Source organism: Crotalus tigris, unplaced genomic scaffold (assembly GCF_016545835.1).
Source record: "Crotalus tigris isolate CLP2741 ecotype Arizona unplaced genomic scaffold, ASM1654583v1 scf7180000020506.575545, whole genome shotgun sequence".
NCBI classification, from domain to species: Eukaryota; Metazoa; Chordata; class Lepidosauria; order Squamata; family Viperidae; genus Crotalus; species Crotalus tigris.
In genome coordinates, this window is record NW_024098049.1 from 51,935 (window position 1) to 196,113 (window position 144,179).

The 144,179-nt window shown below is 37.2% G+C and overlaps 2 protein-coding genes and 1 long non-coding RNA gene across 6 annotated transcripts; 2 read left to right on the plus strand and 1 right to left on the minus strand.

The window, feature by feature from the left end:
* The first annotated feature begins 962 nt into the window (after positions 1 to 962).
* Positions 963 to 31,351, plus strand: RGMB (repulsive guidance molecule BMP co-receptor b). Of its 3 annotated transcripts, none has more exons than XM_039366985.1 (5): positions 963 to 1,114; positions 2,742 to 2,831; positions 7,570 to 7,805; positions 12,325 to 12,833; positions 27,908 to 31,351. In XM_039366985.1, the coding sequence occupies exons 2-5, from the start codon at positions 2,824 to 2,826 to the stop codon at positions 28,562 to 28,564; spliced, it is 1,410 nt and encodes a 469-aa protein (XP_039222919.1). In that variant the 5' UTR covers positions 963 to 1,114; positions 2,742 to 2,823; the 3' UTR covers positions 28,565 to 31,351. The 3 variants fall into 3 exon arrangements, with proteins under 3 accessions (XP_039222919.1, XP_039222920.1, XP_039222921.1); XM_039366986.1 differs by lacking the exon at positions 963 to 1,114 and adding an exon at positions 1,250 to 1,603; XM_039366987.1 differs by lacking the exons at positions 963 to 1,114; positions 2,742 to 2,831; positions 7,570 to 7,805 and adding an exon at positions 8,202 to 8,656.
* Positions 31,352 to 38,126: 6,775 nt separating this feature from the next.
* CHD1 (chromodomain helicase DNA binding protein 1) lies at positions 38,127 to 104,874 on the minus strand. Of its 2 annotated transcripts, none has more exons than XM_039366983.1 (37): positions 102,228 to 103,132; positions 100,157 to 100,353; positions 91,783 to 91,984; positions 89,569 to 89,673; positions 89,057 to 89,124; positions 87,682 to 87,831; positions 85,744 to 86,012; positions 80,042 to 80,267; positions 75,900 to 76,000; positions 74,071 to 74,249; positions 71,295 to 71,422; positions 69,067 to 69,283; positions 66,129 to 66,218; positions 65,361 to 65,551; positions 64,424 to 64,612; positions 64,142 to 64,304; positions 61,949 to 62,101; positions 61,754 to 61,825; positions 59,180 to 59,329; positions 57,367 to 57,515; positions 55,339 to 55,435; positions 55,157 to 55,252; positions 53,892 to 54,068; positions 53,604 to 53,764; positions 52,888 to 52,929; positions 51,344 to 51,474; positions 49,136 to 49,274; positions 48,567 to 48,717; positions 47,612 to 47,734; positions 47,179 to 47,313; positions 45,591 to 45,845; positions 44,962 to 45,102; positions 43,259 to 43,437; positions 42,795 to 42,891; positions 42,415 to 42,472; positions 41,862 to 42,072; positions 38,127 to 39,490 (listed from the first exon to the last, which is right to left on the minus strand). In XM_039366983.1, the coding sequence occupies exons 2-37, from the start codon at positions 100,207 to 100,209 to the stop codon at positions 39,145 to 39,147; spliced, it is 5,394 nt and encodes a 1,797-aa protein (XP_039222917.1). In that variant the 5' UTR covers positions 100,210 to 100,353; positions 102,228 to 103,132; the 3' UTR covers positions 38,127 to 39,144. The 2 variants fall into 2 exon arrangements, with proteins under 2 accessions (XP_039222917.1, XP_039222918.1); XM_039366984.1 differs by having other exon boundaries at positions 39,145 to 39,490; positions 42,415 to 42,469; positions 102,228 to 104,874.
* LOC120318866 lies at positions 101,366 to 102,499 on the plus strand. Its single transcript, XR_005559616.1, has 2 exons — positions 101,366 to 101,730; positions 102,120 to 102,499. It is a non-coding gene; the product is annotated as an uncharacterized LOC120318866 (long non-coding RNA).
* Positions 104,875 to 144,179: the final 39,305 nt, after the last annotated feature.

Below are 144,179 nucleotides of genomic sequence, written 5' to 3' on the forward strand. Positions count from 1 at the left end.
AATCTCTATCCAGAGGGCCAGAACTGTTATTTGGATCCACCTGTGTTCCCCTTTTGCTTGACTGCTTGAAGTGCAGATGTCAAACATATAAGGAGAAGAACAAAGATCACAAAGAACCCTTGTCTTCTTCAGGTCCCAGTCTCAAAAACCTGTTAGACAACTTTACAAGATACTACTGCTGCCATTTCATTCGCATTCTCCCAATTTTCATCTAGAGGCAGATTAAAACAATTTTATCCATAAAATGATTAGCCAGATAATGATTTTCACTGACTGATCTCCAGAACAAATAATCTTTTTCAAGTTTCCTGGGATCTGGAGCATAACATTTCCGTATTATGTCATCTCACAAGAGATTCATCTTAAGACTGTAGTCATATAACTAAAATATACTTCAGAAATCTTATTTAAATGGTATTCAGAGGATTAATAAATTGTGTAAAATATTGCATAGTCAGTAATTTATTTATTTTTCACATTTCCAATTCTTTTCTAAGTTTAATTCTAAAATAATGGCAGTGTGATTCCTTCAACACTTGAATCCTTGAAACTTCGCAAAAACTTGTAGGTTTAAAGTATTGGAGGGGGGGAAGTAAGGTGAGCTGCATCCTGAACTTGTGGGAAGTGTGGGCCGAGAAAAAGAAAAGCTAGAACGTTGAAAAAAGACGGCAGAAAAATCTCCCCCCCCCAATCGGAAAGGATCGCCTTTCAATGGTCCAGAGGTGCAGGTACATTGTGGTGGTTTCGGTCGGGGAGGGGGGACCGGCTGCGAGCCAGGGCGAAGTCTCCCGACGCCCACGTGCGTTTCCGCTCTCGCTCCTCGTTTGGTGCCAGAGATAGACTCGCCGACGACGAAGCCACCTCGCCCTCCCCCCCTTTTGTGTCAAAGCTCAAACCAAGCGGAGAGTATCTCTCGCGCTTCGCGGCGACGGAGTCGCGGCCGTTCGCCGGCCACGCGCTGGGCGAGCGGCTCAGAAGGCGCCCCCTCCGGCCTTCAGATCCGAAGGGCGGGAGGAGGCGCCTTCTGCGCGGAGCGCTTCTGTTGTGGCGGGCAGCTCCGCTGACGCGGGAGCGAGGGGAACTTCGGAGAGAAACTAACGAGGCGATGCTTGCGGTGAGTGGTTTTGTTTGGTCGTCCCTGGGTGGCGGGGGGGGGGGAGGAGAGGAGGAGGAGGAGACGGCGGAGGAAAGCGCGGCGGGTTGTTTTTTCGCCTGCTTTTCCTTAACTTTGGGCGCGGGAAAGGGAATCGGGCTCCTGGGAAGACGCGGGGACGGGAATCTGCCTGGAGCAAACCCCAACACCTGGAGCTCGCGCGCTGGCGGGAAAAGCAGGGTAGCCTGCGCAAAGGTGAGCGCAGCTGCCTCGCTCAGCCCGCACGTTCGCCGGCCGGGAATGAACGCCGCTGCCCCGAGGACGCCGGATGGACGCCGGAGACCAGGGCCGGGACCCGAAGCGCGCTCCTGAAGCCTCACTTACGGAAGGGTGGTCGCTCTCACCTGAGGAAGGCGACCCTGAAGGACAAGGCGGGACCTAGCTACAAGTCTGCCTCCTTTGCGGCGAGTTTGTCCTCGAGGAACGGAATGGTATTGAAGCAGGACTTCGGTAATAATAACTACGCTTTACGAAAAGACGGGCCCGCTCCCCTTCTCGCCATAGTAGCGATACGAAGTAGCGGAAGACTGTTAATCTTCAGTGAGAAATTGGAGGGTGGGGGCTATGAAAATTTACTTCGAAGCCAGCCGCTTTCCGCTTCTTTGGATGTCATCGCCAACAAACTATTGTGGCTCAGTTGAACGAGCGTGAATTGCCGAGAATGAAGTTGTGGGCAAAGTGTCTCGGATGCTGTCTCCAAATCCCTTTTCCCGCAGCAGATCTTTAGAGAGGCCACTGCAGAGTAGTCTAATAGCCCTATCTCAATCTGCATTTACTTGGAAGTAGGAAATTCCTTTTTTTTTTTTTTTGAGGTTATTTGAATGTAGGAGTTGAATGGATCTGTCAGCTGGGCTGATTCGGCTATTCTAACCGAAGCAGGTCATAAAGCAGACTGATCATACACACTGTACAGTAAACAGATAAATACATGACTTTGTCTTGGAAGTAGAAAATATAGGATCTTTTGAGGGGGGGAATCAATGATAATCTCATTTATTTTTGTCTGGCTTTTTATGCTGGAATTTAAAAAGCAGCAAGTGAGCCAGAAACCAGCACTGTCTGGTTTCTCAAATTTTTATAGTTGGTTGCCTTAACCCTTCTCCTTCAATTCTATTTAAGGTGTCATAAATCTTGAGAGGGTTGTGGGTCTTTTTTTGGTAAGATAAGCAGTGTGTGATGCTCTTGGCAATTTCAGAACTGATCTTCCAAGCTTGGGCAGTCTCTGCATGGAGAGGCATTCATGTCTTGTCCATGTTTTAAAGAAAAGGAAAGCCAGGATGAAAGAAAGCTATCTTGAGATATATTAAGGATCCTGCAAATCTCTCTTAATGCTGCCTGGTTAGTGAGAGGTTAATTTTGTTTCAGCAAGACAAGGGTACTGGTTTCCTGAGATAAATGGGAAGGAAGTGGATTGTTTCCCCTGCTGGGCAGCAGCTCCTGAATGCTTTTTGCACCTGCTACTCTGCATTTTTCCAGTTCCAGGCTGCAAGCCCCCCTCCCCTATCTTTCCCTTTGGCTGTGAAAAAGGACCATATTGCTGCTGCATCTTAATTTTCATCTTCTGTTTGTCTTTGTGATTGCGGATCAGGTCCTGACTTACCAAGCGTCCCATCCTCTTCCATGCAAGTATAACACACTCCGCAATCTGCTCAGCACAGGAAGAGTTAAAGATGATGATGTAAGTAGACAAGTATTTCAAGGCAGATGTGTTCAGCACTATTTATGTGTCTGCATGCACATTGATACTTTCTTAATAGGGTGGAGGAACAAAACAATGGCAATGGTAGGAACTATAAAAGGCAGCTAGCTTTTACCCTGAAGTAACCAGGTTGGAGCCCCATTTCTTTAGTTGCCTTCCTTTCCCAAACACCAGCTCCTTAATCAACTTTCAGAGATATTTGTCTTGGTTAAAAAAAAAAAAAAAATCAGAACATGGGAATTAAATGGTGTGTCTGTTAAACTGATAATGAAGTGGGGGTGGGAAATAAAATCACAAATTATTTTAAAACTCCTAATGTGCATTCCATATGTATCTAGCTATGCGCAGTGATGGTTCAGTTCTTTTCCCTTTCTCACCTTATGTAGGATTTCTAGAGATTCCTTTTCTTAGAAGAAATTAATCAATTCTAGGTATTTTTTACTGGAAAGTCCAGTAGTCTGTGTTCAGTAAATCTTGTTCCTAAGGAAATATTCATAGAATCAAAAATAGCATCACTCCATTCTCATTAAATCAGAAAACATTGGGGGATTTTTTTGGGGGGGGAGATGATTAAAGAATGGGGAGTTCACTGGCTAACTTTGAAGGTTGGGTTCAAAGAGAGTGTCTGGCCCAGAGTTGTTGTAGGGAAAACTAGGTTTTATAGTGTACTTATATATAAATCTAACTATAAGTGAAACCTTTAACATTTCAGTATAATCTATTCAAAATAATACTAAAACTTATCCCACTTCTCAAAAGCTTGAAATAGTATTTAAAAGCAAAATTGTTGAAACAAACAGGATTTATTTCAAAATAAATAACTGTGCTCTAGGCAGCTGGAAGTTGGTAAGGATTCATCTATAAAAAATAATTGAGTGTTGCTAATCATTTATGAAAGTGGAAGATTCTTTATTGAACAAAATAAGGTGTTCTTATATAAGCATATTTGTAAGCAGAAAAAAAATGTTTGTGACATGATTGTGTTTTCTCAGTCTTGACCACACCCAAACAATCAAACACATATATTTTAGTCATAGCTCATCGGAGAGTAAACCACAGTTTTAGTAAGACTTCCTGTGTTACTTAGAATGTATATGCTAGCAACATTTTCTTTCAACTAAGTTATGTAGAGCATAATTTACGTTAGCAATAGGAAGGCCAATGGGTGCCAAACTGTTAGCATAATAAAAATATCCCTGCTGGATCAGAGCAAACCTATCTTAATCTAGCGTTTTGTCGCTCACAGTGATCATCTAAAAAACTTTAGGATGCTCACAAGCAGGAAATACATTCTCCTTTCCTGTTATTTTGTTTCTGCAACTTGTATTTAGAGATATGCTGTCCCTAATCTGGAAGTAACACTGTATCTTCAGAAGTACTAGCTTACTTTCAAGACCTGACTTGTACACATTCTCCCCTTAAAGGCATCTAAGTCAGTAGATACTGCAATGAATTGTGGCAATTATGGATTAATAGTGAGTAGAACAAAGGAAGATGCTATATTGGGGCAAGAAGAGTAGAACCCAATAGTATCTTTTTAACAGCTAATGTTTCTGTTGAATTTTTATACACTTTGAGATATGTCAATCACTTTCAATATGCTAGCACTTCAAAAATTAAATGCCTTTTGTCAAACAGTAACAGTTCAACATGTCAAAAGTATTTCAGTGGCAAAAAGTCCCATTGGAGGGTTAACATTAATACCAGAATATTGTTGTCCTATTCTGTAGTTGCAAAATATGTCAATGAAATGTATCAAACTTAATATTTTCTGCATTTATAGTTGATCAATACTGTAAATCCTTTTTGATGACATGTAGGGTTTTTTTTAAGTGAAAGCAGTAATGTTTCACAATGTTTACAATAACTCAAGAATGCCCTCTACAGTATGAAGATTGTTGTGCAGTACAAGGTAGCATAGGAAATCTCAGCTCATACAGCTTTCTTCATGTGGAATTTGCTTCCAGCAAGTTATTTATGTAATGCATTTACATCAATATATTAGCTGTACAAGCAAGTCCATCTTATAAGTTAGCGTAAGCATTTTCACAGAATTCATAAAAAATGTTAATTAATAGATACAGAGGTTGAAATATTACTGTCCTTGAAATGTTATATCTATGGAATACTTGACCTACATATTGTAATATATGACTTTTCCCTAAAATCTTTTAAAATATAAAATGTTACCTTGCTAATGATAAAAATATCCAATGAATTAGATGAACTAAGACACAAGGAAGAGGTACTAGTTCTTTATTGCAATTACAATGACCATAATACATAAATAGGATTCAGACATAACTATATGACTAAACTCCAAATAGCTGTCATAGTATAATAAATTAAAGTTTACAATTTTGTACAGTGTACAGAAATTGATTTAAAAATCAGTGACTAAGTGATAGGGATTTCCTGGGGACAGTCTTAGCCTAGCCACACCCATAATATTTTATTAGTTTATATATATACACACATCCATGCACACTAGCCAATCCCAGGATTCTGAAGTGAGTACAAGTAGACATACAAGAGGTCTCCAATAAATACTTGCTAAACAAAAGAATAACAAACTCTGTGTGTATGGGAAGCATCTGTTTAAAATTGAGTATTTTTAGATTTATCACCTTGAATTCCACTACAAGACTGCAAAGTTTCTGCATGTATATTTGAGTTGCTGTACTATATAGTATTTTATTCATGTCCCTGTGTATTTATCTAAAGCCAAAACTTTTTTAACAAAAGGAATGGGTTTGCATCCTAAAATCGCAACACAAGTTTTATTATGTATCTCCTCTTGCTCCCTGGCTTCTGTGTGTTGAAAGACAATTGCATGAGCAAATATATTACTTCCTGGTCTTATCTCTGTACTTTGAATGGACCAATCCATACAAATTTTTAAACAAGTAGAGCTTTGTATGGAGATAAGCAGTGGCAAGATTCGCTTTACCTATAACCTTGCATAGAGAAAAGATACAGGATAAGGAACCTTTTACAAGGATGGGAGTTGCAGGCAACAAATACAATGAACTGGCTCTCTGGAATATGTGACTGGACTGCCCATTCAGGCTTAAAGACTGGCTAGTATAAACAATTATCTAAGAATTGATATATTTTTATATTAATTTTGATGTCAATGAAATATAAACTTTTCTGACTAGTATCAGTTTAATTAGTGGTGAAAAAGTTGCTCTCAAATCTCTAAAACATATTTCAGTAACTGCTTTCTTACTAGCCACCATTCTAACATCCCTAAGGAAATTACTTTTAAAATTCAGATTAGTTACTTCAATTAACTTTTTTGGTTGCCTTGGGGTCAGTTGCAGACTTCCTAGAGCTAAGAGTGACTGGCCCAAGGGCAGATAGTTGACTTTTTATGCCTAAGCCAGGCCTAGAACTCACAGCCATCCAGTACAGGGTGTTAACCACTACAGTAGATTAGTTCTCATTAAGTTATTTAAGCCACTTTAAAGTTGCAAACCTGCAAGATTTGCTATTTCTTCGGAATTACCATACATTGAAAGTAGATATTTGGCTAATGATAAGCCACATTATAACACCATATAATTTGCAACTGATTAAAATGGGATTCTTCTAATGGCTCAATTATATCTGCAGAAAAATAGATTAACCCCATTGTACAAGTAGTGCGTTCTTGAATAATCGGAACGCTGCAATTTTAATTATGAACAAAAGATCTTGCATCATGCAGAATAACGGGAGTTACTTCTAACTGTGCTTTCTTAATTAAAAACCAGCACCTCAACTAATGCTTAATGAAATATTCACTTAATTAAAAAGAAAAACAAATCTATTGCTCATAAATTAGGGGCGCCAAATTACTAGAAATTGCTTGTGTATTTGAAGGGCATCCGCTGATCCCTCCCCCTGCCAAAAATCCCACGGCCCTCCGGCAACTACACCGCCTGCTCGAGTTGGAATGAAAGCTTTACCAGCCTTCCATTTAAGAGTTCTTGCCTGAACTGCAATTTGGTTGTCGCGCGAAAAAAAGGGAGAAAAGAGTTGAATCACATGGTTCCTCCTTCCTCCCCCTTCGTTCCTCAGTTTGTCTGAAGCGACCGCTATTGGACGAATTTCTTTAGTATTTAGGAGCACCACCACCAACTATTTTCAGGGTCTTTTCAGCACTGTCGGCTACACGGGGTCCTTATAGAAATAGCTTTTCAACGACATGTGTTTTTTTTTTTTTCTTTTAAAGAGGCTGTCTAGCGTGCTCCTCTATCTTGTTCTTGCTGTTGTGCTACCGCCGATGTTCCCAACAACGTTTAAGAGGCAGAGCACAACGGATAATCTCCAGCAGCCAGTTTAGGTGGTTGCAAGTTCCGGCCTCCTTCGAGGGCGGCCTTTGTTTTATTGGACGGCCCCTCTGAGCCAATGCGAGCGTCCCGGGCGGAGCCTCGCGCCTGCGGAGGTGGGCGAGCGGGAGCGCAGAGCGTGTGCGGAGCCGAGATTGTTCCCAGCGGGCAGGACGGGGGCCTGATTCGCCAGAAGTCTTCTGTAGCCCCAGTAATAGGGTAGCGAAGGTTTGACCGACCGAGCTCCGCTTGCGTCCTTTTTCCTTACATCTGGATTCCTGCTCACACGCTTTTGTGTCTCTCTGCTTCCTTCCTTGTTGCCTCTCCGCGATGCCGCTCCTTCTCGGCCCTTCCCTTGTGTGGCTTGGCGGCCTCTTTCCACCCTGGGGTTAATCGGAAAGGAGGAAAAAGAGGAAGCGCGGAGGCCCGTCCCTCCGCTCATGCTTCAGCCGCGTCGCCCCGCCGCTGGAATCCCGAAGAGCTGCATGGACGGGCATGGGGACAGCGGCCCCTTTCTGCGCCATCGCCGCCTCCGCCACCAAGGTTGAGGAGCAACAACGCCGCCCTGGTCGTCAACCGCGCGCCCCGCCTTTGGCTGCTCTTGTTCTGCTCAGCCTCGGGCTGCTCCCACACACAGGTATTACCGCCGCTGCCCTTTCTCAGCCGGGACCCTTTCCGGGGGGGGGGGAAAGAGATTCGGGATGGGCTTAATGGGGATTTTTAATTAATTTATGGCGGCGGGGGGGGGTGTGAAAGATGCCCCAACAGAGTTTCTCAAGTATTTCGACTTTTTTTTAAAAAAAAAGAAAAAATGGAGTCTTGTAAGACTTTTGATTCTTCTGGGAGAAAAACCGTGATTTTATTGGAAAATATTTAAAAGTAAACTTGAAGAAAGTCTGTGGCTAGGAGGGACGCGGAATCTGCCTCGCTGCAGTTTGGAACAATCCACTTGGAAGAAAAAAAAAGGGGGGGGAGTTTGGATCATTGAAGGCTTGTTGCGTCTGCTAGATAGAAAGTGCCTTTGTTTTGATACACAAATCCGGGGAATCTGACACGCTCAAGGGCCTTCCGGCTGTGCAAAAATGTCCCTTGCCCGGGTTTCAAAAAGTGTTTCAGCGTCGGCTCGACGGAGCTATACGGCGCGGAGTTGGCTGTGTTCTGGGGAGAGGGCGGTTGCGTCGGGGTTTGATTGGCGTTGGGCCCTCCCTGCCCGGGTGTTTACTGAGTCGGAGCGGGGATCAGGTTTCTCTTCTCGCTGCCGCTCCCTCCGTGGGCAGGAAGAGAGTCTCGGCCCCCGTGATCTGCCGCTGCCAGTGGAGGATCTCGGGAGGGGAAAGCGAAGGATACAATCGCGATGGAAAGGCGTCCTTCCAGCCTCTATGGGAGCTTTAATACCGACTCCTTCGCACGGCTGGAACCTTGTATATATTCTAATGTATCCTGGGTTCTGACATATTTTGATGAGGCTTGTTCGTTTATTTCTGCGAGGTAGCTTTATGTGAGAAGTACAAACCAAGCTTTTTCCCAGTGATACTCGGAAAGTTACAGTTACAAAACAACTGGCGGGGTATTAAGTTAAAGAAGGCTGCTTATGGTAACCTTACTGAGTTACTACAGATATGGTTCTAAGAGTCGTCTCTTATTCTCTGTGAATAAAGATTGATCGGTTTCAGCTTTTAAATAATTGATAGCTTTTCAGAACAAAATGGGGAAAATGTATATACAGTGCAAAAGATTACTTTTGATCTGGAATGGCAGTTGTAGTTCAGCAACATGAAGAACAAGAAGCATGCAGTAAAAAATCTTTTCAAAATCTATGACTGTATTTAGCCATTCAGTCATAGATTAAGTGTTAATATTTTGATACATAGATTGGATTGATTAGTTATAGCTTAGCCTTTGTATTTTTTATGATTTTTTTTCTCAGAGAAGAGCAGTGTTAGTCTATGATAGCCAGAAGTTGGGATTTCTTCTTATTTAAATAAGCTTTATGAAAATGTATTAATCTGAAATGATGCTCTTCTGATATTTGAAATTTGCAACTCGTGGCTTATATTTTAATTTATTGTAGGAATACAGTCAATCAGACAGCCCCCCCCCTTTCCCAGTATTTGTGGCCAACAGGAATCTTGGTGTTTAGGTGTCTATATATTTAAAATATTTAGCCACTCATGTTATAACTAACTCTGGGCAGATAAATATTAGTTTCGTAGGTGTTTCTAAAAGCTGCACAAGTGGTTTGAAGATCTTTACAGAGTAAGGAAATATTGTTCAACATACTGTGCATCTGGATTGTTTGTGATGGAGAATTTTAAAATTTACTTAAATAATGAACTAAAAAATCTGAAGTCATGTTACATTACTACATTGCATGCATAGCTCTTTTTAATGACAGACATTCTGTCAGTGTGCTTTTGCTTCTAAAAATGTTTTAAAGGCCCCAAATCTAAAGTCATAAATACCTTTTCCATAACTGAGAGAGAGATCTCAGAGTCCTAGTGGACAATCACCTAAATATGAGCCAGCAGTGTGCTGCAGCTGCCAAAAAGGCCAACACAGTGTTAGGCTGCATTAACAGAGGGATAGAATCAAGATCACGTGAAGTGTTAATACCACTTTACAATGCCTTGGTAAGGTTAAACTTCGAATACTGCATCCAGTTTTGGTCACTGCAATGTAAAAAAGATGTTGAGACTCTAGAAAGAGTACAGAGAAGAGCAACAAAGATGATTAGGGACTGGAGGCTAAAGCATATAAGGAATGGCTGCAGGAATTGGGTATGTCTAGTTTAATGAAGAGAAGGACGAGGGAGGACATGATAGCAGTGTTCCAATATCTCAGGGGCTGCCACAAAGAAGAGGGAGTCAAGCTATTTTCCAAAGCGCCTGAAGGCAGGACAAGAAACAACGGGTGGAAACTAATCAAGGAGAGAAGCAACCTAGAACTAAGGAGAAACTTCCTGACAGTTACAACAATTAACCAGTGGAATTAATTAACCTGCCTCCAGAAGTGGTGAATGCTCCAACACTGGAAGTTTTTAAGAAGAGACTGGACAGCCATTTGTCCGAAATGGTATAGGGTTTCCTGCTTGACTAGATGACTTCCAATGCCCTTCCAACGTTGTTGTTGTTATTATTATTATTATTATTATTATTATTATTATTATTATTATTATTATTATTATTATTAACTAAAAGAAGCTGTGCTTATCAGGGTAGCATGGAGAGCACTTGCCTAAAAAATCATGAAGAATTGGACATGACTGAAGAGAGGAGAATAAATGAATAGTATCTTCGATAGTGATTCTTATTAGAGCAATTTACTGTAAAAATATGAGACAATAAGCTCAACAAACTATGTATTTTGTCACCCATGTGCTTGTTTCTCCTTCTATCATAAGCCTATTATAAATGAATTAATTAGGCTTAACTGTCTATATAAAGATAAAGATTTCCCCTGTCCAGTCATTTCCAACTCTAGGGGGTGGTGCTCATCTCCGTTTCTTAGCCAAGGGAACCAGCAATGTCTTGAGGACATTTCTGTGGCCATGTGGCCAGATGATTATATGCTGAGGCATACGGAACACTGTTAGCTTTCCATGGAAGTGTTACCTATTTATTTCCATTTGCATGTTTTCAAACTACTAGATGGGCAGGAACTCACCCTGTCCTGCAGCACTCATCTTGAACCCAGGCTGTCAGTCTTTCAGGTGACAGGCTCAGCATCTTTAATCGCTGAGCCACTGCACCTCCATGCTGTCTATATAGTGGACACCTAATGTGGATAATGCAAATAATATGGATAGTAATTTACAGTGTAATTGGACAAGGCAGGCATTTAGACAAAGAAAATGTATGTCAAAGTGAATCTTTTCAATTTAAATATTGCAATGTAAATGTTACCAAGGTAAGGAATTATTGACTCTTACTGAAATATGAAGGGGTGATAGAAAAGTTTTAAGTTCCCTGAAGCCTTTTGGTTTAAAATTGGCACTGAAGTACTCTTAGGACAGGAACACCAGCCAGCCATATTTGAACAGGCTTTTAGTCCCTTTTTTCTGGGACAATGTTCTGAATTCTCTTCCACTGATTTTTCAACATAAATCTCTCAGGACATTTGTAGAAAGAGTGCTTTAATTTGGGGTCAAACTGTATCGTCACTGTTTTTAGAATTGCTTTAAAAGATTTTTTTTTAAACAACAATCTTGAGTGGATTTGATATTGATAAACACTTGTGCTGATTGGAAATTATTTTAATTATAATAAAATATTTCTGGAATTGGGGAAACTGAAGATATGTCTTTCAGTAATCTGTTGTGCTAGGGCATTTCACAAATAGAAGGCTTTGGCTAAAAATGTGTGTTTTAGTGAATTATGTACAAAGAGATTGAAGTGATTTAAAAAAAAAATAAGGAAGAGTTCTTATTTTACTGTCACTGTTTGAATATTTCTGTAAGCCAGGCAACTAGAAGCTAGTATTTTTAATTAATTTTCAAAATTGAACTGAATTGTAAATATGTAGTGAAACAGCACTGAATCCTAAAAAATCTCAGTGTTTCAAAGAATAAAGTTGGTGTAAGGAATTACAAATAAAGATTGTGGGCTGATAAAAAAAACTATAAAGCTTTTTATATCTCTTCTAGATTTACCATCATGTCCCCCCCCCAATATTTGTGAACAGTTAGATGCTGTATTAAAGACTTTTTAAGAAACAATACTTTTGAATATACTGTTAAACTAAGAAACATATGTGGAGGGAAACTGGTTTCAATCAGATATATGTGAGATCAGTCAAAAATCACTCTAGATTTTCTGATTATCCATCAGTTAGAACAGATATTGAACATAGATTAAGGATGTAGTCCTACTTGTCCTTTATTAGGAATAATTTCTTCAGTAATTGATAAGATTTATTCTTGAATAACCATAAGTAGGGTAAGGCTGCCTTTTTTAAATGTGCTATTGTGAAAAACAATGGCTGTTGCTACAATATAGCTATATGCACTTAGGGTCCTGCATAGATGATGGTGGTTTATTAAATTTGTATGTCACTCGACTCCCATTGACTCTTTATTGTGTTAAAGGGATCTGGAATCTTTTCCTACAAAAGTTAACTATATCAAATGCTAATATTTCTCTATTCAATCTTCTACTCAGGTGATTGTCAGCTGCAGACACCATGTCGAATCCAGAAGTGCACTACAGACTTTATATCACTAACGTCTCACCTGAACTCAGCCATTGATGGCTTTGATGTGGAGTTTTGCAAAGCCCTCCGGGCCTATTCTGCTTGTACCTATCGCAATTCCAAAGTCTGCCGCGGCAACCTGGTCTATCATTCTGCTGTGCTGGGGATTGGTGATCTCATGAGCCAGAGAAACTGTTCTAAAGATGGTCCAACATCCTCTACTAACCCTGAAGTTACTCATGATCCTTGCAATTACAGCGGCCGTCAGGGAACCAGAGATTATCGCGGAGGAGAGCAGATTCCCCCTACTTACTTTTTCTGTGGCTTGTTTGGAGATCCCCATCTACGGACCTTTAAGGATCATTTTCAGACATGCAAAGTGGAAGGGGCTTGGCCGCTCATAGACAACAACTATTTATCAGTGCAGGTGACAAATGTTCCTGTGGTCCCAGGATCCAGTGCTACTGCAACAAATAAGGTATGCTTGGTGTCAGATGTCATGTTTTATCACCTAACTTCAGAAGCTCAGGAATATTATGAAAGTGTATATTGTTTTTTTCAGAATAGCTGAAAGTATTAACTGTTGTGATGTACAATCTATTGTCAATGAGAAAATGAGCTTGATTTTTGGCAACTAAAGAAAGGCAGAGTTGGCCAGCCTTCAACTGCAGTTTGCAACTGATCTGAACAAACTTGTTCTTGTAGTACTGGTGTGTACAGTTTTGGAGAAGAAAATAAGAGTGCTCAGATTTGTGTACTTGATGTTTTGTGTTTGCTTTCAGAATTTTCATGGACAGGATTTTGGTGGTCAAAATCTGTTCACATTTTGGAGAAGGGTTTTCTAACAGGAGGGAAAAGGTTACAGAGTGGCCCAGGTTGTGCATGTGAGTAGGACATGGAGAGGTGAGAGGGATCGCCTTCCAAATAATTTGAATAATTTGAAAGATGGAGAGAGATGGCCTTCAAAATAATTCCAAGCTCAATTGTGGTTCTAAGTCAACAGCTGTTTTTAGGTGGCATTTACCTAGATTTTGGGTAACTGTAAAATTGGACATAAAACTACTGGCTTGGTTCACTAAACTGTCTTAGTGCAAGTAGTAGTTCCTCAGTATGGTATTTTGGACATGTATTTATGAACATTGGTGAATATTCAGATTGCAAGTCCCAGAGTTCCATAGTCAGCCTGGCTGTGATCATGTGATCAAAACACTTATGCTTCTTTTTTTGATAAATGAAGAACTGTACATTCGCTCTAGAACTGCATAATGCTTTGTTGAAGAAAACTCAATAGGAGATGGTCCTGGAATGAAGAATGTGAGACACTGGAAATAAGGTTTTGATGTGAAGGGTAATGTGCTACTTTCATACATGATAAGTCAGAAGGATCTTTTAACATGTATTGAGAAAATAAATAATAAAAGGACATCATAGATTGCTTGTTCCTTTAGTTATTTGCGAGAATGTTATTCATGGCAGTGTGTGATATGTTATTCATGACCTGATTCTGAATATGTTTCAATCCAGTGTATTTATTCAACTGACATGCCTGAACAAGTCTGTAAAAGAGATACTCAAATGCCACGTTTTATGTGCAGACTTAACACTCAAAATATTTTAGAACTGTGTTCAATAGGTTTATTCACCCTCCAAAGGGGGGCAGGAACACAACAAAAGGCTAGACAGACAAAAATAATTTTATTTTTAAAACAGCAACTCCAACTGAAACATTACAAATGTGCAAATCTGGGTTTGCAGCTCAAAGAAGATTGTGAACAATGGGAATTGTTTTCTATCCAATCTATCTGAAACAATGCCAGATTGAAAAAGAGGCTATTGAACTAAGTTTAAGGCTTTCCGAGCATTGTTTCCCATCTCCCCAAAGTTGATACTGTTGTGATGGTCACAGCAGATAGACTTTAGGACACTCAGTGTATCAGGTAGACAACTTGGCGTTTATTATTACTTTGACTCTGAAAGGACTGACTTGCTCATGGTTAGTAGGATCTGTTGGATCCCCCAGAATATGGAGTCAACAATAAAAAGTGTTAGTATTACTTAATGGATGAAACCAGCATTTCATCAAATAAATGGTCTTTATTTATTGTTGGCTTTACTTGAAACTGCAACCAAGAAGAATATTGCAAAGTGTGTCTTTTGAATTGCTTTCTTAGCAACTGCTATTGGTAGAAATATATTTCTCTTCATATTTTCCCACTTTTTCTCATGGACTGAATCTTTCATCTCAGGTATAATTGAATAAAGTAATCATTTTCTTCAGTGGTGTTTGCCCTTTAAAAACACTTAGAAAGCCAGTATCTTTTACAAACCTCCTGTGGCAGAAAATGCAGGAAGTAAAAATAATGAGAGGCGTACATTCATGATCTCAAACTGCCCTTTCAGCAGTCTGCCTTGCTGTGTGTTGAGAGCATAGGCAGATATAACGGCTAGACAGACCTGTTCCTGAAGTACTATCTATTGCAGTGGTTCTCAACCTATGGGTCGGGACCCCATTTGGAGTCGAATGACCATTTCACGGGGGTCGCCAAACAACGCAGTCCGCCATTTTCTTCCCCCTTTTCCTTAGCTGTGCTACTCCCTTTTATTCTATTGGCTTTTGAAAGCCAATATAATAGACTCTCTTGAATAGAGTCTAATTCTCTTGGCTTTCAAAAGCCAATAGGAATTGTCCAGGCTGTCTCTGCCCTGCTGAGCCTGCCAAAAGTCCCATTCTGCAAACGGTGCTGCACCAGTTGAGTAGTCCTCAACTTACGACCGGTTGGGGGTCGCGGCATTAAAAAGGTTGAGAACCACTGATCTATTGGCATGTCAGGTCAATTACAGAAAAAACTTGGAATAGTAATATAACACTGTGTGACTGAACACAACAGGGAAAAGTTTTATGCATTAAAATGGATTGCATAATTGGTGCACCTGTTCTTTCTTTTGTCATTCCATTCTTTAGGGATGGCCTAATCCAGGTTGCAACTATACCTCTGTAGATCTAAAATGAAATCAGTCCATTTCCATATTTAATACTGAGCACACATTGTGAACCAGTGGTTTAAGGCCATTCAAGCCTAAGCAGAAAATGAAACACCATTTGGAACTCAAGAAGCTTATAGAATACCCCAGCCTCTAGTTCAGGGGTCCTTAACCTTGGCAACTTTAAGACTTGTGGACTTCAACTCCCACAACTCTTAAAGTTGCCAAGGTTGAGGACCCCTGTTGTAGTTGTGCATTACAGTGAGGCCACGGAAGCAAATGGAGTTCTGCTTTGCAAGTACCCTCCTCTGAGTGCACCTTAAATAAAGAAGGCTTCTTTTTTTTTACCCAGGAAACTTGAAGAAGCAGCAATTTTAACTGTGTTTAGTCCAGTAATTCTCATCCTTGGCAGTTTTAAAATGCATGGATTTCAACTCCCAGGATTCTGCAGTCACCATGCTGGCTAGGGAATATTATTCATATCCACATTTTTTCCAGATACACATCAATTTTCAATTTCTCTCAGGAATTAGAACTGTCATTAATAAGCATATAATGACAATATGCTGAAAGTTATACTTTTTTTTTAATTCTGAACTACCATGATTGAATTTAATAAAGGAATAAAGATGGTCAACGAAGGTTTACAGGTGGTCATTTACTTGCTGAGTTGAGAATCTTGTCAAGAGGACAACTTGTGCAAATTGGATGTTAGCTGATCATTTCAAGATTATATCTTGTAGCTCTACAAATTACAAAACTGATACTGATGGGTGCATAATCTCAACACAGAACATCTTTAATAGAAACCCACCTTTTTTGAAGTTGGAAGCAGGCCACGATACCCTTTACAAATAAAATATTGATGCTTTTCTGGAAGGTTTAAGATATTTGATTAGGCTAGCCCTAGACTGGATAAATTTGCATGTTTAGCATGTATTTCCTTCCCCTGATCGCTATACTGTATCACATGTTCATAATTATTGATATAATGATATCTGACTTTTAATATTTGCAACTGTCTAGTCTGCAGTGACATCAAATTGACCTATGCAGGTAAAGATGTTGAAGCACTGTGGTTACCACAGATAGTCAAGAACTGAGCATCTGAAAAGCAGAGAGAATTGTTATGTTGGTATTATGAGCCATTTTTGTTAAATTAAACTGCTTAAGTTGCTGAATACTTGCAAACAACTTCCTACTCATCTTCAGGCATAGATTAAACATTTAGAGAAAGGGAAGTTGTACTATATGCCTTGTCTTGCTGCTCACACAATACTTGCCATAGTCTTTTAGTTCAGTATCTACAGGAACTGTTCTCCAGCACCAGAGATGGAGAATCCACCAATGGGTTAATTCTGCCTTCCTGCCCATTAGACCAAGTCAGCCAAATTTGTCACACTCGTCCTTGGGTAGCCACTCCCAGTCTTGACTTGGTCTTCAGCCCAGACTGATGTGACAAATCTGGCTCCCGGTCTAAGGCAGGTAGTAGAGAATAATAGATTGGTGGATTCTGTCTTCTCCTCACCCACAGGCTCTTCAGCAGCACTGGGATCAGCGCTGGATGAAATAGGCTGTAGAAGATCGGGGTGGGTTCTTCCCCTCCCAGATCTGAAGCTCCTACCGAGGCTCCAGCACTCCAAAAGGGGAAAGCCTTGGTCAGCTGTTCAGCACTGGGATCAGCGCGGAAGCCAACCCATCGGATCCCCTGGGGAAGGGGAGAATCCCTTCTGCTCGTTGTTGCATGTGGAAATAGGCTGGGGCTCGTCTGTCGGATCGGCAGCCGCCATTCCTTCAGATTTCTTCAACCCTTTCTTGCATCTCTGCTGTTTCGAGCAGACGCTGCACTCCTCGTCTCCTTGGATGGGGGGATGCTTAGTCGATATGCGCAGGCTTACCATTTTTGCAATCGCTTCGCTGCAGTGCTTGTTTGTCCGGCTGCCATTTTGGACACCGGAACACGCCACGGCTGCAGGAGACAATTCTTTCTCTTCCGTTTTTCAATTTTCCCGCGCACGTACGGAAGTCCTTCAAGTGACCGCCTCTTATTTACGAGGACCTGTCCCGGTCACCATTTTGGCTGCCGGAACAAATGCGGTAGCGTGGCAGCTGATCCAGCTAATAGCCATCTAATTCCTGACGGAGTTCCTGAGCCTCCCAGTCAGGAAAGCGCAAAGATCAGTTCATCTGTCTTCCCCTGAAGTAGAATAGAGCCGCACGTCGACGGAGCCGACTGCCAGCATTTCTTCTAGCCACCCAACCCCCCCCATTCATTTAGTAAACCTATTGTACTGCACTAACTTTGACCCATGCACAACACAATTCAGAAATAAATAAATAAACAAATATAAAATAAATAAATAAATAATTTATCCATACAAATTTCTTGCACAGTCATTAGAAGCGCCTACTCAATGAATCTGGTGCAATCATTGCCCTGACCACATTGAAACATTATCAGCTGCTTTACAAGTGAGCAGGTTTACCATGACTGTAGACAAGACCGGACCCCCGAAGGGGGGAGACAAGCGGCCCCTTTTTCAGGAGAGCAGGACGACTAATTCCCTGCTTTACCTGCTTAGCCTATCTCACCAATTGATCCCCTACCAGAGCTTCCTCTCGGTATCACTGAGATAGCTCACAACAGGATGGAGGAGTACACGTCTCAAGCCAAGAACATCGCCTTCCCTCCCACTAGCCGCAAAAGACAAAAATCCTCCAAGCAGGAAGTGGCAGGCAGGATCAAAGCCAAGGCTAAGACCATTTCTGGAAGGAAACCTTCCAAGTTGGCGGAGAAACAGGCTAGCAGAAGGCACCAAGCCTTGGAGAAGGAATTCTCCAAAGCGCAAAAGCAGGCCAGAGCAAAGGCGGAGCAAATAGAGGACACGCCCTTCCATCTCCCCTTAAGACCCTCTACCTAAGGGGTATGGTTCCCGGAGGGGACTCCTCAGGTTCCTGAGGTGGATCAAGCCCAAGCATTCCATCAACCATTGTTGCCACCGCGGATCGCACACTCGATACCAGAGGCCACCTTTACCCCCACAGTGGCAGGTAGTTGACAGGGCGCTGGCCGCCAGATCCTACCAGTGTCTTCCATATCTCCATCCTCCTTTCAGGCGGGGCCACTCAAGCACCAGGACCCCTCCTCTCCATCCCGCTCTTTTCACAGTAGGGCCTCCTCTCCTACGGAGTATGACCAGCATGACATCATGGTGGGAAGAGGAAGACCCTCCTCCAGATCCTCCCCCATTTGGAGGGCTATTCAACCCAGCCTTCTTTCTGACTCTGCTCCGCAGTTCCACGACCAACATAGGCCTGGATCAGATCCTACAGCCAGACCCACCGTCTGGCTCAGATCCAAACTTGGTGTTCTTCAAACCCGTTGTGACTCAGCACCACATCCTTTATCCAGCACTCTTTCGGAATGCCATCAGGAAACAATGGACATCACCAGGCACTTTCCCTCCTCCGGGGGGAACGGACAAGAAATTGTTCAGCATAGCGCCAGACCAGACAGAGGATCTCGAGGTGCCAATGGTGGATGAACCCTTTGGCTTCCTCTTCTCCCTGTCCACAGTGTCAGGGAACATGGCAGAGGTATTAAAGTTCGAGGACAGGAGATGGAAATTCACATTCTGCAGGACTCACCAGGCGGCGGAGTAGGCTGTAAGAGCCGCCACCTGTGTATCCTTCTTTGCCAGAACCTCCTTACTCTGGCTTCGCCAACTACAAGCCAGACTTCCCTAGGAGGAGATACATACCCAACAAGACCTGAGCAAGTTTGTTGCAGCATCAGAGTACGTCTCGGATGCCATGCTACATGCAGCCAGGTTCTCATCTAGAGCCATAGCATCCAGCGTCTCAGCACGCAGGATGCTATGGCTCAGACACTGGCAAACCGATCCAAAGGCCAAGTGGTGTCTAGCTACAGCCCTTTATCGGGGTGTTATCTGTTCGGAGAGGCCCTGACTCCCTACTTGATCGAAAATAAGGACAAGCGGAAGGTGTTGGCCCACTCCAGCAGACGGGCCTACAGGTGCCCAAACCCATATGCCCGCAGACAGTCCTTTCGGGAAGGAACGGGCGTGAGTTTCCTCCCGCCCGTTCACAGCTAGACAGGACAAGCCCAGACCCAGGCATCAATTCCAGAGCAAACAGCCCTTTCGAGGCGAGGGTCGTCCCTATAGAAGGTCCAAGTGACCCTCGAGTGCCCACCCCATAGGTGGCAGACTGGCACTCTTGGCCCACCAGTGGGAAGCCACCACCACAGATTTTTGGGTTCGCCAAACCATCCGTCACAGCCTGTTTCTGGAATTTGTGTCCAGTCCCTCAGAATGGTTCATTTCTTGACCTCAATCAAGGAATCCCGTCAGAAGCAATTCGACATCTGGAGATAAAGGCCATAGAACAGGTGCCAACCGGACATCGGGGGTGGGGATTTTACTCCATTCTTTTCATGGTTCCCAAACCCTCGGGATGGAGGGCAATTCTGGACCTCAAAGGTCTGAATCATCATATCGCCTACCCAAAAGTTCAAGATGCAAACCCTTCATTCCATCTTGGGCAGCATAAGAAACGGGGATTTCCTGACATCCATAGATCTCATGGAAGCGTACCTCCACATCCCCATCGTTCCCAGTCACTGGCAGTTCCTCAGGTTCTGCTACGCGGGCCATCACTATCAGTACAGGGCCCTCCCGTTTGGTCTCTTGTCAGCTCCAAGTGTGTTTACCAAGATCATGGCAGTGTTGACTGCATACCTACGAAGGGTACCGGTACATGTCCAGTGTTATCTGGACAACATTCTCATCCAGTCCCCCTCCCTTCAGGTCACACAATCGGACCTAATATTGTCAATCAGGGTCCTTCAGGAACACGGGTTTTCGGTCAACTTTCAAAAAAGTCAGACCGTCCCCTCAACCCGACTCCTACACCTGGGCGCCATCATAGACACACTCAGTTGTTAGGTTAAACTAGACATACCCAATTCCAGCAACCGTTCCTTATATGTTTTAGCCTCCAGTCCCTAATCATCTTTGTTGCTCTTCTCTGTACTCTTTCTAGAGTCTCAACATCTTTTTTACATTGCAGTGACCAAAACTGGATGCTGTATTTGAAGTGTAACCTTACCAAGGCATTGTAAAGTGGTATTAACACTTCACGTGATCTTGATTCTGTCCCTCTGTTAATGCAGCCTAGCGCTGTGTTGGCTTTTTTGGCAGCTGCAGCACACTGCTGGCTCATATTTAGATGATTGTCCACTAGGACTCCGAGGTCCCTCTCACAGTCACTACTGTTGAACAAGGTACTCCCTATACTATACCTGTACATTTAGTTTTTCTTGCCTCAACATAGAACCTTACTTTTTTCACCATTGAATTTCATTTTGTTAGATAGCGCCCAGTGTTCAAGTCTGTCTAGATCCTCCTGTATCCTAAGCCTGTCTTCTGGAGTGTTGGCTATTCCTGCCAGCTTGGTGTCTCCTGCAAATTTGATGAGTTCCCCATCTATCCCCTCGTCCAGATCGTTGATGAAGATGTTGAAGAGCACTGGGCCCAGAACAGAGCCCTGGGCCACCTCACTACACACTTCCCTCCATGTAGATGCGGTTCCATTGAGGACCACATGCTGAGTACGGCCGGTCAGCCAGCTACGGCTCCATCTGGTGGTGATGCTGTCTAACCTGCATTTTTCTATCTTATCAAGTAGTAGGTTGCTATCTACTTTGTCAAATGCCTTACTGAAGTCCAAGTAAATTATATCCACAGCATTCCTCTGTTGCAGGAATGGGCGGAGATCATACTCGTGGCCCTATATTGGCCACGAAGGCCGTGGTTCACTGACCTGGTGAATCTCTCCAGATCTTCCCCATGGAAGATTCCCTCGGGTCGTGTGTGGCTCAGCTAGGGAGTTCTACAACACCCAGAACCCCAGTGGCTGCAATTAGCCGCCTGGCACTTGAACGCCGGATCTTGAGTGGGGAATCATACCTGACAAAGGTAATTTCCATGATTCAGGCCTCCCGCCGACCGGCAACAAATCGCATCTGTGACTCCACCTGGAGGAATTTCTTTAATTGGTGTAAGAAGCGGCTACTTGATGTTTCGGATCTGACAATAATCCCAAACATCCTAGAATACTTACTCGAGGGCCTCGACAGGGGCCTAGCGCCTAATACCATCCGCAGACAGGTCACAGCCCTATCCACCCTACTTACCTGCGCCAATTCAGTTCCCTTGGCCCAACACTCTAGGATTCGCTCCTTAAGGGCACCATCAATACAAAACCTACCCGTGGTTCATAGGTACCCTTCCTGGGAATTGCCACAGGTTCTGCGGGCCCTCACCAAGGCGCCGTTTGAACCTATCAAGTCTTGTACTTCGAGGGCCTTGTCCCTCAAAGTCACCTTCCTGGTCGCTATCACGTCAGCCAGGTGCATTTCTGAACTCGCGGCATGTCGGTCAGGGAGGACCTCTGCACCTTTCACCAAAACCATGTGGTTCTCCGATTGGACCCAACCTTCATCCCCAAGGTCAACACCCCGTTTCATAGGGCCCAAGAAATTGTTTTACTGGATTTTTGCCCCAATCTGTCCCATGCCTTGGAACGACAGTGGCACACACTGGACGTTTGTAGGGCGTTGTGACACTATATCAAGTGAACGGCGCCCTTCCGCAAGTCAGAAGCCCTCTTCGTCTCATTTCACCACGCCTCTAGTAGACAGAAGGTGTCCGCCTCAACCATAGGCAGGTGGATCAGGGCTTGCATTGTAGAAGCATACCAATCACTTTCCCTGCCAGTGCCAGGACAAGTCATGGCACATTCCACTCGCAGTGCTGCAACCTCCACGGCATGGGCCACACAGGCATCTAATGAGGAGGTTTGCAGGGCAGCGACATGGTCTTTGCCTTCTCCATTTGTACGGCACTACAAGATAGACCATTTTGCATCCACGGATGCCTCCTTTGGAAGGAGGGTCCTCCAGCAGGTAGCCTCTGGGGACGTAGCTACGGGTGCCTCTGTTTCCCCCCCATTGGGACAGTGAGGCTTTGGTATGTCCCATTGGTGGATTCTCCATCTCCAGTGCTGGAGAAGGGGCGTTGTATTACCTGAATGTCTTTTTTAAGCACAGAGATGGAGAATCCACTCCCACTCTTAAAAACAATTAGTCCATATTAGGGAGCTGGGAGCCAACACGTTGGACTGTCGTCAGCTGCTTCGCCTTCGTCAAGAGTGGGAGTGGCTAACCAAGGATGGGCGTAGCAAATTTGGCTGATTCGGTCTAATGGGCAGGAAGGCAGAGTTAACCCATTGGTGGATTCTCCATCCCCGTGCTGAGAAAAGGCATTCAGGTAAGACAATGCCCCTTCTCATATGAATGTATTGTAGGCATTACATAAAATTAGGGCGCTTGCGTGGTAAGGAACCCACCAGATGTTGCCCTGAAAGAATATACATCAAAAGGACATTTTACATTACATAAAAAAGGATATAAATGGTGTGGTAATATCTATTTTACCTATAGGTGAAATCATTTGACACATTTTCAGAAGATCGGTGAAGAATTATAGTCTCCGTTTATTAGTAGAACAGTAAGATTCGGGTACATTCCTTGATGCCACCTAGCGAGTTTGGACTTCAGCCTTAAGCATTAAATGTACAATACAAAAATTTGTATTGTGGATTATCCCTGGAGGCATAGAATTTAGCCAGGTGTACCTTACTGGTGAGCTGCAGAATCAATTGGAAGAGATGTATTAAAAATGAATGAATAGAAGCAAAGTAGTTTAGGAAGAGAGTTGGCAGGAGGGGGGGTGAAATGTTTAACAAAAGTATTGATGTTTTAAATGCACAGCAATATCATCTATTAATAATAAATGGTGTGGTATAGAGCAAATGTGCCAGAGTAAGTTATTGCAGTTTATGGATTAGGTCAGAGAAACAAGTAAGCAATACAGATGGTGTTTGGAGGTTCAGAGACTTTCAAAAAGCATTTTCATGATCATGCTTAGAGGATGAGGGGTTATGTACTGAAAGGTTTCATTTCAAGAAACCTTTAAAGGAGGAATAATTGACAGAGCAACCCAATATGCAGCAGGATGGGGTCATTCTCTGGAGGAAAATCACCTGAGTTCTGATAATATTGGTGTCCATGAAGAAATGCATTTGCTATTCTTTTGTAACACTTTTGCAGTAATGTGCAATATATGTGCATATGTAACTAGTTGGGTTGATTGACAATTAGCACTTTAAAAGGAACATTACAAACCTTTATGTGTTTACTCTGTTAAGTCTCATGGAATTCATTGATTAAATTCTTAGATAAATGAGTGTAAAATTGCAATCCAAGAGTAGTAAATTCTTTCTTTTCACAGCAAAAGACCAAATAGTAGGCTTGTAAACTGGCCTACTTTAAATCTCTAAAGGCGAAGAATGACTTCTTGTCATGTACAGAGTGAGATTATCCTGTCGTCTCTCTGAAATAACAACAACAACAACTATTAGCATTATTATTTATAAAGGCAGAGCAGAGTAGAACTCTTTGGAAAGTGACTGTGAAGAATCAGCAGCCTTATGTTGAACATCTCCAAAACATTGGGGAAGTCCAGGGAATCAAAGCAGAGGATCATTTGTTCCAGAAAAATCTCCTTTCTGTACAAATTGATAAATACATATATCCAAGAATAATTGCTGACTTTTTATTAGTGTTTCCTGGATTGTGCTCCCATTTTCTGGTATAATTTAGATGGCACTATTTAAATTACCTCAGTTTTTGCATTTTTATTTCTTCAATATAACAGTATACTGTTATACTGAAGAAATACAGTATCAAGATAGTATAACATGTAAAGGTCCCATGGCTTTTACATAATGGGATAATGGTGGATACCATATGAGACACTGTCTGAAGATGGTGCTAGTGGAAGCTACTAAGTTGTCCAAAGCATGAGGCAGGACTAAGGTGAGAAAACCCAGAGGATTTCTGGGAGATGACTTAGGTCAGTGGTGGCAAACCTACGGCACGGGTGCCAGAGGCGGCACTCAGAGCCCTCTCTATGGGCACATGCACCATCGTCCCAGTCCTAGGCCTTCAGCTGGGTTTTATAAAATCTTTTCGCTTTAGGCCTCCACCACCGTGTGTAAAAAAAAAAAAGTTCAGTCAATTTTAAGTTCTCATGGGAAAGAAAAAGATCTCGCAAAGTTGGAATTGATTGATTGAATTTTTTTGTCCCACCCAGTCTGCCGTTACCACCGCAGCACACCTGCCCGGCACTCAATGATGCATGAGTAGGTTTTAGGTTGCAGTTTGGGCACTCGGTCTCTAAAATTTTACACATGGGGTAATAAGCTTAGATTCTCATGTTTTCCCTAACATGATCATGGAGTAAATCCAGAGAGAAAAGAAGCAAAGGTTAGTTGAGAAGAATAAGGGAATGCTATTTTCCTTTTTATGTCATCTAAGACTTTCCAGATACCTTGGTATTAATTTTCATAATTCCAGACACTAAAGGCAGATAGATTTAAATGTGGTGGATAGTCAGTATTTACTTTGGGGAATAGTATAATAATGAGTACTTGCCGGAACATTATCTTTGACACAACAATACTTACATGTTAATCATTCACCTTTCCCATATTACTTTTTCAAAAGTATTTGTTTTTATTAAACACATTAATTTTGAAACTAATTTATTGCAGGTAGAAGAATGCGCTTCTTGAAAGAAAGGTGGTCATATTACCTTTCACACACACGTGAAGTTGTAGTTGTACTTGGATGTACTTGTAGTTGTAAATGGATGTAATTTGGCACATATTATTTCTATGGCAGAGGTTCTCAATCTGCCCCCAAACCTCCTGGCTTTAACATTACCCATTGAGAAGAAGTTTTAATATGCCTGAAATTCTTGGAAGTATGGGAATTCTCTCAGACATACACATAGTAAGGAAAGTGAGTTTTATGTACAGTTTGGTCAAAACATGGACCAAATTCCAAAGCTTGTCCTAGTAAGTGGAATCTGGGAACTACATTACTAAGTTGTCTGGTGGATGCCAGGGCTAGGAATCTTACTATTTGATGTGACAAGAATTGGTGTAGTATGTGGAAGACATAAAATTTGGCCCAGTATTACAGGGCTGCTCCTCCAATGTTAAATCATCATTGGAAGTAGGTATGCTTATTCTTCAGGGCTTTGCTTTAAATTTTCCATCTCAGACCTCTAAATGCAGTATGTTAAAATATGGAAATCAATTGTTTTGTCAACAAAATTATGATCATTTTATGAAATGAAAGAGAACATAGCTCAGTGACGTTAATGAGGAGAATTATGGCAATTAGTCTTGTGGCAAGATGGTGAGGCTGAAGGGATCAGCAGAGGGAAGGGAGAGCTCTAATCACAATTTGTATAACTGATCTCTCACTTTAGGTATAGGTGAACTTGCTTAGGACTCTTATTTTCCTTGGGCTGATAGCTTTTTCTGCTAAGAAGCATTAGTTGGATTCCATGTCTATACTGCTGAAGACTGGAGTTTTTCATCCACTAAAAAGTAGCTGCTTTTATTCTTATTCTCAGTTTTATTGTGTTACCTTACTCTTCCCGTCTGTTCCTGAGAGAAAGCAAAAGAAGAATGGCTTATGCAACCAATAACTAATGAAATCTTCTCCAAAGTATGATCCCCGAGACATTGTGAGCTGACTCTAACACAATTATTCAAAAAGGAATTGTGGTTTTCTCTTGTAGAATAGAAAGTACTCAATTCTTGCTCAGAACCAGACAATGTAAACATGTGCTTTCTTTCAAAGTTGCATGGTCCTGGTTATGCCATGTGGCTATGCATTTGAGAGACTGAAGACCAACTGGGCTAAAACAGCTAAAAGTCTAAGTGATTTAGACTGAAGAAATTGCTGGAAAATTCCAATCTGATAGCACAAGGGAAAATATGTGGAGCTAAAATAAGGATGATGTAGGAGGAGGAGAATGACCAAGACAGGAGGGAGAGAATCCTGAATGTAATAAAAGCTGAGGGATGCTTAAATGTTGGTGATAGTATCTGATAAGAATATTCTGTGATGCCCTTCCTGTCAAGAATATTTGATTCTTTAATTGACAGCTTCTGTAAAAATTAGAACAAATATGAATGTCAGGTTCTAAAACCTACATGGAGTTCTTTGGTCAACTTTGGGGAGGGGGCAGTCAGTCTTTTTTTTTTTAGGGGCAATTCTTTGTGAACCATCTCAAGGCTCCTGAGATGATAGGCAGAATATAAAAATACGACATATTAATTAACAGAAATATTAATACAAATATCTTAATAATTGAGGTGCTTTATGATGCATAAACTCAGGAACTTTAGGGAAAATATTAGAGACAAATTATGAAAAGTAGTTATTTTGTTAGAATTATATTGTTCTGTAAACTTATAAGCAGCTTAGATACATTTGATTGAAGAAATACAGCAATGTAGAATAAACATGTACCTTAGACCAAAACACTTAACTCTGGAAAAGAGAAAAATACTGAAGGGAGCATTCTGAAATTTTACACTAGAGATCTTGGAAAGAATAAAGTAATCTTTAACAGGTATGACTTTATAAACAGTAAGGTGGATATGTAGAGAACATTTGCTTTGATGTTTTCCCCTCCTGAAACATTTTGTTCAAATGGTTTGCTTGAATTTCTCCTTTTCTTTCTTTAGGGCTTTGGCTGTGTATAAGGAGGTAGCTATAAAAACTAAATGAATGAATAAAAAGGTTCTTATTTTGACCTCCTTTTTCTTCACTGTATCATTTCAGATCAGCTCTGTAGTGCAGGAGTCTATGGTGGAAATAGACAGTTCATTGCTTTAGACTGAGGTTCCAACATTCTTGCTGTTAGCCAATTTGCTGAAGTTAAGAGGAATTGAATCCAAAACATTTGGAAAGCACACCGTTGCCTGTTTTAGGATAAGGATTTTTAGATTACATTTATTCTTATATGGTATGTTAAGGCCACGTAAAAATGAGCCACTAGGGCAGGGGTCTGCAACCTTGAGAACTTTAAGACATGTGGACTTCAGCTCCCAGAATTCTTAAAGATGTCAAGGATGCAGACCCCTGCACTAGGGGAAAGTGTCCTGGTCTGAAGTAATGATAAGTGAGTAATAAATTCAGTAAAAGAATAATTAAAATATTCTTCCTCTTACATTGATCAAAACTTTTGAAGAAAGGTGTGAAATTGTTAGCAGATGAGCACGCTTATTTCTTTGCCATTATCTTCCCCATTGCCCATGGGTGAACTGTTCAGCTGTTCTGAAGTACATATCCATAAATAGCCATTATCTCATCTAGTGAGGCTTTTGAAAATAAAACAAAATCCATTTTGATCAATTCTAAATATTTCTGAAGTTTCATGTATTGACAAGCATGGTCCCGAAATTCGTATAATTATATTGCTCTATTTTTAACAATAGATGCTCCTCTTTAAGGCTTCTTAAGTAGTCTGCTGGAATTCATATATTCCATGATACATACCGATGAGCTGTCATGTGAAGTGTCCTGTTCTAATTCTCTTGTTTTTCTTGTTTTGCCTGCAGATTACCATTATCTTTAAATCCTACCAAGACTGTACAGATCAGAAGGTGTATCAGGCAGTAACCGATGATTTGCCAGCAGCTTTTGTAGATGGCACTACTAGTGGTGGAGATGGAGATCCCAAAAGCTTGCGTATTGTGGAAAGAGTGAGTGGCAAATACGTGGAAATGCATGCTAGGTACATTGGAACTACCGTGTTTGTGCGCCAGCTTGGCCGTTACTTAACACTATCCATTCGCATGCCAGAAGAGCTAGCCTTGGCTTATGAGGAGAGCCAGGACCTGCAGCTCTGTGTGAACGGCTGTCCCTCCAGTGAACGTATTGATGACAGCGGGCATCTTCCTTTACCAGTGTTGGGGCAGCTTCTTCCTTCTGGGGTTTCAAGTCACACCCGTTCTGTATATACACTGGAGACTGCAACCACCAAGTGCCATGAGAAGATGCTCCTGAAGGACATCTATTTTCATTCTTGTGTATTTGATTTACTCACCACTGGTGACGCCAATTTCACAGCTGCTGCACACAGTGCCTTGCAGGATGTTGAGGCGCTGCATCCGAGGAAGGAGAGATGGCACATCTTCCCCAACAATGAAGGCAGTGTTCAGAGGGCAAAATTTGGACTTGGACTTGTGGGCTTTCTGCTTCTTGTGTTTTTGTAGAATTCTCCCCTCTTTGATGGTTGTTGTAGAGAACAAAGTTTTAAAATATATATTGTCATAATATATTAAGAACATATATGTATATACCGTGTATATGAAGGGATGCTTTTTTGTCCTGGGACATCCAGAGGATTGTATATAATTGTGTTATCCTTTTTCCTATGTATGTTGGATGTAATATTCTTTTGATTGTAATATTTTTTGCTTTGCAGTTGGTGAAACATTTTATAATGTCCTTTCATCAGGACCTAATAGAAAGCACTTTATTTTTTATATATTAACTATTTATGTGTACCTAGGTAATACGTAAAGCATATATCCATCTGTATATATACCATACCCAGTATGCCCTCTAAGTATTGCCTAGCTTAATTCGTACACTTATAAGTTTTATTTGATTCCTTTTCTTCCATTCTTTTGGCCAGTTAAGACAACACAAGAATCTAGCTAGGTAGATAATATAGACCTAGGTCTAGGACAAGCCTAGGACTTCCATTGGACCCTGGCCAGTAGCCTCCATTCATAGGAATGCAGCAATTATTGGCCATCAATCTTCAGATTTAGTGCATTCACAACTGCATCTTATTGTTTACTGATGCAGCAAATCTCTGCTTCCTTCCAAGAATTGCTTTTTAGCATTGAAAATTGTACTTAATGTGCAAGTACAAAATGTAAGTTTTCTATGAATTTCGTAAAGGACATGCATGGAAAACTGCGTCTCTTTTCTTTCCAGATGTATATGAATGAGGCCTAAAGATTTTCCAGAACTTTTTTGGGAGGCTAGACCTCAAATCTCTTTCATAATTATATGGATCTCTTCAAGTGGTTTGTATTAAATGTTGTACCCTAAGATAGTGGTAGGCCTTAATTTCTTAATTTTACTCCTAAACATTTTTGCAACAACAACTAATCATAAAAATTGGTAATGAGCATAATTTTTGAATTGTCTGAAAAGAAAAGTAGAAAATTAAGAAAATGGATATTGCTCAGGAGGTTAGGATTACTTAATTATCATTCCTTTGTCAATTTTAGCAAGTTGATCAACTGCAAGATCTTCTGCATTGGTCTGCTAAGTACAGACATACACATAAACAATATTTTGAATGTGTAAAAAGACTGGCAGATTTTTTGTGACATCAGTTTTCATGGATTACAGTCTATTATATGACACATCTGTGATACAGGCTGCAGCGAATAAGAACTTAACGGCACAAAACTTTTGGGTGCCCAAATGCCATTTCCCCCTTCCCCCCACTTTTGTGTAACTGAGGAGACTGTATAAGTGTTCCATACTTAGTATTTTAATTCCTTCCAACACTTGCTAGAATTGTTGCACTAAAGTCCTTAAAGTATACTCTAGATACAGAGAAATTTATATAAAATTCACTGCCAGCTGAACAAGCATTTCTTACTCTCTTATTAGCAGAATATCATTTCCCATGCTGGCAGCTAGGCTGAGAACAATCCTGCTTCAGATCATTTCAGCTTTAGCTATACTTAATGAAGAGCAATCAGCAAAACAAAGCATTGTGCTAGGAAGGCATGGTGGTTCCTTGGACTGTAATAGTAGATGCTCCTTAGGACTGGTGATTGATCTGGGAATGGGTTGTTATGTCTCAAGCAGGGCTTTTACTCAGCATTTGAGACTGGAAGTGTCAAAGATTGAAGCTGCCACCATCCTCCTGTGCCTGGATTAGTTGCATATGTGCTTAGTAATTTTCATTGTAGTGGAAGAGCATTGGTTTGTAATACTGATTGGAACTCTATCCTAGTTATGCATAGATATTTCTAGCTTGCTTGACTTGGATTCATGTCATGCAAATTCTTGTTGATCTTGAGTAAATCCTTCCTGTTTTAAAGTGACAGCACCATAGTAGTTTAAGCTTTTACTTAAAATCACCAAATACAAGCAAAATTGCTTGCTAGTTTGTATATTCAAAATGTGCCTGATCTCAGAATGTCAGGATGAACTTGTGGTTCAGGTTTGTGGCCCAAGTATATGACTTAATTTTTGCAGCTACAAAATCTTTAAAATTCTGCCTTTGGTCAGTTGTTAAGGCAATACAGAATATGAAGCCAACCTTACTGTATTTCTCCTCCCCTTGTTCCCTTTCCGGTCTTGTATGGAGAGAAACATGATGGTCTTAGAATAGTTGAATTTTTTCATATTTTTATGTGCCAAGTGAAAAGGTATTTGTGGAAGAAGTCTGGTTAGACAAGTCTAGAGTTATAGCTACATTGTAAGTAACAGGTGTATGCTAATTTTCTGCATTCCCAAACCCCCATGAAATGTACACACGTGTGTGTTGACAAACATACACAACAAATAACTAAAAACTAAGGAATCCAGAGATAAATCATATTTTGGAAAAGGTGGCATTGGAAATGCTTTTCCCTTCTTGTCCTAACTCTGGGCTTTTTTAAAAGAAAATATTATTCGCACATGTTGGTTCTTAAAAGTCCACCATAGCCAAGAGAACTTTAGTCAATGCCAAACATATAGATAGCTTGAAGCTAGTGAATGGTCTCTGGAGAAAATATACTTAGAGGGAACACTGGTTTTCATAGATACTCCAATCGACTGTCTCTTTTAGAAGGCTTCAGACTTATGCTTGGGAAGAAGAATACAAAATAAAACCCACAGTGTGACCCATATTTTTCAGAACATTTTAGATGTGCTTCATGGCTATACTATTAAGTATATGTTTGTGTGAAAAACAAAAGTGACCGTGCAGTGTATACTTTAAATTATGATAGAATAATAAAGTTACATATCATGCTGTGGAATGTTTGTGCCATTACTGACCCCTGCTGGTTGCCAGTATATAATAGTTGACGACTAGTAATGTAACTAAAGGTGTGTTCCAATCAAATCCAACCAATTTCCAAATTTTGAGAAGCAAGTGCAGAGCCTGAAACCAAAGCAACAGCTTATTGAGATGAGACTAAAGCCCCACAGAACAATTAAGTGAACAGTGGAGCTTCATGAATAATGTAATGGTTTGGGGTGCTGCAGACAGCCAGACGCTGTGTCTGCAAATGCCAGCTACGTTCTTCCATAAAAATCAGGATAGGGAATGGAAGAGGCATGGATTCAACTGTGATTGGCAAGTCCATTTACTAATTGCAGGATTAGTGCCAATGTTGGAAGAGCTCTGTAGAAGGTGTTTTGTGGGGGATGGAGGGTGGAGAAAGTATCAATCACACGGATTGATTTCTTTGGAGAAATAAATTGCCTGGGATTTTAGGCAAGGAGGGTGAGGAATGTCCATCGTGATGAACTACTGTTTTCCCGAAAGTAAGACCTACCCCAGAAATAAGCCCTAGCTTGATTTTTGCAGGTGGGCCTAATATAAGCCCTTTCCCCAAAAGAAGCCTGAGTTTTGGAGCCAGGCGCACGCCTAAAAATCAAGCTAGGGCAGGGGTGAGGGGGTGGAGCTACCCCACACACCCCGCACCCACTTACTGTTGCAGCCAGACCTCCCATGAATTGACACCTACCTCGCTGGCCCACTTACGCAGCACCCCCTGGGCTGCATTTTGCTCTCAGAGTCCTTCAAGAAATGCTTCTGCAGCTGAGAATGGAGCTCTGGATTCCCCCCTGGCCTGCATTTCTCCATCAGAGGCCTTCTGGAAAGGTCTCTGCAGTCAAGAACCGAGCTACAGGTTCAATCCATAGCTCACTTCTTGGCTGCAGAGGTCTTTCTGGAAGTTCTCTGATGGAGAAATGCAGGCCAGGGGGGAATCCAGAGCTCCATTCTCAGCTGAAGAGGCATTTCCTTCAGCGCAGAAGAGGGCCGGCTGGGTTGTTGGTGCCTCCTCCACAAGGTGAGACTGGGACCCCTGAAAAAAGACCTGGTGTTTCTTTTGGAGGCAAAAAAAAAAAAGACGGGGTCTTATTTTCGGGAAAACACGGTAGTTCTTTCCAAGGAGCTTTAGAGGATCACTCTGTCTAAGATGAGCTTTAATCTATGATGAACTTTAGCTGAATGATGCTTATAGAAACTGCTCAAAATATTTGCTTGAATTGTGCCCTTGAAGCAAGCGTTAAAGGATTTCACCTTTCTGTAGCATGTTGATATTCTACTGTTGCTTTTGTCCTAACACTTATTGAAAATTGGCTTTTTTTTAAAGCCAATAAGCAGTAACGGGTCAATAATTTATTGTCTATTGGTATTATAATCTTTTTTTAACAAAACAAAACCTTACCATAAGAATTTCCTTTACACAAAAATGCCTGAACTTGTATGTAATTTAACAACTGTCTTGATTGTGGTTTTCTTTTTAACTTTTTCTTTTCTTTCTTTTCGAAGACGGTTCCAAAACTTGTTGCTTTCTTTTCAGTTAGATAATTTTCATCCTTTCACAGGTGCTTAATTTTCATTCAAATGAGTATGCTCCCAAGATTGACAATTTTGGGGTTTTGCAAGCTACTGAATGAGAGCTAGACTTCTTGCTTTGGATTGGGCAAGTCACCTTTGAATTTTTCCAAACCCAAATAAAGCTCTTACCCAAAGCCTAATTCACTAGCCAATAAAATTTTGCAGCCAGCAAGCTTTCCTCACCAAAACAGTCACAAGTTGACTGAATCAATATATGATAGTATTTCTGATATGTAGAAAGCAACTCATGGCTCTGCTCAGAAGCATCAATTCTGAAGGGCACGTGACTGAATCTGTCCTTCGGAACCATGAGTTGCTTTCTGACTATCAGAAATACTATCTTATCTTAATTTTAAAAAATCTCTTGAAGGAAGTCTTCTCCAAAGCTAGAATTCTGCCTGACATTTTTTTTCTAGCTCCGGGTAGAGCAAGCACTGCTCAAAAGAAAAGGGAACTGCACTCTTCTAGTAGGATTTCTTCAAGACTAAAATCAAGTATGATTTGAAAAGATCAAAACCAAAAGTAAGGTATGTAATTCTGTGGTTACTGTAGCTCCTTTCCTTTCAGGAAAATCAATCTACCAGAATGATGTCTATTATTTGACTCATTTATAGGATTATCATATGTCATAATTTAAAAGCCTGCATTAAACTCAAAAATGCCCCAATTAATTTCTCTATCAGTAGTGGGAGAAAATTCTACAGAGATGTGTGGGTCTATGCATGGGCTATAATGCAGCAATGAAAAGTTGCTTTAGGAAGGCCCTTTCCTCACCTTAGAAAAATTCGCAGATGGCCATAAATTCCATGAGGAGGGACTTTGGCTTTGTGGATCAAATTACCTTTTCCATTACAAAGCTCATGGTGACTGATTATGTACAATGAGGGGAAAAATTATTTGATCCCCTGCTGATTTTGTACGTTTGCCCACCGACAAAAGAACTGATCAATCTATAATTTTAATCATAGGTTTATTTTGACAGTGAGAAACAGAATAACAACAAAAAAATCCAGAAAAACACATTTCAAAAAAGTTATAAATTGTTTTGCATTTTAATGAATGAAATAAGTATTTGATCCCCTATCAATCAAGATTTCTGACTCCCAGGTGTCTTATACAGATAACGAGCTGAGATTAGGAGCACTCTCTTAAAGGGAGTGCTCCTAATCTCAGCTTGTTACCCGTATAAAAGTCACCTGTCCACAGAAGCAATCAATCAGATTCCAACCATGGCCAAGACCAAAGAGCTGTCCAAGGATGTCAGGGACAATATTGTAGATCTACACAAGGTTGGAATGGGCTACAAGACAATTACCAAGCAGCTTGGTGAGAGGGTTAAAAACAGTTGGTGTGATTATTCGCAAATGGAAGAACACAAAAACTGTCAATTTCCCTCGGTTTTGGGCTTCATGCAAGATCTCACCCCGTGGAGTTTCAATGAGGAATCAGCTCAGAATTACACAATTTTGGTCACCATATCACAAAAAAAAATGTTGAGTGTTTGGAAAAAATTCAGAGAAGAGCAAATAAGATGATCAAAGGCCTGGCGACCAAAACATACAAAGAACGGCTGCAGAACTTTAGCTAGTCTAAAGAAAAGAAGAAATAGGGGAGACATGATTGCAGTATTTGAGGAGCTGCCACAAAGAAGAGGGGGTCAGGTTGTTCACTAGAGCACCAGAGGGAAGGACAAGAAACAATGGTTGGAAACTGATCAAAGAGAAGCAACCTGGATTTAAAGAGAAACTTCCTGACAGTGAGGACAATCAACCAGTGGAACAGCTTACCTCCAGAAATCATGGGCGTTCCATCACTGGAAATTTTCAAGAAGAGACTGACAATCACCTGTCTGAGATGATATAGGTTCTCCTGCTTGAGCAGGGGGCTGGACTAGAAGACCTTCAAGGTCCCTTCCAGCTCTATTCTATTCAAAACACACGGCCAAGGCAACAAAGGAGTGGCTCAAGAAGCATATTAAGGTCCTGGAGTGGTCTAGCCAATCTCCAGACCTTAATCCCACAGAAAATTTATGGAGGAGGAAGCTGAAGGTTCAAGCTGCCAAACATCAGTCTCAAAACCTTAATGACTTGAAGAGGATCTGCAAAGAGAAGTGGGACAAAATCCTCTCCTAGAAGTGTGCAAACCTGGTGGCCAACTACAATAAATGTCTGACCTCTATGATTGCCAACAAGGGTTTGCCATCAAGTACTAAGTGATGTTTTGCAAAGGGGTCAAATACTTATTTCACTCATTAAAATGCAAATCAATTTATAACTTTTTTGAAATGCATTTTTCTGGATTTTTTGTTGTTATTCTGTCTCTCTGTTAAAATAAACCTGCCATTAAAATTATAGCCTGATTATTTCTTTGTCAGTGGATAAATGTACAAAATCAGCAGGGGATCAAATATTTTTTTCCCCTCACTGTATTGTCAACACTAAAGCTGGGATTGATGACCATCTTCTGAATCAAAACACTCTGTTGCGTCCAAGATCAACAGTTGCCTCATATGAAACAGTTGTTATGACCTAGCATGAGTTACTTTTAATATTTATCAATTGTTTATAGATAAATATTTATTTATAAATCATGGGATCAAAGTGTTAATATTAGACATTATTTCACCATCTTTGACTCTAAAGCATGTACATGCAATTCAATGTTCTTTATCCACTATGTTGCAGGTCTGCTTTGATATATCTGTTATAAGGACATTGGCTCAAAAATTGTTGCTCTTGCGACACATCGTTTTGCCCAGGTAAAGGACATGATAAATGTTAATAGTATATAGATATTCATCAATCAGTAAACCCAATACTCAGTTTCATTTGAAGTTCATCAGTTGTTTTCAACAAACATTGCAGACATAAAAAATGGCATTACCAGAGGATGGATAAGCAAATTCTAAATAGGGTGGATTGAAGTTGCAGTATTCATCTTACTGATGCATCGCAGAAACTGCTGGGTTTCTCATGGCAAGGCTGGTTTAACAACGCCAATAAATTGGGAACCTCAAGCATAGGAGTAGAGTTTTATCTAGAGCAGTGTTTCTCAACCTTGACAATTTTAAGGCATGTGGACTTCAACTCCCAGAATTCCACAGCCAGCAATGCTGGCTGTGGAATTCTGGGAGTTGAAGTCCACATGCCTTAAAATTGTCAAGGTTGAGAAACACTGCTCTAGAGCAAAACAAGTGCCACCTCCAAATCACAGTACCAAGATTTATTGAGATACAACACAATTCTCTTGGTCATCACCTTGGATGCTTCATAAATTGCAAAACCAAGTAGCCCACACTGAAAAATGTTAAAAGATATTTATGCATATAAAGATTATGATTCCGCCCACAGTATCCTTCCCTGGTTTCAACATTATTTAAATTTTACTCATTAACATCTCATGTTTTCACTTTGGCTTTTTGCTCCACATATATTGAAATTTAATACCTAGAGCCCTGTATTTTATCAAAGGCTTTTAAAGTAACCAATTGTTAGTATAGATTACCACAAAACCAAAAATACAAATGACATATTAAGCTGCTTATAATTTACAACATTTTTGTAGCAAACATTAATATGTATAGCATTTTGGAATAACTGTTCAATAGCAAGGTAGTATGAGAATGCATTGCCTTATGCAAATTAATTTATTTGGTTTCCTTAAATCTGCTGCTAGACCTAGTCTCTATAATTATTATATATATTTATAAAAAATGTTTAAATTACTTATCTTTTGTGAACGCTATTGTATTGAGAAGTATTGTTCAGAAATACTGCTTTGTGAAGAAAAGAGAACAGCATTTTTTGAATTCCAGTTCCTTTGAGGACTTCCTTTATGAACATACAAACCAGCTGAAAGAAAGCAGAAACTGGCGAGAATAGTTTTCCTCTGCTTGATGATACTCCAGCACAAGTGTTACCATCACGCAACATATAGTACGCCTGGTTTTATTGCAAGCAGATTTTACAAGAGTAATCAGAAGTTTCACCCACGTCCTAAGCCTGTAAATTGGCTTCCACAGACTGAAATAGACAATGTATCACCTCCAAATAATGTATATCAAGGGAAAATGGACTGTTATCTAATACACTTTTGCAATTTTTTTAGATGAAAGAAACTTGTTTCTTCAGTGTCACAAATTCATAGACTATGAGAATTTATGCCCTTTGTCCCTGTTGTAAATACTTGCAGATATTAACATTGCACTCTAGAAACATTCCTCATCCACCACAAACCCCCCCCCATAGGTGTATAGAAATCTCCAAACATCTTAATGAAATGGGCTATAATGTGGCAAAGTTCATGTCACAATAAATAATTTTGGTAAGCGTATAAACTAATACTTGCTTTTCCAGCAACAAACAAGTAAAGCTGCTTCTTAAAAATATGTAACAACCAATACTTTACAGCTTTGTACATAACATTATGTAAGCAGAAACATAATTTCACAATGAAAAAAATCAAGATTTCAGCAAGGACAATTTTGCTTTCTTAGATATATTTGCACAATTAAATGAAGGAGGGTATGAATTTGGGCTGGCATTGATTTTAAGCAATGTTTCCTATTTACCTAGGCATCTGCTAGAAGGGGTAAAAGAGTAGAAGCCATATAGCTGTGCTAGGTAGTCATTTAAAAAATGTCAACATCAGTTGCTACTTGTTGCACTGGGACTAATAACAATAATAAAAAAATCTGTCATCACTTTGCTGTATCATGGAAACAGTTCTATGTAGCTTAAACCAGAGGTCCCCAACCTTTTGGGCACCAGGGACCGGTTATATGGAGAAGTTTTTCCATGTGCTGGAGGGTGCACAATTTTGTGTGCTGCCTGCATCCCGTGGATGGGGCTTTGCTTGTTTGTACAGCCTGATTGCTGGCATGCTGCAGCCTGGTAACGGTCCATGGACCGAGGGTTGGGAACCCCTGGCTTAAACAATAAATTTCTTAAACTGAAATAAAAATTATAAGTTCCCAAAAGAATCCTGGTAACGGCTTTTATATGTATTTTTAATCCATATTTTCTTTACAAATAAACTGAGAACTGAAGCAGCCAAATCCATTCTTTTGCCGAGCTATTTAATAATTGAGGATATGAATATAAGCCTCTGAGAGACAATGTTAGAACCTAACTGCTTATTTCTAAAGTTTTTTAAATAATTACCCAAGCAAATCTGTAACAGGGATTTTACACTTTTAGAGTGCAGCTTTTATTTGCTGAAATGCAAAATTACATAAGATAAATATGGCTGAATCAATAAATTTATTCTGATAAACATGCATGTTTTAGCTTCAGAATAGCTTTGAATATCCTTTTAAAACAATCCATCTTGGGGGCATATAAACATAAATGAGATGATAGACATAATTGTCCAACCTGAGTCAAATGTCAGGAGATAAAAATTCATATGCATGTAATCCAATCTGCAGAATTGAATTTTCTTCCTGTAAAGGCAGACAGGTTTTTTATTTTCCTTTTTAGATTCTGACTAATTATTTCATCTGAACTTTATTTTTTTAAAAAAAATTATTTATTTTTTTAAAAAAGGAAATGATCAGCCAAACCAATTTAGAAAGAAAAAGTCAGGGGAGGGGAAGCTCTTTTAATTAATTTACAATAATTTACAATCATTTTGTAAAAAGGCATTACAACTGATCAAACTGGAGAACGCCTGACTATTTTACAATTATAGGTACAGAATTTAAATATTCAAGCTTGTGATGAAAAAGCGGCAAGGTGGTCGCAGCGTATAAAGTAAACAAGTAGCTTTGGAAAGTGAACTTAGGTCATTAAATCCTTTGAAAAAAATCCTCTTTCCTGAAATATAATCACAGATTATCATGTGAATACTCATCTAAAACCATAATTTAAATTGTATTCAGGATAAAACTATTGACAAGGAATTCAGATTAAGATCCAGTCTAAGTTGGGCAGTGTTGAGGTCCCTGTAAAAAGTAAACATTTCCTATTTCTTTAAAAAAAATATGCCACAACATTTGCAGCACAGTGCAGCATTAAAACTTTAAATACAAAAATATTTCTTCTTCTGTGGGGATAATATAACTAGCATACTGGAAAGTAGTAACAATACTGCTACTTAGAGCACATCCGGTCCACATCTTTCAAGTCATGTAAGGCAATTACTGTGTTAGTTTATTGTGTATGGCTAAAAAGAAGTCCATGAAATGTTAAGTCTTTGCTATGTTTTCCGATTACTCCACATATGTTCTGGTGTACTTTTGTGATCTGTTGAATGGTCAAAAGGAGATCTATGTCCTAAAGGAGATCGAGAATCATAAGGTGACCGTTGATCTAATGGTGACCTGGGCCCACTACTGGAAGCTCTGTGGTCCATTTGCCAGTCTGAGTGATACCTATAATCTCTTGAAGATTTATGATGACTGTAGTCTGAACTGGATCGATGATCTAAGTGTATCCGGTGATCTAAATGTGATCGGCTGTCTTTAAATCCTCCTTCCAGATTCAATCTGTGATCTCTATTTCTGTGATCATCTAACTTTCTATGTTTACTATCACTGTAGTATCTGAAAATTAAGAAAAATAATTATTACAGTGGAAGCTAACTTAAAACAATATAGCTTAGAATGTGCATCTCAAATTTCTTTATAAAGGTTTTACAACTTTCTAAAAGTAAAGCTGCGTTCTTGGAAATGTGGAAGTTATTTATACATTTGTCAAAATTAGAAACCACCCATCTCCTCACAGAAAAGATTCCCCCCCCTTTTTGGTGTGTGTGTGTGTGTGTGTGTGTGTGTGTGTGTGTGTGTGTGTGTGTGTGTGTGTGTAGTCTTGGGACATAAAAGCTGAAAAGCAACCTTAATTCAAGATATCTGCTGTAATGGCAAAGGGCTATTTTTTCCTATCCTCCAATGATTATGGAACTTAGAATTTCTAAAACAGAGTGTTTCCAATGCAAATACTATTTTCACAAGGGGGAAACCTGTTTCGTGACTGCAATAGAAAAGAGTATAATTTTCTCTTTAAATGCTGATTCCTTTAATAATTAACTTTTCAAAAAAGATGCCTTTAATATTAATATACATATATTTAATATTACACCTAACCAGCCACCTGAGCTGAAAAAAAATCACAAAAAGAAAATAAGGAAACTATGCTGGGTCAATTACTCAGAATATATAGAGATAAATTTGGTTAAAAAGGCAGATTCTACAGGAACAGGGGAAATGTGTAACATAGATTTCTTTCAGGCACCAGTACAAAAACTCTTTGAGTAGAAGTACTCATAAGCCTCTATTCTTTTCCACCTAACTGTTGAATTATTTATTTTTTTGAACAGGAAGGTGACAATATTGCTGGCTTATAACTCATATATTTGAAGCAGTCCATATGGAGTCATCCCAATGCTTCTGCACTGATACACAGATCACAACCAATTTTTACTTGTTAAAAGGTAGTGTGGCCTATAGCTTGACTTGCCCACTTTCCTCTATTCATTTCATTACCAATTGTACCTCCCCAGTAGTTTTATTTCCGAGATTGTGAAACAATATGTATCAACTGCAGACTCGGGTCTCTGAACCCTGTTCAATGCTAGGGATGAAGCAATTTGAGTTCCTTCAGCTGAACAATGTTCTCTGCCGGAAGTCCAGAAGTGTGGCAGCATCTGCCGTCTGGAATGAGGCTCCCCCTAGATATGGCTGGCCTCCACTTGTGGAAGTTTGTAGGGACTTGATGACCTGGGTTTTCTTATAGAACTTTGGTAAGTGAAGTTCCCTTGCTTTGTGTGGATTTCCCCCCTTTTTTCACTCCTACCTAATTTTCATCATTTTTTATTTTGTTACACTCATGAGCCAGTAACACTGGAAATTGGGTAACATACAAATTTAATAAATGCATGAATAAAATAAACACTGGAAATCTATTGTTATACAGGTAGCCGTCGAGTTTCCACAGCAATTGGGTCCAAAATTTCCATTGCTAAGTGATGCAATAATAAAGTGAGACACCATATGACTGCATTGCTTAGCAATGGCAATACCTGCCTCACTCCTTCCAACAAGCAAAGTCAGTGAGGTAGCCAGCGGGAAGTTGCAAATCCCAGATAAGGAGGCAGGTAAATGGCCATTGCTGGGTGGGAGAGAGTGGGAGAGGGAGTGAGGATCTGAAGATGGCTGTTGAGGCAAGATACAAATTCAGTGAGGCTTAGGGTGGTTGCTGCTGGATGGGAGAAGGTGCACAAATGGAAGGGCTTGGTGTGACTGCTTCTGGGTGGGGGAATGGCTATGTAGGGTGTGGGTGGCTGGCAAGGTGCGAGTGCACACGGGCTGATGGAGGGTGCATGGATGGGAGAGGCTTATCTGAGCAACTTGTGACCCTCTTTACTGGCTTCCCCATTGATTTTGCTTATGGGAAGCTGGTAGAGAAGGTTATAAATGCAATCACATAAACACAGGACACTGCGACTGTCCTATCTGCAAACTGGCTGCCTAGTGTCTAGATCTAGGTGCTGGGATGATTGGAACTTCAAGTACCGGTTATAACCAACATTCATACAGCAGAAATTTTAACTTTGAATGATTGCTGAATAAGTAATTGTTAAGTGAGGAATACATGCCAAGTATAAGAACAGAAAGTAATAGTTGCCACATAGTATCTTCAACTGGCATCTTATCTGCTCTCTTCTCAGGGGGTGTGTTTGTGAGAGGAGAATAAACTTCTTCTCATGTAGATTTATGTAGTTTGTTTCTTTTCCTACTGTCTTTTCCTACTATATTATGATTACTGTTCAAGGTGTGTTAAATATGTTACTGAATTTAAAGTTATGTAAATAAATGTTAGCTATTTTGTGAACAGTACATACTTATCTCATTAATGATAAATATGAATTATGAAATGTTTAGGAGCATCAGACTCAAGAAATGTCACAGGACTTACCTATTATCCTGTTTATAGTGATCCCAATCTCTATGATCTTTTCCATTGCTGAAAGTGGAATAAGGCCTTTTTCTTGAATCACTTTTTTTGTAAGAATCTCCATGAAGTCTGTCTTTGTGATGATCATGATACTGTGATAAGTATCTATCAGAGGAATAACTGTCCCTACTACTGTCATCATGATTTGTGTTCTCTTTTAACCGTTCCACATCTGCTTAAATGGAAATACAGAGGTGCATCAGCAATTTATATATTTGTAAATGCTTGCAAATAATTATCTTTAACATAAGGTATTTTACATTATTTATATCAATATACACACATCTCTGTGCAAATTATTATTATTTTTTAAACTGGAGACCTGTGAAATTCAGGGCAGTATAAATACTGATTGATATGCCATTTGGTTTGTGGAAAATTTACATTAAATAGGTTTATACTGAATTGGGAATGGAAATATTTTCCCATTTTACAGAGATATTTAAAATTGGAATACCAAACATTTGGACAGCATGTCCTTATAATACAATGTTGCATAATAGTTATATCTTACCTGGATTTCTAATCAAATTTGTGTTCACACAGCTATTGATATTCTGTTCATTATACTGCTGAAAAAAATTAAATAAAACATTATCTAGGTTTCATTTGATAACTTTCAACTAGATCAGGGGTCCCCAACCCCCTGTCCATCGACCGGCACCGGGCCACGGCATGCCACAAAATGGGCCGTGCAAATAAGCAAAGCCTCATCCACAGGATATAGGCAGTCTGCGAAACCCAACCCCCCCCCCCCGAACTGCGGAAAAGTCTCTCTCCACAGAACAGACCCCTGGTGCTCAAAAGGTTGGAGGTCACTGAACTAAACCTATTTCATAACAAAACAGCATGCAGCATTATCTACAAGTATTTAATAACCCGCCTCCCCATTACCTGTGTTTCCTGGCGCTTTTTAATTGCATGTTTGTACAATTTGTGTAGTTTTCTGGCATCAAATTCAGTAAATTTGGAAACAAAAATCCACAAATTCCTAAAATTAAAGAAAAAATAAAAAGATTCAGTCTTAATTTTATGAAACCCCTTTCACAGGTTACATTTCTCAACTACCAGTAAATTGCTGCTATGATTTAACACTGCCTTATTTATTGAATGCTCTTATTCAAAGACAAATTAGACCATGTTCCAGATAAAAAATGAATTGGGTAGCTAATTATGGAATAATTTGCATACAAATACAGGAAAAGACATTTTAAACTGGGCAGAGAATACTTGGTTCCAACATATTATTTTAACACAGTAACAGCTGTAACAGAGATCAGCTTCCACCTAGTGGTACTCCTATAAACTGTTTAATGATAAAGCAACTAAAAGCTTGATAGATCTGTGTATTTACTTACTTTCTCCACTGTTTAATTTGTTCAGGATTTGTGTATTCTTTTAGACACTCTGTTATATGGTCTCCAATTTTTATGAGACACTGTCTAGTATGTTCTAGTTGTTCCCTTTCTGAAAGACCTTTCTCTGGCCTATCCAGTTGTTTCAATGCTGCTTTGACAGGCCTCATTCTTTCTTTGCACTGTAAAAAAATGACATTCATATATTCACAAACAATATTCACAGTTCTGCTAAACAAGTTGATACTTACATACACACTAAAATATACAGCAGAATGATTCTGCTTACCATTCTCTTATACTGAAAGCTTTCTATTACAAATTAATTTACCTTTCAATTTTATATTAAACATTAGATTAAAATAATCAATATTGAAAACTCTTTAACTTTATGGACAAGTAGATCAGCATTACTGAAATGGAAAAAGCAAACAAAAATTCAGAGGTATCTCTAAGTTACCTATTACAACCTCTATCAAGTTTTCCCAATTATTTCAGACTCTGTTGCCTAGACAAGATACTCCACAGTCTTGTTTTAAAAACAAGTCACTATAGTTGACTATAATTACACCAAAATGGCTCTGTTTTGACAGACTGAAAATAATTTTTTTAGCCACATGCTGTTATTTCCTATTTTTCATTATTTATCCAATACAAAGGCTTGGGCATGTATATTTGACATGATATAGATTGTCATAAATAGGACATTTGGTAAGAAGGAACTCAATAAAATTATGTTTTGCTTTTCTACCACAAGATGTGTGATTCCTTTTCCTCATCTAATTTTGCTCCTTCCAGCAGCACAATCAGAAATCAAATGATTTCCCCCCATGGAACAAAACAAAAAGAGTATCAATCCATCTATAAAGCCCACTTTGTGATTATTTAGAATTTATGAATTCAAGAATGTTCAATATGTGTAGTACCAGTAGATGGCAAAGGATCTTTTAATAATATAATTGTTCCATAGATCTAAAGAAATATGGAGTCATGTATGTTCAATGCATTATATTATATTTTGGAATTTTAGTTAAAAATCAATTGTACGCAATTCACACAGCATATTATTCACATGGGGCCAAATCCCAGGCAAATATATAGAGTTAAAGTCTCTCAAGCAGCTAGTTAAAGTGCAGTAGAATAATCTAACATTCAATGCTGCAATAGCTATCCTCCTAAAAGAAGATCTAACAGGTTAAGGTGTTAGGCCAGGACTAGGAAGATCAAGTTTTTAGTCCAACTTCAGTCATGGAAGCTCACTGGGTGACTTAAGATCAGTCACTCTCTCAGCTCAGTCCACCTCAACTGTTGTACAGAAAAATAGAAGCACTAACTCTAATCTGAAAATCAGGATATACATTTATCAAGTAACAATAGATATTCTGCCATAATCACTCAACATCTTGGCCAGCAATGTCATTTTGCAAGAGACTTTGAAGAGATGGAAATGGTATATCAGAGCCCAACAAAACTCTGCAAAATTTTGCCTGCTGAGAAAATTCTACATGTCTTGCTCCCATATTAGCCAGTGATAAAACATCACTTGTCTAGAAATCAGCCAGAGCCCCGAATCCATTACTTATTTAACTCTATATAGATTTTTCCTGACAACAGATTGTACATATGCAATTCACAATAAGACAAGCAAAGTGATATGATCAAGTGACAATGCGTTATTTCATTGCTAGTGCTGAAGATAATCTTACTATACTGAAGGTTTTCTGATCCAACTCTTCTGAATCTTCTGATATAGGAACCGGTTCACTGCTTGCTGTTATATGAACAGGTGTGTCTGCTGAAGGAGTTTTCTTTATTTTGTCTTTGCTGTCAGATTTATAATCATTTGTCTATAAATAAAAAAATAACAGTCTAAAATGCTGCCAACAATGAACACTCAACTCAACTCAATGGATACTCAACATTTTACATATGCTTTATTATTGTATAGCACCCACCTGCCAAGATTTCATTCAAAGAGCGAATTGAAGGGGAAAAAAACCCCACAGCTTACAAATGAAGCATATTATTGAATGGGGGGGGGGCAGAACCTCTGTCGCAGGTTTGTGTATTCCACTCACTTCTCAACATGGGATAGGTTTGTTAATACGTTTAAAAAGCTGTAATCAAACTATAATATTTTATGCAAGAAAAGAAAAAAAATAACTATCATTATTTAATTTTAATTACATTTTGCTGTTTTTCCTGCCCCGTGTGCATTTGGAGTGAAGCTCCTGATATAACATGTGAATGCCTTAGAAAAGAATGGCCAGTCCTGAGTACTAGAATACAGTCCTGTCTATAAAAGAGATCAGGCAATCTAATAGGGCTTAATTACCTTTTCTTCTTTAACTTCTTTTTCTTTGTGGGTATATTCCTTTCCTTTGCTTTCCCTCTTTTCTTTCATATCTTTTTCTTTCATCTCCTTCTTGTCCTCCTTTTCTTTTTTCTCCCTTTTTAGTTCCTTTTTATTTTCCTTAGTTTCTCTTTTTTCATCAGCCTGCTTTTTCAAAGCAATATCTGCATCAAGATTTTCTTCATTTTCTTTTTCCATTTTTATCTTACTTGGATTTTTCAATGAAACCATTTCATCCTATAACATATAAACATATCTGCTGAAATGAAAAATCTAAACATTTGTTGACATATAAATGCACAAGTGATATGCATCAAAAACAATAAGAAACAGTAATATTATTTAGCAATTTTGTTATTTGTTCTGACATATTCTTCTATTTTACTCCACTTATCAATTATTGGCTGCAAGAAGTCTTTTTTATATCTCTTATTACTCTGTGAAATACAAGTAGATTGTTTGAGGTGTTAAAATACCTGGACATTCTTTGCTATTTAAATCTAATTTTCAAATTGATTCTATTTATAATCAATGATGAAGGAAACAATGCTTAAAGTATGTACCATTTCCCCATTTTTGTATTATTTTCCATTAATGTATTTCATTAAAACAAAAATCTTTTCAAGCAACAGTTGATTTTACAATTTTAAACAGTTGTTTAATCACTACTTATTTTTTCTTCAGCCTAGCAATCACCGGAAAAATCCTAAGTTTTGTAACCTAAAAATAATCACAAAACAAATAAAACATCCTGGTAGAGTCTGAATGTCTAATATTTCATTCTACTTTTTATTTTAATACTGTGATTAAGTTTTTTCTTCCATTCTTTTTTTACTATTTATCATCTTAACTGCATTTTTTTAGTCTCTGCTTTTAATGCTTTAATAATTTTATTAGAACGTTGTATTCTTGACCATATTAAGAGGTCCTTCTTGGGTCAAAATCTCAGCCATATTTTTAAGATTTTAAGAAACAAATAAATGTAATCTTATTTTACAATTTGCTAAAAAAAAAGTTAGGAATGAAAACAAGCAGGAAACTGGGGATTAGGAAGACTACATTTTTTTATTCTTAGCTCAGGAAACTTTAAATAATGTTACATTTTTGAGAAAAAAAAAGACATTTAAAAACTCTACCTACTTTTCTTTGCTCTTTTTTGTATAAAAAATATCTTCTTAAAATCTGTATTTCAAATGATTTTAATTTAAGGTTCATAAGTATTTTCAAAAACACAGGAATTAAATATCATAAATATATGCAATGTTCCACTGCTACTTAGCGATGATTTTTAATAAGAGACATTTATACAATATACAATAAATAGAATATACAATAAATAGAATATACAATAAAACAGGTTTAAGAAAAAATCTTACATTCCTCAAGTTGTTGCCTTAGCTAGTTTATTATGAGATCTAAAGCACAAATACACCAGGAATCACCTTAGAAATTTCATTTAGATTCTGAAGCTGTGATTTTGATACCAGTCTTATACCATTTTTCCCCGAAGTGAAGACTGGTAATAAAAAAGTTAAATAAATTTAGCAGATAACATTCCCAATATATTCACCTTGCTATCTTCTTCCTCTTCATCAGACTTATCTGAAGGTGGTGGTGATGTGTCACTCTTTAACTCCTCTTTCATTTTTATTGCTTTTATGGTCTTGCTTTTTTTCATTCTTATCTTTCTTCTCTTTGAACCTCCCTAAATATCAGAAAAGTATTCTCAGTATCAGAAAGATAGTAAGGCTTATTTTTAGTGTCTTATTGTTTTTTTAAAATCAATGTGTTGTGTTTTAAATTTTAGAAATAACAAGAATCATATTCAGAACTAATTAATAAAGAAGCGTGAACAATTTTTTCAGGGAGAATCCTGATTTAACCTATCTATATGTGGACAAATATAGTTAATTTCAAAATATAAACAATGTAAACAAATATATTACATATATATAAGATATACGTTCAGCGTACTGCTTCTTGCTGCAACAAAATTTACTTACTATTCCAGAAAGTCTTTGTGCTTCTTTTCTTGCGATGTCCTTATTTAATAATTTTATGAGGTAGTCTGCACGGGTCTGCAATTGCTTGGCTTGGGGTTTCTTATCTGGATCATCTGGCAGAATCTGAAAGTACAATTTAAAATATTTTCTTCAGAATATATCAGTACAATATAATGGATAGGGACAGAAAAGCTAAAATTGAAAATACATTATAGGTTTATATATTTATTTGATTCAAATCTGATGCTGCCCATTCCAAACTGATTTTGGGAGGCTCACAATATAATATATGATCCTAACCAATAAATGTTCATATTAAAGTAGAATATTTTGATTTATTTAACTTCCTACCATCCTTATATCTATCTGTATAGTGCAATACATAAAAACACTGAGAGGCAGTTTTTGTTCTGGGGAAAATAGGAGGAGGAAGGAACATTATGTATGTTCATCACCTTGAATTATAAAGTAATAAATATGGGATAAAATTAACAATAAATAACTCCAGCATGATGAAGAAAACTTACATATACAGATGAAATGGAATAATAAGGAATTAAATATAAGTTCCTATTCACTCTTGTAATATTACCCTGCTACTATAGAGCAAAGTGTAGATTCAATTTGTGGCACTTTCTCTTATGGACACATACTGAATTGAATAGTCGGCATTATTGAGGATGGAATATTTACATTTTGATGGCTTTGAAATATTTTGCTGATTAAAATGCAGTAAAAAGATAAGGGGAATCCATAGAAGAATATTTTCCTGATTTTTCTGTGGACATCATAGAAATAGTAAAAATATAAAATCCAAAATAATTTAACTAAGATAGTTTGGCACCAATTAATCTCTCACAATACAGTTCCAAATAAGTCACTGTGAACACTCCACTAAGAAACAGCTTTGATTTTTCAAGCAACATTATGTTCAATGAATAGAAAAAGGATTTACCTTGTGTGTCAAGTTGAGATCTGGGTCCATTTTTATCATTTCCCAGCTACCATATCCATACTCATAAATGCCTATTAGAAGGTTGGAATCATCCTCCCTACCCCAATCCATATCAAAATGAGCAGCCTTAGTGTGACAAGGAATGGTGTATCTAAACAAAAAGTGAGTATACTTCAGAAGTAATGTCTAAGAATAAAGCGCAAGCAATAAAAAAAAAACCAGAAAGAACACGTGTTTAGCTAAATATTTATTACTATTGTAAACTTGTTTTTCCACGGTATCTTAACAGTTCTGTGAAAACAGCTAAATGATGAATGATCTGTGATCATTTTGGGATCATAAAAATGTTTAACATGAGGTTATTTGGGTGGAGTGATATACACTGATCATTACACCACAGTCACTTTAATAGTGTCACCAAATTGGCAATAGGCCAATTAGCAAGCCCAGGAGCTAATTCAGAATTCAGCCACAATAAAATAGCAACTCCTTAGTGTGAATGAAATCACGTCAGAGGGATTAAGAATGTCAGAGTTTCTGCTTAAGGAAACAAGTACGGACATACAAACCTCTTCCTTTCCTCTGGATCTGAAGGAATGGATTTATGTAATGGTGCCAGCTCTTCTTCATGTGAGATGACCAATTTTGCATTTACTTGTACCCCTGATATTCGGAATGTTGGGCCTTTAACTTTTCCAAGCCTACCTCCTTAAATTTAGAATGCAACAAAGGACAGTATTAGACTTTCTCCAAAACATGAAAAAACCAAAATGCCCTACAGTTCAATACAAACCACCGAAAGGAGGTACAGCCAATTAAACAAAATTATGCCTCAAAAACAAATAATGCATAAGATACAAAGTGACTAGGAATGTTGACTTTTAAAAATATCAGGTAAAACCGAAACAGTAATTATGAATAAAAATAGTACTTCACTTATGACCACAATTGAGCCCAAAATTTCTACTGCTAAGCAAAGCAATTTGCTAAGTGAGTTTTGCCGCATTTTATTATCAGTTGTTAAGCAAATCACTTCTTAAGTGAATAATGTGGTTGTTAAGTGAATCTGGCTTCCCCCATTAACTTTGCTTGTTGGAAGTCAGCTGAGAAGTTTACAAATCGTGATCACATCACCCCAAAACAGTGCACCTGTCATAAATACATGCCAGTTGCCAAGTGATCACGTGACCACACAAGGATCTTTCAACGGTCGTAAATGTGAAAAATGGTCATAAGTCACTTTTTTTCAGTGATGGTATAACTGAATGGTTGCAAGTCAAAGACTATATAAATTCTTACTACAGTATTACCTAATATTGGTAACATTATGTATATAGGTAGTCCTCGAGTTATGAGTATTTGTTCAGTGACTGTTCAAAGTTACAGCCATGCAAAACAAATGGTACTTATGTCCAGATCCTGAAGTTATAGTCACTGCACTGACCTTGCAGGCACATGATCAAAATTTGGGTACCTGGCAGCCCACTCGGACTTATGAGTGCAGGTGTGCTTCAACTCCCCCCATCCCGGTCACATGCCTCCACCATCTCTGTCCTTTTGGGTCCCTGCACTCCATACCCAGCTGATCTTTGCTGTCTATCTCCTTTTTGAGGTAGCACATTATAGTTTCCTCAGATGATCTGGGGAAGAAGCTCTCATGCAGCCAGCAGCTGCCTTGCAAGGGGCCACACCTCATCAGCAACAGAAACAAGAATATGGCAAAGTCAACTGGAGCAGTGGAGCACTGGGTGGCAGGAGCCTTGGAGTACAGGTTGATGAAGATGGCTGGGCCTCTCTGGAGTAGCTGAGGCTTTCATGCCATGTTGCTGGAGCTTTCTGGGTTGGCTATGGCTTCACTGGGCTGGGGTGGCTGCATGTTGCAGCTCGGGCTTCTTCTGGGCCCAGAAGCACTGCACCAAAAATCCCAAGCTGTAAAATGGCAAACAGCCACTAGACTGCACAGTTCTGGGGGAGCCTTCAGCCATGCAAGCCTGGTGCAAGAAAGCCAAATGGCAGAGATGATGAAGAATAGGCAGTTAGGTGAAGCTGAAGAGGAGACAGCCACTTATCTTAGAAGAACTGAAGCTCAGGGCTGGAAGGAGCCAAGCTGGGAATAGTCTGGATAGGGTTGAGTCCTTGATTAACAACAGGTGGGATTTGGTTAATGACAGCAAAGGAGAGTCTGGGATTGCTATCACTAAGTGATGCATTCATGTGATGTCACACTTTATGACATCACTTAGTGACAGAAATTCTGGTTCCAATTGCTAATGTAACTTGTTAACTACTTGTATGGCACTGTTTTCGTTGTTCTTCAAGTTTAAGAGGCAGATCAATTCTTAGGTTCTTAAAACAGTAAGGTTTTACACAACGAAAAATTAGCCCAGTAGATAAAAGAGTAGTTAATATAGCATTTTAGAAATACATTAATGTGCATATTTAGAATTAGTCAAAAGGGACAAAAGAATGGGAATTATTGAAAATAATTGATTGTGTCTCCCATTCACTTTAGAACTATTTTTCTGTTTTTAATTTTTATGATTGTTGCCAGTAACGTTTTAAGGTAACAAACATATTATACTGGATATATCTGGAAACAGGACAAGGATAAAACACTACAACAAATGGGAAACTGCTGTCAGCCATATCAGTAATAACCTGTTCATAAACTCAAGGGCACGATCAAGGGATGTTATGATTTTTTATGGAGCAAAAAGGTGTAATCTGAACTCTTTGCTTGGGTTCATACCACATAGCTGTTGTTAAGCACTCTGTACCTGCTCTTTCTTGTCCAGATGAGTTGTCTTTCAAAGCTTTGAAGCATCCATTATGTACAAGCTCTCCAAGCCGCCGGAGATCTATCTCAGATTTATCCACTAATTCAGCATCTCTAGCTATGGCATCTAATCTGCAACAGGTTAACATTACAATTACAGTTTCAATATATCAAACTTTTTACTTCATTAAAAAAACCTGGAAAACCATTAATGCTAGACATTTTAATAAAATTCTTAATAAGGAAGGAAAGTCAATCGATCCATCACCTTGTAATAGATCTTTAAAATTCTTATTTGAAAATTTCCAGGCCGCTGCCGCCTGGATCTGAGGCCAGGGGACGCTTCTGCGGCCCTCCGGAGGTCCAATCTGGGTGCCGGAGGTCTTTTCCAGGCCACTGCTGCCTGGATCTGAAGCCAGGGGACGCTTCTGCACCTCTCGAGGACCGATCCACGTATCTGAGGCCTTTTCCAGGCTGCTGCTGTCTGGAAATGGGCCTCTGGATGCATGCTGAAGCATCCCCCGGCCTCAGATCCAGGCGGCAGCAGCAGGAACCGTGGCAGAGAGGATATGGATCTTTTCAAATTGAGTCCAGTGTGGCAGGAAGGGAGAGGGAAGCATAAGATATCTTAGTAGGTCAGCGAGGTCTTCAGGGCCTGTTCCATCACTAGGCCCAGTTGTTAAGTGAATCTGGCTTCCCCATTGACTATGCTTGTGAGAAGGTCGCAAAAGGTGATCATATGACCTTGGGACCCAGCAACGGTCCTAAATATGAATCAGCTGCCAAGCATTTGAATTTTGAACACATGATCATGAGGCTGCTGCAAAGGTTGTAACTATGAAAAATGGTCATATGTCACATTTTTCAATGCCTCTGTAACTTGAACAGTCACTAAATGAACTGTTGTAAGTTGAGCACTACCTGTATTGTGCCTTATACTCTTCTACGTTGGCATATGGTCTTATCTTCTGAACTTATTTTGTGCCCACTTCATTTTTATCCTTTTAACAGACTCTGATTCTAAAAACTGTATGTTTTGCTTCAACTGAAGCCTGTTTCTCTACTTTTTTTACAAATTTGTCTTCTGGGTACAGAAACTATAATGCTCTGATATTGCAGTCTTCTTATTAAAAGTTACTCAAAACATTTTGGAGCAAAAACCATAGCAATATATAATTATTCTGTCTTACTGCATTCATTATTCTAATAATTTCACAGGTTTTTTTCCCTTATTTCCAAAGATTTTCCTTAAAGGGGAAGAATAAGAAAAGATATCCCTATATTTTGTGTATGAGAGAAAACATTGTTTTTGAAGCCTTCGTATCTCTAGTTATCCCCTTATTATTTACTTATAATCTAAACTTGACAGTTCTATTTACTGAATTGAAAATAGAAAAATCCTTGTTGCAAAAGTAAGTTAATGTTACTAGAATTCTGGTTTTCATGCACAGAACTGTATATATTTTATTTTTGTTTGTCTTTAAAGTAGCACTGGAATGCTTCCCTACAGTTAAAAGAGAAATTCCACATATTCATTATATTTACCTTTCAAGAGGCCCCCCAAATTTCTTGTAACTTTTGATAAACCTAAGAAAAACAGTTTGATAAATTGAGAAATTAATATTCTTTTAAAATAAACCAATATAAGCAAACATCAAAGTAACTTATTTATCAATCTTAGTGAATAATGACAAATAAAAATGAATGTCTCAGAGTTCATATGAAGACATTCGAAAAACTGATGTGCATATATAAATTATCAGATACTTTATACTATCTGCATAGTATAACAGTACAAATTAGCAAAGAACATGTGATCATTTATTGATTTATATTTATCAATTTGAAGAATGTTGGATATTTATTTAAACTATACCCCAAATCTAATTAATTTCTACTGCTATTTGAATTTACAGAAGCATTCAACTATACCTTTTAACTTCCAACTTAATAAAAACCTATGAATTTTAATAGAATTTTTCATCTTTCCAAATGAAAAAATACCATTTTCACACATATATAAAACACATATGCTATAAATCTAATTAATTTCTACTGTTATTTGAATTTACAGAAGCATTCAACTATACCTTTTAACTTCCAACTTAATAAAAACCTATGAATTTTAATAGAATTTTTCATCTTCCCAAATGAAAAAAATACCATTTTCACACATATATAAAACACATATGCTATAGGAGAGTTTTTACTTTGTAAATTGAAATAGATTAGGATATGCATTATGATGATGTGTTCCTTACCTCCGAATCTCTGCATCACTAAATCCTTTAATGTTTTCCCGGGGAATGGTCCGTGGTCTTCCACGTTTTTTTGGTCGTTTTCTTTCTGAGACAGAGTCACTATCTGATCCAGAATATCTTCTATTCCTACAACGTCTTCCTTCATTTCCATTAAAACTTATCTATTTTTTTTAAAAAAAGAGTGCAGAGGTGCTCAAATTCAATCTCAACATTTAGCATTTCAAATAAATAATTGTTCTAAAACAAAAGACAATTAAAAAGTGAACCCTTTTCAAAAGTCAAGCTTACTTGTTTTGCACAGTTTCTCATTCTTGGAAGCATATAAATTTCTTCCAATTCCTTTTGTCTTTCTTCTTCTTCTAATCTCCGTCTCTGGACCTCTGGAATTATTTCTTCCCAGTTTCTTGAATTTTGTTCAGGCTCCAATTCAATGTCATCTTCATCCATATTGGAAAAATTGGCCACCTGTAAAAATATTGTTTTATCAGATATAATACAAATGCACACACTATACATTGAACATATTATGACAAAAATATATAAATTACCAAATAAACCCTGCTTAAAGAATATCTAGATCTTTATAGTCGACAAATCAATGCTTTTGTTCCAAATCCTCAAAACCAGAATTAGCAAGAACAAATGTTCATAACCAAAGTTAATCTAATTCTCTCTTAGTCCCACACCCCATGGTCAAATATCTTATTTGTAAGTTAAGAAAGAAGTGAAATCTAATCAATAGCTTCTGACAGAACAGAAAAGGGAAAAATTATTATTTTTTTATTTTGTTGCAGGTTCCATATAACTTTAAGATCTATAAAGTTGTAGGAACTCTATAAAATAGATTATATGGATATTTGGATAACTATGGAGCAGAGGAAAAATCTGGATTTTTCATGGCAACAATTTGGATTGACAACTTTAAAGAATGAGAATTTTTATATGACTAGTACAGATATCCTCACTTACCAACTACAACTGGGATCAACAACTTTGTCACTAGGTAACAAAGTAATAAAGTGAAATATGTGACCGCATCCAATTTATGATATCAGTTCTGTGCAGTCATTAAGTGAATACCCATGGTTGTTAAGCATAGCATCACATGACTTCAGCTTGTGACTTCCTGCAGCTTTCCCATTGACTTTGCTTGCTGGAAGCGAGATATGAAGGCTGTAAATAATGATCACATGATCATTGTAAATGCACACCAGATTCACAATCATATGATCCTTAATTCAAGGAGGTCATGAATCTTTTTTCAGAGCTACTGTAACTGAAGAGTTACTGAAAAAGCAGTCAGTGAGGATTATCTGTGTTGTAGAAAGCCCAAGCCAATAAAATACTGAAAAGAAACCAATTCATTTAATTGTGATACTTGCACATTCAACCAAACGTACTTCAATTATTTCTGTTTCTCTGCATTAAAAGCTCTGATGTAATGGAAATAGAGAGTAAACTAATTTAAATTAGAGCCCTACATATGCTTATGTGGAAATGAATACCATCAAATTTAGAAATGTTCATTTTCAAGTAAACATACATGTTAATACCTTAAACTGAGAAAGCAATTCATCTCCCACACTTAATGGTCCAGTTTCATTTTCCCGTGTTTCAGCTCTATTCAATATTTCATCTATGTCCATTTCCTAAGAATATGAAATAAAATTATATAATTGAATTTGAGCTTTGAATACAGATAAATAAAATGCAAGGAAGTTTAATTTGTCTGTACCTGTGGTTCCTGTTCTTCCCCTTCTGGTTCTTTGAAAAGTTCCTCAGCACCAAACTTTAGAATAGCTGACAGTTCCTCTTTGTTAAAAGGAGCAGAGCTGAAAATGAAGAATAATAGTTTAAAGGAATGTTGAGGATACCTCAACCTGTATATTTCAACCTAGGCCATTCATGTGATGTTGTTGATTCTGCTTCCTGGTATCTGGAGGGTGTGCAAGTGTAGATGAACTTGAACAGATTCAAGTTCAATTCTGACAAAACCAAATGGTTCTTATAATCCGCCCTCCTGGCCCTGTGGATATTATATCCTTAGTTTTGCACAGGACAGCAATCTGGGGGTCATCTTGGACTTATAGATTCTCCCCCAAAACCAGGGGGTAGTTGTGATCCAGACAAACTTCACATATAACCAGTGCAACAATTATGCCCATTCTGGATCAGGAAGCCATTCAGATGGTAATTCACACCATAGTCACTTCACAAAAGGCCTACTAGATAAAGTCTACATGGAGCTGTTCCTGAAGCCACTCCAAAGTGCTAGGAGCACAGGCATGGCAGCCCAGGCAGTAATAAGTATGCATACTATGATAACAATAACACCACTGCTCTGAAAGCTGCACTAGTTTTCATTTGGTTCCAGTGTAATTCCAAATGCTGACTACCATTCACTCATACAACCCTTCATAGCTCAAGCATTGGTTTATTTCAAGAACTATCTATCTCCAATATTTCTGTCTGCTCAGTAAGTTCAGGAAAATTAAATGAGATTCAGGACTTCTCAAATAAACAATGTCACCTATTGGGACCTAGGAAGTCTGCTTTTTTAATCACAGCACCTAAATTCTGAAATACTAGAGATCCATTACTGCTGCTCTCCCCACATTCAAAAAGTCACTAAAAATCTGGCTATTTCTAGATCCTGAGACAGAGCAGTTGTTGAGCCCATAGTTTTTATGTATTTTTTTCTTCTGCATGTATATTTATATTTTGTCTCTCCTTCTGTCATTTCATTACACATTTGAATGTGTAAGCTGCCCAGAGTTGTCTGGAGTTGGGCAGTATTTAAATAATCATAATAAATATTTAAAAAATACATTCAAATATACCGTATATTCTGGCGTATAAGGCGACCTGGTGTATAAGACGACCCCCATCTTCGGTGCCGAGCCGCATGCCTAGGAAGTCGTCTTATACGCCGGAAACTACCGTTATTTACAGCGTATAAGACGACTCGGCATATAAGATGACCCCCGACTTCGGCGTCAATTTTAACGCTTGTAAAAGTCGTCTTATATGCCGTAAAGTACGGTAATTGGGTTTTTGATCCTCTGGATCAGGCGGTCCCCAACCCCCAGGCTGTAACCCATTACTGGGCTGTGGCCTTTTGGGACTGGGCCAGGCAAGTTGCATGCACATTTCCACTGATGTGAGTGATCTGCACGCACTTGCAGCTCCACTTGTGCACACACTCATGCATGCACCTGCTGCTCACATGGAACCACCCTCTCTCTCCCCTCACCAGTCCACCAAGCCGGAAAGGTTGGAGACCTCTGCTCTGAATTCTTGTCTCTGATAATGTATAACAAAAAAAGAAATTCTGATTTTGCTCACATCCTTTTCTTCTTCAATACCTATCTCATCCCTCCCATTTTTCTCCTTTTTTAGCAACTTCAACAGAATAGTTGCTGTAGAAGAATGAATAGGAAGGTATCTTCTACCATATTCCAAAAATTAAGGAATGGAGAGAAATGGGAGTTCTCAGTAATATATCTGTAAATGGGCACAAAAACTGAAGTAAATAATCTATCCAGCTTGCATATTCTAGCTGGGAAACCAAGAAGTTTAGTTCAATCTGAGGTAAATAGCTCAGACATTTGGTGATTTGACCGTACCCCTCACTACTTTTCTGATAAACTGTGAAAACCAACTATATTTACAGAAAATGATCAAGTTGTCAAAAGAACTACATCACTAATTAATAAAATATTTTGTACTGTAGGGAGGATCTATAACACACCCACACACCCACCTAGAGGGTGCAGAGCCTGTATGTAATACAGTTTTTCCTGTAGTGTCCATTCTCTGAATAACTAGATGATCTAAAACCATTTTCTTCTTGGCTCTCTCCAAAATGTCTTCTTCCACTGATCCTTTGGTCACTAAACGATAAATGTTAACCTATGCGTAAAAAAGAAAGATTTAAAAGTTACATAGCAAAACAGAAGTTACTATTTGGAGCAATATGCATTCTGAAATGGAAAAATATGTATTTTATTATATAACAACAATAATAATGTTGGAAGGGACCTTGGAGGTCATCTAGTCCAACCTCCTGCTCAGGCAGGAAACCATATACCATTTCAGAGAAATGGCTGTCCAGTCTCTTCTTAAAAACTTCCAGTGTTGGAGCATTCACCGCTTCTGGAGGCAGGTTGTTCCACTGGTTAATTGTTCTAACTGTCAGGAAGTTTCTCCTTAGTTCTAGGTTGCTTCTCTCTTTGGTTAATTTCCATCCATTGCTTCTTGTCCTGCCTTCAGGTGCTTTGGAGTATAGCCTGACTCCCTCTTCTTTGTGGCAGCCCGAGATATTGGAACACTGCTATCCTGTGATCCCCTCGTCCTTCTCTTCATTAAACTAGACATACCCAATTCCATCAACCTTTCCTTATATGTTTTAGCCTCCAGTCCCCTAATCATCTTTGTTGCTCTTCTCAGTTCTCTTTCTAGAATCTCAACATCTTTTTTACATCGTGGTGACCAAAACTGGGTGCAGTATTCCAAGTGTGGCCTTACCAAGGCATTATAAAGTGGTATTAACACTTCATATGATCTTGATTCTATACCTCTGTTAATGCAACCTAGCACTGTGTTGGCTTTTTTGGCAGCTGCAGCACACTGCTTGCTCATATTTAAGTGATTGTCAACTAGGACTCCGAGATCCCTCTCACAGTTACCTCTATTGAGCAAGGTACCACCTGTCCTATACTATACCTGTACACTTGGTTTTTCTTGCCTATATGTAGAACCTTACTTTTTTCACCATTGAATTTCATTTTGTTAGATAGCGCCCAATGCTCAAGTCTGTCAAGATCCTTATGTACCTTAAGCCTGTCTTCTGGAATGTTGGCTATTCCTGCCAGCTTACTGTCGTCTGCAAATATGATGAATTCCCCATCTATCCCCTTATCCAAATCTTGATGAAGATGTTGAAGAGCACTGAGCCCAGAACAGAGCCCTGGGGCACCCCATTACACACTTCCCTTTTACACACTTCACATTTACACAAATGTATTACATTTGAATCATATCTGTGGTGCTTAACTTACAACCAGTTGTTTAATGACAATTCAGAAAGTTAATATGCTTGGAAAGAGTGCTTTATGGCCCATAAAACACGTCTGGGTCTCATAAAATGTAAAAAAAAAAAAAAAAAAAACCCCTCCTCGTATTTTAGGCATTTGGCAATTGGTGACCACAATTTGCAACTTTTTAAACTGGTTTCTGGAAAAAAAAAAAAAAAAGTCCACTCAGGGGAATGGATTCATTTAATAATCAAATGATTTGGACTTACAACCACTGTAAAAATGGTTGAAAAATGGCTCGTGGTGCCATTCAGATGCCAATAAGAATTGTAAGTTGAAGATTACCTGTCTCTAAACTGTTCAAGATATGTACTTAAATGAACAACATGACATATCTGTTTTCAATGAATCATAGGAATAGGCAGCTTTAACTATCTTGATTAACCATTCAGTGAATGCAAATAGAGATAAAATGCTGGATAATTTAAATTTTTGTGCTCTGATATACCCCACAATTAAATTAAAATTTAAATTTCAAACCTGTTTTTTTTGTCCAATTCTGTGTGCTCTAGCCTGAGCTTGCAGATCATTTTGAGGGTTCCAGTCAGAATCAAATATAACAACAGTATCAGCAGATGCTAAGTTTATACCTAGACCTCCAGCTCTTGTAGACAGTAAAAAGCAAAAATCCTGAAATTAAGAGAAGAATGAAATAGTGGGAAAATGCATATGATACAGTAGATATGTGTGAGCTAAGTTGTCTAAGTTAGATGGAAGGAAAATTTTAAGAGTTGACTGCATCTTTTTGCTGCAACCTCATAGGTTTCTAGATTTTTGCAGCTCTATTTGATAGCCCTATCACTTATGCCATAATTTAGTACAGTAAATGCCATAATTTAGTACAGTAAACTTCTAAGTTAACTTATTAATCTTTGTTTAGTGGTCTTTGAATTTAACAGACAAAATGCACTGAATAAATATATGTGCACTGGGTTAGTGGCAGTTGAGGAAAGAAAGGTGCTAGGAAGATTGATGCAGATAAAATCTGCAACACTGACAGCTGCAAAGAAAAAAGAGGAGAGACAGGATAATGAATGAAAGCTTTGCTCTATTACCTGCTCTGCCTATTCATTGTTTTTACTATTACAAGAAACTCCTAATTTGACAGATATTTATCTTTAACAGGTACTTCTTTTCCAACTAGCCTCTTAAATCGGGGGTTTACCATGACAAATTTTTAACCCTGTTTTGTTTGGTGAACCTATAAACACACCAACATTTGTTTCTTCATGTGTACAAGGGGGGAAAAAGACTGCATATTAAGATTATTATTTTTTGTGTTAGTCTCATACTTGTTATGGCGAGCTAAGACTTGAACAAGGAGATCAATAGTTAGCAGCCTATTGTAGAGTTAACAGATGACAGATAACAGATAACACCCTCTAAGGACCTGCAGGAAGTTATGATGGGATTTCCGGTAATCAATAGGAGCATTACCCCTGGCCTCCGGAGATGAGGACTTTAAGTTGCCTCTTCCCGCTAGTGCACAGGTCGGCAACCTGCGGCTTCGGAGCCGCATGCGGCTCTTTGAGCCTTCCCCCTGTGGCTCCCAGCCTCCTCTGCCTTTGTAGACAGAGACAGAGACAGAGAGAGGCAATTGCACTTCCCTGCTTCTCTCTCTCTCTCTCTCTCTCTCTCTCTCTCTCTCTGTGTGTGTGTCTGTGTGTGTGTAAAAGAGAGCGCACTCAGTGTTCTCCGAGGAGCTGAAAAGCTTTCTGGGCGGAGCTCCTCCCTTTCCTGCGTCTCTGAAGGAAGCAGGAAGCAGGAAGGGCAGGAGAGAGCTAGCTAGCCCAGCTAGGCTGACTCAGGAATTCTGGGAGTTGAAGTCCATGAGTCATAAAAGAGACGAGGTTGCCTACCCCGGAGGTTGTTGGACAACAGCTTGAAGCTTGCCAGGTGAGCAGCAGATAGGAGGGGGGGGGGGAGAAAGAGAAAGAGAGAGAAAGAGAGAGAGAGGGAGAGAGAGAGAGAGAATGGGGGAAGAGGAGTGGCAGACCAAGGGCAGGTAGAGAGGGAGGGAGAGAGAGACCCTTTTGACATCTAAAATGAAGATAACACTGCATATATCCTTTTTTTACCTGTGTGTGTATGTAATTTTATTCTCTTAAAGCATTCTCTTGGTGATCATTGTTTTAATAGTATGGATATTCCCAAGAGTCATATTTTTACTTTTATTTTTAATGTGTATGTGTGTGTGTGTGTGTGTGTGTGTGTGTGTGTGTGTGTATACACACACACACATACACCTATAATAAAGGTAAAAAAGGATATATGCGGTGTTATCTTCATTTTAGATATCAAAAGGGTTTTGCGGCTCCCAGTGTTTTGTTTTTGGTGGGAAACGGGTCCAAGTGGCTCTTTGAGTGTTTTGGGTTGCCTACCCCTGCCCTAGTGCAAGGGTACACCACAAAGAAAATAGAGCAAAAGGACCCTACAAGGCTATTCATAAGAAAGAACAGCACTGTAATGGTATGTAAAAATGATCTTGGGAGATAGGACAGTGAGTTGCAACAGGGGAACAATCAGATAAAAGACAGTTTAGCCCACAATAGAAATATGGATGGGAAAAGAAGCTTAGAAAAGTCTCTCCCTAGTTTTTGGGCTGTAAAGGGGATGGAGGGGAAGTACTTTCAGAACTGCAAAATTCTGTTAATGTAACATTACAATAAATAGAATTAATTCATCTGGTCATGTTTACTGTCAGATCTGCTTCATAAGGCTGACATGTGCCCTCCCATAATGAGCGGTATCAACACAGACTCTACTTAAGTAAACAGCAAAGCAAAGCCTCTATGCTGGACATAACCATTCACTAACCCAGACTCCATTTACTCTGAAACTTGACTTTTGAATCCCATGACTTTGATTTTAGACCCTCAATTATAACCTTCTGTTATACTCTGACTCTTGGATACTACTTTACACTTGGAAATTTTGGAACTCTATTAAAGCATGGCTTGCTTGATTTTTGAAACTTTCTTCTTGCTCGTGTCAGTGCATGTTTAGCCTAGGACAGAACAATTATCTTAAAAAATGAAAAAGACAACTGCCTACCTCAGAGGCTTCTGCATTAAAATGATCCAGTGCTTGTTTTCTCAGTTCTCCTTTTATTGACCCATCTAGTCTCTATGAGAGAGGGTGAGGAAAGAAAACAATTGTGTAAGTATGTAAACAGGCATGAATAATGAATAATTCAATAATGGAAATAAATGCAGTCACAGTCATGTAGCTAAAGAATAACATTCTTACTTGAAAGGGAAACTGACGATATTTCAAATATTCAGCTAAGATGTCCAGCATCCGCACCATCTGAGAGAATATAAGTACTCTACTGCCACGCTCTCGTAAGCGAATCAGCAGCTTGTCTAAAAGAATTAGCTTCCCGCTACTCCGGATTAAGTTCTTTAAATGAAAAATAAAGCATTACTCTTTCAAATAGTTTTCTGTTTTTGTTTTTTTAAAAAAAAAGTTTGATAGGAAGAAGATTACATTTATAAGACAATATTAATGCATTTCTATGAGAATTACTAGAAGCCCAATGTCTAAAAAAATAAAAAAGTGAAGTTAGAAAATTAATCTTGTCTTTATTAATCCTTATAAATGTACCATAAACTAAAATTGCATAAAGGTAAGACAATTATTAAAATTCTATTTAAAAACCACTCATTATACTACATAACAACCACTTTGGACTAGTATTGGTACTACCTAGCAATGATTTTTACACAACCTTATGAGACAACTCACTCATATTTTCCTGTTGCATACAAGATAGCCAAACAGAGAATTGCCTAAGAACCCCTAGTAAAATAGAATTCTCATGAGGAATTTTCCAGTTTGCATTTTAGTCCCTCAGTGTAAACAGGACCATCTCTAAATATCTCAAAGTCCTTAAAGACATAGACTGAAATAAAGAAGATACACTAGATACTAGATTCTGGTATCTATCTATCCTTATTATCAGTCTTGCAAATTAAGTTAGTCATCCATTTTAAGAGCAGTGCATCAATGTCATTCAAACATTTATCCTTGTGGAGACAATTTACAGATAGTCCTCTACTTATGACTCCAATTATGACTGGAATTTCTATTGTAAGTCATTGTGGTCATAAATCAAATCAGATCTGATTTTATGGCAAATTTTACAGTGTCATTAAGTGAATTGCTGCACTCATTAAGCAAATAATATGTTCATTAGGTGAATTCAGCTTTTCCAAAAGGCGTTTTTTGTTGGAAACTGACATAAAAGGTTGCAAATTGTGATAACCAACCAATCATGAACGTGAGCCAGTTGCCAAGTACCTGAATTATATCATATGACTATGGGGTGGTACAAGAGTCATAAATGTGAGTAAAGTCTTTAAATACTTTTCCTAAGGCCTTCATAACTTTGAACGGTCACTAAATGAATAGTTGTAAGTCAAGGACTACTAGTATCCTGTCGCCAATTCAATCTTACCTATAATTATTGTGAGAAAGTTGTTACAAAAGTTAGGCCTGAAATTCCTGGTTCTCTCTTTTTCAAACCTATTGCTTATTTGCTTGATTTCTAACAGTTACAGTAAAACAAATTTAAAATTTCAGTTGCTTAATATAATTATAAGTAATTAATAGTCAGTTTTCAGTTTTACAAAAAAATGTTGAGATAAATTTCTGTGATCAAAATGTAAGACTACAGTTGTTTGCAGGCAAATATTCTTAAAGCCAACCCCACAGAGAATGCATTATAGTAATTCAATTGGGAAATGCCCAGGAGATGAGTGACTGTGAGCAGAGCACTACCCAATCCAGGAATACGCATACTTGGTGCAAGATACAAAGCTGTACAAAGACCCTTTTAGCCACAACTGTCCCCTGCTTTTTGAGTCACAAAATACCCCCAGATTGCACGGCATATCTGTTTGGGCTCATAAAACTCCCTCCAGCACCAAAGACATGAAATTGTCAGTACCCAACTCCCAGAGCCATTCATTCTTGCCATTTCACTTAAGTGAAATGGATATCACCAATCCACTTATTTTCCTTTGCTTAGAACAGGGGTTCTCAACCTTGGCAACTTTAAGATCTGTGGACTTTAATTCCCAGAATTCCTCAGCCAGCAAAGCTGAAGTCCACACGTCTTAAAGTTGCCAAGGTTGAGAACCCCTGGCTTAGAACATATAATAACAGAATTGGAAGGGACCTTTCCCTACTGAATTCTAAGTAACTATATCCACAGTATTTCCCTGATCCATTAATTTAGTCACTTTGTCAAAGAATGCAACGAGGCTTGATTCTTGCATTTATTTTTCTGTTTTGTAAACTATATAACTGAAAGAAGATATATGTAATATAACTGTAAAACTATAAGAAAACAGCATCTTGAGTGACAAACCACTAAATCTCACTCAAAATAATGTGTGAATCTTGGAGTACATATAAAACAATTTAATGGATATTTACCTGTAAGGCCTCCTGTTTATTATAGAATTCATTATCATCTGGTGGCTTAATGAGGTAGCAATGATTACAACACTTTTTGAGTTCCATCATGATATTCAGAAAGCCTGAAGTGCTGCCTTTTGATCCCTTACTTAGGGCTTTGTAATTCCTTGTTAAAATCCACCTATGACATTAAAAATAGTGTTGATAACAATACTGTAGAAAACAAAACATAAAACGAGAGATAGCTGGCAATTTGCATATATTTTTGTATCATTCTAATAAACATAATACGTGACTTACTTGTAATACTGCTTTTGCAATGCACTCATTTCCATTCTTAAAATTTGTTCAACCTTGGCAGGTAGAGATTTTTCTACATCTTTCTTAACTCTCCTCAACAGAAATGGTTCAAGTTCTTTGTGAAGACTTGCATAACCAAATTCCCTTCCTTTCCCATGTTCTTCTTCAAAATCTTCCCAAGAAGAGAATCTTCAATAAAAAATTCCCCACATTGTTACTTTGCAATACAAAGAGATTAAATTAATTCAAATATTAGTTTCACTTTAGCATTACATGTTCAGGATACAAAAATAAATACGTAAGAATTACAGATGGTCCTTGTGTAATGATCACTCAACTGTGGCTGTGGGTTACCTCCACTATTACTAACAGTACATCTTTAAATAATTATAAGGAGGGGAACATGATATCGACACTGACATCTTGTTAGTGGGGTTTCTATAAGCATTTAGTTGATCATCAAAGACATAAGTAGCACCATTCATATACTCTTATCTTATAGTAAGCAAGAAAATGAGCACTGAGATTCCTTCTATTTATGTTAAGAAGAAACCCTAAATCAGTTCACCGATACTGGGTTTTAGAGTCTACAACATTTCTGATTTTTTTTCCTTTAAAGCCAGTGAAAATTAATTCTGAAGAAAAAATTATTCCATATAGCCATGTATGTAATAAGTGGCCTTCCTGAGAATTTGTAATTGACCTCCAGACAAGCCAGTTTAAATTTCTCAATGTAATAATAACTGATTTTCTTAAAAAGTTAAAGTCTAAATATAATAAAGTAGCAAAGTTATCAAGTTTTATCTGACTGGAAACAGCACCCAAAATACAGAATTGAAATAAGGTGGTTCAAAAAGGTAAGTTTTTACCCACCAAAACAAGATAAATATTAAACAAATTGCAACCTTACTATATGTTTGTCAATATGATTACCTACTTTTCTGGCATGATGAAATGAAGCAGGGACCACAGCTCTTTCAGGGAGTTTTGTAGAGGTGTTCCAGTGATAAGAAGGCGATGATTAGATTTGAAGTCTATTAATGTCTTATATAAGAGGGAGTCATCATTTTTTAATCGATGGGCTTCATCTACTCCTATAAAGGCCCAATTTAAGCCTCCAAGGAATGACTTTTCAGAAGGAAAAAAAACAAGTATGCTTTCTTTTAAAAGAAAATATATATATATTTAACATAGCAATTTAAAGCAAATTAGGGGCAGTAAAAATTACACAGGTAAATAAATAATAAGAAGGCAGAGAAACCATTTTATCCAAAGCCCTGGAAGGATGGTGTTGATTAATTTTCTTTTTTTTTCTGTTTTCCTTTCAACAGGATGGAAATTATTTCTACCAGCCTTGGAAAAGTCATACATTTTCCCATAAATTCTGATAGAAAGGAACATTATGGATCCCATAGGTGCATGTTTTCTTTCAATCTTGTTAAGAATGTCCCCTTTCAGTCTGCTGGAGGGGGAGGTAGTTATAAAAGGCATCCTGAAAGGTCTAGTCTTCCTTTTGATGATAGACCTCTTTCTTCATCTTTGACGAGGAATGTCCAAAATATCCAAGCCATACTTGGTAGTTATTGGTATTTATCATAACAATCAATCTAGTTTCTTATTTTTAACTGAAAAAAGTAACATGTTTTTAATATTCTGTTTTAATTTTTAGAAATTAATTATTAAATTAATCAATGTAACTACTAACCTTATCTTTCAGTAGAATTTCATAAGTTGTCAATAAGATATTAAACTTTAATCGTTTGGTCTGTGGATGCATCCATTCATGTGTTCTTATCTATAAACAAAATCAGTGAGATACTAGAACACAGTTTAAAAAAAAAATCTATGAAACAGCTAATATAAACAATCTGATTAATTTTAAACCCACCAATCTAAACACAAATTCCATATATAAACACATGATAATATATGGAGGAACAGGAAAGGAGCACAACATAGAAATGGGATTAATAAACAGCTCTGTTTAACTTCTTATGAGAAAGAAGGGTGGCAAAGATCCTTGACAACCCATTATCCATCTAGTGAAGAGACTGGAGTGCAATTCAATCAAAAGACCTTAAAAACAGCAGTTTCAGTTTTCTAAAGCTTTTTTCATTATCTTAAACAAATGATCAGGTTGATCTGAAATTAATAAATGCCAATGAAAATAAACCAAAACTGTATTTCTCTACCAACACCAGAGTAGAAAATAATAAAATATGTTGTGATTGTTTTTGAAAACCTGCCAGCTCTGACTTAACAATTCTGTATTCTCTGATTCTGTATTCACCAGTTTTCTTCAAGAGATGGCATACATAATATTTGAAAATAATATGCAATAGGATGACCAGGTGATAATTTGAGGATTCTTGCCTCTTTATGCAACATACTTCCAATTGGAGTAGTTGATTTCAGAGAAAAGACTATTAATTATTAATAGGTGTTGAGCTGGAACATTCTGAAGGCAGTATGTCTTCCCTAGAGCCTTTTTCATGAGGGGTGTTCTCACAATGTAACTGTTTAAATTATGATATTGAAATTATAGGCCACCTTTAGGTGATGTCATTTAGGAAGGGAATAATACTTGCCTAAATTACCCTGGAAATCATCACAGATTGCTGAAAAGTATCAAATCTGGGATTCTACCAAAATATTGGCATCAAAGATGATATTCTTGTACTACAAACCAGTTACCATCAATTTCCCAAACTTTCTGCCATGCACTGTAATAAATTTACTTTTCTTTTGGGAATTCCTTACATTAACATCAAAACTTACTAATGAACAAATTGATGCCTCTTTCATTCTCGAAAGGGGCTTGTTAATTCTTATAAACCTCATTGGAGAAAGCTAGACTTTTTAAATCTAATTCTTGTAATTTTGGTCTGTTGGAAGTTAGAGTAGGCGAGTCAGGTAAAGATCAATATTATTCTAGGAAAAAACTTGGCTAGATGATCTCATAAGATTCTTTGTTAAAGCATCTGCTAATAGTTTAACAAGGCAACAATTATTTTTAAATAATGTTTTGTTTAAGGTAGAACTACTCTTGAAATAGTCTCTGCGAGAATAAGGCTCTCTGGACTGTAATACAGTGGTGAGATTCAGCCGGTTTGCACCAATTTGGCAGAACTGGTAGCTAATTTTTTGTTGCCCAGGCCCAGAATGAACTTCCGGAAGTGCATCCACACAGAGAACCAGTTGTTCACATATTTGAATCCCACCACTGCATAAAACACAATATCATCCTGCTTCCCAATTGGGTAGAAAGAGTCTTCTTTGTTAGCAGACACTTTTTTTGGTTACAAACTTTTGTTTGTCATTTTAAGTAAGTAGTAAATATCCTCTGAATATTTTTAGTTTGGAAATTTATTTGAAATCTCAACAAAGAAAACAGATGAACTTCTGCCCTTTTCTGTGTTCACATAAAAGTTCACTTCAAATTACATAAAAAACTATGTAATTACATTTTTTAAAAACTCTTCATTTTGAAAAAGAAAGAATTCATCAGGTATACACATTTAATAGAATAGACATTTAATGACAGTAATTTTTTAAATTCAGCTTCCTGTACTTCCATCTTGAAATAGATACAGTATTTATTAATCTGAAATAGTTTGATTCCTGCCTTGCCTTTTGGCATGAGTATGTAGAATTTATTGCAGAGTAATTCTAGAAAGAATTCTAGAATTCTTTCCTAACACTCAGATCTAAATTATCTGGTGTAAATAAGAACAATGTTTGGATAGGGACTAACTTTCTACTGTAGAACTCTTATCACACTTTTTCTAGACAATTTTTCTAGCATTTAATGATCCAATGTTGACTCTTTTAGAATGCAAAACTGTATAATAACGTTATCAAATAAATATTACAATGGTTCTAAGGAGGTTTCCAAGACATTATCTGTAGTAAGAGACAATGTGCCCAGAGACATGATCTATTGACATCCTTTATAATTTCTTCCCTTTTTTGGTCTGACTATGCCATACACAGTAATTATTTTGTTAACAGTCACCCCATGCCTCTTTTGAAAGCCCCACAGTTTGTAATTTGTTCTCAAATTTACAAATGTTCCTGGTTGCTAAAAAAGCTGTGAATCAAGGGATTACCTTAAGCAAAAGAAAAAAGCTGAAAAAATATTACTCCTAGAAAAGCTAGCTCCTTAAATTATATCAAAGAAATATTTACATTTTTTCAGTAAAACATTAAACACTATGTTCATGGTCACTTTTAAAGGATATTAGCTGAAAAATAATAATGGGTAAAGTGGCTAATGAATTCTGTTAATGTATTGTTTGTGATAAAACATTTCATTAAGTATCAAATGAAGAAAACAAAAACCAGGCTATCCAACCACGGTATCAGTTTTGAATTCTATCTGTAGCCGAATAAAGAGATTTGATATATACAAATTTCACATATGAGATTTATTTCCTATTTTACAGTCTATTTTCTCTTGCTCAATCAAATATCAAACTATTAAATAATTTCACTATATTTTAATTAATGTCTATCTAGAAATGAATTACAAATAATAAAAATTAACATAAAAATTATTCAGTGTAGATGTAGATTAAAATTACATCTCTATAATAATAATACTTCCAGATCTGTGTTTCCCATTAACATACAATTCCACTTACCACATTTCTACTGGTAATATCTCCCAAATAAACTACAGCATTCATCTGGGGAGCCCATGTCTCGATTTCTCTTTGCCAAGATGTCAGGGTGGAAAGAGGTACTACCAGCAAGAAGGGTCCATACAACTGATGTTCATGAAATAAGTAATTCAAAAAGGAGATGGTTTGTATCGTTTTGCCCAAACCCATTTCATCAGCAAGAATACAGCTATTTCCCCTGTAAAGTGATACGAATAAAATAAGTTAAACATCACATACAGATTCATTAATTCCCATATATTAGAAATTAAATTATTATAATAGTATTACCTTCTAAATTTGATCAATATAGTCATTTAACTTTTCACATTTACTTATTTTACAATACTTATGCATATTTTAATCCACATGGAATCAAGGACAGAATAAAGCTCTGAAAAGATTTTTTTTTACATTTTTAATTGCATGAGCTTTGACAGATTATTAAAAAATGAAACAAGAATAAAGTTACAAAAAGCAAAGTAGAAGTTACAGAACTACCAATTTATCTTCTCTGCAAACCCCCCCCCCATCACCCCTTTTTGGTAGCCACATTCTCCTCTTCCCTTCCATTTACATTATGTGCACAATTGTTGGGCAAATGAGTATTTTGACCATATCATCATTTTCATGCACATTTTCCACTTCCAAGCTATATAAAGTTGAATGCTTAGTGGAGATAAGCATATCAGGTGATGTGTATATGTGTAATGAGGGTGTGGCCTAAAGAGATCCACCCTATATCAAGGTGTGCATAATTATTAGGCAATTACTTTTCCTCAGGCAAAATTAGCCCAAAAAAAGAAGATTTAATTGATTCTGAAAAATTGTAAAAAGTCTTTCAGAGGGATGCATCACTCTTGAAATTGCCAAGATATTGGGGTGTGATCATAGAACCATCAAATGTTTTGTTGCAAATAGTGGCAAGAAACGTGTTGAGAAAAAAAGACGCAAATTAACTGCCAAAGAAGAATCAAACGTGAAACTACCAGGAACCCATTATCCTCCAATGCTATCATATTTTAGAACTGCAGCCTACCTGGAGTATATATACTATATATTTATAGTATATACTGGAATATATTGTGTATTTATAGCATACTTTGAATTTTAATCATTGGAGGTTATTGCTAGTATCTGTCGTTATTTTTGATTAATCACAACTCTTTTCCTAAAAGCTATTATTCAAAACATCTGAATTTGCCTTTGCTATACAATGTGTCAGATACAGTGTCATTCATATCTATACACACACACACATATATATGAATTTAGTTAACCTTCTATTATGAATATACATTATCAACTATTTTTGTTTTCTCAATCTTGCATTATCAACACATTTCCCTTTTCCAATGTTATTGCTGATTTTTTGTTACAGTTGTTAACATACATTATACATACACACATACTTAATAAATTTTGATGCTTTTATGTTTTCTAGAATTATTCCTAATAAAAATTGTTGTTTTTTCAATGTTGTATTTCACATTTTCTAAATGTTTGATGTATTTCCTTCTAATACTTTTGAGTTTTTCTGTGGAAGCACCACATATGATATATTTTCCCTTTTGGTGTATTTATTGCTATATAACTGGCTGGCAAGATTTTGATCTTCATGGTTTAATAAGACAATAGTACTTTTTCCCCTCTTTGCTAAATTAGATTATTAAATATATTTTAAAATCCCAAGGAGCAGGGAAAGAATATATTTTATCTGATCCTAAAACTGTACCTTGGGTTAAACATGTACAGAATGCAAGATTCTTATTTCTAAATGTAGTAATGTCCCAATATGCTTCAATTTTGCAAAGTGCCAATGTTAAACCTGAAATATCTTTAGAATATAATTATTATTTTTGCACCTTCAAGTATGGATAGAACACATTTATGCAGATAAGAAAACCAGTTTAATATAGTGGTTAGGGCACCGGGCTAGAAACCATAAGACTATTAATTCTAGTCCTGCCTTAAGCACAAAACCAGCTGGGTGACTTTGGGCAAATCATTCTCTCAGTCTTAGGAAGAAGGCAATGACAAGAGTTCCAAAACTCTGCAGCAAGAAGTCCAGCCGGTTAAAGGCCAAAGCAAATAAATAAATTATTAGGTAAATGAAAATGTCATTGACTCTTATTTTCTCTGTTAGTAAAACTGAACAGAGCAAATATATATTTTAATATAGTGTTGTAAGATTTTAAATATGTACTTACTTGCACCATGAATGGGCTAACCAATTTAGTCCATTTAATTGATAATCTCTTAACTCTAAGTTTTCATGACCTCCAATGTAATTAGGTTGTTTCTTTAAAGCTACAAATCTTGGTCTTTGCTTCAAAACCTACCAAAGTAAAAAAGAAATATTATTTTAATTCCTTATTTCGCTCCCAACTGAAAACCTGAATTTTATACTATCTGACATTCAAAGACAACAGAGATAATATAAAAATTTCTAAATTCATATTAAATCATATTCAAAAAAATCCTTGGATGCAAAAAAGCATAATTAGTGTAGAAAAACACCCAACTATAAATCATTTTGAGTTTGCAACACCTATTCTCAGTATTCCAAACTCAAAACATCACATTCCTGTTTTGAACGCTATTGTTTCAAATGTTCAGCTGTTTGGGGCAATTGATAAAAATTTTGTCTTGTACCAGTACTTTGGTATGGGGTTGGCAGTTTCTGCTTTAATTTCTCCCTCTTTCCTTCCCGGGGACAGGACGCAACAAGTGCTTCTACTCATCTGTATTGTCTTTGGCATGTGTATTGTGTGTGTGAGAGAGAGAAGGGGGAGGCAACGTAATGTAATCTGGGGACCAGAGTATTAGAGAAAAATAAAAGACAGGTATTTAAACACATGGCACAATGAAAAACCATCTTAGATCTGATTACACTTTGCTGAGAAATTAGGACCAGGACTGCTACAAAGCACTTGAAACTAGATTATGATTCACAGCTGCTAATCATTTAAAATTATCTGGTCCTAAGGCAACCAACAGAACCAATTTAATTCAAGCATGCAGTTCTTCAGTTTTCTTTTTTAATTTTCAAACCAATGTAATGGGCACCTGTTAAAAGGTAGACAAATCTCATTCTCCTATTATTTTGCTTTTCAATTTAATCCCTTTAGGACATACTCCCTCAAGCTCCTTCCCCAGGAAGACCTACTTCTTGGCTTGGGGCAATTAAAAGAATGCACATATGATAGGTCACAGGGCTGCTGTTTATTGCTGCATATCTCACACATAATTCAGCCTTTTCTTTTAAATGCGGGGTTACTCTACTCCTCCACATTAATTTAGGTCTAATATAGTCAATCTACTCTATTTTCCCCAATACAAATTCCAATTTGAAAACAGCTATGAGTGGCAGAAATAATAAAACAGTTAAGAGGATGAAAAATAATGAGACAATGAATTAAATCAAGTTCTACTAAATACATGAGATGAAGAATGACTAATGCTAAAAAAAACCTTTTAAAAAACATGACACTATCTTGCGGCAGCAATATTGCAAACACATGATAGTGTTGAGAACTCCTGGCCTTAGCCAAAGATTCTTCTGCCTGTCAGAATAAAGCCCCTTTCCCTCTGTCAGAAATCCATTGGTTGAAGATAAAGATCACCAGGAAGATCAGTTTCTTGTTCCTGAATGCTAGGCCACAGCTAGGATTATACAACTGGTTTATCATTTGGGAATATCATAGGCAGGCTATAAGCCAGAGGTGTCAAACTGCCAGTCCGCAGACCGGATGTATCATGCGGAAGCGGCGCCCACCCTAGCTCCAGCAAAAGGAAAAAAGTCACGACACATCATGTGACGTGGCGAGTTTGACACCCCTGCTATAAGCCAAAAGATATTTTGTTATTGTCCACAAATTGCACTTGATTGTGCAGGAAGGCCTTAGTCTGAAAAGAACCAAGATCTTTTCACAAGACACTGAGATTGCCATCAACACCTTATAGATACCATAAATCAATTTTAAACCAACCTGTCCCGATTACTACAGCTTACACTTCAGAAATAATCCATCTAATTCAGGGGTGTCAAACGTGCAACGTCATGTGACATGTCACGACGTATTGCAACTTTTTTTGCCATTGCCAGCAATGGAGTGGGCGCGGTTTCGCCATGATGCATTTGGCCCAAGGCCGGCAGTTTGACATCCCTGATCTAATTGAATGCCATTTACAGTACTTGCTCTTCATATGTCTGCAAAAATAGCAGCTGACTGCATATGACACAACATGCCATGTGATTATATCTTGAGACCTTCTAAGAATGGAGACTCAATAGCTAAAGCAATTTAATACTAGTATATAATATTCCTGCCTTTTTCCCCTATTTATTTTCCTATTATCTGATTGCTTTGTTAAATAAATAAATTAGCCTACCTATTGATTGTTAGACCTATATTCCAAAGATACAAAGATAATGTTGATGAAACATGTCCTTTTTCAAGTTTTTTTCCACAGAATTTAAATGATTCCACTGTTACTTATGATTATATTTTTGTTTTCAAAAGTATTTTAAACAGCCTCCCTCTTGCTAGTTTTTGCGTTAAGTTGGTTAACCAAGAACAGTCATCATGGAATGCCAATCTTATGATCCATGATCAAAAACAAGGGTCCAAGGGCTTGTTCTAAGTTGCCATTGTTTACTGTGGATTGAATAGCTATCCCAATGGAATGCGACCAATTTGGAATACTCTCCAGAGGAAAGTTTTGTTTCATAGTTGAAATAAAATGCAGTTTCTGTATTGGCATATTCTTAGATGTTATGGATAAAGGCAACCTTGTCTGAATCACCACATATGATGTGATATGTTTGTTTATCCTGAGGATCACTCAACTCATATATCTATTTGATTTATACCTGCCTTTATTTATGGACTCCCATCTGCACAATGAAAACACCAGATATAGAATATTATTTTAAACACTGAATATGATACATTTACTTAAAGATATTTAAATTTTACCTACCTTACAATCTTTAAATGGAGTAGTCTTTGACTGATTTCTACTAAAATACTCATCAATGCGTGACTGGAACTTTTTTGCAATGAGAGCTCCATCTTCCCAGCTGCACTCTGAGTAAGGGAGACCTTGCCATTTACAATAATAATCTGGATAGCCTGCTGCTGACTTCTGATTAGAATGGGCTATAGAAAATAAGCATAAAAACAAAAAGCAACATTACCCCTGTTCACTTAAATAATGAACCATGAAGAAGAGGTTGTACACAAAACCTGATTCAAATACAATATACATTTATTCTGTCTTGAAATGGTGCTAGGTTTGAGTGGATGTAATTGTTTAACATGGAAAGTTTTGCAAAAAGAAAAAAAAAGAAAATGGAAATGGTGACAAAAAATGTTTTGAGAGAATGGTTAATTGGTTGGAGATCTGTGAATGGGAATTAAAAAATTGAAATAGCATCAGAGTAGGAATTGGACTGAATGAAAAAAACAAGAATGCAAGCTGAAGGGAAAACCAGAGGATAAGCCTGGGAAAGGCAGAGACAACTTCAGCAGAAAGTACATGGGAAAGGAGATTGTTGGATGATCTCACCCAATGGTTTCATGAGGATGCTAAATAAGTGGGGTGAGAGAGTTGAACCCTATAGTAGCTCACAAAAAAGGGGTCCACGAAGTGTCCTCTTCTCCCCCAAATCAGGACCAAAAGTGAAATGCATGTAGGAAAAGGTAAAGAACTGAATAGCTTGAATGAATTCAGAAGTAGGAAGAATTGGGTGGATGACAATTATGTCAGTTATAGAGGGCATACAATGCAAAATACTCTCCAAGAGGAGGAGGGTGACAAGAATGATGAATGCTTTCCACAAAGGGGGGCACTCTATTTAGAGAGGAGATGGAAAAGCCACAGGGAGAAAGGGTTGACCGAGGCCGGAAGGATATAAGTAAGTCAATTGGTCGACTCCATGAGTTATCAGAATGGAGAATGGAAGGGAGTGAAATGGAGTAGTGAGGAAAGGATAGTTATCAAAATAGTGACATGACAGGAGATGAGCTGCCCTATTTCAATGCCTCTTCTCTCCACTTCATCTTGGTTACCAAGTAGTGAGACACTGCTATACTATGGGTTCAAATTGCTGTTATTAAATGCCAAGTTTCTCTGATCTTGGATCAGCAGATAGATTTGGCAAGTATTACTGAGATACATACAGAAGAGAAAGGGAGTGAGTTTCTCTTGGAGATATGCCCATCTGGGTATCAATAATGCATTAGACGTAATCCATAGTAGGGGAGGAAGAGGATGAGGAGTTATTGTCTAGAAAGCTACATATGATCAGATATGTAATGTGAGGATGGAACTATTCAACCATTATCCCGAACAACTAATTTCATAGGGCACTTCTTGAAGATTTTCCCGAATCCCTGATGTGCATTCTGTAGGATACTTGGTCTGCCTATGGAATATTGGCAATTGACACGATTGCTCCTGAATGGCGTCCTCCTAGTCACCAATCCAGTAAATTTTTGATTTGGCAAAGGCGCTAAAGATGAATGCAACCAAATACGGGTTATCAAAATGGGTAAGAAATGTTTAAGCTTACGCTGTAGCAGAAAGAGAGGTGAAGATATTTCTCTACTATTACTGCATTTACTAATTCAGCAGCATTGTTTTCAGCAAAACCCAGGCTGTAAGCAATTTTTAACAGAGTCACTGTAATAACAATGGTTTTTAAGCCTAAACAAATAAATACAATGCATGTAAAAGTTTAGATAAATATTATGAATTTAAATATAGTTGAATCATGTATATTTCAAGTTTTAAGTTATATCACCTACCAATAATTCTCTCTACAATTTGATACTGCTTATGCAAGTCATCAGTAAGCTCTTGCTGACAGTTGTAATATTCTACATCTTCTGGAGAAGCATTTTTCAGCCTGGAAGGAAAATGTGTACAATGTTAATGACATCATTAAAAAAAACCATTGTTACTGATTTCAAGATATGAAAATACTTTAATAAGATGACAACCACCCCATATATGGCTTTTACAGAATTGTGACTTTCAGTGGTTGGGTCCTAAAGGGTAATATTAATAATGTGGCTTCTTGACTTCCCGCTGCTATCCTGCACAATCCCAAAATCTCTTCCTTAAATATTTAGACAAAGATTTGGGATAATATGAAAGATCTAATGCTTTATGTATTATCTTTCTGACAAGATACTAAAAATGATTTATAATTATACAGGAGATCTGTAAAACTCTCCTGCCTGAGTTTAAGAAGATCTTGAAAGATAGTTTGATTTCACAAACCCTCAAACCTAGTTTCACCTCCCAGCATCCATTTTCAGGAGAGGTTGATTTATTATTTCATTTTTTTTATTAGTTGATCTCTACTATTTTTTAAAAAAATATAACCCGCATTTGCTTTGGATTGGCTGTGAAAACTGTAATATGGAATGAAAATATTGATTTTTAATCAATTATATTATTAGATATAAATAATAAAATAAACAAATAAAAAGAATAACAAGAAAAAGAGAAGGCTAGCTAACAGTTACTTCAGGACCTCTTGACATGTACTTCATGGCCTAAGATCTAATCTTTTTATTATATCACATGAACCTTAGTCTCAGGAAAGTGAGGACATAGGAAGACCTTTCAGTTGATATCAGGTATTTAGATCCTACAGTGAGGGAAAAAGTATTTGATCCCCTGCTGATTTTGTACGTTTGCCCACTGACAAAGAAATGATCAGGCTATAATTTTAATAGGTTTATTTTAACAGTGAGAGAGAGAATAACAACAAAAAAATCCAGAAAAATGCATTTCAAAAAAGTTATAAATTGATTTGCACTTTAATCAGTGAAATAAGTATTTGATCCCCTATCAATCAGCAAGATTTCTGGCTCCCAGGTATCTGTTACACAGGTAATGAGCTGAGATTAGGAGCATTCTCTTAAAGGGAATACTCCTAATCTCAGCTTGATACCTGTATAAAAGACACCTGTCCACAGAAGCAATCAATCAATCAGATTCCAAACTCGCCACCATGGCCAAGACCAAAGAACTGTCCAAGGATGTCAGAGACTAGATTGTAGACCTACACAAGGCTGGAATGGGCTACAAGACTATCGCCAAGCAGCTTGGTGAGAAGGTGACAACAGTTGGTGTGATTATTTGCAAATGGAAGAAACACAAAATAACTGTCAATCTCCCTCGGTCTGGAGTTCCATGCAAGATCTCACCTAATGGAGTTTCAATGAGGAATCAGCTCAGAACTACATGGGAGGATCTTGTCAATGATCTCAAGGTAGTTGGGACCATAGTCACCAAGAAAACAATTGGTAACACACTACGCCGTGAAGGACTGAAATCCTGCAATGCCTGCAATGTACCCCTGCTCAAGAAAGCACATGTACAGGGCCTCCTGAGATGTGTGCAAATTTGGTGGCCAACGACAAGAAACGTCTGACCACTGTGATTGCCAACAAGGGTTTTGCCACCAAGTACTAAGTCATGTTTTATGAAAGGGCAAATACTTATTTCACTCATTAAAATGCAAATCAATTTATATCTTTTTTAAAATGTGTTTTTCTGGATTTTTTTTTTTTTTTGTTCTGATTCTGTCTCTCACTGTTAAAATAAACCTATCATTACAATTATAGACTGATCATTTCTTTGTCAGTGGGCAAACATACAAAATCAGCAGGGTATCAAATACTTTTTTCATTCACTGTAGCTAGGGGTATGAAAAAGACTGGAAGTAACAATGTACAAAACATTCCATACACAAATTATTCTATGCATTGACTAGTTACCCTATGCCTTGTTTGTAATGAGAATGAAACAGGATTGTATGACTCTAGATATGGACCAAAACACCCCAATATATCAAGTGGTATTTTTAAAGAAATTCCTTAGCTGTGGTAAGGAAAAGTGTGGAAATACCACAGCTAAGGAATTTCTTTAAAAATACCATGTATGGAGATTAGCAGTCATGGCTAAGAGAAAGAACAGGCTGCAAAGATTATATAACAGACAAGCCGACTAAATAGGCATGCTGAGAACCTGTTACTTATTGCTACCGTAGTCAGTTTCATAATTAAAAATATGCACACAGGCTAATACACTAGAATTGGTGGTTAAATTGGGGAAGGGGAAAAGAAAGAGGCAAAGTTCTGGGAAAATGGGTTGGTCAGACTTGTCAGATATGGATTGACAGTGGCTAAAAGGGGAGAGTGAGTGCTGGGAAGATAGTTGGGTTGGCACAAAGGCCACTTGGAAGAAGATGGGGCGACATGCACAAATCTTGACTTACTCGCCCTATAAAATAATTCCAGAATCCCTCTGGATTTTGTTTCACTTAAAACTTTTTGGTTTAGTTTAGTTGAGTGGTTATGGCACCAGGCTATAAACCAGGAACCTGTGAGTTCTAGTCCAGTCTCAGGAATGAAAGCTGGCTGGATCACTTTGGACCAGTCACTCTCTTAGCCCAACTCCTCTCACAGAGTTGTTGTTCTAGAGTAAATAGGAGAAGGAAGGAGTTTTCATCACCCTGAGTTATTTATAAAACTAATGAAGGTGGGATTAAAAAAAATCTAAAAACTCCTGAAACAACTAAAATGTCTGGGGGTTTTTTTCTGCTGAATTCAGGCTGACCCAACAATGCTTCAAACACAATTTCTGAAATCCATGATTTGCTTTCAGTATTTTTAAAAAGTCTATGGAGATTTTCAGTCATCCTTAAAGGTGCTTTTTCACAAGGCAACTGGACTTTTTTTGTTTTTAAAAAAGATTTTCTATTTCATGTACACACATAGTTGGAATCTTAGTCACATTTTAATGACTATACAGAACTAAGTTATATTGAATATCCTTTTTTCATACAGTTAAAAACAAGACACCATCTTGCTATAGACTGAAGTCATCTCATTTTTATAAAATGAATCTTTTCACCAACATATTATAACTTAGCCAACCAAGTTTAGTAAATAGTACTGAAATAGTAACATTTACTATTGCTAAAAAATCAACAATGTATTTTCTAATAATATTGCATAGCTAATATTTCAGTTGCATATTTCTGAGTATAAAATTTTCAATATTAATTTTTACACATTTTGTGCAACATGAATCAATGTAAAGAATTATTCTCTTATTATTTCCTAATGCAGACTATGGCAGGAGATATACTGTGCAACCCTATATGTTCGTAACTTCAACAGAATTATCTTAATAGATTCTACTTTAAATCGCATTGATTTAGACAAAACTTAGATAGCTTTTTAGAATAATAACATCTTCCTAAGTATTTAGCAAAGATGATGGATATTTATTTTCATCTAATATTTTTTAAAATATGGTAAAGCTCTATCCCTCTATAGTTTAATTTTATGTGGATTTACAGGGATTCCTTGACTTACAACCATTTATTTAGCAACTGTTCGAAGTTACAATGGCACTGACAAAATGACTGTCCTCGTGCTTATGATCTGGTCCTCATGCTTATGATCCTTATAATCACATGATAAAAAATTGGCAATCAGCATGCATTTATGACCGTTGCAGTGTCCATGGCCATATAATCACTGTTTACACTGTCCTAGTCAGCTACCAAAACACAAAATCAGTGGGGAAACTATTGATTCACTTAATGACTGTGTAATTCACTTGACAACACTGACAAAAAAAGTCATAAATTCAGGTGCAACTCATTTAACAACTGCCTTGCTTAGCAACAAAAATCTGGTTTCAACTGGGTTTGTAAGTCAAGGACTACTTGTATTATTAAAATTTTACATTCAAATAAAATCTATTCATTCTTCTGCTAAACCAATGAAGATACCCTGAATTTGGTGATCAAGAGTACTGACATATCTTGAATTTGAAAATGTAAATTATTTAATTACATTTGCCTTATATAACATGCAAATATTATGTTAAAAATATGTTATGATAATTTGAAAACACTCACCAACGCTTAGTTTCCTGATCCTTTTTCTTATAGTTGTCCAGTTTCTTCATTCCTCTAACATTCTGCTGCTTTAGAGTTTCTTCAGTTTCCCAGGTATTATGAATATGGGACCAACCTTTCCATTTAATCAAATACTGCATATCACCAGATTCTTTTGATTTATCATGTCCTGCATTTGGATCTCCATCAGCTTCAACTGCATAGATAGTGGTTGTAGCACCAGTTGCTGAGAAAAATAGCCATAGTTTTAAAAAAAACTGTACAATTATTAGATAGAATTTAAAATATCAGATGGATTTAATGTAATAATATGATGCAGTGTCAAATTAAAAGTTTCACAAAAATATTATTCTACCAAAGAACTGACTAATGTAATTTCAATCAATCTAAAACAAACTATAGTGATTACTATAAAAAACCAAGTTAGATTCAGGAACTTGGACTAGATATGCTGATTAGCTGAAGTTTCCTCTTCATAATGGGCAATCATTAGCATACAGGTAAAACTCGCTTACTGTCTTGTTCAGCAACTGTTCAAAGTTATACTATTGCTTTCTTCCTGTGACGGCGGTGCCCATGACGGCTGTTTTCAGCCGTCCGCCCTGGAATGTGTCAAAGCCAGCTGAGACAGCAAGCAACAGCCGTCTCGCGGCTTGGAATCTCTCTCCCTGGGCGAAGGGGAGGAGATGAGTTTCCCTCGGATAGTGGCAGGGCTCCCTGAGAGACCCCAAAGTTTTTTTTCTTTGGTGGTCGGAGGGTGAGAGCTCCCACGGAGTCTGAGGTGTTCTCCACATTCCAGGATGCCTTTGCTCTAATTTTTTTTTGGGGGGGGGGGCAAAGCTAGACGCTGCTTACACATCTCCTTTCAAAATGAACTTGTGAGTAAAATTTAAAGCAGACAGAGCTGACCAGGGAGATTATATCTGTGATTATTTTGAGACTTTAACTCTGGAAAAGATTTCATCTTCTCTCTTTTCTTATTGAGAGGGGTGAAAAATGGCGCTGAGATGTTGTTTTTAAGAGTGAAAGGACCGGAACTTTAATTTGAAACAATGTAACAGCTTTCTTTTTTTTTCTTTTTCTTTTATTTACACAGGGGGCTTTTGTCTTTTTTCCCCTCCTTTTGTCTTCTTTTTTCTCTCTCTCTCTTTGTTAAAGGTTTTATAAGATTTTAAGAGTTTTTTTTTTTTTTTTTTAAGATGGCTTCGAAGTATTTTGGAGCTTTTGTTTCTAAAGTCTCAATCTCCTCTTCGGTAATGCAGACAGTTCAGCAAGTTGAGTCTAAATTTCCACCTCTTTTCTCAGCTTTACCAGCAGTTTTACCTAAAGACTTACAGGACGCTTTGGAAGATAGTGTACGACGGATTGAAAAAGAGATAAGTGAAATTATTGAAAATAAATTTAGGAAATTGAGAGAAGATATAGCGTCTGTGCTTCAGAAGTTTGCTGATCACATAGATCGTTTGGATCAGCGTATTGATGTTGCTGTAGAAAATTCTGAAAAATTGGAAGATAAAATAGAAAATAAGGTGGAAATAATTCAGGATGAAATTACTATGTTACAATACAGAAGTATGGAATTTGCTTTAAGAATAAGGGGAATGCAGGAAAATAATCAAGAAGATTTGAGACAAGTGGTTGCAAAGGATATAGCTCTTATTTTGGAATCCGAGCCTGAAGAAATATTGAGAGAGATAGAAAAAGTTTTTAGGGTTAACTCAAGGGTTGCAAGACAGAGGAATCTGCCACGAGATGTGGTTATTTATTTTTTTAGTAGATCACTTCGTAATAAAATTTTACAAGCCTTTTACAAGCAGAGATTTCAAACTGCAGCCCAGGATGTTATACTTCTGAAAGAACTACCTTCAAGAATTCTCAAAGTAAGAAAGCATTTTGCTTTTTTGGCTGATGAGCTTAAGAGGCGACAGATTCATTTCAGATGGGAGATACCGGCTGGAATAGTGGTGAATTATGCGGGGACACGCTACAGACTTGATACAATTTTAAAAGCGAAAGATTTTTATACTTCTGTTTTGAAGACGGGCTCTTTATTACCTACAGCTGAGATATTAGAAGAAAAGTTGGAAGAGCAACTGATAGAAGATATGCAGGTTAAACCTTTGCAACAATCTCTCTTGACAGAAGATTCATTAATGAAATTGAGTACTTGTGGAGCTTTTAGAAGTAAAATAAAGGTGGAAGAAAAGCTGGAAGAGCAGCTGACTGAAGAAAATATGCAGGTTGAACCTTTGCAGCAGTCCTCTTCAACAGAAGATTTATCAAAGAAATTGGGCATGACTCGTGCAGTTTTTAGAAGTAAAATAATGGAACAGCAGAAGGTTCTTCGTCATCTTCTAAGCAATAGATAATAGAAGGAGAAGTTGGAATATCAGCCGGCTAGTTATAAGGAGTTTTGTTAAATCTTTGTTATTTAGGGGAAAGTTTAAATTTATGATCTTTGCCTGGGAGAAGATTTGATAGGCTTTAATCTAGGGATTTAATATCTGAGAGTATTTACTATAACTTTTAATAAATGTATAAAGTTAAATTTTTGTTTTTAGGGGAAAGTTTAAAAGCTTAAAATTATGATTTCTGCTCGAGAGAATAGTTGATAGGTTTTAATTTGGTGATTTAATATTTGAGACTACTTATGATATATTATGATATATTAAAAGTGGATAAGAATGTTGTAAGGTTTTGATTTGGGAGAAAAGGTTATCACAAAATTTATTTGGGTTTGGGGGGGAAAGAGTTAAGAGCTAAGTTTATATTGTTCAAAAGAAATACACATCTCGGTGTGGAGAAGGTGGATAAATTATAAGAATAAATGTGGGATTTAATGGGTAAATTACGATTAGAGTAGATATGATTAAAAGTATTGTTTGGATTATGAATAATTTTCATTTTACTTATTGTGATTTAGTTTGTATTAGTTAAAGTTAAAATAAATATGGGATTTAATGGGTAAACTTTGATTAGAGTAGAGATGATTAAAAGTATTGTTTTGATTATGAACAATTTTTGTTTTAAATTTGGCATTATTTGATTTCGATAATTGATTTTCTTTAACTTGTTTAAATTTGTTTTGTATTTGAGTTAAAGTAACTTATTGATTTTGTTATTTGTATAGTTGGATATGTTTAGTTAGATTTAGTTTGCATTAGTTAAAGTTAAGTAGATTTTGTTTAATATGCTTGAAAAAAATAGGTAAACTTTGATTAGAGTAGATATGATTAAAAGTATTGTCTTGATTATGAACAATTTTTGTTTTAAATTTGGCATTATTTGATTTTGATAGTCGATTTTCTTTAATTTGTTTAAATTTGTTTTATATTTGAATTAAAGTAACTTATTGATTTTGTTATTTGTATAGTTGGATAGGTTCAGTTAGATTTAGTTTGCATTAGTTAAAGTTAAGTAGATTTTGTTTAATATGTTTGAAAACCCTGTGCCAAGCTCTGGGAAGTGGGGGGGAGGGGAGGTTGGGGTGGGTGGGTTTTGGGGACTGGGAGGGAGGGGGTCGGGGTGGGGGGATAGGTAGGTTAGATGATAGGATCAAAGTAAGATAATAAGGGATAACTTATGAGAGAGATGTTGCTTGGGCATTTCCCCGGTACTGTATCCGAAGAGGGATGAGAGAGGAGGAGAAAGGTTAGGGAGGAAGTAGGATGGTGAGAGGAGAGGGGGAGGGGAGAGAGAGAGGAGGAGAAAGGTTTGGGAGGAAGTAGGATGGTGAGAGGAGAGGGGGAAGGGAGAGAGAGGTGAGGGGAGGGAGAAGGAGGAGGGAAGTAAGGGAGAGTATAAGAGAGGGCGGATGCAGTTTCGGGGGGGGCGGGCAAGTGACATCTAGGTGTATTCATTCTATCTTGTCAAATGTGAAATTTCTTCTTTTTTGTTTATGTAATTGATAATTGAAAAATAAAAATTTTGGGGGAAAAAAAAGTTATACTATTGATGAAAAAATAATTTTATGACCAATGCTCAGGTTTACACCCTCTGCAATGTCAGAGTCACATGATTACCATTTACAGTTAATACACAATATCTGTGCCTGCCTATTATTTTTCTCCACCTCTTGCAGAATTGAAAAATTGCAGAGTAAATGGTAACAAGAAAGTTAACAGGCATACAACAAAAAATACACACTGAAAGGCAGCAGCGATGAGGCTCGGGCTGAGAGCTGGAAGCACACTGTTCAAACTGCCCATTGTATTCCCCATTGCATGCTTGCTTACTTGCTTGTGATCCCTTCTCAAATCTCTCCATTCTGCAAGGAGGGGGAGGGGGAAGAAAAAAGCAGGTCAGCCACACAGGAGAGATTTTTTATAAATTATTTGATTTTTTTTCCTTTTTTCCTTCCTTGCAGAGGAGAAAATGCTTAAACAAGGGGGGAGGAGACAAGTAATAATATCTCCTCTGTACCTGACTTGTTTTTTTTCTTCCTCTCCCCCAATACAAATGGAAAGAGTAGAGAGGAAGAGATCACAAATGAGTAAGTAGATACAATGAGGAATACACTAGTCTGTATGCATAGCTGTTGTGTGTGCCTTCTTACTCTCTGGTAACCCCTTTCTCTCCAATAAATGTAAAAGGAAAAAAATCCATTCTTGCTGACCATTCCAAAGGGTGGGAGAGTGGAGAGAAAAGGAAAGCAGTTACCGTCATGAGATTCCCCACTTAGCAACTGCTTCACTTAACAACAGAGCTGCTGCTTTCAATGGTGATAGGTAAATAAGGACTATCTGCAATTAGAGGTACATTGTGCTCCTAATGGTTAACTGCTATCTGCTGTATCTCTGTTATCTCTCGGAAGATCTCAATGGAGATTCTCACCTTCTCATGCTTGGCATTTAACAGGGAGCAGCTTAGTTGTGTTTTAGATGCCCCACTCCAAGACTGCTTACTTTAACCAAGTTTTCCTTGGAAAGATAGATAGACTGACAGACACACCCGTAGGTACAAATGCTTTAGTTGTTTAATGTTATCCTAATCACTAGTAATTGATTATTCAATCCACATATTCAATAGTACCGTTCCTCAACAGAAGAGTACAGTTAGTCTTTGACTTACAATACAATTGAACCCAAAATTTTCATTGCTAAGCAAGACAGTTAAGTGAGTTTTGCCCGATTTTATGCCCTTTCTTGCCACAGTTGTTATGTGAGTCACTGCAGTTGTTAGTTAGTAACCCAATTGTTAAGTGAATCCAGCTTCCCCATTGACTTTGCTTGTCAGAAAGTTGCAAAAGGTGATCACATGACCCCCGGGATACTGTAACTGTCATAAATACATGCCAGTTGCCAAGTGTCCAAGTTTTGATCATATGACCATGGGGATGCTGCAATGATCCTAAGTGTGAAAAACAATAATAAGTCTCTTTTTTTCAGTGCCATTGTAACTTTGAAGGTCACTAAATGAACAGTTGAAAGTTGACGACTACCTCTATACCATGTAATATACAAATAATGTCTAAGTGTGCTAAAGAAAATAAGTCCTTTTTATCAATAAAATTAGTAAACCATGAAACCTTTTAAATTAACATGTTTTTTCAGTTATTTTACATAGAAAATATGTATTTAATGTTATTTTAAGATACCTCAAGCCATATGGCCCCGAGATACCCTATAGCCATTCAATGTACACTGCAATAAAATCAAAACAAAACTATAACAATTATTTTATTAGTGTAAATTAAAGATTACCTCCTTTTCGTCCAACGCGACTATCCATAAATTTTTCAATTGTTTCAAATTCATCTTCTTCAGGCTGTGGAACATCTTCTCCACAGACTTCCAGGAGATCATCTGAATCTGTCTTTGCTTCTTCAGCTTCTTTATAACTAACATTTACTGTTGCCTGGCGGCGAGAACCTCTTTTATCATAATCATCATCATCTGATGGTGATGATGATGACGAGTCAAGTTGTCTTTTTTTCTGCACTGCAGTTTTCTTTCCACTTTTTTGTTTTATTCTTAAATAATAAAGAATAAAAGAAAAATAGTCTTTCAAATATTCTCTAGTCAATGCCTGGAAAAAATGACTGATGAGTATTCTTAGAAAACTGTGGGCTGTACAAATACTGAGATTTTTTATACATTTCTTGAATAAAAACTTGAAAACTGTAAAGTATTAAAACCAAGCAACTTCATTGCTCTAGCTTCTGCTCACAATTTTTTTTCTTCCTGTACAATAATTTCAGCCCATTCATTTTCACACAAACAGGACATAGTACACTATTGAAATAAATAAGAAATGTAGTTTGAATGCTGAATAATGGATAACCTACCTATCAAAGTGATCCAAACACTGGATTTCTCTATAGCATTTATTATGAAAAAAGCAGCTAGAAACTCAACTATGATGTTCCATGTGCTCCCTTGGAATGTTAGATTAATATATCAACTATAATTTGGAACCAAACATGTTATCCTGACTTAAAAAATACACTGTAATGTAAAAAAGCAAATTAAATTAAGAAAATGTCATATTTGGCTGGCTACTCAGTAGTAGCATCTAGAAAATTATCAGAATTGCATGCCCAAAAGTTCAGTAAGCGAAAGCCTAAATCCATAGTGCTACTACTGTGTTTCCCTGAAAGTAAGGCCTACCCCAAAAATAAGCCATAGCTTGATTTTTGGGGGTGGGACTAATATAGTTTTGGGGCAAGGCAGACACTTAAAAATCAAACTAGGGTAGTGGTAGGGTTGTGGATCTGCCCCATGCGCCACGCACCCACTTACCTTGCAGTCAGGCCTCTCCTCGCCAGCCCACTTCTTCTGTGACATCTTCTGCAGCCAGGCCTGCATTTCTCAGTCACAGGCCTTTCCAAAAAGCCTGTGCAGTCAAGAACCAAGCTATGGTTTCAGTCCATAACTCGATTCTGCAAGACCTCTGCAGCCGAAGACTGAGCTATGGATTGAATCCAAAGCTCGGTACTTGGCTGCATTCGCCTTCCGGAAAGGCCTGACTGCAAAATACAGGTCAGAATGCAGCTGCAGAATGAAGCTGCTCCTTCAGCCCCAGAAACAGTGGACTGGCTGGGCGGGGCTGTCTGTGCCAGAGGTGAGTAAGACATCCTCTGGAAATAAGACTTGGTGCCTCTTTTGGAGGCAAAAAAAAAAAAAAAGACTCGGTCTTCTTTTCGGGAAAACACAGTAGATTGTGAAAATTAAGGGAACAGTTTGCTAAGAAATAGATTTGTGCCTCCTTTTATGACAAATGAATGAGGCTGAAGTAATAGCTCGTTGTCTTATAGTTTAGCAATGAGCACAAAAAGTAATTCCCTCTAACGCAGATTAAACTATCCATAAAATCTCTGAGATATCCATTTGATGCAACCAGTTGGCAATTTGACTAATGCAGTTGACATCAAACTCAATGGAGACTTGTGGCAACATGCACTCATTTCTATTGGAGCCCATGTTCTGTTCAAGATGTTATCAATCCAAGATTGTACTTTGGTTGTTCTAAAAACTGAGATTTTCATTTGATATTAGAGCTTTGCTCATCTAGGCCATCAATTAAATGTTTCTTTTCAAAATCCAGCTTCCTAGCATATAGAGAGATAATTTACTGAGTGAACATTTAGCCCAAAGGATTCTTCAATATTAACTTTTACTTTCTAAAGTGGTATTACCTACCTACTTGGAGGCTTCCTGCTTTTGACTTTATTTTTTGGTTCATAATCAGATTCACTCTCTTCACAACTACTTTTATCTCTGCTTTCTTCCATATCAGAATCTGAAGCTGTTCCCGAAACAGATCCTGATCCAGACATTTGCCAATCTTCACTATTCAGGTTAAAATTACAGAAAAAATATTTAACTATATATTCTCAATCTGTTCTAAAAGTAACAACCAAAACATTTTAGTATTTAGTTTCACAAAAAGAATATTACTATCCACCATATTTTGGAGCAATATTGAACTAGTAGAAAAGTTATTATAAAAGGTTTATAGGAAAAGTATGCAAAACATTTTAAATATAAATATATTATTTTTGAATTAAGTAAACTGAAATGAACAATTAAATGTTTTTGTGGGTATTTCAGCTTCATATAACTTTTCAAATTTTCACATGACAATACTTAATCATGAATAATTTAAATCATTAACATAAAGCATTTACTAATTCCTTACAATGATAACTGCCACATTAACAATATTAAGTATAGGGGAAATGGCATTTACATAATACATACCACAGAGGGGTTGTTAATTTACATTTCTGTAGATGTGGGAAAAGAAAACCCCCCAAAAAAATAAAAATGAAAAAAGTTTCTTTGTCCTACTTTAAAGATAATAAATACAGTAGATTTTTTAAAAATAAAACCAAAAGACAGGTTGCTTAACAAAATAGCTGTATTCATCTATAACTCTTATTCATAGTAATGAATTCTTTAAAGAGCCAAGCTTATACATTAACTACAATAAATATTTTTCTATCTACAGCAAGCATCACTAGTAACAGCATTTGTCCTGAATTTGAATCTGAGGCAGTGAATTCATTCCTGCATTTATGTTTTCTACTATTACTTTGAAATAAATCAGTTTTGATATAATTTCAAATGTATTTCTTATACTAAAGGACCTGCAAACTAAAGCCCTTTACACCAGTCTCCTATTATGTTCTCAAGTTGAGAGAGATAGAGCTCCTCCATATTGGATTATGCATCAAATATTTCTTAACACCTCTTAAATATGGCGGTAAGAAAAATCTACACTTCCTAGATTTAAAATCAAGAGGTGGGAAGGACTGTACTGCTCTTTAACTTGCTGAAAAGGAACATAAACTAGTCGGTCACACTTGTGTTCTGCTGTAGTTGCCTGAAATTCTCTCATTAGAGGATTTATAGTCCATATAAATCCTGATGTGATTATAGAAAATATACCAATGAAGAAGTATAAGAATATTATTCCTTGGATAATAAACAAAATATCTCTGAAAATAAACTTGTGTTAGTAGGCATGGAGTAAATGAAATAAGTTTAATGAAGCAAAATTTTTATTTCCTACTCTTTATGTTTCTTCCTCTTGATTTCATTGGATGAGTCATCTCCAGAATCCTCACTACTTGATGATTCCTAAACAGTAAAAATATGTATGAACTTTATTATCACCTTATTAATTTAATAATAATAATAATTCATTAAATGTATATTCTGCCTGACAAATTTATATATAGTTATTCCAACTACCCAAGGAACTGTAGGCTGCAAACAGAAATAAAGAAAACTAACTATAAAGCTCCATTAAAAGGCAACTGTATCAAAGCCCCTAAAAAATTGTGCTGTCAATCAGTTTAACTTTTATACAATGATTAAAGCATATTCATTAGAATCATGAAAAAATAGATTTGCTAAGCAATTGTAAAGATGCAATGCCATTCTAAATTAAGGAAACAATTATTATCTAAAGAGCTTCTAGTCATAAATCTCAAATGTAACTTTTCTTTAATGAGAAATATTCCATTTTTTCTTTAATTATTGGATTATTTAAAAAAATGAAATTCAATCATGATTATTTACCTCTTCTGATCCACTATTTATGGATGCTGCTTTTGACTGCTGTTGCTGTTTCCTGAGCATTGCAGACCTCTGTACAGCAAGAATGCTTGGATTTGATTTCCAAAACTAAAGTGGGATACATGTAAAAACATTACAGAATGATAAGATAATGGCAGCAGTTGCTAATATTATTTCTTAATGAATTCTCTGGTTAGATAGAAGCCAGATTATTTCTTACTTTACTAAAGAGCATTAGGCAATGAAGTAAATCAGCAAATAGCTAAAATGTAGGTAGCAGTATCATTCCTGCAGTGAAAATAACCTAACAGAAATAATAAAGGAAAAACATGCCTACCATGTGGAGGGCCCATTTCTCCCCCATCTTCAATAAACAGTGCTTTCTGGCTAGTGAGTGGGCTGCTTTGGGGCTTTGGGTACTGTTCAATATCTTCATCAATGATTTAGATGAGGGAATTGAAGGGGAACTAATCAAATTTGCAGATGACACCAAACTGGCAGGAGTAGCCAGCACCCCAGAAAACAAACTCGGGATCCAAAAAGATCTCGACAAACTTGAACAATGGTCCCTATCCAACAAAACAAGTTTCAATGTGGAGAAAAGCAAAGTTTTACATTTAGGCAGGAAAAATCAAAGGTACAAGTACCGATTGGGTCAGACCTGGCTTAAAAACAGTAACTGTGAGAGGGACCTTCGAGTCCTAGAGGGCGATCACTTGAATATGAGCCAGCAGTGTGCAGCAGCAGCCAAAAAAGCTAATATAATCCTGGGTTGTATAAACAGAGGCACAGAATCAAGATCACACAAAGTACTAGTACCGCTTTATAAAGCCCTAGTAAGTTGGTTAGAAAAAATATTAGGAGAACATGTTGACTTTAAACCTGAACTTTTCTTATTAGGTATAATGCCAGAAAAAATTAACAAACAAAGCCTAAATTTGATTTTACACGTCACTACAGAAGCAAGAATAATCTTTGCGCAATATTAGAAAAATGAAGGACTACCACCAGAGGAAGAAATAATCAGAAAAATACTGGAATGCGCAGAGATGGACAGATTAATTATGAGATTGAAAGACAAAGAAGAAACAGAATATTATCAAACTTGGGATCTATTTTATCAATGGCTAGAAGAAAGAACGAAGGATTAGGAATTGAATACGTATTAGCATTGTTATACTCAGACAACACTTTGGTTGAAAAATTAATATATGTATGTAAGAGAAAATTAATAAAATATTTATTAAAAAAATAAATAAATAAAACCCTAGTAAGACCACACTTGGAATACTGCAGCCAATTTTGGTCACCATATCACAAAAAAGATATTCAGAGTTTGGGGAAAAAATCAGAGAAGAGCAACTAAAATGATCAAAACATCTTGATTTGAGATTTGAGGTTTGAGACTGCAAGGAAGGGAACAAGTTAACCCTAGTTCATTCAAGTTCAGCCCTAGTTAAAATACAACCTTGGGATCTGGATCTGATGATTCTTCATCTTTAATACTAAATAGATAACATTCCCCCAGAAGTGGTGTGCAAGCTGGGGATCCTTCTGGACACCCAGCTCTTCCTGGAAAGATTCTATATAGATTTGTTTTGTGCATCTATTGCACCCTTTGCTCTGCTCACTGTCAATCACACCTTAATGACTTCATGGTTACATTACTGAAATGCATTTTACCATAAGGTTTTTTCTTGAAGAAGCTTCAGAAACTTCAACTAGTACACAATGCAGTAACTCATGCATACTTGGAAGCTGCAAAGTTTGCCAGAAAAAGCACCAAGGGGTAATCTATATTAGCTTCCAGTATGCTTCTGGGTACAATTCAATTTGCTGGTTATTATCTTTAAAGGCCTATCTGGCATACCCAAGTTATTTGTGGGACTATCCATTTCTGAGAGTTTATGCCCATTTCACTAGATGCTACAGAGTTAGGACATTCCAGGTTTTTGTCCTCTTATACTGTATTATTTTAATTGATTCTGGGTTATTATATTGTTTTTATATATATTGTTTACCCTTAGAATTATGTACTTAAAATGAGCAGCTATAAATAAATACATGTTGTGCAATGCTTTTATCAATTACTTTTTCCAGCATTGCAGTGTATTTTAAAACAAAATAACTATTACATTTCCAATTGTGTTTCATATGCTCAGTTAATACAGTATCAATTTAAAATAGTGTCAATTATAAATAATTCATTCATTTTACCTCAGCTCCATCAACCTTTGGATGTTTAGCTTGAACTTTCTTTTCCTTGGATGTGTCAGACTCTGATTCTGATTGACTGCCAGACTCTGAACCAGAATCTGAATCACTGCTTCCTGATCGGCTACTACTTCCATTGCTGCTGCTTCCAGAACTTGAACCAGATCCAGATCCAGATGCTGATCCAGAATCATCATCTGATTGGCTGCAATTATAAATAAGAATTAAGAAAGCTAGGAAAAGGCAATAAACAAATGTTTATTTGTAATTTTAAAGCTCCTCTAATAGAGTTAAAATAGTATATATAGATATTCAGCGAATTACATCTTAGACTGGGACTTCCATGAAATCTATGTCAATCTATTAAAACATTTCACTCAATTCAAATAGTAAATTAGAAGCTTGAATAGTTGTTCTTAGAAAATGGAGAAGACACAGCACTGAATGATTTCAGGCATCATGTTGCTAAGCAACTGAGCACTTCATTCTGAACTTAGTAATATTAATAGCAGCAAAGGGAACACTGGCTTAATTTTTCCTCCCATAATTTGGTTACCATGCTAGTCATGAAAGAATTCTCTTCCTCCACAATTAACATGGAAGCACAGTGATCCTCTGTCAGCCTTCATCTGAAGCTTGTTTTTACAGTAATCATTTGGAGGTTAAAATATTTTTGCAAGGCAGTAATTTGGGAAACCTTATTTATAGGCTGCTTTATATTTCAGTTTCTTATATGCAGCTTTGTTAACACAAACATAAATAAAAGCAATTGACTAGCTATACTGATTTGTGCCACATTTGATAAAATCTGTCCCAAGAAATTTTCACAATACAGCAACTGAAATATTATTTTCCAAATAGGCACTCCCTATCATGTTTCTAATATAAAGCACAGACATATTCATAATGTTCAACAGAATGTATGTTTATATAAAAGCAAGATTTGTCTATCCATCCATCCATGAAAAAATAATAAAGCAGAAATAAGCAACATGATATTCAACAGCAGCCCACTATGTGCCTAAGCACTTATCTTGAAGATAATCATGCTCCTTATCTTACTGAATTTATAAAAAATGATTATTTTCAAACACTAAAGATGTTAGAATGCTATAAAATAAAGTATTAGTATCTAATTTCAATATTCATTTGTAGAAATGTGTTTGGCTTCCACACCTTCATGCTGTATAATAGAAGAACCCAAAGAGTCAGAATAGAAGAGAAAGAACTAGATAAAATCGCAAAATACAAAAGAGTTGCAAATAGAAATAGAACTATTGGGGCAAAGAAAGCAAAGATAGTACCAATAGTAATAGCTGCCTTGGGTGCAATTCCAAAAAAAAAAAAACAAAACAAAACAAAAAAAAAAAAACAAAAACTGAAGCTCCACTTGAACACCATCATCACTGACAAAATCACAATCAATCAACTGCAAAAGATAGCTTTTCTTGGAACAGCTTACATCCTGTGATATCTTTAACACCATCAAACAGCATTTGCCTATGCCAGGACTTTGTGAAAGCCTGGGCAGAGAGATATATCTTCAAGGATCTCCAAAATATCAACAATTTTAAACTTTTTTAGAATTCTGTTTTTATGAGTGCCAGTTGCCATGGTAAATACAGTGATTTGAAAACCACATTTAAAATATCTAGAGTAGAAGTATACAATGTGAGGCTTATGGAAACTTGCAGTCTCCAAAAGCCTAAAATCCAGCTCCAGCTCAAACATTATTACAATACTTAGAGTTATTGAAAGAAGAATTAAATACACAACCAAAAAATAATCACAACAGGCACATTTAATTATATGTAATTGCAAATTATAGTATATTTATTTCTAACTAATATTATTATTAACAAGATGCTGTTGTCTTCAGGTTATTTCTAGAAAAATGAGAAAAGTTTAATCTAAAATATCTTTCATTTCGGTGAATTATTTGAATATTATTGTTTCACAAATTAGGTTTTATAAAGAAAAAACAGGATATGTGGATACCAATCATCACTTCTTCATGCATTTCTACAATGGCAAGCTGTGATAGGAAAATATTATTGGACTTACTGAGAACATATTACTCCAATGTGTACAATGACAATGACAGCCAGAAAATAAGATACAGATGAGAGAACTTTAGCTCCTTTCAGCCCCTTCACTCCTAAAACTGCCCAACTGAGAAGATGCCCTCTTTCCATCACAAAAAATATATCTTAAAGATATATATCTTTTCCTATTGGTGGAGGATGGCATCCAAAATTCCATGAAAACAAGAAATCTAGTGAGAATATGATATGAATAACGTGTCTTTCAAAAGGATCTTTAGATGAAGCAGCAATGTTAAGCCTACATGATAAATGATAAAACAGGACCAGATAGCCCTTTTACCCAATGGGCATATGTTATCAAAGACAGAGATTATCTGCTCTGGGCCAATATACCATGATTCTTTCAGGAAAAAAAACAAGAATTATGCACACTTGAATCCGTATAGAAAACGTTGCCACCTAAATGGGCCCAGTGCTCTTCAACATCTTCATCAAAGATTTGGATGAGGGGATAGATGGGGAACTCATCAAATTTGCAGACGATACCAAACTGGAAGGAATAGCCAACACTCCAGATGATAGGCTTAAGAGACAGAAGGATCTTTACAGACTTGAACATTGGGCACTATCTAACACAGTGGTTCTCAACCTTTCTAATGCCGCGACCCCATAATACAGTTCCCCATGTTGTGGTGACCCCCAACCACTTATACATCACCGGGTGCCAGGGGCGTGGCCAAAGAAAAGGGGAAAAAAATGGTGGACAGCCTTGTTTGGCGACCCCTGTGAAATGGTCGTTCGACCCCAAATGGGGTCCCGACCCACAGGTTGAGAACCACTGATCTAACAAAATGAAATCCAATGGTGAAAAAAGTAAGGTTCTACATTTAGGCAAGAAAAACCAAATGTACATGTACAGTATAGGTGGTACCTTGCTCAACAGTAGTAACGGTGAGAGGGATCTCGGAGTCCTAGTGGACAATCCTTAAATATGAGCCAGCAGTGTGCCGCAGCTGCCAAAAAAGCCAACACAGTGCTAGGCTGCATTAACAGAGGGATAGAATCAAGTTCACGTGAAGTGTTAATACCACTTTACAATGTCTTGGTAAGGCCACACTAGGAATATTGTATCCAGTTTTGGTCATGATGATGTAAAAAAGATATTGAGACTCTAGAAAGAGTACAGAGAAGAGCAACAAAGATGATTAGGAGACTGAAGGCTAAAACATATAAAGAATGGTTGCTGGAATTGGGTATGTCTAGTTTAATGAAGAGAAGGACTAGGGCAGGGGTAGGCAAGCTGGCTCAGGAATTCTGGGAGTTGAGGTCCACAAGTCATAAAAGAGCCAAGGTTGCCTACCACTAGGGTGACATGATAGCAATGTTCCAATATCTCAGGGGCTGCCAAAAAGAAGAGGGAGTCAAGCTATTCTCCTAAGCACTTGAAGGCAGGACAAGAAGCAGTGGATGGAAACTAATCAAAGAGAGAAGCAACCTAGAACTGAGGAGAAATATCCTGACATTTAGAACAATTAATCAGTGGAACAACCTGCCTCCAGAAGTTGTGAATTCTCCAACTGGAAGTTTTTAAGAAGAGACTGGACAACCATTTGTCTGAAATAGTATAGGGTTTCCTGTCTGAGCAGGAGGTTGGACTAGAAGACCTCCAAGGTGCCTTCCAACTCTATTATTATTATTGTTATATCTAATGTCTATATTTACATGACTATGTGCAATGTTTATTACAAATATTACCTCCCATAAAAATGTTTAAGAATTTGTGAAGATTGAAATGGAGCATATAACATAGCTTTCAAATTAATCTAAGGGTCCCATATAGAAAACTAGTGGGTTTTGTTTTTTTTTTTAACAAAAAAAATACCTCTACTTGTGAGAAACATGAATGGATGAGAACTCAATGGCCCAATTCATATTTTAGAATAGATGAAAGAGTATTTCTTTGTAGCATATTAGATTTTAAGCTTGCATTCAAACCAGAAATACAGGAAAGTCAAAACAGGTGCCTAAATTAAGAAAAATCCTTTTCTATTATTTCTCCCTGCAGAAGGTTCTGTAGGGGTCATTTCACAGATGTAAATATTAGCAGCTTCTCTAGGCATATGCATGACAGAAACTGAGTTCTGATCAGAAACTGATGCTCTTTTGATCAGAATTTTGCTAAAGATCTTCCTTAACACTCTCATGCTATACTGTGCATTTGCCCTTATTTTTTTCCTTTGTACAAAATGAACAATAATGGAATTCTTCCCATTATCAGGCATAGTCAGAATTCATCATGTTTTAATATTTCTTCAGTTACACTACTTCAACCTGGTTTACTTTATTTCAATATTCTCACTGATTTTATAACTTTATTTTCAACCATGGACATCATTAATCATCACATTTGTATCAATTCCACTTCTGAGTACAGTATATCACTATTATTCCTATACAAATCTTTCAAATATTCCTTCCAGTGTTCCATCACTGAAATTTAATTCTAATCATTTCATTCCATTCACACAACTGCAAATGTCTCTAGCCCTCTCCTCCGATTTCCCCCCCCAAATTATTTTCATCAAAATTGCTCCCATTTTCTCTATATCTTTTTCATTTAATCATTCCCTTTTTGAGTACAAAGTAGTCCTTGATACGCGACCATAATGAAGCTGCCCATTATAAATTAGGTTGGTCACATGACTGACCCATTTTATGACTTTTCCAGCAGTAGTTAAGCAAATCTATTCTTCAGCATGGCATGTTTTTATCAAAAACTGGGAGTAACATCCATCTTTCAGCAATACCATTGTAAAACACAGTCACATGAACACCTGACATGCAGTCACCCAACTAGGGGACCACTATCAAACCTGAATCATAATTCTCCCTTTTTCCAGGTAGGTTGTAACTCTAAACTATTGCTTAAGTTGAGGACCCATACACATACACAACATTTTTCTTTTATTGCTGTTCCATCAATCATTTTTTTCTTCATCCACAATTTATTTCATTCCATCATTTCTTAAGCATCCTTTTCATATTTTTATTTAACATAACACTACCCACTTGTATGTCCCTTTATAGTATAATTATTTCATTGTGTTCCAAACATTTTCTTCCTCCTCATTCTCTATATTGATTTCACATTATGTTGGGAGATTAATTTTCTAATACTTTTTCATGCGGTACTAAAATGCATATTCTTGCAGCGATTTCATACACAGATTATATTCTATCACTATTTTTCCTTCTATGTCCTTTTCCTAATCTACAAACTGGTACATAGTCTGTTTGCATTCAGAACCTCTCAATATCTTTTTATTTTTCAGTAATTTTTTTTTCACCCTTAAGCAGTCAGATTAATCATGGTTTAAAATCATTCCTTAGGTTACATTTGTGGCATACTGATCAAACTGCTAAAACTGGAACAATATTGTCCTTAGCAGAAATGCTATCTGGCATGGATACAAGAAAGATTTCTAACAGTCTCTACTTTTTATCTTCCCAAAATACTTAAAATCTTAAGACCAAAGCCAAGAGTGGAGTTCTATATTCAAGGATCTACCTTTTAATATAAGAAATATCTGATAAAAAGCATGAATGAATGAATAAACTGAATGAATAAAAGAGAAGTTGTGTATGGGAAAATATGTAACAGATCTAAATTAAAATGATCTGGACTTAATAAGATCTACAAAATTAAGAATGCCAACAAGATGAAATTTCTAAAACAGAAAAGCACACCCGCTCAATCAAATGGATATTAAATAAGCTCATCAGAGACAATCTATTAGTTTCAAGATACTATTATGGCATGTTAATCTATTAAGATTAATAAATTACTGTTCTTAGTTTTAAATTTCTCTCTCTCTCTCTCTCTCTCTCTCTCTCTCTCTCTCTCTCACACACACACACACACACACTGCTTTTATGCCTAAGGAAGGCATAGAACTTGTAGTATCCTGGTTTCTAGGCCAGCAATTTAACCACATCAAGCTGGATCTTAATTAGTTACTTAATTCCACAATAAATGTACAGTATTAAACTCACCTTTAAAGAAAGTATATCCTTTTTAACATTTACTCAATAATTACTAAAACAATCAATAACTGATCTTATTGATAAATCAGTTAAAGGCTGCACTTCTTTTCATTGGAATGAAATAAAATTCTGCTGAAAATTCATTAAATGCACAAATCAATGGTAATTTTTGTATGAAATGCTAAAGGATTTTAATGAATCCATAAATTAGTATGCCAGAATTAACACTAACGTGACAACTAGCATTATTGTACAGATTTGTATCAAATACCAATGCTCAGAAATTATTACATACAAGTTATTACTTCAGAACAACCCTAGATTAATGTTCCCCAAACTGGATATCCTCTAAGACAATATTTGTCAATGTTTGCAACTTTGAGATGTGTGGATTCAAACTCCCAGAATACCCCTGATAACTTTAGTAATCCTAAAGTTATCAAGGCTGAGAAATGCTGCTCAACATCATCCCTTAAAATCTCCTAGCGAGTATGGCCAATGCTGAAATCTACATAACTGAGCCCACCCTCACTCAGTTTGCTAAGATTTACCAAATCATTTACTGTTCTTATTTCATAAATGGGTACTGAGATAAAGTGACATATTTCTGGAAAAACATGCATAAAATGTAGATGAGCAACAGACAAGCTTAATTTTACATTGCTCTTCACATTTATTTTGCAACAGGTAGCTTTGCCTTTACGCCTGCTCCTTCTTCCTATCAGTTCTTGTTACACTTTGGTCTAAAGCTTTTTCTTTAAGACTCTTATATCATTCTCAACTTTAGTTCGGTTTCCTATTTAGAGTGCCTATAGCCCTTTACCTATGATCACAATTGAACCCAAAATTTCTGTTGCTAAGCAAGACAGTTAAGTGAACTTTGCCTCATTTTATGACCACAGTTGTTAAGTGAACCACCTCAGTTGTTAAGTTAGTAACATGATTGTTAAATGAATCTGGTTTCCGCATTGACTTTGCTTATCAGAAAGTAGCATGACCCAGGACACCTTCATAAATATAAGTCAGTTACCAGTATCTGAATTTTGATCACGTGACTATGGGAATGCTACAATAGTCGGGTGAAAAACGGTAAAAAAATCACTTTTTTCAGTGTCATTGTAACATTGGATGGTCACTAAATGAACTGTTGTAAGTCGAGAATTACCTGTATTCATTCATACTGGCATACAATAATTATCTGAAGAAGACTAGGGCCAATATTTGGGATGATTATGTCAAAAAACTGAAAATTTCCTTCTCTGCTTACTTTTTTCTAATTTCCTCATGGAAATTAGCAGATTAAGAAATAATAGACAGATGGGAAATCACAGATGCCATAAGCAATGCCTTCATTCAATTTCCTGCCAACCTTCTGACAAGGTCTTTCCTGTTTAAACCAGCAAAGCAACTGAGACAAATCAATTAAACACTCAGACTTAATAGATATACAAATATTTTATCAGATATATAGACTATATAACCTCAACTCTATTTAAGCAATGTAAAATGTTTCCCTCCCCTTTTCTTCTGGTCCGCCAACCGACAAAGGTTGGTGACCTCCGTACATTTCTCTTGCATATATTTTTTGAAAAGTAATAAATTCATTAGAAAAAGTTGAACATGTACCTGAAATAGGCTCTTAGCAATTCTACAGAATTTTTTCAACAGTAAATACTCTCAATTAATAGGTTTTATTCCTAGGTAAGTGTAGACAGAATTGCAGCTTCAATGCACATTTGTTTTTTGTATTTTTGTCTCATATGCACTAAAGCATTTTCAATATATTTGTGAACTTCTTACTATCTGTTTAAGAAATACGAAAAGTAGGATAGTTTGGATTTCTTTTTTATGTAATGCCCAGGCCCACGGTCGTAGCTGAAAGCTCTCTTAGCATTCAACTATTGTTTGCTTCTTGTATATTTGAGTGAAATACAATTTGTTCTCATTCTTAATAAGGATTATAACATATACTGAAAGGTTACTGAAACAGAACATACTGTCAGAAACAAAGGATATGACATAGATACAGCTTTATATGGCAGGACCAAAAATGTCTCCCATATTGATTATTTAGCCTTGCACAACCAGATGTATAGAAAATTTTGCATGTCCAAACAATCTATCCAGAGTATATATACAGGGGATATAAAGACAGTCTTATTGTAATTTCAAATAGTTGTATCAGTATTACACTATACATAAAGTCTGAAATCCCAAAACTACTATATAAATTTTCAAGGGTTATACAAAAATATTAAGGTTATATCAAAGTGAATCCCAGTGCATACCTTGATTCTCCACTAGTGTTCCTTGTGCTTTCTTCATCACTGTGCCCATTCATTGTAAATATTCACCAAGATAAAAATATAAATAAAAGTTATCCCAGCCTGTAACCAGGATATAAAATGTCTTTTTAGAAGGCTCTCTTCTTTGTGCTTCAGATATTTCACTATGTTCAGCAATTCATGATTCTTGCATAAGTTACCTTTAAAAAATAAAGAGCTATTTGAAATATTTACATAATCAACGTTGTAGATTTTGTAGTAACATTATTTAACTAACTGAATATGCATTCCTTTCTATTCTGTAACAGTCCTATAATATCACTTATGTAAAAGACAAAACTAGTTCAGTGTTTTCAACAATTTTCAACAATTTTAATCCATCAATTAATTCATATAACCCAATCCCACTCTGACAATAAAGTCGTGTACACAATCATATCTTGCTCAATTCAATTTTCTGTGTCTTACAATTACAAGCTGTATATAAAAAATCATTACCTCAATAATTTCTATAAAACCCACAAAGGTACTATAAATACTGTTCAGAGATAGGTTACCTTCTTGTTTTGAAAATCTAATTCTATAGTATTTCTACAGTACCTGAAAATTAGATTTAAATAACTATGACATAGGAAAAAGAAAAATGTATTCTTTTTTTCCTATATCAGTTTCTACAAAAGATAACATACTATACAGGCAGACTTTGACTTACAACAATTCATTTAGTGAACATTCAAAGTTGACTAATGGCCATTTTTCACACTTATGATGATTGCAGCACACCCATTGTCATGTGATTAAAATTCACTTGACAACTGGTTCATATTTATGACAGTTGGATTATCCTAGGATTATGTGATCACCTTTTGCAAGCTTCTGACAAGCAAAGTCAATGGGGAATCCAGTTTCACTTAAAAATTGTATTACCAACTAAGCAACTGCAGTAATTCACTTAAAACTATGAACAAGGTGGGGGGAGGGGGAACCCACATCTTTATAACCCACTCATACATAAGAAGGGAAAAATCTAGTCAGTTTTGGGATAACAAAAAGCGTGCATATATATTATTGTAATTTATATAGTAAAGTATTGGCCTGTTTTTAATGCTACAGTAAGGTCTATTTCAATTACAAGTTCCAGGCTCATGTGCAACTACAGCGCGAGACTGGGCACATCGTTGGAAACTCACTTTCAGCTGAGTTTCGTGCGGGGTTCTCTCCCGCGCTCTTTTCTTTTTAGGAAACCCAGGCAAAGGCGGGGCCACCGTTTAGAGCAGTAGGAAGGCAGCGCATAGACACCCTCAACGCCAGCCTGTCAGCCAATGAGAAGCGCGCCTCGTGGATTTAGTGGGTGCCAAAACAAATGGGCTTTCTCCCCTCCCTCCGGTTCCCCCGTAGCGTCATGGGTGTCTCTCACGACTCCGCACACGGCGCCTTTTTATTACTATTACCGTCACCGGGATTTTTTCCCCCCTTTCAAGGCTGCCCGCGGCCCGCCCGCCTGCCATTCCGTCGCCCGCTTGCGAAAGCTTCTTTGACTCTCTCACAACCGCCTCTCTCTCCGCAGCCGCAGTCTGGTAAACAAAGGGAGATGGCGGGGGAAGATGAAAAAGCAGGACCCAAGGCCAGGGCAGCAGCGTGGTCGCTTCGTCCGAGGGAGGGACCGCTGTGGGAGGGAGGGACAAAGCGAGGACCGCGGGACAGGCGGGCAGCCCCGCGGTGCCGCATCGGGCGGGGGATAATAAAAGTGACAATTTTCTGTCCAGCGCTGGCCCCCTGCAGGCGCCTCCCCGAATGCTCACCTGAAGGCCGGGCTTATCCCGAAAGTCCGACTGGGCCCTGTCCCTCTTCTCTCTCGGCCATTCAGGCCGAGGGCCGCAAATCAGCTCTCGGCTCACTGAGGCCGGAGCCTTACTGCCGCCCTCCCTACTTTTTCTTCTCCCACCCTTCTCTTTCCCCACCTCAGCTACCTCGAGGTACCCAGGCAAGCTGCAAGTCGGCCTGCGATCTTCCTTGCCTACCGGTCAGCCCAGCGCTGCCAAGTCTCCTACTTCCTTAAGTGGGCCGCTCTTACCTGAGCGTCGCCAGACCTGCCTGGGCCTCTCTGGAAGAACAGCGTGGCGAAGAAGCGGCTGAGAGCACTGCAGTAGGGCCCTAAAAAAAGGGGCTGAGGCGGCGGAGAAAGAGGCGCTCCCGGGCCGGCCTGGATCTCCTCACTCTCTCCTTGCCTCTTCCCGGCCCTCTCGCTTGGTTTGCCCCCAAAAGAGGCGGGGGGGGGTGGGAGGAAGCGCGACTCCTTCAGAAAGTGAGGCGGGGGAGGAGAGAAAGGAATGGGTTAAAAAAAAAGCCTGAGGTAAGCAGGCGTGCGTCGCCGTTGCTTTAAGTCCTCCCGGCCGCCGCCGCCGCCGCCATCACGCTGCCGCCGTAGCAATTCAGCGCAGCCTCCTCCCCCTCCCTCATCCGATGGAAACCCCGGGCGTGATGTCAGCCGTGGGACAGAGCGGGAAGGGAAGGGAGGAGTCAACGCGGAAAGGAAGCTGGCGGAGAGGCTCGCGCGCGACGGACTTGGAAGCTGAGGGCGCGGGAGTGGGGGGAGCAGGCGGGGGCGGAGTGAGCGCGCGCGCTTGCAGAGCTTTGCCTTTCGGTCTCCACAAAGGGTCAGATCTCACGTGAGAGGGATTGCGGATCGGATGGTTACTTCTCCGGTTCGGCTCCGCTCATAACTGGGTTCAAGTTTCGATCAGGTCTGAATCCCGTGTTGGTAAAAATGTATCTCTCTTTTTCCGGGTTCGCAGATCTTCAGTCGAAGCATTCCATTGCATCTGATAGGATTTTGCTGATGCATTGAGTATTTGGCAAAAGGAGGCAAACGAGCCATGTCCGTAAGGGCAACCGACTACTTTGCCTTCCGATACAATTAAAGATTAATTAAAATACTTTTTTCCGGTGTGCTTGTGTGACATATACATCAAATATGTGCATATTGGATGGGGGGGGGTAAGGAAAGTGGGAGCAGAGATCAAATAATTTCTTTCTACATTGATGTCTGAGTGACACGTTGACATAATTTGTAATTTGTCTTATCCTGACCAATGAATAAAAACTCCTGTTTTCACTTTTCTAATTCCAGGATTAGAAAATTAATCACACCCACACTAAATATACCTAGCAAATTTATGATTAAATTTGAAGCAATTTCCTGATTTCCTTATTTAGTCCTTTAATGTACTTAATCTTCTAAAAAAGATAAGATCGCTGAAATAAGTTAATGGATTCTTCTGTTTAAGCAAAAAAGAAAAAAGAAATAGTCTTGTGTCTATCCCAATATCTTCTATTTCTTTCTACCATTTTTGATTGTACAGTAATTCTACATTCACTATATCCAATCTCAAAGCATACAATTATTAATAGCTTACAGTACAGTTTCACCTATTTCCAATTGTATTGGAGCAATGCATTTTCTCAAAAGTTCGGAACCCTATAAGAATTCTACCATAAATAGATAAGATAGATAAGATAACCTTTATTGTCTTTTTTTTTCCCCTGTGGCACATTGGCACACATTAAAAATGAAAATGAAACTGCTCAATTTTCCTATATTTCTTGCCTCAGCTACTCAGAAGGATTTAGATTTCAAAGAACACTTAAAAAGAAACCTGCATTATCTGCTTTTATTTGTACGTTAAGCCTTAAGGAGTTTATCACTATTGTAAATTAGAATAGGTTTGCAAAGACGCAAAAGGAGTTACATTTTTTTAGGGAAATAATTCTTCTTGTGCCATATCCATTATCAGACGTTGGCGATAATGTTGGCGATCCTGTCCCAGATGCAGATTTTATGTTCTGTCTAATTAAAAAGTAAAGCAGCAAAGGTGACAACTTTGCTTGATAGAAGACTACGTAGAAAATAAGTCTCCATTTATTGCTGAAGGAAAAATAAGTACTGTGTGTCAAAAGGCTGCATAAAACACTTTTGTAGCCAAAATGAGGTGTATTATAATATTCCCTTCAAGAATTGATTCTTGAGCACTTTGTAAGCCAAGAAACTACAGAAGGGGTATATACTCAAGAGACCTGTCTTCAACCTTATCCACAATTTATTGAGATGGAGGAATTAAACTTACATTAGGACGACCAACCTACACCGGAAAAAACTTTTGATGCTAATGAGCACGTGACTTTTAGCACGGAAACTAAGGATGTTACCCCAGAAGGGCAGGCTGATCTCCAGACTCCAACTGATTACCTGACAGATAAAAAACCAATAGGAGGAGAGCAAAATAATATTAAAGAAGACTCTACATTATTTTATAGACAATATACTGAGACTTTGGATGATTCAAAAATGACTGTAATTAAACTAGACGCAACTTCAAAAAAGATGAAGATGGATATTCAACCACAAGCTATTGAGAATCATTACAGCTTTTTCACTAGGCTATTAAAATGGACAATGGGAAATTCTCCCCTGATTTATGTGTTATGGCAAGAAATGGAGGGAGGTTTATTTGCGGACTTAGAGGCCTTACTATGGAAACCCGTTTGGAACAGAAAGAAAAGCTAGAATAAGATATAAATATGGAATTTAAGATTACATTTATGGGTTGCAATGGCTTTATAGAAATGTGGATTGATTTGGATTTGGATTTTTAAAAGATGTTTTTAGGATAAGATTTAGAATTTAATATTGAAATATAGCAAGAATATATTTTTTTGAATAATAGATCTTACTTCTCTTTTTCTTGGTTTCTTTTTGTTTCTATTATTTTTTTTCTGTTTTTCATATGCTTTTTTATTATTAGATATGATAGCTAATTTGTGGAGCTATAATGATAAAAAGATTGTAATGATGGAAGAGATGAAATTAATAAATGAAGAATTACTGAATAAAAAAAAAGAATATAGTTGAGAAATGTAAGAATGTAATTATGGAAATAATATGCTTAAATAAGAGAAATTATGGACACCCGAATTGTAAAGAATATTTTTGTTTAAGGCTAAGTTAGATATGGTATTTGGAAATTAATAAACCTAAAAACAGGGTTTGATTTACATCGATGAAAGATTGCTGATAACTTCTATTGATTAATTGAATTCTTATTTAGGAATGTATTAATGAATTAATTTTACTTAGAAATGTATTAGTTTAATTATACTATTCTAATTGTTAGAGAGGAAAATTTTAAGGAGCATTATTTGAGCTATATGTGTATGTTATTGTACCTAACTGATTATCCTATCTCCACGTTTCTTAAGCGTTCTGGTGTAAAAATAGAAAAATCAATAAAATTGTTTGGAAAAAAAAAGAATTGATTCTTTAAAGGCTCTGAATTAAAGCAGCTATGAAAGCGTCAGCAGAAGTGGAGGTAAGTCTAAAGGATTATTTTTGCTAGTATTTATACAGTATGCTATGCTAGTTTATAACATTAATTGTTTGATTTTACTTACAAGAGTGTTTGTGAACAAATTTGTGAATAATTTAATCTAGAATTAGGATACGATAGGATAGGATATGATAGGAAGGGATCTTGGAGGTCTTCTAGTCCAGCCCCCCACTCAAGCAGGAGAACCTATACCATCTCAGACAAATCACGATGGCATGATGAAAATGAAGCAGTAGCCAAAGGAATAGTAGTTGTAATAATGGGTAGCTTCAGTAGACTAACATTAGGTAACATTAAGATTAGTAACAGAAATCTCTCAAAGCAATAATACTTCTTTATGTGCCTAACTACTTTCTCATCCTGAGACTACATTAGCAGGACCAGCTCCGAATTCCGTGGCTTCCATAATTGGCATTGTAGGAGAACCATGTTAATCTATAATGGTCAAATAATTAAAAAGTCTAGTGATACTTTGCATGACAAACAGATGTTATCATAAGGCATAAGCTTTCATGAGATGTAGCTCACTTTGGTTGACACAACTGATGAAATGAGCTGCCAGTGCCCCAAACCTATGCATTATAATAAAATGCCACAATTTCAAAGAAAGATAGTTTGAGGAAGGGGTATATTTCCCTCTGTAATGGTCAGAAGTTTATGAATTTTGGTTTTATAGCATCATACCATCCCCTAGAACAGTGGGGGAATTTCCTGACATTATACTTGATAAGTATTTGAAGGTGTAAACTTTATAAAAGGGCTTAAAAATATTTTTTTATAGATGTGGATTGATGAAATGATAGAATATATTTTTAAAAATAGAATTGTATTTGTTGGATTTATATTGTTATTTTAAACATGAAAAATATGCTGTAATAGAGAGAGAGTAAGAGCTACTTGTGATAGGGAAAAAATTAGTTTTAATGAACGATCTACTATTAAGGATCCCAACTATATGTCTACTGAAATGTAACTGGAATATAACAATTGTAATTAGTAAAACTTAAAACAGGATATAGATTATCATAATTGCAAGGTGATTGAGGATTTTTGTTTGATTGAACTTTATCTAAAATTGTATTAATTTTAATATGTAATATTATTCCTTACAGAGAGGAAATTGTTTATAATTAATTTGAGCCATATGTATATGATTTTGTTTTTGAATAATTTGACACTCTGACCACCATGTTGTGTCCTAAGCTTTTGTAAAAAAAATGGAAAAAAACAATAAAACTTTTATTAAAAAAAACAGTAAGAATTGTATTAACTTAAGGTTGGTAAAAGAGAACATTATGGGAAGAAGAGGAAATCAAGTAAAGCTATTATGTGGATTATAGATCATAGAAACCAATTGTTAGCGAATGTTTTTTAAATGTAAACCCAGGCAACACATTGTTTACTGAATATTAAGGTGACCATGTTAAAAAATTAATAAAATATATTATAAAAAAAAGTGAGTCACTGTGGGCTATTGAGACATCATGTGATTACAAGTTGGGATTTTACTGCTAGCTTCTCCATTGACAGCTTATAAGACTCAACTGGCTGTGTAGAGCACAACTGGCAATTTGTCATAAATATCTGCTGGTTGTGAAGTGCCTAAATGTCAGTCACTTGACTGTGGAATGCTAAATGGTCATAAATATGAGGACTGGTCATAGAATTACTTTCTCAGCACAGTGGTAACTTGAACAGTTGCTAAGCATGGCAGTCACTGAGCACTGCTCTCTGCCCTAGAAAACCCAATATCCTTGTCATACATTTATGAGGCCCTTTGGGAATAAAATTACTTAAACTAACTTGAACATTGCTTTTAATACAATATCTGATTGAATTGAATAGATGAGTCTTAGTTTGCGCCTGGCTGGCCAACTACTTTGAGCTAGCTGAATGTGGCCAGGGAATGATGTATGCATTTTTACCTATGAAGTAGTGTCACTGGTCTTAATGGAAGCAGTGGTTTGCCATCCAGAAGAAACCTTGAATCCAATCTGCCCTGAATAAATTTACATCCCCTCAGAACTGTATGTAATTTAGGATAGTTCTAAAGTAATTGTCAGCAAAAGTGACCCTGTACGTGTAGCAGTGTTTATTCCCAACTTACAGAATAACAAAATAACAGAGTTGGAATCGACCTTGGAGGTATTCTATTCCAACTCCCTGCTCAGGCAGGAAACCTATACCATTTCAGACAAATGGCTGTCCAGTCTCTTCTTAAAAACTTCCAGTATTGGAGCATTCACAACTTCTAGAGGCAAGTTGTTCCACTGATTAATTGTTCTAACTGTCAGGAAATTTCTCCTTAGTTCTAGGTTGCTTCTCTCCTTGATTAGTTTCCATCCGTTGCTTCTTGTCCTGCCTTCAGGTGCTTTGGAGAATAGATTGACCCTTTGTTCTTTATGGCAACCCCTTAGATATTGGAACACTGCTATCTTGTCACCCCTAGTCCTTTTTATTAAACTAGACATACTTAGTTCCATCAACCATTCTTTATATAGACTTCTGTTGATATCCCAATTATATCCTTTCCTAGGCAGGGATAGCCCAGGTACACTTGTGCATGTACTGGTTGACTTAGATTTAGTTATGCATTTTAGGTAATTTGAGCTTGGTCTGGAAACTACAGCTAGTACAGAGTGTGATGATCCTAGTGCTAAGTGGGACACTTAGCTGTCCATGTGTTACACCTTTGTTGATGCAACTTCATTTATTGCCAGTTTGCTATTAAATTTGTTTTAGTTATGACATACAAGAACCTAAATAATTTGGGTAGCAGGATATTTGCCTTTGCTTTTTAGCAAAGTTGTCTTTGCTTTTTAGACCATTGAGATTACATTGTATATATATGAAGACTTTCCAACTGCCATCTGGTGGTGATTCTTAGGCAGGCCTTTAAGTGCTTCCGAACTCTGAAATGCTGTCTCACCTATTTTTCTTCCTCTCCTAAAATTCTAGGATAGGTATAATCTAATTTAACTGATTGTATGGTGATTTAGAACAGGTAAAGAAAGTACTTCTTTTACTTAATACATATCCTATGTAATTCATTACTGCAGGCCACAAAGATGGTTTCACAATAAAAACAACTAGATAAATGGAAGACAAGTTTAGAGAGCTGTTTGTCTAGCAAAATTAGGAGCAGTTAAGTCTTCACGGCTCACTTGTTGGGTCAGCAGCTTTTGCTTTTGAGCACTAGTGACATTTAGTTGGTCACTATGAGAAAACACTGGTCAAAGATGGAGCATAGTCTTAGTGACCAGATAGTTCCTATGTTATATCCAATTATTCAGCCAGAGTCTGAATAATTTCTGACACAATTTTTGCTTTAATAGTAATATAAAGACATGGCCCAACATTTTGTTTTCCTTTACCTTAGGTTTAATAAATAACTACTGTTCTTTAATAATCATAATCACCTGAATAATCAATTTACCTGTAAAATCTGAGAAGAGATTTTGGCAGATTGTATAGAAGATATTGTGTAATATCAATGACTGAGATAGGTTTTCACTTGTGCATAGGAACATTTTTCTTCGCAAACTGTTCTGAAGGGCTCCCATCCTTCTGATGCAGAATTGGGACTTTTTCAAGTACTTTTGTAAAGTTACACTCCTCTGGTTAATTGCAAGATCATGAATCATATTATTAAGGTTTAATTATATTTTTGCTTTTCATTTAATTTTATTAAGCTGATAAATGTTACTTTATAATTTTGAGCAAAAGATTCTGGCTCCCTCTAATGGAGAAATGCCATAATTTTTTCTGCCTGGCACTCATATTTTATGTGTGAGAAAACCCGCATTGAATGTTTTCTGGTATTGTAGTTATATGTTTAACTATATATAATTATAAATGAGAAATGAAATACAATTTGATTTTAATATAAAGATCACTCTTATTTTTATTTTCATCAGTATTACTTACTGTAACTCTAAGAAACCAAAAAGCTGAATTTAAATTCTAAACGTTTTCTATTAGGATTTATACAAAACTCCCTAATGCTGTGCCTTCATTCCAACACCGTGGCACACCATGATTTGTTTAATCACCAATTCTTGAATAAACCAAGATAGGTTGGCTTTATATCATATGCAAAGCTATAAGAATTGGCTTACAAACAGTAGAGGTTGGATTCACACAATCTGCTAATCCATGAACAAACAAACTGTATTTTAGTTTAGCACAGTATGTAAACTCATATTTTTTGCCTTGGATCAATTAGCTCCATTTTACTTGGTATACATGTATTTATTGCAATCAAGCAAGCATTATGTTTGATTAATAAAAAGAACCAGTTGAATCTGAGGACTGAGACACTTGAAAGAAATATAGTGAGAAATTATTTAATGACAAAATGTTCACTGAATTTTTTTGCAATAGCTTTCTCACCCCTCACCCATTTCAACTAGGAAAGTTCACTTCACCATTCTGCTTTGGCATTAACAAAAAATATTGTGCCAATAGTATTTATTTAAATTTGCAAATAGTAGTTAAAGATTTGTTATTAGGATCAGGATTGTGTCAAAAGCTCTCCACTAATGTGCTCTCACTAGGATGTTTAAGAAAGTCTTCTTACATTACTGAGTTAAAATACAGTCAAGTCATTGCAATCTATTCTTGCAATGCCAGCATGTAAAATTTACTATCCACACTGCCAATCCCTATCTCGTTCTGCAGTATTTATCTATTCCAATCATTGCCAAGCTCTTATTGTAAGTATAAAATCTATGCCTGTTCTGCCTTTGTTGCTCTGTCTTCCTTTAGTACAGTACAGCATCACCCAATGTGCAAGACTACCACCATTTCCTATGCCTCAGGACTCTGTACGCTCTAATATGCTTTGTCTTCTGCTCCTCCTCCTAAGTGCCAACTAGGCAGCTTCCAAGTTAAAGTGCAATAAAGATATAAATAGGAAGGCACAAAGGCAGAGCCAAAACAGAGGAAGAAACAAACTTGTGATCTTGTAACCAATCAGATCTTCTAGTTTGGGACAAACTAAATAGAATAGCTGTTGGACAAGAAGCTACTGTACTTCAAGGGGAGGAAGTGAAGTGATAATAATACATATAGGAAGACTGGCAGATAATGTGAGACATATCCCCTCTGCTTACCAAAATAATAGCGGAGTGGGCCTCTGCTTTCCTGCAACTTGATGAAAGGCTGGAGAGAAGCTACTGACAAAAATAGAGTGGGATAAGATGAGATGATAGCATGAAAGGAAGAAAATCAAATGCTAACGGGAGAGGCAAGGATGAAGATTATCACTAGATGTTACCTTCAAGATGTGAAATGGAACAAATTTTATACACCAGGAAGCTCCCATTTAATTGTATTGGAATAAAGGGAACAATACTCCCTATTTCTACCAATTCATGAGTGATCAATTATATTTATCTGGAAACAATTTCAAAGCAAAATCAAAGTAAAACAAGGGAAATGTGTATTGTAGCATAATTGAGCTGTGGTTAAGGAGAAGTTGATATGTCCTAAAATAGTACAATAGAAGTGGAAACTTTATTGTTAAAGCCTTCTTCCCTCCCTTTCATTTTGATGGCAAATAGAAATGTACAATAGAAAACTATTTAAAAAATATTTGTAAGTTTCCCAGAATGATAAATATGAGATGAGTTGCTATATAAATTGTAATAATAAATAAACAAGACAATGTGAAATATTTGCAGAACAATTACTCTTTAGTGAAGATCTGGATTAGTCTGTTTTTGTTTTTTTTTTATTTCAAGTAGGCAGAAAGGGTTGTTTCCTGTGTTGTTCCCAGGATGTGGGTTCTCTCAAGAGTTGCAGGTAGCCTCCAACCATCCTTTCTCTTCAGGGAAGAGGTCAGGCAACTTCATGTACAGTGCAATCAAGTTGGATTATTATTACAATTTTTATTCATGTTTTGTTTTGCGCTGGTAATTGCCTTGAGCACCCTCTGGGCTGAAAGAGTAGGAATTGAAACTGAAATAATAAATGTTCATGCTTCAGCTGCTATCTTGTCTGATTTAAAAAGAAAAAGGAACTAACTTGGGATAGTTTGTTGAATGGTTCACTGGCAGTTTCTGTCAGAGATACTCCCAGCCTTAAACATCAGGGGAAGAAGATTGCTATAGTCAGGGCTTTTTCTCCAATTAGTCATGAAGTTTCTTATAATAATAATAATAGTAAAGTTGGAAGGGAACTTGGAGGTCATCCAGTCCAACCCCCTGCTCAGGCAGGAAATCCTATACCATTTTGGAAAAATGGCTGTCCAGTCTCTTCTTAAAAATTTACAGTGTTGGAGCATTTACTGCTTCTGGAGGCAGATTGTTACACTGATTAATTGTTCTTATTGTCAGGAAGTTTCTCCTTAGTTCTAGGTTGCTTCTCTCCTTGATTAGTTTCCACCCGTTGCTTCTTGTTCTGCCTTCAGGCGCTTTGGAAAATAGCTTGAGTCCTCTTCTTAGTGGCAGCCCTTGAGAGCCCCATTTCTTGTTACAAATGAATTTGGCAAAGATGTGTGACTGGGTTTCTTCCATTTCTAGACTGCTCATTTCTAAAGCCTCTTTTAAATGCATCATCATTTGCACATTTAAATGCATCAAATTTGCATTTTCATTAGAAATTAGAACATTTCAGTAAACCCCCTCCCCCATGGATACAAGCATTCTGCTAGAAAAATGGAATGGAATAATGATAAAGATGTTACATTCAGATCATGGAGCATGGAAACTCATTCAGATGGATGACTTTAGGTTTCACTGGATGACTTTAGGCCTCCCATGATCTCTCCTTTAGTTTGATCATTTTTATAGGGTTATGGAAGTGATGAGAAAAAGAGAAACTTTTTATGTATATTTCCTTGTGCTCTAAATTAAAAAGAAAGTAAACACAACAACTGTTGCTTTTAAACAAGATCGGCAGCAAATAAATTTAATAAACTAAATAAATGGTTCTTCTGTATTCAAGTTTCACCAAGTGAATCTTGAATACAGTAAAAAGATAATCTTTTATAATTTGGACAGTAACAGAAGTGAAGCTGTTCCATCTGCTCTGCCACCTAAGTCTATGACCCATCATTTCTCCAACTGAGTGGGACATGGTAATTATTACCCAGTCATTTATATTCTACAATAGTAGGGAGTATGAACCCAGCCTATGTAATTAGTTTAGAATTATGCAAATCCAGACAGTTGAATAAATTATGGTTAATTTAATCATAGCTAAGTGTGTCATACAAACCCACTTCTTTTACTAGCTTCCTAAGTGAAGTTATCAGTAATCATTCTATCTAGAAGATAATGAAATATATTTCTTAACGGTAAGTTGCAGCTGATGTTAAAATAATTTCATCCTGATCCTTCTGTGACCTCTCTGTCTACTCTTGTCCTTGCCTGAAACATGCAATGGAAAGCAAATGAACCATCCCTGAGGCAAATTTTGACCAAAGATCATAAGGGCAATTCTTTCTGGCCTCCCTTAGTTCTTTGAAGTAATATGCATATGTCACTCAGTTGGTGGGTTGCAGTACTAAATATTAATAAAGTGTTTATAGATTAAAATATAACCGTTAGAATTAGTTTTTTCAGCTCTCCTTTTCCTCACTAATATAGATAAAAAGGCCAAGTTATCATCCTCTTGGGAGGCTAACAACTATGGCCCCTAGCAGCAACTTCTTCAAAGGCTAGTCTGTTTAGAGAATTGCTGACCTGAGGTGAATTGTGCTCATTTGCCATTAATCCCCAGGAAGTTCTCTATGTCTTGGCCATTAAAGTTTAATTGCTAGGTTAAGCTTAACTATATCAACATAATTGTTTGTTACCAGTCCTTTTAACTGAGAGGTTAATGGTCTCACTCCAGTAATTTAAGGCACGTGGGATTTTATTTTGTACCTAAGATGTAGATTAGCTGGCTACAGTTTTGTAGCAGGAACAATATTATAGTAATGAGGTTACATGTGCCCCTGATGACATTACACCTCTCTCTGGGATGATCTTAGGAAAAACCTTCAAACTAGGGGTCAGCTCAAATGGTGAGAAGGTAGGGTTGATGGATTTATATTCCTTTATGGTCTTTTTTTGGTGGTATAATTGTATCTTTGATAGCCTTTCCTCTTCCCAGCATTTTCTAAGCCTTATTTTTTTTACATTAACAGTACCTGATGATTGGAGTGAGCAGCTACTGTTATAAGCAGATAACATTAGGAAGCTTATTCAGCCAATTGCTGTAATAAAACACAACACTTGCCATTTTATATCAAATAGGATACTAGTAGAGTGCTGGCCAGGGAGACCACAGCTTTTACATCAAGAGTAGAAAAAATATAATGTATTTAGCAAACCATCATATGGAAGAAATATTCTGATACACACTAAGCAGGACTGATGACTTTACTGGACAGCACAAAACCACAAATGTTTTCTCACGTATTTTATTCTCCTTTTCTTCAGTCTTCAGTATATTAAGATCTTGTATAGCAGGCATGTCAAACTGCCAGCCCACGGGCCGGATATATCACACCGAAACCGCGCCCATCCCATTGCTGGCAATGGGGAAAAAGTCCCGATATGTCGCGCAATGTCATGTAACGTCGTGAGTTTGACATGCTTGCTGTGCAGCATGGATTCAACGCTCATTAACAGTGATCTTTCCAAACATGATCTATTTCACATGAGAAGCTGCTTGTACGTTATAATTTCAAAATTATTGACTTTATAATTATAATTTATATATTATAATTTATAATAATAATTTTGAAATGATAAAGTACAAGCAACTAGCTTAGTATGTTGTTGCAGAGTAGGCATGCTTCAGGTCCCTTCTATTAAATGGTGTCGTCTTGTGCAGGTATACTTCAGGTCCCCTCTATTAAATGTTGTCATCTAGTGTCCAGTTTTGAAATAATAAAATTGCTTATTTATATTATCTCTTGTAAAAACCAAAGTATCTATTTCCCATGAGAAGCTGCTTGTATTTTATAATTAATTACATAAATTACATAAAAAGGAGAAGGGTCTGCCCTAGAACCTGTTGGCTGGACATTATAAAGGATAACACTGAGATGACCATGGTGGATCTGAAGAAGGTGGTGCAAGACAGAAGGGCATGGAGAGTACTGATCCATAAAATGACCAAGAGTCGACAACAACTGAATGGCTGGCAACGACAATTAGCTACTGATATGTGAGAATTAGATAAAGTTGTTATGCTACCTTGCCTCATTGTAATGGGTACAACTTTATCTGAACTATCAACTCAAGTAAAAGTAAATATAAGTATTCAAATTATAGAACAAGTGGATGGATATATATGTTTTCAGGTTTGTTAATAGTGAACAGATATATCCATCAAAGAAATTTACAGCTGGTAATCATGTTGGATGAGAACTTGGGACAAAAAAAGCGCCATTAAAAAAATAAGCCAATTAGATCTTTTGCTCAAAACTTGAAAAAATGTTTAATAGTTCATTCACATAGAATCTTTTACGTGAAAAACAATGGGTAATGGGAGTAGGGCAGACATAATACTACACTATGGAACAAACACTAATTTTATACTCCTGATTTTTAGGACACTGCCAAAACAAAATAAACAAAAATCTTATGCAATACCAGCCTAAGATGAAACCAATCCTGTAGCTTCCCATTGCCCATAGATGTATGTGTGAATGTGCACCTGTCAGCAACTACATTCCAAATACAAATTAGAGCCAAGCCAAAGCAGAAAATAAGGTGAAACTTCATTTTGATGGATTAATTACGGGATGGGATCCATTAATCACAAAGTCTGTAAAATATAAAAGAATGCCATCACCTCTCACATATTGACACAAATAATGTCTATTTATCTAGTGAAATCTGTATGCAAATTATGTTAATCAGATAGAAAATTGATTTGTTGCATGCAAAATCCTTTACATGGTTTTACTAAATCACAGTTTTATTATAACACAGTTATTAAATTGATCAATTGCTACTGGGTGCACAATTTTAGGTAGAAAGAGCTGGAGCCTGTTCCTCTCAAGTTGTTTCTCCCCACTAATGTAGCTTGGAGAATTGGGGAAGTAAGATATCCGAATGAATTAGGCCTTTTATTGTATGTATAGTTTCTGAGGAAAGCAGGTAAGAATTAAAGTTTAATCAAAAAACAAAAGTTCAAGTTTCCTTATCGCTGATTTGAACATGCTATAACATGAGAGGTCTTTGATGCTCTCTGAACTTGATTGTTTTCTTTCAGATGTTTCATTACACAAACTAGGTAACATCATCAGTGCTAGTAGGGAGTGGCGTTTGCTCTCATTTTATATTCTAGTAGCTTTCCCTGACAGTGTTGAAGGTCATGGTGATTGTTGGATTGGGCTGTTATTTACTGTTAGCTTGTTTGGCAGTTCCTTGACTGGGGTATTGTTTGCTTCTTGATTTTTGGTCCAACGTTAATCTTGGTGTTAATCTCTGCTCATCTGAGTGTTGATTGCTGATGAGGAGGTGTTCTGGTCTTTTGTTCCCTTTTTGACTTGTCGATTGATTGTTTTGAATGGTATATAGATGTTCTTTATGTCTATGTGTCTATTGATGGCCAATTTGTCAGAGTGCCAGGCTTCTAGGAATGTACCAAAGATGTCACATTTAAAGAAACCCTTTGGACTTTTTACTTAAATATCTATATATCTGTATTGAAAGCTTTCCTTAAACAAACAAATATCTTAGTCCAAACATACAATAATATTTTATTTATACAAGGCTCCATCAGATTCTTGAAACCACCATTCAAAGAATCAGTGATTGACTGATTATGTGCCATCAAGTTGTCAATTGTTAGCAACCACATAGATTTGATATGTTCCTAATCTGGTCTTTTAACTGCACATCCATCACTGATGCTGTTTGTCCTGTAAAAAACCTACAAAAGTTGAATTGTCACCAATTGTTTGCTATGTTAATAATGTTTTTCCAATGGATTATTGCACTTTTTATTACAGTAGCGGTTAAGACATTAGGTTAGAAACCAGGAAACTGTGAGTTCCAGTCCTGCCTTAGACACAAAGCCAGGTGGTTGACCTTGGGCAACAGTAGTCCTTGACTTAGTTACAACCATTCATTTAACAATGTTAAAGTTACAAAGGTCCTGAAAAAAGTGACTTATGAGCAGTCTGCAAAGGATATTAGATATAAACATCCTAATGCAGTTAAATTTTGTTTAGATTTAGCCTAATTTATCTGTTGGTTAAGCAGAGCTATGCTACCAGTTGACCTGAATGTCCAAGAAACTTAATGGACTGAAATAAGCACGAGGCACATGATTTCATGATTTCACTTAGCCCATAACTTGGTTTAGATTAGGGCAGTGGTTCTCAACCTGTGGGTCAGGACCCCATTTGGGGTCGAACGACCATTTCACGGGGGTCGCCAAACAAGGCTGTCCGCCATTTTTTTCCCCTTTGGCCATGCCCCTGGAATCCAGTGATGTATAAGTGGTTGGGGGTCACCACAACATGGGGAACTGTATTATGGGGTCGCGGCATTAGAAAGGTTGAGAACCACTGGATTAGGGCTATGCTATAAGTGCCTCAATAAGCCAAATAGTGCTGCTCTTTTTCAAATGAAGTCTTACCCAGGACGACTGCTACTTCACAGCCACCTTGGAACAAATACTTCAATTCTCCAGGATGCCGTACCTCTGGATGCAAATAATCAGGGGGGAGATGGGTATCCCTAATCTATACTATCCATTGGACCAAATTGGGCACACTTATACCCTACTCTGGCTGTTTGTAGTGTTGGGAATGAAATAAAAACACACTGCTTCTGCTTTCCCTCTCCAGACCCTCAGAAATAGACATCATATCTACTAATTGAAATGTTGAATATAATGAATGGAAATCACTTTTTCATATTTTATTGTTATAAAGCCTACAATAACAAGAATCTCTTTATCCCTAATCAATTCAAAGAGGCAAGAAGGAAAAAAGAAATAAAAGAAAAGTCTAAATATTATAGTGATTTGCAAATGGGCATGTCCTAAAAAAAAGGGGGGGGGAACTGATTGAACTCCAATCAAAGAGAATAAATGTAGCTCAGGGTTGAACTGTGGAAACCCTGATGCTTTCTGAGTTTGGTTGTTTGCTTCCAGACATTTCATTACCCAACTAGTTTCTAGTAGCTGATCATGTTACCTAATTGGATAATGAAATGTCTGCAAGAAAACAGCTAAGCTCAGGGAGCACCAAAGACTCCTCTGATAAAATTCTACTCAATTTGAACCCTACTATTTAAGGGGAGCAGCAAGTGCCCACTTTGCTTTTCTTTACAGATTAAATTTAGGAAATGGAAAGAGGTATGAAGCAACAGCCTCCTACAATGTGAAATAGAAGGAAAGCAAAAGAAACAAAAATTTAGCTTGATAGAAATTTCAATTTCACAATTAAGCTGGAAAAACTTTATTTCAGTACACTACTAAAATTGTAGAGCTCAAGAGCTGCTTTCAGACTGACTCAGAATCCCCATATAGAAATTGCCAGGACATAATGAAGAAGGCAAATTTCTGCAATCTTGTCACATAATGTTCCAGACATACAAACTATACTTCTGGTGATAATCTCTGGTAACTTGATAGCATGAGGATAGAAAATGAGCTGGGGCACACAATAGATAAAATTTCACTTCCACACCCATACATTTGAGGGGGAAATGTTGAAATGGGCTAAAAAGTTGGCAGGAACTTTGTGGGTTTGGTGTTGGAATCAGCGTGGGAAGTGAGAAGATACTTTATTCAGGGTGACTCAAGATCACCAAAGAGAGATCAGCAGCATAGAAACTGCTATGTAAGTCGGTGAACATCATGATTGTGGGATGCATTTACCCAGTGAAGATGTATAGAGAAAGAAGAAGATTCAAAGGCACCAGAAAGAAGTTTAAGATAGCACTAGGTGCAAATGATTGCCAGCAAAGATTTAAGTGAAATATTTTATTAATTCTTCTAGGAATTTAATAAAGCTGCATACCTGGCTTCATCTTAAAATAGGCAAATATCATTAGTAGAAACAATACTACTACAAGCAGGAAGATAGTTAATCTCAAAATGGTAGAGCAATTAGGTCTATTTACTAAAGTAATTCATTACATCCAAGTTCTTTTGAAAGGAGATGCCAGAAAGGGAACAAGGAACAGAAACTCTGTGCTAATGCCAATTGCATAATTATTTGACTGAAAGAGTCAACGTCATACAGAATGTTGTATCTGTCCAACCTTGATATGCCACAAATAAAAAGAAAAAAATGGCCTGATTCATGAGAAGGCTCTTGTGTGCTGTATCTTCTCTGATCAACCCTAAGAACCCATAAGAATTACAACTGGGAAACATTTTCAATTCTGGAAGTTTTAATTTTTTCCTCACTTGAAAATTCATAATGAACCTCTGTTAGCCTTTAGATATCACAGAACTAAAACATATTTTTCAATATTCACCCTGCTAGCTTGGGTTGTTGGGTATGATGGTACAACAGCTAGAATGCTACTAATTAAAAATGAAAGAAAAAAAGGAATAAATGATTTTAAAATACTGTCGTTATTTCTTCTCTCATCAGCCACCCGGTTTATAAAAGAAATAATTCTTTCCCTCTGTCAGTAGATGTCCTCAGTTCCATATGTTATCTTCGTGTTTGCCTTCCAATATTTTTATCCTTAAACTACATCTTGCCCGGTTTGTGTATAATATGTTCAGTTTCTTTCGCCAATTATTTGTAATTAGCTGAAGTACCTACAAATTACAGTTTCTAGAGATTATTTTCAGGTGTCATAAAGATGAATGGATTTGACAAAGTATCTGCTAGAGTATCTATTGGCCATCATAAGCCAATAGTGTAAATTAGGCTGGTTGGCACAAACGAACAAAAGAGTAAGGCAAAACAAGACAACGTGACAATGTGCATGAGATCAAGCAGTACTAAAATATTAATAGGAACCCCATATTTACTGTCCTGAACTGCTATAGATGAATTTTACAAAGTTTGAGGAAAAAGAATTTGAAAAGAGAACTGATTTGAAACATTAGGGGTGGGGATGAGAGATTGAGAGAGAGGGAGAAGATATTCATATGAAGGACCTTATTAACCAAATTAAACTCCTTATCAAATATGAATAATTTAACATTCTCCCATAATAGCATTTGGACCTGATAATATCTCTTTTTAAAAATCTTCTGTCTTCATCAGAGTCATTGAAATGAAGAATAACTTTATACAGTTCTTAACTCCTTCTTCTCCCTTTCCATCTATAATTTCTGTCAGGTTTAAATCTGGCATTTTTCCAGAGTAAAACTGCTGATATAACCTGGCATACTTCTATTGCTTTGACACAATAACTCTTAAGTAGATGAGTAGCAGCTATTTGGTACAGCCAACAACTGATGTCCCTGCCTCTCTCCCCCCCCCCCCCCACCATAACAAATTCTTTTTCCCACAGCCAATGTAGGATAAAATTGCAAATTCTTCTGGACTACATTTTTTCTCAAATAGACTACTTGTTGAAGCAAAGCATATGCATAATCTGTTATTCTTAGCCATTATTCTGACAGCTTTAACCATTGAAAGGTCCCAGAGAAAATGGCAAACAGCTTTATAAAAACAAAGAAGACTGATTTTTTAAAATTTCTCTAATTTTGTCTTCATGATTAAACTGAGGTTTTACAACAATCACACTTAACTAGAGTACTATAAATTGATACCATATCTAAATGTGCAGCTCTCAGGCATGTGAAGTGATGTTTTAATCCAGCCATATTTTAAGGTATTATAATAACAATTTTAAATATATATTTTATCTTAAACAATAATTTTTGTGGATGTCTGTAGTTTCTCTCTTGAGGTCCACTGATCCCCCAAAATGTATGCATTTTTGCTTAGAAATGCAGGGATTTTGTTTTGTTTTGTTTTTACATCTAGGAAATGGTTTCCCTTTGGAAATGGAATTAGGAGTTTGTTGTCATGGCAACAAAGATTTCAGTACTTCTGCTTCCTACAATCTCTCTCTCATGCTGCATTTCTAGTGCTTATCAGTGTTTGATCCACTGAATGAGCTTGGTGATACAGATATATAGAATAAAGTTCAAAGCAGTGACCTAGAATATATCTCTGTGGATCAGGGAAGCTGTCAGTATATTTCAGTTGTGTATTAACACAATATCCATTTGCTGAGCAACTATAACTAATCTATTTTTAAGGGCAAGTTTTTATGGTATATATGACTAAAATTGGGGGAATGAAACACTGTAGTTGCAGAAATATTCAAATATTCAAGGAAATTCATTTTCTTGAAGAAAAATAGGATTAAAGAAGCAGCAGTTAACCCAAAGGTTTGGAAGCACAGCATTGTACAGAGAAATCAGATATGCTTTATATTAATTATTTATTACTAGTGGCACCTGCAGCAAACCAGAATGATACAAACATGACAACATGCATACAATGATGTAATTTTATCAGAATGTTTGACATAAGCACGAGAGTTGTAGCATTTGCTTGATTATACTTTATTGTAATTTGGCGCAAATTGTCTTGTGGATGCTCATATTTATGACCCTTCTCTCTAACAGGGGTGTAAAATCTGTAGCTTTCCAGATGTTGCCAAACTGTAGCTCTCCACAATCTCTGTGAGGCCAAGCTATGGTGAGATATGGTGGGAACTGTAATTTAGCAGCATTTCCTTCTTTCTCTCTATGTAGTATCAGTTGTGATTCTGAAAGTTTGAAAAACATATTACAATTCACTGGCAACTGGCTTGATACAGTTTATCCACAAATTATGAAAGGGGGATTTATGATTTACAGACAAGGAAACAGGCAGACCTGTTTGGTTTAGTTTCCAGGCTTGAGGAATGTTTTTTAAGGACTAGTTTCTACTGTTCAAACTTATGTCTCCTGAAATATCTAGCATAGATATGTCAAACTCACGACGTCATGTGATGTCGCGCAACGTATTGGGAAGTTTTGCCATTGCCGGTAATGGGGTGGGTGTGGCTTCTGGATGATGCATCTGACCCATGGGCCGGCAGTTTGACACCCCTGATCTAGCATATAACATTGTTTTGATGTAATAAATTTAGCAGCTATATATACTAAAGTGATTCTGAATCAGGAGTTTGAACCAAAATGGGATAGGAAGCTTAAAAACTCAGTTCTACAGTTCCCAAACTATGGTTTCCAGATATGCAAGTTACTTGGTAGTAAACTTCAGCATTTAGTTCAGATTATAGACCAGGGGTCTCCAACCTGTGGGCCACGGCCCACTACGGCCATGGTACAGGCTGGCCAGTGCATGCACATACAGGTGCGCAGTCAGCCATGCTCACGCTAGCACCGCTCCTATGTAAATGTGGCATTGCATGGCAACAATGGGGCACCACACATTGAAAATGGGACAGCGCTAGCACCCATATGGTGAAAACTGAGCGGTGCTAGCAAGTATCATGCAGGTGCTAGTTTGTGTTGCGGGTGCTTGCGCCCCTGTTTGTGTGTGTGCACACGTGCATAAAATGCTTCCCTTTTCTTTTCCCTCCGGTCCGCCAGCTGAGAAAGGTTGGAGACCTGTGTTATAGACTGTTTCTCCTTTGCTTGAATGTGGCTCACAGCTGAGTCCTTCTTAATGTCAGGCTCACAATGATTCAGGTCTCTTCCTGGTTGTCAACATTGTTCTCTTCTGCATTTATTGTTTGTATTGGAAAATGTCAGCACCAAACTATAGATTACTTATCCTGAGATAAATAGCAACATGGTTTCCAGAGTAAAAGTAAGAGAAAGAGAGAGAGATGCTTTGTGTTCTAATCAGTCTGAGACATGATAAAATAATAGGGAAATTGCATTCCTTTCTCTAAGGGAAGCTGTGGATATAAGTGGAACGAGATCAGTATTCATTGGAATAAATGTGGTACAGGAAGTCCTCAATTTATGACTACAATTTGCCCTATTTTACGACCTTTCTTGCCATAGTTGTTAAGTGAATCTCTGTAGTTGGTAGTAGCAACATGCTTGCTAAGTGAATCTGGCGTCCCCATTGACTGCTTGTCAGAAGATCATGAAAGATGATCAAATAATCCTGGGACATTGCAACTATCGTAAACACAGTATATGCCAGTTGACAAGCATCTGAATTTTGATCACGTAACCATGGGGTGCTGCAATGGTCGTAAGTGTGAGAAACAGCAATAAGCCACATTTTTCGGTGCCACTATAGATTCAAACAGTCACTAAATGAGTGATCGTAAATTGGGGACTACCTGTACCGATTTATCTAAATGGATACTAGTTTCTTTTCACAGCTGTATACAGCACCTAAAAGATCAATGTCTACCAAATATAAAAACTGTTAGTTTATGATGTATGATGTCTAAAATGGAGCCCTTACCACAGATGTAAACAAAACAACTACCGAGTTTTTCCATCACCAGGACACCCTTCCCTAGCATCTTCCCTCTCTGTGTATTTCTGGTGTTGACTAAAGCAAATCAGTTCCTTAATTGTGATTAGAAAATAGCTGGCATGGCAAACCATCCTGAACTTGTGAATCTACGGAAGCCCTACTGTCACTGCCAGTCATCAAACAATTAAACCGCAAGCCAGGTGGGTGTTTGGGCAAGGAAATGCCTTTTTTCTCTTGCATCTCACCCTTTTGCGTGCTGTGATTTCTTTATATGAAAAGCTGTTAAACACTAATTATACATGTACTATTTAAGGTAAATGAATAAGTGACAGTAATTAAGGCTGCAAATGTTTATTTGGGTACTGAACATTTTCCAACTGAAGGGATTTTAAACTCCCTTCATGTCTTTTTTGATTGCCTTGTGCCACCTGTATTTCTCTTAATTGCAAGATGTATGCTGTGTGTTTACTAAAATCTAAGCCTCAATCTTAATCTATTTTTAGATTCATCTATTTTTAGATTAATATTTCATCCTAGATCATATGATTTCAAAGCACCTTGCAGTTCCATGCTAAAGTACAGGTTTTAGTGAGGTTGTATCAATAGCCCCTGCTGAATTTTCAGTAGTCTTGGATTCTCTTGTAGAGGTATATTCTCTTACTTTGCAGACCCTTAAATTTCTGCTTCCACATAACACGTAACTGTCTTTCCAAATTTATACAGGAACCAGTTTGGTCTAGTGATTAAAGCACCAGGCTAGAAAGTGGGAGATCTTGAGTTCAAGTCCCACCTTGGCTATGAAAGCCAACCAAGTCACCTTACGCCAGTCACTCTCTTGTAGCCCAATCCATCTCACAGGATTATTCTTGTGGAGAAAATAGGAGAAGGTACGTTGGACATTTCGCTGCCTTGAATTATTTGTAAAAATAATAAACGTAAAATACAAATAAATAAAATAAATATTGCCATATAAGAAGAGATGCATTCGAAATTCTAATAATAAATTTTGTAATAAGGATGCCTACTATTAAAGTTTCCCTTTTTATTCAAAATAAGTTGCATTATTATGCTCAATTCTGAAGATTTGGAATTATTCAATGAATTATTATTCATTGTCGGTCAATTTATCAACTAAGATTTTCTTGAATTGCCTGATAAACCTATCTCTGCTTGCTTTTGAAATATAATTGACTGGTCCATTCCACTGTTTATCACCTATAGCTGCGCACATAATTCATCTTTAGTCCTTAGTTTAGAATACCATTGCCTCATTAATTCTGTGGTGAGTATTTTTTGCTCTTCTAATGGAGCATGAAAAACATTTTTCTCTGTGATTGAGGACAGACCATCTCAGTCTTGTTAGAGCATGAAGTGGATTTTACTTACTGATGGTCCTTCAGTTATAATTGTTTTCAGAGCAAGCTGCCATTTGGTATTTTGCTTCCTGAAGCAAAATAATTTTTATAAGAAGATTGTTAGGAATAAATTTGTTCTAAGATTTTATCAGGATTTCACTTTTTGTTGTCTACATTTCCATTTGGTTGTGTAGAGGAAATATAATTGTTCACTATTTTCCTATCTTCCTTTCATTATATGAGTTCAAATCAGAATATCCAATAAAAAAAATCAGTTTGCATGCACATTCTTTATGGTAGTTCTGCACAAGTAAATAAAAAGAAATGTTCTGTTAGAAGTATAGACTTTTTTGTCTCTTTTAAGAATTAGCAAGCCTAGCACAATGCAGAAACAGTGTAAAATGGTCTGCTGGGCCCTTCCTCTTGCAGCTTTGTTCTTTGTGAAATATGGTAAAAGTGGAAATGAAGTAGTAATGAAATAAGAATGAGACTACAAGGGAGGTGCTTGCCATGATTGGACTTTCAAAAAAAAAAAATCTCATTGTGATCAGCTGCAGAACTGCTGCATATGCACTCATGAGAGGGATCTAGTTTCCCTAGGACACTATGATGGGGGGGGGGGAATCATCAGACTGACAAAAGAAAACATTATGATATTGTGCTATAAATTGCACTTTGAGCAGGCATGAAATATCATGACACATGTTGAAAAGGAGCAAAGTGTGTGTTATGATATCATGAAACTGCTTTCAGCAGTCTGATCCCTTTTCCTTCATCTGTAGGATGTACCAGTGGAGCCACATTTCTGAGTTCTCTAGTTTTACTTGGGATTGCTCTACTAAATATTCTTTTTTATAATAAATAGTTATTTATTATAATAGTTATTTATAATTATATAAATAGTTAACTATAATAAGTAGTTATTGTTATCACTATTTTGTAGAAATATCACCTTATTTTATGGGCTTTTTTAGGCTAATACAGAACCTAAGCATTCTCTGAGAAGCATATACATCTAAAAATAACTGAAATTCTACAATTTTCTTATAGCAGTGTGGAAAGTATTCTCTGTTTTGAAAAACCATTAAAAGTAACTGGATTAGGCTACAATCTAGCTCTAAATTCACAATGGTCTACTTGATTTTCACATCAAAATAAATATATACTTTTCATTCGGTTTTGGGTACGTAACCAAAATCAAATGAATTAATTGTACTCAAATATCAAAGTCTTTCCCCTTTATGGATTGCTGCCTTGTCATGGCGAAGGGGCTTGCATGGCTTAATGAAGCTATAAGCTATGCCGTGCAGGGCCACCCAAGGCGGACAGGTTATAGCAGAGAGTTCTGACAAAATGTGATCCACTGGAGAAGGAAATGGCAAACCACTCCAGTATCTTTGCCATGAAAACCCCATGGACAGTACTAAAAGGCAAAAAGATATGACGCTGGAAGATGAGCCCCTCAGGTCGGAAGGTGTCCAATATGCTACTGGAGAAGAGCAGAGGGCTAGTACTAGTAGCGCCAGAAAGAATGAAGCGACTGGGCCAAAGCCGAAAGGACGCTCAGCTGTGGATATATCTGGTGGTGAAAGGAAAGTCCGATGCTGTAAAGATTTTTTCTCCATAGGAACCTGGAATGTAAGATCCATGAATCAAGGCAAGCTAGACGTAGTCAAAAAGAGATGACAAGACTGAACATCGACATCTTAGGAATCAGCGAACTAAAATGGACAGGAATGGGTGAATTTAACTCAGATGACCATCAGGTATACTACTGTGGGCAAGAATCCCTCAGAAAAAATGGAGTAGCCTTCATAGTCAATAAAAGAATAGGAAAAGCAATACTGGGATACAATCCCCAAAATGACAGAATGATCTCTATTCGAATCCAAGGCAAACCATTCAATATCACAGTAGTCCAAATCTATGCCCCAACCACTGGTGCTGAAGAGGATGAAATTGACTGGTTCTATGAAGCCCTACAGCACCTTATAGAATTAACACCAAAAAATGATGTCCTTATCATCATGAGGGATTGGAATGCTAAGGTAGGAAGCCAAAAGATAACCGGAATAACAGGCAAGTTTGGACTTGGAGTACAAAATGAAGCAGGGCACAGGCTAACAGAATTTTGTCAAGAGAATACGATGGTCATAACAAACACTCTTTTCCAACAACCCAAGAGACGGCTCTACACATGGACATCACCAGACGGTCAACATAGAAATCAGATTGACTATGTGCTCTGCAGCCAAAGATGGAGAAGCTCTATACAGTCAGTAAAAACACGACCAGGAGCTGACTGTGGCTCAGATCATGAGCTTCTTGTTGCAAAATTTAGGCTTAAATTGAAAAAAGTAGGGAAAAGCACTAGGCCACTCAGGTATGAACTAAATCATATTCCTGATGAATATACAGTAGAGGTGACAAATAGATTTAAGGAACTGTATCTGATAGACAGAGTGCCTGAAGAACTATGGATGGAAGTTCGCAACATTGTACAAGAGGTAGCAACTAAAACCATCCCAAAGAAAAAGAAATGCAAGAAAGCAAAATGGCTGTCTGAGGAAGCCTTGCAAATAGCTGAGGAAAGAAGGGAAGCGAAAGGCAAAGGAGAAAGAGAAAGATACACCTAATTGAATGCAGAATTCCAGAGAGTAGCTAGAAGAGATAAGAATGCCTTCTTAAATGAACAGTGCAAAGAAATAGAAGAAAACAACAGAATAGGGAGGACCAGAGATCTCTTCAAGAAAATTGGAGATATTAAGGGAACGTTTCATGCAAAGATGGGCATGATAAAGGACCAAAATGGCAGAGACCTAACAGAGGCAGAAGAGATTAAGAAGAGATGGCAAAACTACACAGAAGAACTATACAAGAATGAGCTTAACATCCCAGATAACCACAAGGAGATGGTCATTGACGTCGAACCAGACATCCTAGAATGTGAAGTGAAATGGGCCTTAGAAAATCTGAGCAACAACAAAGCTAGTGGAGGTGACAGTATTCCAGCTGAGCTATTCAAAATCTTAAAAGACGATGCAGTAAAAGTGCGACATTCAATTTGCCAGCAAATTTGGAAAACTCAACAGTGGCCACAGGATTGGAAAAGGTCAGTTTACATTCCAATTCCAAAGAAAGGCAATGCCAAAGAATGTTCAAACTATCGCACCATTGCACTCATTTCACATGCTAGTAAAGTTATGCTTAAAATCCTCCAAGCTAGACTCCAGCAGTATGTGGATCGAGAACTACCAGAAGTACAGGCAGGATTTCGAAGAGGCAGAGGAACTATAGATCAAATTGCCAACATACGCTGGATCATGGAGAAAGCTAGGGAGTTCCAGAAAAACATCTACTTCTGCTTCATTGACTATGCAAAAGCCTTTGATTGTGTGGATCACAACCAATTGTGGCAAGTCCTTAAAGAGATGGGAGTACCAGACCATCTCATTTGTCTCTTGAGAAACCTATATGTGGGTCAAGAAGCAACAGTGAGAACCGAACACGGAATCACTGATTGGTTCAAAATTGGAAAAGGAGTCCGGCAAGGCTGTATACTGTCGCCCTGCCTATTTAACTTATATGCAGAGCACATCATGAGAAAGGCAGGGCTAGATGAATCAAAAGTTGAAATTAAGATTGCCGGGAGAAATATCAACAACCTAAGATATGCAGATGATACCACTCTGATGGCAGAAAGTGAAGAGGAACTAAAGAGCCTCTTGATGCGGGTGAAGAAGGAGAGTGCAAAAGTTGCTTGAAACTCAACATTAAGAAAACCAAAATCATGGCATCCGGCCCTCTCAATTCCTGGCAAATAGATGGGGAAGAAATGGAGGTAGTGACAGATTTTATTTTTCTGGGCTCCAAGATCACCTCATATGGGGACTGCAGCCAAGAAATTAAAAGACGCTTGCTCCTGGGGAGGAAAGCTATGGCAAATCTAGGCAGCATTCTAAAAAGCAGAGACATCACCCTGCCAACAAATGTGCGTATAGTCCAGGCCATGGTTTTCCCAGTTGCAATGTATGGCTGCGAAAGTTGGACCATAAGAAAGGCTGAGCGCAAAAGAATTGAGGCCTTTGAACTATGGTGCTGGAGAAGACTCCTGCGAGTCCCTTGGACTGCAAGGCATTCAAACCGATCAGTCCTAGAAGAGATCAACCCCGACTGCTCCTTAGAAGGCCAGATTCTGAAGTTGAAACTCAAGTACTTTGGCCACCTAATGAGAAGGAAGGATTCACTGGAGAAGAGCCTAATTCTGGGAAAGATTGAGGGCAATAGAAGAAGGGGACGACAGAGAATGAGATGGCTGGATGGAGTCACTGAAGCAGTAGGTGTGAATTTAAATGGACTCCAGAAGATGGTAGAGGACAGGAAGACCTGGAGGAACGTTGTCCATGGGGTCGCGATGGGTCGGACACTACTTCGCAATTAACAAGAACAACAATCAAAGTCAAACACACATACAAAACGTGTTTTTTCTTCAGAGAAATCTGGAAGGTATCTATTGATTTCTTACCAATTTTCAAATCGCTTGGGGAAGTATCTTTAGACATTTTCTCTGAGTATACAAATACAATCCTCAGTATCAAATAAATAAATACATATAATACTTTCTATAATATACATTTTTTGCAGTTCAGTTTCCAAAGTTTTGAATGGGTTACAAAGCTTTATGGCACCAGGAAAGTTAAATTATGCTCTTTTTATTTTCTTTGTTTAGCAGAACAAGAACATAAAGCAGAAGGTGATCCTCTTATATGCAGGCACACTTTTCTGTTTATCGGGACTGGTTAAAGTGCCCACAAGGATAAAGATAATGTAATATAACAAGCTATACTTTCCTCCCCACAGCTGCTCCAATCACAAGCCCAGTCCAATACGTTCATCAATACGTTCATCAGTTAGTTTCACCTTTTTATAAAATTGTAACATTTGTGTCTCAAAAAGAAGAAGAATGAATGCCATCAGTACCAATAATGTTTATCTTAGGAAAGTGGCTTGTACGATTATTTCCAATGTATGGAAGAATGGGGTGGACATCTAAAGATTAGTTACTTATGTGATATTTTATTGCTTAGAAGGCAGGGAGGTCCTTGTGGGAATGAATATCTGGCCTAAGTGACCACAGCTTGAAAATGATCTATCCTTGACTCGTGCAGTCAAGGATATAATTTCATGCCACATCTTGGTCAGCAAAATGTCTTGGACATTACTTTTACTGTAGTTAATTTTAATGCCAGTCATTCACATACATTTGTATCTCTCAAACATTTTGAATTAAGAGTTCGCAAAGCTTTAATGGTTGTTTTTGTTGACAAAGCTTCAACTGATCATATTATCAAGCATGTCTGTCAGTCTGTCTCCCCTCACTCTCTCTTTCAAAAACGTTTTAAAAAATGTAGGACTGTATTTCATAACTTTCGGTAAGATTATTCAATTTTGAAAATACCTTTGAAAAATATGTAATTATTAATTACTCCTACAACTGCAACATTTATTAACATCTTCATTTGGACCAGTGGCATTTTCAGCTTCGGTAATACCTAAATTGATAGAAGTGAACACTAAATGCTCTAAGATGACATTCTTCACCATTTTTAAAAATTCCTGTTATCATTTTTATATGCAAATTTTAATGTTTAATAGAAATAGAATAAAGGACTGGAGCTCCATGTTTTGTCTGAACCATGGAAAGCTCTCAACTCCAGTATTATAAAGATCTCAGACAGTCAACAAAATAGTATTTGGACTTTTTGGACCCCATTGCATTTGTAAAGAAGAAATGAGTAAATCATTTTGTTGGAGAGTTCTAGTTATTGTATTTTAGAAAAAAGTAATGATGTATACTAATTTGAAACAAGATTTAAGATTATTAGGTAAAATTATTCTTTGAAACTACATATGTATTACATGGAAATTGACACTAGACAACTGGTTCTCTGTGCCATTCTTACAGCTAAGATGTGAGTCCTTCAATATTGGAAAGATCAATTAATTAGTCCAATCATTCAGTGGATTGAAGATTTGAGGCTGATTTTGACTTATGAACAAGTTGTTTACACAGTTAGATTAATTTATTTGATCTTACATACGTAATCATGTATTATATATAGTTTTAAATGAGTTTTAATCCTATATTAGCTGCCCAGAGTTGCTGTTGCAAGATGTGCTACCAAATAACGCGTGTGTGTTTGTGTGTTTGTGTATGAAGTATTTCTGTTGTTGTGTTGCTTGTTATTTTTCATCTTTTTTCTTAGAAGAAGGCAGAAAAATACAATACCCCAGAAATAGATACATGTAGAGTTGTCCCTTTATGGATTACTGCCTTGTTGTGGCGAAGGGGCTTGCGTAACTCAATGAAGCTATAAGCTATGCCATGCAGGGCCACCCAAGGCGGACAGGTCATAGCAGAGAGTTCTGACAAAATGTGATCCACTGGAGAAGGAAATGGCAAATCACTCCAGTATCTTTGCCATGAAAACCCCATGGACAGTACTAAAAGGCAAAAAGATAGGACGCTGGAAGATGACCTCCTCAGGTCGGAAGGTGTCCAATATGCTACTGGGGAAGAGCAGAGGGCTAGTACTAGTAGCGCCAGAAAGAATGAAGCGACTGGGCCAAAGCCGAAAGGACGCTCAGCTGTGGATATATCTGGTGGTGAAAGGAAAGTCCAATGCTGTAAAGATTTTTTCTCCATAGGAACCTGGAATGTGAGATCCATGAATCAAGGCAAGCTAGACGTAGTCAAAAAAGAGATGACAAGAATGAACATCGACATCTTAGGAATCAGTGAACTAAAATGGACAGGAATGGGTGAATTCAACTCAGATGACCATCAGGTATACTACTGTGGGCAAGAATCCCTCAGAAGAAATGGAGTAGCCTTCATAGTCAATAAAAGAATAGGCAAAGCAATACTGGGATACAATCCCCAAAATGACAGAATGATCTCAATTCGAATCCAAGGCAAACCATTCAATATCACAGTAGTCCAAATCTATGCCCCAACCACTGGTGCTGAAGAGGATGAAATTGACCGGTTCTATGAAGCCCGACAGCACCTTATAGAATTAACACCAAAAAATGATGTCCTTATCATCATGGGGGATTGGAATGCTAAGGTAGGAAGCCAAAAGATAACCGGAATAACAGGCAAGTTTGGCCTTGGAGTACAAAATGAAGCAGGGCACAGGCTAATAGAATTTTGTCAAGAGAATACGATGGTCATAACAAACACTCTTTTCCAACAACCCAAGAGACGTCTCTACACATGGACATCACCAGACGGTCAACATAGAAATCAGATTGACTATGTGCTCTGCAGCCAAAGATGGAGAAGCTCTATACAGTCAGTAAAAACAAGACCAGGAGCTGCTTGTGGCTCAGATCATGAGCTTCTTGTTGCAAAATTTAGGCTTAAATTGAAAAAAGTAGGGAAAAGCACTAGGCCACTCAGGTATGAATTAAATCATATACCTGATGAATATTCAGTAGAAGTGACAAATAGATTTAAGGAATTAGATCTGATAGACAGAGTACCTGAAGAATTATGGATGGACGTTCGCAACATTGTACAAGAGGTAGCAACTAAAACCATCCCAAAGAAAAAGAAATGCAAGAAAGCAAAATGGCTGTCTGAGAAAGCTTTGCAAATAGCTGAGGAAAGAAGGGAAGCGAAAGGCAAAGGAGAAAGAGAAAGATACACCCAATTGAATGCAGAATTCCAGAGAGTAGCTAGAATAGATAAGAATGCCTTCTTAAATGAACAGTGCAAAGAAATAGAAGAAAACAACAGAATAGGGAGGACCAGAGGTCTCTTCAAGAAAATTGGAGATATGAAGTGAACGTTTCATGCAAAAATGGGCATGATAAAGGACCAAAATGGCAGGGACCTAACAGAGGCAGAAGAGATTAAGAAGAGATGGCAAAACTACACAGAAGAACTATACAAGAATGACCTTAACGTCCCAGATAACCACAATGAGATGGTCACTGACCTCGAACCAGACATCCTAGAATGTGAAGTGAAATGGGCCTTAGAAAATTTGAGCAACAACAAAGCTAGTGGAGGTGACAGTATTCCAGCTGAGCTATTCAAAATCTTAAAAGACAATGCAGTAAAAGTGCTACACTCAATTTGCCAGCAAATTTGGAAAACTCAACAGTGGCCACAGGATTGGAAAAGGTCAGTTTACATTCCAATTCCAAAGAAAGGCAATGCCAAAGAATGTTCAAACTATCGCACCATTGCACTCATTTCACATGCTAGTAAAGTTATGCTTAAAATCCTACAAGCTAGACTCCAGCAGTATGTGGATCGAGAACTACCAGAAGTACAGGCAGGATTTCGAAGAGGCAGAGGAACTAGAGATCAAATTGCCAACATATGCTGGATCATGGAGAAAGTTAGGGAGTTCCAGAAAAACATCTACTTCTGCTTCATTGACTATGCAAAAGCCTTTGACTGTGTGGATCACTAATTGGTTCAAAATTGGAAAAGGAGTCCGGCAAGGCTGTATACTGTCCCCCTGCCTATTTAACTTATATGCAGAGCACATCATGAGAAAGGCAGGGCTAGATGAATCAAAAGTTGGAATTAAGATTGCCGGGAGAAATATCAACAACCTAAGATATGCAGATGATACCACTCTAATGGCAGAAAGTGAAGAGGAACTAAAGAGCCTCTTGATGCGGGTGAAGAAGGAGAGTGCAAAAGTTGGCTTGAAACTCAACATTAAGAAAACCAAAATCATGGCATCCGGCCCTCTCAATTCCTGGCAAATAGATGGGGAAGAAATGGAGGTAGTGACAGATTTTATTTTTCTGGGCTCCAAGATCACCTCAGATGGGGACTGCAGCCAAGAAATTAAAAGACGCTTGCTCCTGGGGAGGAAAGCTATGGCAAATCTAGACAGCATACTAAAAAGCAGAGACATCACCCTGCCAACAAAAGTGCGTATAGTCCAGGCCATGGTTTTCCCAGTTGCAATGTATGGCTGTGAAAGTTGGACCATAAGAAAGGCTGAGCGCCAAAGAATTGAGGCCTTTGAACTATGGTGCTGGAGAAGACTCCTGCGAGTCCCTTGGACTGCAAGGCGTTCAAACCGGTCAGTCCTAGAAGAGATCAACCCCGACTGCTCTTTAGAAGGCCAGATCCTGAAGTTGAAACTCAAATACTTTGGCCACCTAATGAGAAGGAAGGACTCACTGGAGAAAGGCCTAATGCTGGGAAAGATTGAGGGCAATAGAAGAAGGGGACGACAGAGAATGAGATGGCTGGATGGAGTCACTGAAACAGTGGGGGTGAGCTTGGATGGACTCCGGAAGATAGTGGAGGACAGGAAGACCTGGAGGAACATTGTCCATGGGGTCGTGATGGGTCGGACACGACTTCGCAATTAACAACAACAACAAGAGTTTTTCTCCCTGTCTATTTTTAGTGCAGTAAAAGTGCTGTGAAAATCAGAACATACTCCACCTTTATTATTAATTTTTATAAATAACTAATGGTGGTAAACATATCTAGATACTCTTTCCTCCTCCTATTATTCCTACAACAACGATCTTGTGAGGTGAGTTGCGTTGAGAGAGTAACTGACCCAAATTCCCCAAACCAGTTTTCATGCCTAAGATAGAACTAGAACTCACACTGTCCAAAGAAGGGAAATTGTTACATAGCAAAAAGTAAAATCAGGTGACACCAAACTGCTTTAAAGTCTTTTGTAGGGCTTCATAAATTTAATGTATTCCTGGAGATTTGAAGCATTTCAGAGACTCAGTGCTTCTGGGATTATGACAGAAAGCATACAGTGTTGCAGCTTTTATTCAATATTAACAAGGTCAAATGGTGTGATGGAAGCTGGCCATTGAGATTTATCATCTCATCAGACTATCCAATCTCTTCTTGGCTAGCAAGACTAATGTTAATTGGGTTTCATTCGGCTTTTTAAATGTGGTCCATAAACTGAATCTTTGGTCGTAAAAGATTACATACTGTAACTGTGTTGATCCTGTCAACACAATCTGGAGTTTAGTTTAGCTCTCAGCCTTCTGAATGTGAACTGAAAGGATTTGTCAAAAACCCAGATACTTTTATAGGTACAACTATAAATTTGTTGATTAGTTTTCATGAAAAAAAATTGTATGCAGTTACAGATAATCTCTGGTCACAGAAAAGAATGTGTGGCTTCCCCTTATATTCATCATCTTCTGTTATGAATACCGTCCTGCAATATGTTACACCAGATGTCTGCTGACTTCAATTTCATTTGTGTGTACATTGTTAGGCACAAGATTGCAGTGGACAGTAATGTTTACTTTAGATTTAAATGGACTTTATTCATGATGATCACTAGAGATCGTTAAATGCCTCATCATAGCACTCAACCCTATCAGTCCGGGCACTTGCTGTTGTTGCTACTGCCTAGAAACAAATTACTCTCCATTTTATGTTATCCTCATGGAGTGGCCAATAAAGATAAAAATATTTTTAAAGGGGTGCCATAAATTAGCTTGCTGTCCTTGAATGAAACAAAGGAAGTACAAGAAAGCTCTCAGCACTCCATGCACTCCAAATAGCAAGTGGGAGTGGAGTAGCTAGTATAAACTGCCAAAAATGTACAAAGCTTTTTTTGTTGATGAAATGAACATCTGTTGAAGTGTCAGAATGTTAGAGGGTTTTATTAGACCAGCTTTAGCTCAAAGTGCATCCTTAGATTGCAACCTATCAAGAGCATATATATTGTTCATCTCTAATCCAGTAATGATTTTTGATTGTTTGCAAAAGACAGCCTATTCTCAGAGAGCCGTCTGTGAACACCCAAGGAAAAAATCCATTGGGATGAGGGGATAGGACAGTACAGATTTTGAGTGCTCTAGGAAGGAGAGGACAAGAATGTATTTAGATATTCAAATCTAAATTTTACAGTTATTCTTGTCATTTATTAAGCTCATCTAATCAAAGGGTGATAATACCAGATCTCAATCAGAGAGTGGCAAAGAGAATGTTTTGTAACTCTTTACTTTCATCTAATGGGCACCCAGTGTTTGGAATTCCAGAACTCAAGTCACTCATGTGACTATTTATGGCATCTGTTGTGGTATATCTCTATCATATAGGGAAAGAGATTATGTTTCAAATAGTCTCCCATATCGTGCTGCAATTAAGTTCTCTAGATTTCATACTTTTAGTTCTCATTTAAAAAGTTATTCCTTTCACTTACAGAAGTGGGGCACACCCAAGGACCACTGTTTAATGGGGTCCTAATAAATTCTAAATGAAGCGTTACCCAAAGGAACCAGATGACATAATATTAAGTTCTTAGTCGAGGCTGTACAAATCTTGTACATAAACCTAGAACTCAATTGCTCCTCTAATAAACAAACAACTATCTAAAAGACAGTCATGTATAAGAAGGGCAGACCTGTTCTACATTTAAACTGATGGCAGGACAAGGACCAATGTGTTGAAAATAAAAAAAGGAGATTCAGACTGAATATAAGTACACATTTCCTGATTATTAAGAGCTGGTAAACACACACAAAAAATGTGCATTTCAATTTAGACCTTATTTTTGCCTAAATTGGTCTTCTTCACTTTCTCTCAAATCTTTGGAGGGAGGGAGAATCTAGCTTTGGTATTCTCTGTGAGGATGGCCATAGACGCAAGGATGGGAACAAAAAATAAAATGAACTAATCTTTGCCACTGGTCTGCCCGGTTTCTTCACAAGATCAGAGGAAAACTTGATCTTCAAGAATAGCACAGAAGACCGAGAGAATTAGATGCAGTTACACTTAACAGAGAAAGACTTTAGGCTGGGATTATTTCAGTGTTGAGAGAATCTGGGTGAAGTGGTGAAGATAGAAAGCAATTACACTGAGATTATTTTATCCAGCGTGAGAGTTTGATTGTCACGATTTCTTTCTCATCCTTTACCTTGCTAAAAACTGTCAGTTGTTGACTGGTGATTGCAGGGATATTTTGTGATTTAGTGTAAGCTGGGACATTTTGAAGAAAAATACCAGCTCCTGTCATCTTAGCGTCAGGGGAAAAACCAGCCAACCAGTTTTCTTGGTGCCACATATCTCTGGGGATTAATAGGTAGGAACTCAGGTTATTGCTAAGCCAACACAGTATCATTAGCAACATAGTTTTCTGTATCTGAGGGCAATTCCTAGGGGTATATGTGTGTCTGTGTATCAGGGCTATGTATCCTTCAAAAATATTTTAAAAGAATTGCTTCACAAGTATCAGCACAGCAACTCTTGGCTATTTATTAAACACAAGGTTGACAAAAGACTCACATTAAAAACATGCTGTTTTAATGACAACATTCATTAAAGCAGTGGATCTTTTTCAAGCTCAAAGAATCTGAAAAAAGCCATGTGGGGTTTAACATATAACAAAACTGTGCTGTGCTCTTGTAAGGTCTGAAGCCCCTTTTCTAAGTTATTTCTTGAAATATGTTAGTGAGTGTCTGAGGGCATCTAAATAAAAATATAAATACTAGATTATTTTCCCCCTGTAACTATAATGCTTGGGGAGACAAAGGAATCTTTGTCAGTTATAACATGAAGAAGCCTAATGTGCATAATTCCCAATACTTTACACAACTCTCATCCCTTTTCTCTGTTGTTTTCAACTTTAAGTAATAAGCAGAATTTAAAATTATCTGGTAGATCTATTTATTATTTTTAAGTGGATATGTTTTAGAAAAACACGACTCAGTTCAGTTTATACTCTGACCCACTCAATTTTCCGTTGTCCCCACAATTATAACCCCCCCATGCTGCGCTTAAGTGCTAAAAAGCTGTTTGCCCTACTCTTAGCCAGAATTAATTTGGGCCAAAAGCTTTTCTTATGACTGCTTGAATTTTGAGAAAGCTAACATCAGCCAGACGGGTGTATTAGGTTGACATTTACCCACATCTTTTTATTTAACAACATAGACCTGGCTTCAAGATTCGTCTTTCCTTACTGTAGCTTCTGAAATAGAGGACATTTGGGCAATTTAAGCCACAGTTGGGAGCTTATGAGATGGATTTACAAAGCGCTGACATTCACCTTTGATTGAATTATAGGGCAGGAGTTCTTGGTGCTGTTTACAATGTTAAAAATCAAAGTCTATCTTTGAATTGGTATCACAAACCAGAATGATAAATACCTCCTTGTCCAGCTCTCACTGTGGAGAAGAAGTGAAGCTTGTCAAAATTTAGCCATGTGCATTACTGCTGAAGAAAATAAATGTTGGAAGACTTAGGACAGCAAACAATGCTGCATATTTGAGGTTCTATTCCATAGACACCATGTGTCAATTACTTTTGGATTGTATATTATAAATTACCTCTCATCTGGCAGCTTTAATTAATGATTTAACTCTGTCTCTTACTGACTTAAGAGTTATCAAAGATCCCTGCAGTTTCTATCCTAACTTTTTTGAAATCTGCAATAAAACCTTTCCTTAACAGAAGAAGAAAAATAATTAGTTGTGCAGTCCTTGGTACTCTCTGAGCTTGGTTGCTTCCTTATTAAGAGGGCATCAAGGAATCCATAGTTAAGGTGACCAACTTTTTTACAATGAAAAGGAGGACACAAATAAATTGAAGAAAAAAATATCGTAAATATGCAATAATAATACAGAATACACTATAATATGATAAATGCATAATAAAAAACATTTGTAACAATAACATTTTATATTGTAATTATGCTTACATGCCGTGCCCCCTCCTGCAGCCGCCCCGCCAGCACTGCTCCCCGCCATGTAGAGCGGGCCCCACAGCTCCCAAAGCACCAGCTGTGCCAGCTCCAGCCCTGGGGGGGCAGCCTGCTGTCGACACATTCCTCCTGCAGCCGCCCCGCCAGCACACTGCCCACCCTGCACAGCCCCGTGTAGAGCAGGCCCCATGGCTCTCATAGCATGGGGGGCAGCCGACCACCGCTGCCCTTCACACCCCTGCCTGCAGCAGCCCCGCTGCTCCTGCCTCTTGCACCTGCAGACATTATTGCCCTAGCAGGGCCAAAGATCAAGAGAAAGTTACTGTGGCATCGCTGCTCCAGTCTCCTCCAGGTATCTTTGGGACTAACTAGGAGATGGTGTAGTTGGGTAGCAGGGAAGGGTGCAAAATTCCTGCCAATTCGCCTTCGCTGCAGACAACTTACATGTGTAAAGTTTGTCGGCCAGGTGTTTTGGCGCACTCAGCAGCAATTCCTATTGCCTTTTGAAAGCCAATAGGGGGAATAGCACAGCTCATGCAAAAGTTGAAAAAAAAAAACATAAAAAAGGGTGCCGGAACGCCATTCTGAGCATTCTATGAAAAAAGACCTGCAGATTAGTCTTCAAATATCAATAAGGAGGACATGTAGGAGGACCCTTTTCGAGGGAGGACAGAACTTAAAAAAGGAGGACTGTCCTCCCTAAAGGAGGACGGTTGGTCACCTTACCATAGTTCAACCTTGAGTTAAAATGTTATCTTGTATTGGTAACTAATTAATCTGGAGATGTTCTTTGGGGGAAAAAATAGCATAAAGAGAATTAGCTATGTTTTAAATAAAAATAGATGGAAGGTGAACATAATAGCACTATGATTTTGTCCAGAAAATAAAGTTAATCTTGTTCTCCTCTCCTTATTTAATTATGAAAACATTCCTTTACAACACCATTTTCTCCACAAGCATTCTTAGAAAATAAAGAATGGTGAGTGATTGGAATGCAGTGCTTTAAAACTACCCATTTCATCAGAATAAAAGACAGGGTACTAGAAAGGGAGACCAGAAGTCTGTTCTTCTCTGTTCTACTTTCTGATAAATGAGTATTTTGTGACTGATCACATCCATTGTAGCAACATGTTGTCAATGGATAAGCTGCATGTGGCAGTCATCTTTAAATGCTTACAACCACTCTTGAAAAGAAATGTACCCAGTGGTACCCAGTGAAAGAATTTAAAGAAGTGTTTTACAAAATATACTAACATATTCATGCAGACATAAAGTGAAGTATCTTAAGCTTTCAATGATTATCAAACTTTTAATATATGATGTAAAAACTTTGGCACTCATTCAAGATCATAAAATAAAAAGATTTCTCTTCAGCCATATAGCATAAACTAAGCTTATTTGAAAAGCTAAATGGGTTGATCATTGTGAAATATTCACTTTAAATATCTGCTAATAAATTTTAAACTATAAATAAATCTTCTCTTTGTCATTAATATTGTGTTACATGACTTGGATAATGTGGCTTAATCAAAATCAAACAAATGTCTATTACTTTATTAAAAATCTGAAAAGGCATAGACTTGTACATACACACAGAGAGTTTATTGCAAAAATACTTAAAATAAATGTTGTTTTCATTACACAGCTTGATATATTTTTCTCATACAGTCAGTTGAACAAGTCAGTAAGCTGTTTTCCTACCTTTTGCTGTTATTCTAGTTCTCAGTAAGAACATTGTCAAGTAATATGCAATAGATCCTTGTCCCACTCTTTTCTTTTGACAGCTTCCAAGAATTATTGCTCTACTTAATGAGATTTTATACCAAATTATTTGTCTCATGCTATTTAAAACATTTTTCAATGTATTTTTAGTTTTATATAATGCTATCATATGTGAAATAAATTGATATCCATTTTGAATTCCTAATGTTTTAAAAATACATAGACTTATTGCAGTAAAAAACTGATGAATTAGAATTATCTGCAGAAAACACAGGATAGATAGATCGATAGATTGATAGATAGACAGATAGATAGATAATTAATGCGATATTGTACTACAATTTTCTATTCCATAAGTGCAAGCAGGGCTTTTTTTCTCATAGAATATCCAGAATGGAGTTCCGGCACCTTTTTTTGGATGGAACCTTATAGGGTAGGCAAGGTGGGTTGTATGACTTGTGTGAGTTCCGGCACTTTTTTTTTTTTAAGAAAAAAAGCACTGAGTGCAAGTGTCATCCTGTTTCTTTTTTCTTTCATGAAATTGCTTAGGTCTAACATTATTAAGTATAAGCTCATGAGTCATACAGCTATATTTTGTAGAATTCACTCAGCAAGCTATCTAAACAGAATACAGATGGAGACCTGCTATTTTCTCATTTGATAATTGGTTAAAGCTGATACTAATACTTACATATTGTTCTAATATTAATTTGATAGACTATTAGTATCCATTGTATTAACATTGAAGTGCTTCTATATATGAAATCATTTCTATTTTTTTAAGATATATTGCCCATTTTTTTGAAAACTAAGGACATCAGATCAGTAAATTTTGTCATTCAGATATCTGATTATTGATTACAAGTATACAGTAGAATGTACACCTATAAGATTCCAGAGAAGAAATGGCAAATATTATATTTATATAAAGAACTCTACTTTTTGCTTTGCTTCTGCTTAGAGTCAGAATGAAATCAGTTACTATTTTCTCCACAGTGTAAATTTTTGTGGATTTCCAATTTTAGATCAGCTGGCCGAGGAGGGGAGATCATCAGTAGAAGCAGGGCTTTTTTTGTCATAGAACGCCCAGAATTGAGTTCTGGCACCTTTTTTGGATGGAACCTTGTAGGGTAGGCAAGGCGGGTTGTATGATGTATGTGAGTTCAGGTACCTTTTTTTTTTTTTTTAACAAAAGAAGCACTGAGTAGAAGACTTGGTAGGTTATCTCCTCCCATTTTCCCTTTGAATTACTAATTTTTGCAAGGACAGTACCAGTTCTAATTAAAGTATTTGTAGAAACTAAAGTGGAAATTTCCTTATTAGTGTCCTATTTCAATAAGGCAAATTTGAGAAGAAACCCCTATTGGAAAATAATTATTAAACTTTGGGTATAAAATCATGCTATCAATTATGTGCTACATTTTCTGTCCTTTTCAGATTTGCACATTTGAATTTATAGCTAAGAACAAAGCAATACTTATAGCAAAGGAAGGAAATCTCTTTTTCACTCTATTAGCAATAATGTACTGATACTTAAACAGACGCTTGCTTCAATTTATCATTGTTAGCAATTTAATTTGTACTATTTTCACTGAGTTATTAACAAATAACAATTGTAACAAGTTGTTAGAGATTTAATTTGTATAATTGTCAGTGAGTTATTAAAAATAACTTACATAATACATGGAGTTAGTTAATGGTGCTTTTGATAAAGTGAAGTATTACAATTGTTACAAAGGACGTAAAAAATATTCTTGTTAGATAAAAGGGATATTCTTCCAGAAATATTTATATTTTAACTTGACTGTCAAGGAGTATAAGTTGCATTGCTTAATAGGTATTGTTCTAATAAGAAAAGGCAATTTACATCCTTGTGGCTTGTATTTTAAAACTAGGAAGTAGACATGTACTGTAGACAGAACACTGGTATTCCTTTGAAAGGCTCTGAAATACAGTTTCAGAAAATACATTTTATAATTCCCAGTCAGCATTCTTGATCTATTTTATCCTTGCCATTTTGATTACCTGTAAGCAAAGAAGTAGACAATCAGTCAGTCAGTCAATCCATTAATCAATCAAATTATTTAAATTAGTGCAGCAAATGCCACTGCATTTTGGAATGGTGAAATGATGTAACTATGGACATAATCCTGTGGAAAATGTATAACGTCTGTTGTAATTGCCAGAGTTTTTCCAATCCTCACTCATAAAATTATCTAGCAATAGCAGCCTATGGATATCACTATGGAAGAGGTTGAACATGCAATAAAAATAGCAAAAACAAGAAAAGCCACAGGACCTGATGATATCCCAGTAGAAATTTTAAAATTGCTGGAAGACAGTGGGAAGAATTTTTTACTGCAGCTCTTCAATCAAATAAATGAAACAGGAAAGATACCAAATGATTGGCTAAAATCAACCTTTGTGACAATCCCCCCAAAAATAAATGCAAAGAAGTGTACCAAATACAGAACAATAAGCTTACTGAGTCATGCTCTGAAAATATTCCTGAGAATAATTCACACAAGAATATACAACAAAATTGAGGAGCATCTAGGTAACACATAATTTGGTTTCAGAAACAATCTTGGTACACAAGATGTGCTAGTCAGCATTCAAGTTCTTGTATAGCATTGTAGAGATGTCAATCACAGTATTTACATGTGCTTCATTGATTTTGAAAAAAAAATTTGATAAAATAAGACACAGCAAACTATTAGAAATCCTGAAACAAGGGGGACTAGATGACACAGACATCCAAATCATAAAGAATCTATACTGGCATCAGGTAGCAAATATGAGACTAGGTCAAAAATATTCATTTGATGCAGAAATACGAAGAGGGGTCAGACAGGAATGTATTCTGTCTCCACTGTTGTTCCATATCTACTCTGAGTCAATCTTCAATGAGGCACTGGAGAACATCAATGCTGGCATCAAAGTAAACGGTGTTTGGATCAACAATTTAAGATATGCTGATGATACAGTTTTGCTTGCCAGTAAGCATGAAGACCTTCAGCTCCTCATCAACAGAGTCATAGAAATATCTGAAAAATACGGCTTGAAACTTAACACCTCAAAAACCAAGATCGTGGTCATCAGCAAACAACCCGTTAATTTACCACCAATAAATTTGAAAGGAATACCATTAGAAAAAGTTGAAAGGATCATGCACCTCAGTTCTAATTTACATGAAAGCTGTGACATGACCACTGAAGTAAAGACAAAGATAGAGAAAGCTCGAACAGCATTCTTCAAAATGAAAAAGGTATTCTGCACTCATGACATAAGCCTAAGACTGAAAATCAGATGTAATTGTCAGTGACAGATGTTATATTTTTTCTATCCTGTTCTATGGAGTAGAGAGTTGGTCTCTGACAGAAGGCCACCTGAAGAGACTAGAAGCATTTGAAATGTGGATTTACAGGTGGCTGTTACATATAAGCTGAGTTGACAAGATCAGAAATGAGGAGGTGATAAGCCGCCTGGGAAAGCCAAGGGAAATCATCAAAACAATTAAAAAATGAAAGTTAGAATGTTTCAGACATGTGTTGCGACACCCAGAAAAATATGGCATACTCCATTTAATCCTCCAGGAAAGATTGAAGGCAAGCGAGGTCCAGGCAGAAGAAGAATATCATGGCTTCAAAATCTAAGGGACTGGTTTGGACAAAACTCACTTTTGTGTGGCTGCTGATAAAAACAGGATCGCCAACATGATCGCCAATGTATGATAATGGATATGGCACAACAACAAGAAGACGAATAGCAGCCTTGTTAAGTGGCCATTTTCCTTTAGCAGAACTGCAGTAAGTAAGCCTATGAATAAATGTGAGAGAAATGGAGAGCACTTCCATTCTTTCACTTAGTCTTAGGCTCTCCTAGAAGCAGAATCTTGCTCTGAGCTTGTTTCCAAATAGTTGTGCTCCTCTGTTGAATAAATTAAAAATCAGGGAGGAAACCTGGCTAACAGCTGTAGGTGCAATTCCAAGATGCATCTCAAGCAAGATATTAACGCCAGTGTCTCTTATTGGAGCCATGTGCATCTGTACTGATGTTGGGTCTGAGAAAGTCCATTCTAACCAGTGAAGTTTTACTCCCCAGTTACACATGGAAGAAATGTAAATGAAACACAATGAACCTGAACTAGATAGAGATTTCTGAAGTTAATATTGCAATATATAAAACAGTTTATCAGCATCATAGATAAATATCCAGGTAAATGGTAATCAACCAAAATTCTCCATCTTTTGCTTAGTACATAACACCAGATTAAGGCATCTCTGACAGACAGTTGCCCAGCCTCTGTTTTGTAAAAATAATAAAGGTAGTATACAAATATAAAAATATATTATTATATTATATTATTATAATTTATTTATTAGTATTTTATTTTATTAATAAAAATAATAAATAAAATACCCAATGAAGGCCAGCTCACCACTCTGA

Bases quoted from the DNA above. Each gene is read 5' to 3' on its own strand.
- RGMB (XM_039366985.1), top strand. The intron at 7,806-12,324 runs GTATTACCGCCG...TCTTCTACTCAG, and splicing joins CGGGCTGCTCCCACACACAG to GTGATTGTCAGCTGCAGACA. The intron at 12,834-27,907 runs GTATGCTTGGTG...TTTTGCCTGCAG, and splicing joins GTGCTACTGCAACAAATAAG to ATTACCATTATCTTTAAATC.
- CHD1 (XM_039366983.1), bottom strand. From the start codon at position 100,209: ATGAATGGGCACAGTGATGAAGAAAGCACAAGGAACACTAGTGGAGAA. The intron at 89,674-91,782 runs GTAAAATGAATG...ATCCCACTTTAG, and splicing joins CAAAGGTTGATGGAGCTGAG to TTTTGGAAATCAAATCCAAG. The intron at 71,423-74,070 runs GTAGGTAAAATT...TTACTTTGGTAG, and splicing joins CTCCATTTAAAGATTGTAAG to GTTTTGAAGCAAAGACCAAG.